Source organism: Lactuca virosa, chromosome 4 (genome assembly GCF_052849685.1).
Source record: "Lactuca virosa cultivar CGN04683 chromosome 4, Lactuca_virosa_CGN04683_v6, whole genome shotgun sequence".
In the NCBI taxonomy this organism is placed as follows: Eukaryota; Viridiplantae; Streptophyta; class Magnoliopsida; order Asterales; family Asteraceae; genus Lactuca; species Lactuca virosa.
Genome location: NC_136429.1, coordinates 106,840,469 through 106,984,647, shown reverse-complemented (window position 1 = coordinate 106,984,647; position 144,179 = coordinate 106,840,469). Strand labels below are relative to the sequence as shown.

Sequence of the window (144,179 nt, the reverse complement as noted above, 5' to 3'; positions counted from 1 at the left end):
TTAAAAGAAGTGACCTTTCGATATCCATAACTTGAGGACAAATTATGGACTCCATTAAAACACATAAATGATCAAGAATCAATCCTAAACAATTCAGCAAATAATTCCTATCATCTTCTAAATTCATAAGAACATGAACATGATCATCAAAGTTTCAAGAATTATATGAACACATACAAAGCATGAAATTTTGATATAAGCTATTGTAAACGGATTAGAACAACCATTACACCAACTAAAACAAGTTTTAAAACACCAAAACAATTTAGGGTAATGTTTCTAGTCCATTTCCAGCAGCAAAAGTCGAAAATCTGCATTCTGAGGCTCCTACTCGCCGAGTGCACGAACCTACTCGCCGAGTAGGATGAGTTTACTCATGAACTCGGCGAGTCCCCCCATGGACTCGGCGAGTTCATCAGGCAGACAACAAAAATTCGACTTTTTTCACTATTTTGCATCAAGTATCAAACAAACAAGCCTAGGCTCTGATACCACTATGGGTTTTGAGCATTCTAACACTTCCTAAGTGTACATGCAACCCTATTAAACCTTGGATCTATGTTTGTCTAAGATACATGCAAAATATTATTTTCCAAGGTTTATAACCTATCTAGCATGGCATGAGGTACTTTTAACCATAAAAGAACTAGATGAATTACATACCTTATGTTGATTGTTGATTCCTTGGAGTTTGAGAGCCAAGCACCAATAATGTGAATGCCTCAAATGGAAATCACAAATCACCACAAACTTGGAAAAGATGTATGAGAGAGTATACTAACTCTTGATTTTGGCCACCACACTTACACATACATTAGTGTCTTTTTCATGCAACATAAGCTTGTTTATATAGTGTACATGGTTAGGGTGAAACCCTAATAACCCATGTCTTTTCCTCTTCCAAGGATCCATGGGTAAAAGCTCCATGGATCATCCATGGACTTCCATACAAGCTTAGCCCATTCCAAATGAGTGTTAGCCCATACCATATAAATATAATAGCCCATGATTTAATTAGTCTTCCTTTTAATCACTAAATTAATTCATAATTAATTCAAGATTAAAACTAATTAAGTAACATGACTTTATATTAATATATTATAACTTATAATATATTAATAAATCGTAAGTATACAACTCTCATAAAATTATCCATAACTAGTTTGGGTGAAGTGCAACCCAAATGGACCATGCCGGGTCGGGTCAAGTATATACCAAATAAGTTATGGACTTAGACACCTTATCCAACAGTTACACCATGTAACTCATAACTTTACCCATTCCTTATGCTCCATGGATTTTAACCTCCATGGAGTATCCATGGGTCACCCCATGGACTTAGTCCAACATAAGGAATCTTGGATCACAAGCCCACATATATAAGAATGAATGATTTACACAATCAACCCATATATTTAATTAGTCTCCTTTTGATCACTTAATTAATTCCAAATTAATTCTTGATCAATACTAATTAAATAACCTTATTAATATATTAGAACTTATAATATATTAACCAACCTTAAGTGTTATTTCTCTCATTATAGTCTATCCAAATGCATGATGCCATGCAACCCAAATGGACCATGTCGGGTCGGGTCAAGTCTTACCAATTATAGTTATGGACTTAGACATTAATCCAACAGTCTCCCACTTGGATAAGTCTAAAACTATTATTGCGTATGACTTCAGGAACCGATCAGCAATCGTAGCTCTCAAAAGCTTCTGTCGAACTCTGACCTTGTCGATGAACTCTGACCTTTGTCAATGACTTGTCCATTAGATAAGGGATCATATATTCCTCCATTCTAGATATCATATGGACTGAGACATGGATTATCAATCATTCTCTCTGTCCATTTGTTGTTTCCCGATTTCCGATTCATGATGACTGACTAATTGAACAAATCAAATCAGTCCTGGCTTGGCCAAGCACTCACATGTATCATCTTTAAATCATCGAGGGGCCCACAGATATCGCTTTTATCCCGAAGGTAAAAGGAATGGATAAACTTCGACTCATATGGCTTGTTCTACTACTTGTTGAATCATACACAAAGGCACGTTTTATAACATCGAGTTACCGAATGCGTTTTCGTGCAATCAATGTACAACCAACTCATAGTAACAACTCATATCTCTAGGTTTGAAGAATATAAGATATTATTGTCTTATGATCACTCGTGATAAAATCCATGAAGTGATTCAAATGAGCGCGGGCTGAATCCAATACTTAGAACTTATGAGCACTCATGAGTGTTGTAGCACCACTTTGTCCACCAACTTGGACCTCTACAAACCAACCCATGACAGTCTTGATTCATATCTACTTCCAACATATGACCGACTGTGGATGGTTTGAATAACTTAATTATTCAGGAAGAGCGACTTAGTTATTCTGGAAGTCAAAACATGCAAAGTGAAACACAAGAATAAATGAATCAAATATGGTATCAAACCCTATGAATATAAATAAACACTTTTATTTATCACCATACTGATTACTCATTATTCATTGTTTCGGTTTTATCAACTTTATACTTGAATTAAAAACACTAGTTGTCCCATGCTCCAAGCATGTACACTATGTTTTTCTTAAACAATAGCTTTGCCATACACCAAGTATGCACTCTATGTTTGTCTATGATCCTTACTTTGTGAAATAAACCAATTGAACATAATTTCAATGATTCTAATTTCACACTCCCAAATCCTTATCGAAAAATGTAAGAATTTCAAATTCCTATCATTTATCGAAATCTGTTTAGATTTTAAACTTATATGCACTGACCCTCCTGTAATGAATATGTACAAAGTCACAAAGACTTGTCAACAGTCATTATAAGGTATTCCAATGGAGATCAACTCCATGGAAACTAAGTCTCATATTCAAAGTACATTGCTTTTGACATGCTTCTTGCATTAAGTTTTCTAATCTTACACAGATAACTTCCACCTATGGAGACAACTCCATATTCTCATTTTGACTATCACTTCTGAATAAGAGATGCCTCTTTTCAGAATATGTCAATATGGTCCTTCCAAAATTAGCACTATACTTCCAACTGTCCCTAAGCAACCAATCTTTGGTAAACCTCAGATTGTCCTCGATAATTGCTTAATCATTTTAGTCATATCCAATTCTAGACCTTTTCCCTTCTTAATGCCTCTGGCATTTGGAAAAATTTAGAAATGACAAATATTATAGCACATGCAATCGATCCTGTACCCAAAGCAAATGGTACACGATTCATGATGTCTCACATAAAGACATGATTCTAGACCAGTCTTTTGCTACAATATTTTTATTTGCCATGTTTTTTCAAAAATTGACTATGAAGAGGGATGCCGTAATCATAATCGAATTTTGAGAACGCAATATATAGAATTTCCTTAAGTTGAACCAATCCAACATGAAATTCATATATATATTCTTGACTAAAGATGATTAAGGTCTCAATCTAAGCCTTTAGAACTGAAATGAAGTATATCCTCTCCCTTAATTATAGCAAAACAACTTTTTCAATCCCTACAGCCTCACGAATTGAAACTTTTGTTTTCTATAATTAACATTGCTAACTTGCAACACTAACAATAATTATCATGCTCCCACTTACATGATGATTATTAGCATAACACTTATGCTCCCACTAGCTTTGACATGTACTCAGAAATCAGCTGGACTTCTAGAAATCAATACTTTATTGACTTCCTTACCAAAGTTCAGATTTCTGATACGAGATGCTTTGATAAAACTTTATCAAAATCATACACCTTTCCTTAGATAGCATGCATGTGTATCTAAACAATTTCAGAACTATGAAAAGGGATGCCGTAATCATAGTCTCAATTGTTTAGACCTTTCGCCATCTGCTTCAAATCTACTTGGTGGAAGTGTTTCCTCACCATCATTTTCATGAATCGGAGAGAAACCTTATGACCCTTAGATTTTATGGTGTATGTGTTCTTATCCATGTGAATCGTCAAAACCATAGTCACAAGACAAGGATAATGACAAATCCAAACTCATATGGACTGAACTTATGCAATCTTAACTTCTTGCCACCTGGCAGTATAGGGCCTGCCATTGCTTCCAAGTTGTTATGCAACCAATTGAGAACTTTCATAACTCCTATGCAAAGCCAACTTTAACTGGAATGGGCACAGAATATGTCAACATGATAGGTTATAAACCTCAAGTCGTGTGCTAGTGAAGAACCTCAGGTTTTATTCTTGATTAGTTCTTGAAATTCTTTTTAGGATCTTTAAGACTCCTACTATCCTCTTGACATATAAGACTATCTTGACAAATATTCAAGAGATAGTGCGGATTCTTTATCAAGACAAACACTTCACACAATTGGCCTTAGTTGGTCTTTGTTTTATCCAAAACATCACAACTTACCAATTTCAAATGTACAAGAGTAGGACACTTTTACTCTTACATTTGACAAGTGTTTTAAACCTTTCTTTAAGATATATCACTCAAGTTACAATCTTAGAGTATGACTCTAAGAATTGTTTTGGAACGAAGTATGACTCGTCTTCCTGATCTAACCATTTCAACAATTCATGACTCCTCTTCTTAGTCATAAGAATGCACTAAGATGACCTTTAGAGGACTAATTGTGATATGATTTCTAAATCATTAAGATGATCACAAACATGATACTAAAGTACTCTCCCATCTTTTCAGATTTGAGAAACTTTTATTTTTCTGCCTAATTTGATTCTTCCCATTCGTTCTGCCATACATTGAGACTTTTCCAATGTTTCAGAATTATACTTAAACTTGTAAGTATAACCATATTTACTAAACTTTAGTAAATCAAATAGTCTTAACGAGCTTTGTGGTGGACATGACCAGTGCACAAGAATGTGTACTCGATCCCTTTAGTCCTTCACTTGACTCACACATCTATGTGAACAAGTAATTAATTTTCCAATGCTTGAAAGTTCTCATTCATCATACTATTCAACTTGCATGATTCCAAGTTTCTATCCAACTGAAGCCTTGGGAATGAGAATCTTTCCTTATTTGATAAATTATGACACTACCACAAACGAAAGAATCAAGTCCATTTTTTTTTCAAATATTTCTATCAATGGAATCATATAAACAACCATTTTTCACAAATGCCACTTGTAAGGATATTTAAAATAAATATAAAATTAAAAACTTTTATTTTATTTCAAAACTTTGCGGAAAAAACTTATCCTTATAGTGCAAATGCATACGGAAAAACTTGTTGTTATCTATTCCTAAGCAATATATCATAACTCCTAAGTAACAGCTTCAAAATTCTGATGCGATCGAAATCCACCTACGCGATCAGAATCAGCATATACTTCCTTTAAGCTTTCTCTATATTCTTTGATTCTTAAAACATCAACATGTGACCCAGTCACATCATGTAATGAGGATCTCAGAATAGAACTTAACAGAGTTAGATAATGAGCTCTACCTGATGTAGAGTCAAACTTATTGACTTTAACATCCTTAGGTAAATTTGGCAGCTTTGCAATCAATGCCCCTTCCTTTGGCAAAATAAACATATGGACCCTTTGGTAATGGGGCTATCTCAGACTTAGCCTTTCTCTTTATCATTTGGTCAACCGGGTTGACTATGGCTAATCCCTTTCCATTGGGAAGAGAATGCTTTTTCTGGATTTCCAGTGTCACCATTGTCACTGTCCATAAAGTTTTTGGGAAGTTGATCTTCTAATCAAATTTGCTTTACTATCGTTCCAAATCATTGCTGATTCAGCAGCACCAAGCAAATAGATATGATCATTAAGGTTCATGTCATAGTCTGTTTCATAGTAGTCCCAAAGGAACTCACTATGTGACTTAGAAAGTGATTGAACATCCAACTTTCTCAAGACTTTGACACCCAACTCTCCCAGCTTGTCAATATGTGACTTCATCTCTAAGATGTGATCACACATAGACCTTGCTTGCCATTAGGGCTTGAGTGACCTTGAACTTGTGGGTTAGGGAGAATAATTGGAGGAGGTGGAGGAAGTAAAGTTCCAAGAGATTTGGGAAGATCATAGATGTCTGAACTAGACATCTTTTGGGAGATATTCAAGATAGTTGATCTAAAGTCCTTAATATAACACCCAATATGAAATATTAAGGCTAGGATCCAACAACCTATTTATAACTAGAAGAGGGATGCCGTAATCCGAGTTATAAAATAGTTGAAGGTAGGTAAATGACGATTTACCAATTTCCACCATGAAAAACGAAATAATGTAATTAGGTTTTTAAATGGATTTGAAACTCCTAGATCTTTTGAGATTCATTGAACTTTTCAATGGCATGTTTCAATCTCGAGTGTGCCCTTCAGGTTTTGTGACTGGGATGCCGAGGATCACAAAACAAGGTGTGAAGTAACCATGCAAATATACTTGGTACCCTTAATATTTACCCCTCAATCGATGTGCCGGTTAACCACACGAGCTCCACCGATACTATGATAAATATTAAGTTACCCTTTGCCTACCTTGTTAAGTCCAGGTTAGTGTGCCGGTTAACCACACACGCTCCACTAACAGCTTAAACAAAGTGCAAAGTGTAATTTCATGGATTAGCACCTTATTCACATTTTCCTAAGTAACTAAGATTAGGAATTTATAAGTGTTTAGTTACTTAGTATTTATCATTAATACTTTTAATGAAGGGAGAATTATAGTCATTGTCCTACCCGTTCGGCTAACGACCCTCCACCAGTCAAGGAAGCGGTGGGTGAGAGTGGACACCCATTAAACTGCCATTTTATAGTCAGTAACCTTATACCCCCCTTATAGACCGGCTTCGTGAATGAGGCCTACTAACGGTAAGACTGACTTGCTCTTATACATATATTTGTTATTAACTTATAATACTATAAAGTATAAGGGTTGAATTTTAACTTTTAAAATTCTAAGGGCTAACTTGGAATTAAAGTATTCATGGGGAAAACTTTACAAATTCCAAAACTTGAGGGCAAGTTTTGAAAATATTCAAAACTAATTAATTCCATAACTTATGTGTTTAAAGTAGTTTTAATTAAAAAAAACTCTTCAAGTTCCATAACTTGAGGACAAGTTATGGAAGACTTTAAACTAATAAAAGAATGTAACTTTTCTTTATTTTTGTAACTTATGGAACTAATTAAGTTTACACATTTTATCATTTAATGAAGTGACTCTTGGACCTCCATAACTTGAGGACAAGTTATGGAGTCATAAAACCATTTAATGAGGACAAGACTCTTCATTTTTGTAACCATTGCCAACTTTTTATGAGTTTTATGAAACTTAAATGTGACTTTTCATTTAACTTGAGGACAAGTTACAAAAACACATTTTAGAATCAACTCTTAGATTAAAATGGATTGAAAACACATAATCAATTAACTTTTCTATTAATCTAATAAACTCATATGAACAAAGATAATTCACATCAAATTTTTTTTCAAGTAATTAGCATAACTTTTAAACTAATACAATTCGATTTTTCAGCTAATTTTGCAAGTATAACAAGAAAACAAGCCTTGGCTCTGATACCACTGATGGGTTTTGCGCATTCTAACACTCCTAAGTGTACATGCAACCCTAAATACCTTGGATCTATGTTTTCTCTATTATACATGCAATTATGAACTTTCCAAGGTATTACCCTATCTAGTATACAATACTTGATACTTGGGTAATCAAATGGATAGAATACATACCGTTGTTTGATGTAGCTTGTCTCCATGAAGCTTGAGTGCCTAGTGCCCCAAGTGTGACACCTCAAATGGTTCACACAACACCAAACGCACATGGAATGACTTGAGAGAAATGGAACACTCCTTGAAATCGTCTAGCCCTCATATTCACACATTAGTGCACGATTTCTTGAGCCATGAGATTCTTTTATATGGTGGCTATTAGGGTTACACCATGTAACTCATAACTTTACCCATTCCTTATGCTCCATGGAGTATCCATGGTTCACCCCATGGACTTAGTCCAACATAAGGAATCTTGATCACAAGCCCACATATATAAGAATGAATGATTTACACAATCAACCCATATATTTAATTAGTCTCCTTTTGATCACTTAATTAATTCCAAATTAATTCTTGATCAATACTAATTAAATAACCTTATTAATATATTAGAACTTATAATATGTTAACCAACCTTAAGTGTTATTTCTCTCATTATAGTCTATCCAAATGCATGATGTCATGCAACCCAAATGGACCATGCCGGGTCAGGTCAAGTCTTACCAATTATAGTTATGGACTTAGACATTAATCCAACAATAATACGACCCTCTGGTCCGATGTGTCTCAACGGTACCTTCCAGTCCCGTAGCTCATTGGACCCTCTGGTCCGGTCATAGCTTGTTGGACCCTTCGATCCGGTCTATATCGTTGGACCCTTCGGTCCGGTCTCTATCGTTGGACCCTTCGGTCCGGTCTATATCGTTGGACCCACCGGTCCGGTCTATACATCACATAGCATACATATAACAGAATGCACATAAACTCATACATACTCATAGCATACAAGACCCTCTGGTCTACACATAAATACCACTCTAGGTAACCTATAGTGAGAAGACTCACCTCGGGTATCTCGGATGATCTCGCACACGAATCTACTGATCTAGCCCCCGCCTAATCACATACAAAATGTCCTCAATAAGTAATGGCTCTCAAGTGCTAGATTAAACCCCCTTCTACGATCCCTCGGAAGGGTAAAAGACCATTTTGTTGGATAAGGTGTCTAAGTCCATAACTTATTTGGTATATACTTGACCCGACCCGGCATGGTCCATTTGGGTTGCACTTCACCCAAACGATTTATGGATAATTTTATGAGAATTGTATACTTACGATTTATTAATATATTATAAGTTATAATATATTAATATAAAGTCATGTTACTTAATTAGTTTTAATCTTGAATTGATTATGAATTAATTTAGTGATTAAAAGGAAGACTAATTAAATCATGGGCTATTATATTTATATGGTGTGGGCTAACACTCATTTGGAATGGGCTAAGCTTATGTGGATGTCCATGGATGATCCATGGAGCATTTAACCCATGGATCCTTGGAATAGGAAAAGACATGGGTTATTAGGGTTTCACCCTAACCATGTACACTATATAAACAAGCTTATGTTGCATGAAAAAGACACTAATGTGTGTGTAAGTGTGGTGGCCAATATCAAGAGTTAGTATACTCTCTCATATATTTTCCAAGTTTGTGGTGATTTGTGATTTCCATTTGAGGCATTCACATTATTGGTGCTTGGCTCTCAAACTCCAAGGAATCAACAATCAACAAAAGGTATGTAATTCATCTAGTTCTTTTATGGTTAAAAGTACCCCATGCCATGCTAGATAGGTTATAAACCTTGGAAAATAATATTTTGCATGTATCTTAGACAAACATAGATCCAAGGTTTAATAGGGTTGCATGTACACTTAGGAAGTGTTAGAATGCTCAAAACCCAACAGTGGTATCAGAGCCTAGGCTTGTTTGTTTGATACTTGATGCAAAATAGTGATTAAAAGTCGTTTTTTTGCTGTCTGACTGATGAACTCGCCGAGTCCATGGGGGGACTCGCCGAGTTCATGTGTAAACTCATCCTACTCGGCGAGTAGGTTCGTGCACTCGGCGAGTAGGAGCCTCAGAATGCAGATTTTCGACTTTTGCTGCTGGAAATGGACTAGAAATATTACCCTAAACTATTTTGGTGTTTTAAAACTTGTTTTAGTTGGTGTAATGGTTGTTCTAATCCATTTACAACAGCATATATCAAAATTTCATGTTTTGTATGTGTTCATATAATTCTTGAAACTTTGGTGATCATGTTCATGTTCTTATGAATTTAGAAGATGATAGGAATTATTTGCTGAATTGTTTAGGATTAATTCTTGATCATTTATGTGTTTTAATGGAGTCCATAATTTGTCCTCAAGTTATGGATATCCAAAGGTCACTTCTTTTAAACACACACTTAAGACACATAAGTTACATGGAAATGAAGAGTCTTCATTTTTATGAACCTTTAATTCATAAGTTATGAAATGAAAAGTTTTGAATAGTTTCAAAACTTGTCCTCAAGTTTTGGAATTTGTAAAGTTACACACACTTTAATATACTTTAATTCCAAACCCTTAGAGTTTTAAAAGTTAAAATTCAACCCTTATACTATTTATAACATTAATGGTTAATTATTATATATATGTATAAGATTAAGTCGTTTTACCGTTAGTAGGCCTCATTCACGAAGCCAGTCTATAAGGTGGGTATAAGGTTGTTGCCTATAAAATGGCAACTTAATGGGTGTCCACTCTCACCCACCGCTTGCTTGACTGGTGGAGGGTCGTTAGCCGAACGGGTAGGACAAGGACTTATAAATTCTCATTAAAAGTATGATGAATATTATAAAGTAACTAAATCTTTTATAAATTCCCAATCTTAGTTACTTTAGGAAAATGTGAATGTGGTGCTAACCCATGAAATTCACACTTTGTACCTTACCAAGTCGTTGGTGGAGCGTGTGTGGTTAACCGGCACACTAACTTGGACTAGTAAGGATCACGAAGGGTGACTTAATGTTTATCATAGATCGGTGGAGCGTGTGTGGTTAACCGGCACATTGATTAGGTGATAATATTAAGGGTACCAAGTGAATTTGCATGGTTATTCACACCTTGTTTTGTGATCCTCGGCATCCCAGTCACAAAACTTGAAGGGCACAATCGAGATTGAAACATGCCATTGAAAAGTTCAATGAATCTCAAAAGAATCTAGGAATTTCAAAAACCAATTAAATCTAATAATTCATTTCGTTTTCATGGTGGAAATTGGTGAATCGTCATTCACCTACCTTCAAATATGTTATAGCTAAGATTACGGCATCCCTCTTCTAAGTTATAATATATTGTGTTGGATCCTAGCCTTAATATTACATTTGGGTGTATTATTAAGGATTCGATATATCTAATCTAAACTTGTTTTCTTCTTTTCAGATGTCTTCCAACAACAATGCTTCGGGCTCTAACCCTACTAGCTCCTTTTCCCTCATGAACCTTTGTGGGAGGGTCATCTTTGATGGTTCCAACTTGATGGATTGGATCCGGAACATCAGGATGGTCACTCGCTACGAGGACAAGGAATATGTCCTTGATAAGGAGCTAAAGGAGCTTGATGAGTCCACTGCTACTCCTGAGGAGGTCGCTGAGTATCAGGCACATGAAAGAGATGTCACCAAGGTGGCATGCATCATGATGGCCACCATGACAGCTGAACTCTAAAAGTCCTATGAGGACTATTACCCTTTTGAGATGCATCAGGATCTGATGGAAAGGTACCATCAGAGTGCTCGTCAAGAGCGGTATGAAATAATCTCCTCCATGATCACTACCCGTATGAAGGATAGCCAACCAATCACGAGCCACATGCAGAAAATGCAAAGGTATGTGGACCGTCTAATGAAACTGAATGTGAACTTCCCTGAGGAGTTGGCAATTGATATCATTTTGCACTCCTTGCCCTCGTGTTATGATCAATTTCGTATGACATACCACATGAACAAGGAGAAAGTCACACTCAGTAAGCTTCAAGGACTTCTGAAGACTGCCGAAAGTGGTCTTAAGAGTAAGTCGGTTGCTACTCCTACTCCTACTACTACCCCTGTTTTGGCTATCGGGCAAGGCAAAGGGAAAAAGAGGAAGCACCCTTCGAAGGGTACCAAGGGAAAGTCCCTTGAAGGCTCCTCATCTGGAACCAAAGGTGGTTCTATAACTCCTTCTGCCATCCCTAAGGATGCTGAATGCTTCTACTGTCAAAATAAGGGGCACTGGAAGCGAAACTGCCCAAAGTACTTGCAGGATGTCAAGGATGGGAAAGTGAAACCATCCCATGCAGGTATTTAGACTATATTGTCTAATAACTCACCATATTCTAATTCTTGGGTTCTTGATACAGGTTGAGGTATTCACATCTGTTGTGACTTGCAGGGCCTAAGAAGAAGTGAGGATGTGGAGCACGGAAAGATAAACTTAATCATGGGGAACAAGAAGGTTACACCTGTTACCAAGATTGGAGTTTATACTTTGTTGCTAGATAGTGGGTTAAAGTTAGATTTGAATAAATGTGTTTACTCGTCTGAAATGGCGAGGAATATTATTTCCTTTCATGCTTTGTACAAACAAGGTTTTACCTTTTCTTTTGATAATGAAATTGGTAGTATTAATGCTTTCTTTAATAATATTCTTTATTTTAAAGCATTACCTTGTGATGGTGTGTATGAAGCTGTATCGGTTGTAGATAATTTAGGGAATAATGTATTGTGTATTGATTCTTCTACTAGCATGGATAAAGCATCGTTGTGGCATTGTCGTCTTGGACATGTAAGCAAGAAACGCATAAGCTAGTTCCAAAAGGATGGAGTTCTGGAGTCGTTCGACCTCAAGTCGGATGATAGTTGTGAGTCTTGTCTACTTGGAAAAATGACAAAATCACCCTTCACTGGTACTTGTGCAAGGGGTGAGGGTTTGTTGGACCTTATACATACTGATATATGTGGACCATTCAAAACCGCCACAAGGGATGCTAATCGCTATTATGTGACTTTTATTGATGATTTTAGTAGATATGGTTATGTCTACTTAATCAAACATAAGTCAGAATCTTTTGAAAGGTTTAAAGAGTTTAAACAGGAAGTAGAAAATCAATTGGGCAGGAACATTAAGATGCTTCGATCCGATCGAGGTGGTGAGTATCTTAGTACTGAGTTCCTCGACTATCTTAAGGAGTGTGGGATTGTCTCACAATTGACACCTCCCAGGACACCACAGCTGAATGGTGTGGCTGAGAGGCGCAATCGAACTTTGTTGGACATGGTTCGCTCTATGATGAGTCGAGCTTCGCTACCAATCTCTTTTTGGGGGTATGCCTTAGAGACTGCCGCCCACATCATTACTCTAGTCCCTACAAAGAAGGTTGCCAAAACACCTCATCAGTTGTGGACTGGGAAAGTTCCCAATCTAGACCACATCAAGATCTGGGGTTGCGAGGCTTTCGTGAGGCGCGAGACTCATGACAAGCTCGAACCTCGAAGTGAAAGGTGTATTTTCATCGGCTACCCACAAAAATCCTTTGGTTACCTCTTCTACAGACCCAATGAGAATGTGGTCTTTGTGGCTAGGAGAGGGGTCTTTCGAGAGAGAGAATTTATAAGCCAAGGAGACAGTGGGAGGAAAATTGACCTTGAAGAAATTCAAGACTCAATTGGTGAAGGAACCTCAGACACTAGCAATCAACTTGAGGAGGAAATTCCTGTTGATCCAGCTGACGAGTCTGTACCTCCGAGGCGTTCCACAAGGGTTAGGAACACACATGAGTTTTATTATGGATTTCATATTACTACGGAAGGTGATACAATTATCAGTGACAGTACACTGGTAAATCTGGATGAACCTAACAGTGTTAAGGAAGCCATGGTAGGCCCAGAGTCTGCTAAATGGAAGGAGGCTATGGACAGCGAGATACAGTCCATGTATGACAATCAAGTTTGGAACTTGGTTGACAATGTACCAGGTCGTAAGACAGTCGGGTGCAAATGGATCTTCAAGAAGAAGACCGACATGGATGGGAAGGTGCACACTTATAAGGCTCGACTGGTTGCGAAGGGGTTTACTCAGACTCAGGGAATTGATTATGATGAAACCTTTTCACCAGTAGCAAAGATTAAGTCTATTAGGGTTATGCTATCCATTGCTTCATTTCATGATTATGAAATATGGCAAATGGATGTCAAAACCGCTTTCCTTAACGGAAAGTTGGCTGAGGATGTTTACATGAATCAGCCAGAAGGTTTTGTCAGTGCAGAGTACCCCAATAGAGTGTGCAAGCTTGAGAAGTCCATTTATGGATTGAAACAAGCATCTCGATGTTGGAATCTTTGTTTCGATGAGAAGGTCAAAGAGTTTGGTTTCTTAAGAAGTGAAGATGAGTCATGCGTGTATGTCAGAGCTAGTGGGAGTATAGTTAGTTTTTTGGTACTGTATGTGGATAACATACTACTCATAGGAAATGACATCCCAACCTTGCAGGAGGTTAAGTCCTGGCTTGGGAAGTGCTTTGCTATGAAGGGCCTTGGAGAAGCTACCTATATCCTAGGGATAAGGATATTAAGAGAAAGGAGTAAAAGACTAATTGGACTTAGTCAGAATATCTACTTGGATAAGGTGTTGAAAAGGTTCAACATGCAGAATTCCAAAAAAGGAGAATTACCGATCCAAAGCAATGCCAAACTGAGCAAGGCTCAGAGCCCGAGTACAGAAGATGAGATAGCTGAGATGATTCGATTACCTTATGCTTCCGCTGTTGGTTTGATCATGTATGCTATGACTTGTACCCGTCCTGATGTGGCCTTCGCTTTGAGCATGGTCAGCAGATATCAGGGGAACCCTGGCAAGGCTCATTGGACTGCGGTAAAGAATATTCTCAAGTACCTGCGGAGGACTAAGGATTGGATCCTTACCCTTGGTGGGAGTGATGACTTGAGAGTAGTAGGGTATAGTGATGCTAGTTTTCAGACTGATAGGGATAACTTCCGCTCTCAGTCGGGCTGGGTCTTTACCCTAAATGGAGGGGCAATCTCTTGGAAGAGTTCCAAACAGGAGACTGTAGCTGATTCGACTTGTGAATCAGAGTACATAGCAGCGAGTGAAGCGGCAAAGGAGGCGATATGGCTGAGGAACTTCATCGGAGACCTTGGAGTTGTACCAGCTATTAAGGAGCCTATGGAGATTTTCTGTGACAGCAATAGTGCGGTTGCCTTAGCCAAGGAACCAAGAGATCATGGCAGATCCCGACACATTGACAGAAAATATCACTTCATAAGACACAAGATAGAAGAGGGACTCCTCGTGGCAAAGAGGGTATCGTCATATGAGAACCCTGCGGATCCCCTTACGAAGGGACTGACGAGGGTTAAGCATTTGCAGCATGCGAGGCGCATCGGGCTGAGGGACGATATTAGTTTTACAGATTAGATAGCCTTTTCTGAAACTTGTAAAATGTAATTGACGTTTGATGATGAATAAAATTTGTGATTTATTTATGAGTAAAGTGTTACTATCATTGTCAATTATTTACTATTGTTTCAGTTTTGCATGTTTTGACTTCCAGAATAATTAATTTATTCAAACTTCCACAATCAGTCATACGTCGGAAGTAGGTATGAATCAAGATTGTCATGAATTGGGTTTGTAGATGGCTAAAGGTGTTTAGACATAGCAATGGTTGCTACAACGTTCATGAGTGCTCATAAGTTATGAGTATTGGAATAAACCCACGCTCACTTGTATCACTTCATGGAATTTATCTCGAGTGATCGTGAGACGGTAATATCTTATAAGTCTTCAAACCTAGAGATATGAGTTGTTACCTATGAGTTGGTTGTGCATTGATTGCACGTAAACGCATCAGTAACTTGATGTTATAAAACGTGCCTTTGTGTACAATTCAACAAGTAGTAGAACAAGCATATGAGTCGAAGTTTATCTGTTCCTTCTAGAAATAGAAGCGATATCTGGGCCCCTCGATGATTTTGTGTTGACCCATGTACCGGGCACGGTCAGAACTAAATTGATGTGTTCAGTTAAGTTCTTTGTCAAACAAATCGGAAATCGAGAAACAACTGCTAGACAATAAGTAAGACATTGTTCCATGTATTTGTCCGGCTGATATCATGAGAGCAGAGGATTATATGATCACTTATCTAAAATGGCGCTTCATAGTTCACAAGAGTTTTCGAGAGCTACGATTGTCGGTTGGTTCCTGAAGTAATATAGGCAAATACAGTTACTAGACTTATCCAAGTGGGAGTCTGTTGAATAAGGTGTCTAAGTCCATAACTTATTTGGTATATACTTGACCCGACCCGGCATGGTCCATTTGGGTTGCACTTCACCCAAACGATTTATGGATAGTTTTATGAGAATTGTATACTTACGATTTATTAATATATTATAAGTTATAATATATTAATATAAAGTCATGTTACTTAATTAGTTTTAATCTTGAATTGATTATGAATTAATTTAGTGATTAAAAGGAAGACTAATTAAATCATGGGCTATTATATTTATATGGTGTGGGCTAACACTCATTTGGAATGGGCTAAGCTTATGTGGAAGTCCATGGATGATCCATGGAGCATTTAACCCATGGATCCTTGGAATAGGAAAAGACATGGGTTATTAGGGTTTCACCCTAACCATGTACACTATATAAACAAGCCTATGTTGCATGAAAAAGACACTAATGTGTGTGTAAGTGTGGTGGCCAATATCAAGAGTTAGTATACTCTCTCATATATTTTCCAAGTTTGTGGTGATTTGTGATTTCCATTTGAGGCATTCACATTATTGGTGCTTGGCTCTCAAACTCCAAGGAATCAACAATCAACAAAAGGTATGTAATTCATCTAGTTCTTTTATGGTTAAAAGTACCCCATGCCATGCTAGATAGGTTATAAACCTTGGAAAATAATATTTTGCATGTATCTTAGACAAACATAGATCCAAGGTTTAATAGGGTTTCATGTATACTTAGGAAGTGTTAGAATGCTCAAAACCCAACACATTTTACCCCTCCTTGACTCAAAAGTCCAACTGTTAACCGAAACCCTAAAAGTCAACGAAAGTCAACGGCCACAGTTGACCCTACTCGCCGAGTGCACTAGGGTGACTCGGCGAGTACACGCCTGCCCTCTTCGCCCCTGGTCCTCTCTTGACTCACTGAGTCAGCCCTATACTCAATGGGTCGTCACAGATCGCGAGTCGCGGGGAAACCCGACTCAACTCGTCGAGTCCGTTCATGGACTCGGCGAGTTCATTCCATGCTCACACTCAAATGACCTTCTGAGGTCAGATCTGTTCCTCTAATCCATAGATCTGGCCTTCTCAACCACTATAATCACGTAAAGGTCTGACCTTTACACTCATGCAATGACCAAAAAGCTTCTTTGGGTGAAATAACCCCTAAAATGGCAACCTAGGGCCATATCTCTAATGGAGTAGCAAAAAGCAATGTGAATAGGACTCTCTGGACCTCTTAAGGTCCATATCTATAAAGAACTCCACCTTGGGACCTCACATACTTTGAATCCAAGCCAAAGAAGGCACAAGGAAACCCTAGATTCAGCTAGAACACCAAATACACGAGTTTGAGCACAGACTAGTACCTCTAGTAGCCTCCTCTGATGAAATGGATGATAGATCTGAGCTCCATAACCTTCCTTGTTTGTCCTCCTTCCTTCTTTCTTGCAAAATCACACTTAGAATGATGAAATAGCCCTCCTCTTGCACTACAAGCCTTCTCTCTGCTCTCTAGGGTTTCTCAGGGGTCTGATAGCCGCAAATGGTGGCTATAAAGGTCCTTAAATAGGGCCCAGGCCCCGAGAATTAGGGTTTCATTAAACAGCGTGGACTCGCCGAGTCCACGTATGGACTCGCCGAGTCCGTCACTAAACCAGTCCAACCATGCACGATCCTACTTGGCGAGTCTGAGCGCCTACTCGCCGAGTCCCTCTCCAAAACTCAATATAAATACATAAAATAAGATACCTGGGAATCTGGATGTTACAATTTTTAAGGTTTTCAGGGGGGGGATACAAGCCAAACACAAATGATTTTGTGAACTTATACAAAAGAATTTCAAAACTTATGCAATTGATACAACCAAAGGATTTTCATGTTTTATAAAATATTTAGATATTTTATCCCTTTTGTAACGCGCTGAGCATGAGGGACATTTTCAATATATAGTTATAATTACATAGTTTTCAAATCGATACACGAACCAAACACACAACATACATGCAAACTATAATAGGTATAGTTTGGGGTTTTCAATACACAGTTTCATGAATTCAGAGTTATACATGGCAAAACATATAAACTATGAAAGATTTAGTTTATGAAATACACTACTATAATTGGACATCAAGATTACAACAATAAATAATAATTTAAGTATAATTATTTCCCTCTATAGAGTATACACACGGGTTTAAATACAGTAGAACAATACTAAACAACAAGTAAACTAGTCGATATGAGATTGTGAGACACTACTTCACTTTGTACCCTTCGGAGTACTAAACTAAATCCTAACATAGTATAACCATAGTCTCCTGGAGGGAGAGCTTGAGATTTGTGAATACATCTATTCGGGACTGACAATCCCACACCTGAACTGCTAGCTACAGTTAGGCAGGCATGCCTGGGGTGACAAATGTCATTTAACCGACACTTGAAGAACGTCGAAAAGGTCACTAGGTCATATCAAGTATGGTTATACGACTCACACTATTATAAACTTACTATTTGTTTATGGGATTTCATTTTTCATTAGTTTTATTTTAAGTAATGAAACTACTATACATACTGGTGGTAGCCAGGGTTTTCAAACAAAACAGACTATACATACTGGTGGCAGCCAGGGTTTTCAAACAGAACAAACTATACATACTGGTGGTAGCCAGGGTTTTCAAACAGAACAGACTATACATACTGGTGGTAGCTAGGGTTTTCAAACAGAACAGACTATAAATACTGGTGGTAGCCAGGGTTTTCAAATAGAACAGACTATACATACTGGTGGTAGCTAGGGTTTTCAAACAGAACAGACTATACATACTGGTGGTAGCCAGGGTTTTCAAACAGAACAGACTATACATACTGGTGGTAGCATGGGTTTTCAAACAGAATATACTATACAACGGTTTTTGTACAGAATATAGTAACGACCTAAGGGGTTAAAGAAGGAACTGGTTTTAATCATACATATACTAAAGAAAATATTGGATTTTCTTGAGAACATGCAAACATTTGACAAATTTACAAACAGGTTTTCACTACAGAAACATGCTTATGAACTCACCAGCTTAATGTTGATTCTCTTTTCAAAACCGCTTGTATTCTCAGGAAATCAGTAGACAGCTACCTTCCGCAGCTTTTGGAGAAGACGGAGCGTATAGAGTCACGCTTCTTTTCATTCGTTATACTTTTGATGTATATGAATTCTAATCAAACAGATGTAAGTACTTTTTATATATATCCAATGTAATGGTTGTGTTTACTATGATTACTATGTTGCAATTGTTGTGATACTACATATGACGTCATCCACCCCCGAACGTTTCCGTCATTCCGGTTGGGGGGTGTGACAAGTACCGAAAACCTCTGATTGCTGTCTCGCCGGAAATCCTGAACAATCACATAATAAATACCAAGTCAATACACCACATAACAGTCTTGACTAAGGGTCCACACAATTCATCATGTCCATTCTCTTTATTGGGCCAAGCCCAATTCCAAGTCTGTAGCCTTGAAAGTCCTTATGCAAAGCCCATTATTGGGCCAATTTACCAAATTGGGCCCAACACCCTAATTGGGCCTAATTCCAAGATCTATTATCAAAATGTAACATATACGTTCAATTATCGTGTTTTGTTTAAAAATGAATATTATTTAATATATGATTTTGAGTGTTGAGTTCTAACAATATAGTTTTATGAAGAATTGAAGTAAAACTATGTTTAGAATGATTCGGGAAGTATTGGAAGTCTTATGAGATTTCAACCAAAAGTCAACTATTGAAATTAACGAAAATATAAAGTTAGAAATAAATAAAATAATGTTATTGAAAGTTGTAGATTATCCCGTTAGAAACATTTAGGCGAAAACCTCATCAAATTCCGAGTTATAACGAAGAAGTTATGACCAATCGAAGATTCGCGACAAAACCGACAAAACACTATTTAGCGTAAAAAGTGAGTTTTCGATAAACTACTTTTTAGCTTTAGTGATCTAAATGAAAGTCTTAGTATTCGTTAAACCGAGAATTTTCATAAAAAGAATGACAAAATCTGACTTCGTATGAGGAAGTTATGATTTTTTAAAGTTTCGGTATAGTAGTATACAGCTAAAAACTCGAAATAAAGATCGAGTGATTTTTAGCCGACACAACCTAAACGAGAATCGAAGGTCTCGTCAATAGTAGTACAACGGTAAAAAGACAGACGAAAACGGACGTCGGATGAAGAAGTTATGAATTTTTAACGGATTTTCTTGTTCCGGTCAGTTAAAAATAATAATATTAAAAATAAATTCAAAATTAGCCAACATAATCTAAACGAAAGTTGTAGAGTATAATCTCACCTACACATGCATATAAAGAAAGTCGAAAATGGAACTCATATGCAAAAGTTATGAAATTTTGAAGTGCGGGGCAAAAAAACCGAGAATTTTCGCATGTGCATGGTCTGGGTTCGGCCACGTCATCCTCGCATGCGAGCCTGCCCCGTGTCCAAGCTGCTGAGTCACTCGATGCGTGGCCTAAGCAGGTTCCTATGCATGTTGCATCCATGGAGGCGTCCGAAGGCGACGCGTGTGCAACTTCCGAGACCGACGACTGTCCCTCCCCCTCGCATCTGAAGCCTCCGCGTGTCCTTCTTATCCCTTCGGCCGAGAACCCTCGTGTGGTATAAAAGGAGGTGTGAGATTACCCAGTTCCTTCACCATTTTTAGCCCACTTTCTCATACTTTTCACACTTTTCACCTCCACAAACCTCCTTACAACCCCCCGAAGCCCCGGTATCATATCCAACACCCAAAGAACATCCCGAGGCACCAGAAGTCCGCAAGAAAAGAGTCTTTCGGTTTCGAAACCCGAACCTCGCAAATCCCGGTTTTCAACAATAAAGCCTTTTTCTAGCAACGAAGTGCTGTCCAAATTACTATTTTAACCTCCGGTTATTTCACAGTGAGTTCAAATTATAGGAACAATTGTATGTTATGTGTTATATGTGCAATATGCTTTCCCATGTTAATATGATAATGAGCTATACCTTTCACCACGAAATGAATGACTAAGCATCACTTGGGTATTGGTATGTAGCCTTTGACCATGAAGTGAATGAGTAAGCATCACTTTGGCACTGGCAGAATGCTAGATAGGGCTGGAAGCCTGTAAATTCTAGCAAAATGTTAATTCATAAATCGTTTATTTTCTGTGCCACTTGGGCTAAAGTCTTATTGATGTATATCAATTTGAAATTGTTGTATCTCATTGATTGTAAATCTTTGAATCATATCATTTGTTGATATGGAAAGCTTGTCACATGATTCATATATGCCTTTGTTGTTCTTTGTTCCTCTTTTCTTCTGTCATATTGGTATATATATATATATATATATATATATATATATATATATATATATGACATAACGTTATATTGTATCTATTTTTAAATTCACTAAGCGTCACCGCTTATCCCTCTCAGCGTTTAACTATTGCATGTAATAAGGATCCAGTATAGACACATACTGTTGGAAGTTTTAGAATAGTTAATAATATTACTTTTATATTTAGTGATCGTGTATGTAAAAATTTATAATTTCCTGGGTAGTTATGTAATATACTAAAACTTAGTCGGTTTGTATCTAGTCTTTTGTAATTAAACTATCAATGTAAAATATTGTTTATGAATATGCATGTAGCATGTTTTAGAGTAATATGATGTTGTTTTAGAGAGGGGTTCTCTCAATCATGGTATCAGAGCAGTAGTTTAAGTGAACTAAATACCACAGATTGGTATTTAGACTTAAACCGTCAGAAGTTCAATATATGAATGGATTCATTAGGAGTATATGGATACAAACCATAGGAAAGAATTAAGTGGAGTATTGGATAATGATAAGCTACTTCAAAAATTTTAGAGCATTAGTTTAAGCGAACTAGGAATTGTAAGGATGTTTAGGCTTAAACTTGAATTGCTAAGTAATGATGGTACGATGTGTGGCTAGTATAATTTAGGTTGAATACCTCACTTTCTATAGTGTGCACTAACATACTTTAAGGGAGATGCCTTATATGCTATTATGTGCTAAAAGATAAATAAAATACCCGAAAGCGCGAACACGACTTGGAGATACGTAGTGTCACTATTTCTCTTTTGAAGTATCCACGTATTGATAGAACTGTTTCTATTTCTTCTATTCCATCGGCATGAAACTTTTCGAGGTGATAAGGAGACTTACGATAGTTGACATCGAAAACTTCACGGCTGAGGGATATCATAAAATAAAATATATCAAGTGATACCGTAAATAGTGTATTAATACCTATAGAGTGGTGTTGTACATTTAAGCTATGTTTAATGAAATAATAACACCTTTGGAGGAATGTTGTGTGTTCAAAGTACATCCAGACGAGACGAATGTTTTAGTGTAATCCATGAAGTTGTTCCACCGCTGACCAGGTTGAAGCAGTGATTGTTTACAGAGTTAGAAGAGCTGAAAATGGTGATAAACACTTCGGCAATATCGAAATGATGTTACGCAAGATTTAAAAGAATTCAATGAAGATCAAAGGAAAGGCTAACAAAGTTTTCAGACTCAATAGGCCAATACCTTGCCAAACATTGTGATGTAGTATGCAGTAAGAGCTGATATGCAACCCTATACAATATGCTCAGACTTAGTATTTAATAATACCGAGTGACAATTGATTTCTATCACATCTTTATGAAAGTTCCATAGTATGTTAACCCGACTTTAACATACAAGATTAGGGTGGTGAAATAAGTTATTGGGTGGTAAAAGGCTGAGTAACTTACTAGTTAGAGTAAGGTAGAGTATATGGTTGAAGAAGATATACACCCATAGTATTGTATGAGAAGAAATGTTGCTGTTAGGAATGACTGAGAATCAAGTTGAAGCTAGTAGAACATGCTGAGATACAACTAAAATGCAGACTTCCTAGGATTGACTCTTATGAAGTAGACATGAAAGATATATAAATAAGAAGCATACATTCTAAGATTAATGACGATGTCATGAAAGGATAATGAAATGAATAAATGTGCATGGTGACTTGCATGAGTTCGAAGATGATACAAATAGTTAGAGACCGTTTGTCTCCACACTACTGGAGTAAATTCTGGTGTAGTATATCTTGTAAAGTAGACACTACCTGAGAAAGAATTTATATGAAGAATTTGGAAGTGAAATTCCTATCGACCTAAAAAAAATATTAGGATATGCTAGATCGAGCTTATGCATAAAATGATTCTAGAATGTGAATTTAAGAAATCCAATATATGTTTGATAGAAACGTGAAATCCCTAGTTGAGTCTAGGAGAAATTGTTGTATGTACTTGTTTGAACACACTCAGGTGTGAAAAGTTGTTTTGTGAAAACTTTTGAATAGTGACTTGGGAACTGTGAGACAATACTTGGGACGAGTATGAGTAGGTGTGACTAGTAGTAGAGGCCTATACTACTGGAAGCACAGGACTCACACTTGGATCACGGAAAGTCACAAGGTTACCAAGAAGCTAGTAATTGATTCCGTTTTTGTTCAAGTATATCATTACCTTCGTTTCGGTGATGACTAAGAAGATGATTTTCGTTCAGACCTTAGTGGTCATAAAGAATCGAGTCTAATTAATATAAATCTACGAAGTGAGTTGACTGGTTCAGAGAACCATGTTTTATGTAGCGACGAAACTTCAGTCAGAAGATTGAAGAAGGAGATGATTGAGGTAGTCAATAAAAGTATAACAACCTTCATTAAAGGATTAATCAACTATTATCTAGAAATGCTACTAGTTATGAATATATCATATCACATTAGAACATGAAGGAAGGTTTCTTCTATGATAGTGTTTGACTAATAGAAATAACAGTATGGTTCATTGTCTGTCTTCTGTATTATGAAATCAAAGGTCAGTTAGAATATGACCATTCGAGTTGTTGTTGTAGCAAAGTGAAGACCTTATCTTGGGTTGAGTCTATAAATCAAATTTAAGAAGGAGCAAGAGTCTGCAATGAGAATTGAGTTTTTAACTCGGATATTAGGACCGAAAGCCCAATAGAGAACAAAGAGCGAGTGCAGATTTGAGCACCGCCATCAATTAAGAAGTTTGAAGAGTTTGAAAATCGTTTAGTTAAAGGCCGTACATTTCAGATTACCATATAAAAGGCACGCAAGGACTCAAATGTTATGACTGGTTCATTTCTCGTCAACTCTAGACCTGCTCACATATTATTTGATTCTGATGCCTCAGATTCTTTTGTGTCTCATGAAATTACGCATTCTTTTCAAATTGCTTGTTATACATTCGCCCAATCATTTTCATGTAGATACTGCGGGAAGTATATCATTACTCGCTTAATAAAGTCTATAGATATTGTGTCATAGAAATTGAAAGTTATAGTTTTCTTGCTAACCTGATTTCTATCTCCTTGCCCAACTTTGATATTATTCTCGGCATGGATTGATTATTAAAGAACCATGTAAAACTCTTGTGTTACCAAAAGATGGTACGCATCCCTATTGAAAGGAAAAATTCTATTTATGTCTACGGTAAACAAAGACTTAAAATCTTAAAAATAATTTTTTTCCTAAAATCCCGTAAACTTATATCGAAGGGGTATTCTACTTATCTAGCCTATACAGTTGATATCTCAAATCCTGACGCTTTCCCCGATGATTTGCCTAGACTACCCCGGATAGATCCAATAGAGAAATACGCACAAGTATACTTGGATGAAGCTGTTGCGAGACATGGTGTGCCGCTAAAGAATTACTTCCGATTGTGATAGTAGCTTCACTTCTCATTCTTGGGAAAGTATGCAATGTGAATTGGGATCTCGTGTTACTCTTAGCACAGCTTATCATCCCTAGACAGATGGTCAGAAGAAGAGAACAATCCAAAAAGTAGAAAATATACTGAAGGTATATGAAGCACTATATGGGCGTAAATGTCATACTCCATTATGTTGGCATGATGTAGGACAGAAAGCCCTTAGTAGCCCGGAAATGATTCAAGACACCATTGACAGGATTGAAATTGTACGAGAAAGAATGAAAGCGACCCAAGATCGACAAAAGTCCTATGCAGAAAGGAGAAGACGACCCATAGAATTCCATGTGGGTGATTTTGTAATGCTGAAGGTATCCCCATGGAAAGGCATTATGCGATTTGGAAAGAAAGGAAAACTAAATCCTAGATTTATTGGTCCTTTCAAAATCATCCAGAGAATTGGTAAACAAGCATACCGCTTGGAATTGCCTGAAGATTTGGCACGTATTCATGATGTGTTTCATGTGAGTTATCTATGTAAATGTTTAAGCATATATGATGAAACGATTCCGTTATCCGAGGTGAAACTGGATAATAAGTTAAGATATGTAGAAGAGGCTGAAGAGATCGTAAACAAAAGAACGACTAATCTACGTAATAAAGAAGTGGAGTTGGTGCTTGTCAAGTGGAAACACCATAGAGGCCCAAATTATACTTGGAAAAATAAGAACAAGATAAGAACGAAATATCCCCATTTGCTTTAATCGTTGTGATTTCGGGGATGAAATCCACAAAAGGAGGAGGTATTTGTAACATACACGTTCAGTTATCGTGTTTTGTTTAAAAAATGAATATTATTTAATATACGATTTTGAGTGTTGAGTTCTAAAAATATAGTTTTATGAAGAATTGAAGTAAGACTATGTTTAGAATCATTCGGGAAGTATTGGAAGTCTTATGAGATTCCAATCAAACGTCAACGATTGAAATTAACAAAAATATAAATTTGGAAATAAATAAAAATAATGTTATTGAAAGTTGTAGATTATCTCGTTAGAAACATTTAGGCGAAAACCTCATCGAAATCCGAGTTATAACGAAGAAGTTATGACCAATCGAAGATCCGCGACAAAACCGACAAAACACTATTTAGCGTAAAAAGTGAGTTTTCGATAAACTACTTTTTAGCTTTAGTGATCTAAATGAAAGTCGTAGTATTCGTTAATCCGAGAATTTTCATACAAAAACGTCAAAATCTGACTTAGTATGAGGAAGTTATGATTTTTCTAAGTTTCGGTATAGCAGTATACAGCTAAAAACTCGAAATAAAGATCGAGTAATTTTTATCTGACACAACCTAAACGAGAATCGAAGGTCTCGTCAATAGTAGTACAACGGTAAAAAGACAGACGAAAACGGACGTCGGATGAAGAAGTTATGAATTTTTAACGGATTTTCCTGTCCCGGTCTGTTAAAAATAATAATATTAAAAATAAAGTCAAAATTAGCCAACGGAGTCTAATTGAAAGTCGTAGAGTATAATCTCACCTACGTGTGCATATAAAGAACGTCGAAAATGGAACTCGTACGCAAAAGTTATGAATTTTTGAAGTTCGGGGCACAAAAACCGAGAATTTTCGCATGTGCATGGTCCGGGTTCGGCCACGTCACCCTCGCATGCGATCCTGCCCCGTTCCCATGCTGCTGAGTCACCCGATGCGCGGCCCAAGCAGGTTCTGATGCGTGTTGCGTCCGTGGAGGCGTCTGAAGGCGACGCGTGTGCAGCTTCCGATACCGACGCCTGTCCCTCCCCCTCGCATCCGAAGCCTCCGCGTGTCCTTCTTATCCATTCGGCAGAGAACCCTCGCAGGGTATAAAAGGAGGTGCGAGATTACCTGGTTCCTTCACCATTTTTAGCCGACTTTATCATACTTTTCACCTCCACAAACCTCCTTACAACCTCCCGAAGCCCCGCTATCATATCCAACACCCGAAGAACATCCCAAGGCACTAGAAGTCCGCAAGAAAAGAGTCTTTCGGTTTCTAAACCCGACCCTCGCAAAGCCCGATTTTCAACAATAAAGCCTTTTTCTAGAAACGAAGTGCTTCCCAAATTACTATCTTAACCTCCGGTTATTTCACAGCAAGTTCAAATTATAGGAACAATTGTATGTTATGTGTTATATGTGCAATATGCTTTCCAGTGTTAATATGATAATGAGCTATACCTTTGACCATGAAGTGAATGACTAAGCATCACTTGCGTATTGGTATGTAGCCTTTGACCATGAAGTGAATGAGTAAGCATCACCTTGGCACTGGAAAAATGCTAGATAGGGCTGAAAGCTTGTAAATTCTAGCAAAATGTTAATTCAGAAATCGTTTATTTTATGTGCCACTTGGGCTAAAGTCTTATTGATGTATATCAAGTTGAAATTGTTGTATCTCATCGATTGTAAATCTTTGAATTAGATCATTTGTTGATATGGAAAGCTTGTCACATGACTCACATATGCCTTTGTTGTTCTTTGTTCCTCTTTGCTTCTTTCATATTGGTATATATATGGCATAACGTTATATTATATCTATTTTTGAATTCACTAAGCGTCACCGCTTATCCCTCTCAGTGTTTAGCTATTGCAGGTAATAAGGATCCAGTATAGACACATACTGTTGGAAGATTTATAATAGTTAATAATATTACTTTTGAATTTAGTGATTGTGTATGTATAAAATTATAATTTCCTGGGTAGTTATGTAATAAACTAAAACTTAGTCGGTTTGTAACCAATCTTTTGTAAATAAACTATCAATGTAAAATATTGTTATTGAATATGCATGTAGCATGTTTTGGAGTAATATGATGTAGTTTTAGAGAGGGGTTCTCTCACAAAACTTGGCCCAAAACATCATATTCATAAAGTCTAGCAAATGCCCAATTCCAACTAGTCCATAAACAACCCAAAACCCGAATCCCAAATGTCAAAAGCCCAACTGAGGACGTACGCGGGGCGTACTCCTCTGGTACGCTGGGCGTACTCGCTCTGATGTTGACCACCATCGGGGTAGTTGACCCAGTATGCTGGGTGTACTGGATTTACGCGGGGCGTACGCGAGCTGTTCTTAGAATTCTAATAATTGCTTAATGGCTTAAGCACTTAAGCCCAAATTTCAGATCCTTCGACCAAATGTGCCTTAGAACCATAAAGTATTGAACTTTATCAATTTGGACGTCCAGAAAGCTCTTAATACTTGGTCTTAATCCATTAAGACCTTCCTAGTCCATGAATGGGACATCTTAAGCCATTGGGGCCTCATTTTTATCACTCAAAACTCCTTCAAGAGTCTAGAAGGACAGTTCATTTCGTCCAAATCACATCATGCACCATCTTGGGACTTTTTGGGATAAGAAATGATTCTTTAAAGCAAAATGGCAAGATCTGTACATATATGCTTAAAGTTTGAAGCTTTTTTACATTCTGGAGCTTCTAGGGCACAAACCAACTTTAGATCTACAAGCTTGATCTTCTTCTCCAACTCCTTGATGCAACACCTTCTTCTTAAAACACTCAAGAAACACTCAATAAGCTCACACACTCAAGAAAATGGCTAGGGTTTGGGAAAAACGATTCTAAGCAGTGGATGCTGAGGTAAGGGAGGGTTTAGTGCTCATAATGTTGCTTATATAGTCCCCAAACCCTAAATATTAGGGTTTCCTTCTGACATGAGTACGCCCAGCATACTAGGGCGCGCCTAGTACGCTCAGCGTACCGTTATGTACACGCAGCGTACTCCTCCTGGTCCCAAAATTGCAACTTAGCCCTCATGATTCTCATGGTTTCACCCTTCCATCCCTAGGGACTATAAATGACAAAACTTGGGATGTTACAATTCTCCCCCACTTAAAGTAGGCTTCGTCCTCGAAGCCTGCTGCGGCGAACAATTCAGGATAATGCTCCTGCATCTTGGACTCCGCTCCCAAGTCTACTCGGATTCTTACGATGCTGACACTGGTCTCCCTTCATAGTTCAAGTGCTTTCCGACCTGAACATCACCCAACGATACAACCTCCTACTCATCCAATATGCTGTTGGATTAATGTCTAAGTCCATAACTATAATTGGTAAGACTTGACCCGACCCGGCATGGTCCATTTGGGTTGCATGGCATCATGCATTTGGATAGACTATAATGAGAGAAATAACACTTAAGGTTGGTTAATATATTATAAGTTCTAATATATTAATAAGGTTATTTAATTAGTATTGATCAAGAATTAATTTGGAATTAATTAAGTGATCAAAAGGAGACTAATTAAATATATGGGTTGATTGTGTAAATCATTCATTCTTATATATGTGGGCTTGTGATCCAAGATTCCTTATGTTGGACTAAGTCCATGGGGTGACCCATGGATACTCCATGCAGGTTAAAATCCATGGAGCATAAGGAATGGGTAAAGTTATGAGTTACATGGTGTAACCCTAATAGCCACCATATAAAAGAATCTCATGGCTCAAGAAATCGTGCACTAATGTGTGAGTGTGAGGGCTAGACGATTTCAAGGAGTGTTCAAGTTTCTCTCAAGTTATTCCAAGTGTATTTGGTGTTGTGTGAACCATTTGAGGTGTCACACTTGGGGCACTAGGCACTCAAGCTTCATGAAGACATTCTACATCAAAGAGGTATGTATTCTATCTTGTTATATTTATTATTTTGTATGCTAGATTAGGATAATACCTTGGATGTTCATAATTGTATGTATAATAGAGAAAACATAGATCCAAGGTATTTAGGGTTGCATGTACACTTAGGAGTGTTAGAGTGCTCATAACCCAACAGTGGTATCAGAGCCTAGGCTTGTTTTCTTGTTATACTTGCAAAAGTAGCTGAAAAATCGAGTTGGATGCATATATTCGATTGTTTTGGCTGGAATTGGACTAGGAACATTACCCTAAGATGTTTTTGGACTTATAAACTTGTTTTTGATGTGGTAATGTTCATGCTAATCCAATTTCTAAGATAATTGTCATAATTTCAAGATTTGTATTAGTTTGTATGTTCATGCTAATTTCTTGAAGATTGATGATTTGAATTATCTTGTTCTTATGAGGTTCTTAGATTAATAGAAAAGTTGTGTGAAATAGTTGTTTTCAATCCATTTTAATCTAAGAGTTGATTCCAAAGTGTGTTTTGTAACTTGTCCTCAAGTTATATGAAAAGTCACATTTAAGAATCATAAAACTCATAAAAGTTGGCAAAGGTTACAAAATGAAGAGTCTAGTTCTAATTAAATGGTTTTATGACTCCATAACTTGTCCTCAAGTTATGGAGGTTCAAGAGTCTCTTCATTAAATTAAAAAAAAAGTGTAACCTTAATTAGTTCCATAAGTTACAATAAAAAAAAATTATTTTTTTTGTTAATTAGTTTAAAGTCTTCCATAACTTGTCCTCAAGTTATGGAACTTGAAGAGTTTTTTTTTTTTTTTTTTTTTTAATTAAAACTACTTTAAACACATAAGTTATGGAATTAATTAGTTTTGAATAGTTTCAAAACTTGCCCTCAAGTTTTGGAATTTGAAAAGTTTTCACTTATGAATACTTTAATTCCAAGTTAGCCCTTAGAATTTTAAAAGTTAAAATTCAACCCTTATACTTTATAATATTATAAGTTAATAATATTTATATATGTATAAGAGTAAAGTCAGTCTTACCGTTAGTAGGCCTCATTCACGAAGCTGGTCTATAAGAGGGGTATAAGGTTACTGCCTATAAAATGGCAGTTTAATGGGTGTCCACTCTCACCCACCGCTTCCTTGACTGGTGGAGGGTTGTTAGCCGAACGGGTAGGACAAGGACTATAATTCTCCTTTCATTAAAAGTATTAATGATAAATACTAAGTAACTAAACTCTTATTAATACCCAATCTTAGTTACTTAGGAAAATGTGAATTTGGTGCTAACCCATGAAATTACACTTTGCACTTTGCTTAAGTCGTTAGTGGAGCGTGTGTGGTTAACCGGCACACTAACCTGGACTTAACAAGGTAGGCAAAGGGTAACTTAATATTTATCATAGTATCGGTGGAGCGTGTGTGGTTAACCGGCACACTGATTAAGGGGTAAATATTAAGGGTACCAAGTATATTTGCATGGTTATTCACACCTTGTTTTGTGATCCTCGGCATCCCAGTCACAAAACTTGAAGGGCACACTCGAGATTGAAACATGCCATTGAAAAGTTCAATGAATCTCAAAAGAATCTAGGAGTTTCAAAACCAATTAAAACCTAATAATACATTTCGTTTTTCTATTGGGTCCTAGCCTTAATATATCATATTGGGTGTTATATTAAGGACTTAAATCAACTTTACGTGAATTTCTCCCATTGTTGATGTCTGGTTTAGACAACAATGATCTTCCCAAACCAAGCTTTCCTAATGAATATGACTTCCCGAGTTTGGCTCATGGAAGTCATACTTCTCTTCCTCCACCTCCTCCAATTATTCTCCCTAACCCACAAGTTCAAGGTCACTCAAGCCCTAATGGCAAGCAAGGTCTATGTGTGATCACATCTTAGAGATGAAGTCACATATTGACAAGCCGGGAGAGTTGGGTGTCAAAGTCTTGAGAAAGTTGGATGTTCAATCACTTTCTAAGTCACATAGTGAGTTCCTTTGGGACTACTATGAAACAGACTATGACATGAACCTTAATGATCATATCTATTTGCTTGGTGCTGCTGAATCAGCAATGATTCGGAACGATAGTAAAGCAAATTTGATTAAAAGATCAACTTCCCAAAAACTTTATGGACAGTGACAACTGTGACACTGGAAGTCCAGAAAAAGCATTCTCTTCCCAATGGAAAGGGATTGGCCATAGTCAACCCGGTTGACCAAATGGTAAAGAGAAAGGCTAAGTCTGAAATAGTCCCATTACCAAAGGGTCCATATGTTTATTTTGCCAAAGGAATGGGCGTTGATTGCAAATCTGCCAAATTTACCTAAGGATGTTAAAGTCAATAAGTTTGACTCTACATCAGGTAGAGCCCATTATCTAACTCTGTTAAGTTCCATTCTGAGATCCTCATTACATGATGTGACTGGGTCACATGTTGATGTTTTAAGAATCAAAGAATAGAGAGAAATCTTAAAGGAAGTATATGCTGATTCTGATCGCGAAGGTGGATTTCGATCGCATCAGAATTTTGGGCTATTACTTTAAGAGTTATGATATTTATATTGCTTAGGAATAGATAACAACAAGGTTTTCATATGGATTGTAAGGATAAGTTTTTCCGCAAAGTTTTAAAATAAAAGAAAAAGGTTTTGATTTTATTTATTTTAAGTATCCTTACAATGGCATTTGTGAAAAGTTGTTGCTTATAAGATTCCATTGATAGCAATATTGGAAAAATGGATTTGATTCTTTCGGTTGTGGTAGTGTCTAATATTACCAAATAAAGGAAAGATTCTCATCACCCAAGGTTCAATTGGACCGAAACTTGGAATCATGCAAGTTGTATATATGATAAATGAGAACTTTCAGCTTGGAAAATTAAGACTAATTCCTTATGTGAATAAGGAAAGGACTAAGGGATCGAGTACACATTCTTGTGCACTGGTCAAGTCCACCACAAAAGATCAAGAAGACTATTCGTCATGATTTACTTAAGTTCAGTAAATATGGTTATACTTATAAGTTTAAGTATAAGTCTGTAGCATTGGAGAAGTTTCAATGTGAGACAGAACGAATAAGAAGAATCAAAGTATGGCAGAAAGATAAAAGTTTCTCAAATCTGAAAAGATGGGAGAGTACTTTAGTATCATGTTTATGATCATCTTAATGATTAAGATACCATATCACAATTGGTCCTCTAAAGTCATCTTAGTGCATTCTTATGACTAAGAAGAGGAGTCATGAATTGTTGAAATGGTTAAATCAAAAAGATGAGTCATACTTCGTTCCAAAACAATTCTTAGAGTCATACTCCATGATTGTAACTTGAGTGACATATCTTAAAGAGGGTTTGTTAACACTAGTCAAATGTAAGAGTAAAAGGTTATTTACTCTTGTACATTTGAAATTGGTAAGTTGTGATGTTTTGGATAAAACAGAGACCAACTTAGGCCAATTGTGTAAAGTGTTAGTCTTGATAAAGAATCCGCACTATCTCTTGAATATTTGACAAGGGAGTCTTATATGTCAAGAGGACAGTGGGAGTCTTAAAGCTCTTGAAAGTTTCAAGACTTAATCAAGAATAAAACCTAAAGTCCTTCACTAGCACACGACTTGAGGTTTATAACCTATCGTGTTGAAATTTTTGTGCCTATTCAAGTTGGCTTTGCATAGGAGTTCTAAGAGTTCTCAATTGGTTGCACAACTACTTGGAAGCAATGGCAGGCACCTGAGCTGCCAAATGGCAAGAATTTAAGATTGCACAAGTTTAATCAATATGAGTTTGGATTTGTCACTAACCTTGTCTTGTGATTATGGTTTTGACAAATTCACATGGATAAGAACACATACACTATTAAATCTAAGTGTCATAAGGTTTCTCTCCGATTCATGAAAATGATGGTGAGGAAACACTTTCACTAAGTAGATTTTAGCTAGATAGAAATTGTGATATTTGCATTCTCAAAGTCGTTAGTGGAGCGTGTGTGGTTTACCGGCACACTAACATGGATTTGTGAGAAGTGGCAAAGGTCTAAACAATTGAGAATATGATTACGGCATCCCTTTTCATAGTTCTAAAATTGTTTAGACACACATGTGAGCTATCTAAGAGAGGTGTATGATTTTGATAAAGTTTTATCAAAACAATCCAGTATCAGAAATCTGAACTTTGGTAAGAAAGTCAGCTGATTTCTGAGTACATGTCAAAGCTAGTGGGAGCATAAGTGTTATGCTAATAATCATCATGTTAGTGGGAGCATGATAATTATGACAAAGGTTGCAAGTTAGCAATGTTAATTATAGAAAACAAAAGTTTCAATTCGTGAGGTTGCAGGGGTTGAAAAAGTTGTTTTGCTATAATTAAGGGAGAGGAAATTATACTTCATTTCAATTCTAAAAGCTTAGATTGAGATTTTAATCGTATTTAATCAAGGATATATATATGAATTTCATGTTGGAATGGCTCAACATAAGGAAATTCTATATATGGGTCCATTATTTGCGTTCTAAAATTCGATTATGATTACGGCATCCCTTTTCATAATCTGAATTTTGAGAACTTGGCAAATTGAAATGGAAATATTATAGCAAAAGACTGGTTTAGTCTTTATGTGAGACATCATGAATCGTGTCCCATATGCTTCGGATATAGGTTCGATTACATGTGCTATATTCATCCTTTCTAAAATTTTCCGAATGCCCAGAGGCATTAAGAAGGGAAAAGGTCTAGAATTGGATATGACTAAAATGATTAAGCAATTGTCGAGGACAATCTGAGGTTTACCAAAGATTGGTTGCTCAGGGACAGTTGGAAGTATAGTGCTAATTTTGGAAGGACCATATTGACATATTCTGAAAAGAGGCATCTCTTATTCAGAAGTGATAGTCAAAATGAGAATATGGAGTTGTCTCCATAGGTGGAAGTTATCTGTGTAAGATTAGAAAACTTAATGCAAGAAGCATGTCCAAAGCAATGTACTTTGAATATGAGACTTAGTTTCCATGGAGTTGATCTCCATTGGAATACCTTATAATGACTGTTGACAAGTCTTTGTGACTTTGTACATATTCATTACAGGAGGGTCAGTGCATATAAGTTTAAAATCTAAACAGATTTCGATAAATGATAGGAATTTGAAATTCTCACATTTTTTGATAAGGATTTGGGAGTGTGAAATTAGAATCATTGAAATTATGTTCAATTGGTTTATTTCACAAAGTAAGGATCATAGACAAACATAGAGTGCATACTTGGTGTATGGCAAAGCTATTGTTTAAGAAAAACATAGTGTACATGCTTGGAGCATGGGACAACTAGTGTTTTTAATTCAAGTATAAAGTTGATAAAACCGAAACAATGAATAATGAGTAATCAGTATGGTGATAAATAAAAGTGTTTATTTATATTCATAGGGTTTGATACCATATTTGATTCATTTATTCTTGTGTTTCACTTTGCATGTTTTGACTTCCAGAATAACTAAGTAGCTCTTCCTGAATGATTAAGTTATTCAAACCATCCACAGTCGGTCATATGTTGGAAGTAGATATGAATCAAGACTGTCATGGGTTGGTTTGTAGAGGTCCAAGTTGGTGGACAAAGTGGTGCTACAACACTCATGAGTGCTCATAAGTTCTGAGTATTGGATTCAACCCGCGCTCATTTGAATCACTTCATGGATTTTATCACGAGTGATCATGAGATGATAATATCTTATATTCTTCAAACCTAGAGATATGAGTTGTTACTATGAGTTGGTTATACATTGATTGCACGAAAACGCATTGGTAACTCGATGTTATAAAACGTGCCTTTGTGTATGATTCAACAAGTAGTAGAACAAGCCATATGAGTCGAAGTTTATCCATTCCTTTTACCTTCGGGATAAAAGCGATATCTGTGGGCCCCTCGATGATTTAAAGATGATACATGTGAGTGCTTGGCCAAGTCAGGAATGATTTGATTTGTTCAATCAGTCAGTCATCATGAATCGGAAATCGGGAAACAACATGATAATCCATGTCTCAGTCCATATGATATCTAGAATGGAGGAATATATGATCCCTTATCTAATGGACAAGTCATTAACAAAGGTCAGAGTTCATCGACAAGGTCAGAGTTCGACAGAAGCTTTTGAGAGCTACGATTGCTGATCGGTTCCTGAAGTCATACGCAATAATAGTTTTAGACTTATCCAAGTGGGAGACTGTTGGATTAATGTCTAAGTCCATAACTATAATTGGTAAGACTTGACCCGACCCGGCATGGTCCATTTGGGTTGCATGGCATCATGCATTTGGATAGACTATAATGAGAGAAATAACACTTAAGGTTGGTTAATATATTATAAGTTCTAATATATTAATAAGGTTATTTAATTAGTATTGATCAAGAATTAATTTGGAATTAATTAAGTGATCAAAAAGAGACTAATTAAATATATGGGTTGATTGTGTAAATCATTCATTCTTATATATGTGGGCTTGTGATCCAAGATTCCTTATGTTGGACTAAGTCCATGGGGTGACCCATGGATACTCCATGGAGGTTAAAATCCATGGAGCATAAGGAATGGGTAAAGTTATGAGTTACATGGTGTAACCCTAATAGCCACCATATAAAAGAATCTCATGGCTCAAGAAATCGTGCACTAATGTGTGAGTGTGAGGGCTAGACGATTTCAAGGAGTGTTCAAGTTTCTCTCAAGTTATTCCAAGTGTATTTGGTGTTGTGTGAACCATTTGAGGTGTCACACTTGGGGCACTAGGCACTCAAGCTTCATGAAGACATTCTACATCAAAGATGTATGTATTCTATCTTGTTATATTTATTATTTTGTATGCTAGATTAGGATAATACCTTGGATGTTCATAATTGTATGTATAATAGAGAAAACATAGATCCAAGGTATTTAGGGTTGCATGTACACTTAGGAGTGTTAGAATGCTCATAACCCAATATATGCGCCTTTGCAGATGCCAAACGTGAAAAGCGATGAGAATCTAATCGAAACTTTCAAAAAGTCTAATCTATATGCCACCTTGCCAAACCTAACCATAATCCTGATGATCCAATATATCGGAACCCCAACTTTCACTCGTCCTGAAGCGAACCCTTTATGTGTTGATAGGATAATGCATCCTTCAGCTCCCGAAACAACTCACGTGATCAACCAGCTAATAAGTATGAACACTCATACCTGGCCCAATCAGCCTCAGGCTGGAATACCAGGCATGCCTTTGACGGGTCCAGTCATCCCTAGGATGGAATACCCTCGTATCACACACATGTTTGGCCCAGTCAACCCTCGGGTTGGAATACCAAACATATCAGCTCCAATCAATCATAGGGCCCAGTCATCCTCGGGATGGAATACCCTAGATTGGAATACCTCTATGAATATAACTCAGGTCTACTCATAACTTGAGATCCAAGGATCTATCCTTGCATCTCATCCACAATCCTCGGATTCGTCACATCCATGTACAACTCCCTCGAATCCCAATAGTACATCCCTTCCGAACGCTCTCCTACAAGATACCTAACCATCACAATCTCTATGCCCACAGCCTATGACTGGAATACCCTTACATGGTCCTCAGCATAGGTCTGGATTGCTTCTGAGCCCACAACATGAGTCTGGTATGCCCTCTCTGGCCCTCAGATCATGACTGGATTGCTCCTGATAACCTATCGTCACGGCTGTCGTTACTTCAGTTGCCTAACACTCCATCCTGGAGATACTCACCTCCTCCATTGCCCAAGAAGGCCTAATCCATGTCCTTCACAACACCGACATGTGTCACAGTACTGAAACCTCACCCTAAACCATCTACTTATGGAATAAGTTGCTACTCCCGAGTTTCCAAGCTCTCCTTCATAACCACCGATAGTTCCTGATAGCACTCTATAGGTGAGAACTAACAATCACATAGCATACGGTTCTATGGGTTATTATCACTAAACATCATACTCATTACCCAAAAACAGACCTACTGATTGCTACCGCATAACATATACTCGGTACCCGATCATATAACTAACCAAAACCCATACAAAGTCTTTAGCATGTCTGGACCGCCTGAACCCAACCACTCTGGAAACCATCATCCGAACCGCAACAGACATCATCTTCCATAGCTAATGTCCCATCCGATAATCCTCGATTCTCTCCCACTTAGAGCACTAACCACTACCAACTGGTGGCGAAGCTGATACGCGACTTAACCATCCCAATTGAGTATTACCATTCTTAACTTTAGAGTGGTTAACCCACGTAAGAATATCATCCCAATACGATGTAACGAACCTCGAGAGAATCTGAATTCCCACTGATGACCTTTGAATTTCTGGATTACAACTGCTCTTCCTAGACTGGAGATTCTCTATCCTAACTCCTTATCCTCGAATGCATCTTCGGATCCTAACCATCTATAGTCCCTTGACAATAAATTCTCCCTAAACTCTCATATGTCCTAATAACTTATGCATAAAGAAAACGAAAGCTCATAATGCAATCATAAACAAATAGATAGGAGGAAAAACATACCGGTCGCCACATCAGGTACTGTCATGGCCTCCTCGACTGTAAGCTGGAAGGCGCATCCTTGAACCTTCGGAGGTTCTACTTTACCCTGGCCCCCGCCAGTAATCCTCAGGGTAGCCGGCGCTGGAGCATGCACCGGCCTGGCAGCTAGTAGGGGACATTGGGCCTTCATATGGCCCAACTGCTCATAATGGTAACAAATCCTGACACCAGCCCCTGGAAGTCTGCTGCCTACAATCCTTCGCGATGTGACCCTCCTTGCCACACTTGTGGCATCCTGAAAAAGATCGACAAACTCCATCATGTACCTTGCTGCACTTTCCACAAGTACGACCCCTCTGACTCCCCTGTTTGTAATCAGCGGCCCTAACCCCTTTCGGCGCAGGCTGAGATTGCGTTGGGGACTGTCTCTACTCTCACAGCTGAAGCTCAATCTCTAATTCTCGCCGCCTGGCTGCCTCCTGTAACTCTATCAAGGTATCACATCTCTGCGTGGACACGAACTGTCTGATGTCCGTCTTGAGCATGCTCAGATATCGGGTCATCTGAGCCTGCTCCGAAGCAAACTCAGGGTAAAACATCGCCCTCTCAGTAAACATGCGGGTGATCTCCGTCACCGACTTTGCATCCTACGCTAGCCTCTCCCGTACAACCCGCAGGACGTAACAGGTACGGAACATATCCCAAAATCGATCCCAAGTAACCGCAGCGCGCTGCTCATCCGAATGTGATCCAATAATCAACCTCCACCAATCCTTTGCTCCGGACCTCAGCAGGTTCAGAGCACACCTGACCTTCTGGTCAGCAGGACATGAACATGTGAAGAAACATCCTTCCACGTCGGATAGCCACCTCATGGCTATGATCGGATCCTTAGTACCATCAAATGTCAGGGGCTTCGTGTTATCGAAGTCCCGGTACTGAAAAGCTCGCCCGGCTCCCAACCCTGCCGCCGATACAGTTACGGTGGCTGCGGCGGTAGCCGCCTTAGTGAGGGCTGCATAGCGATCATCGAAATACTCCACCATAGCGGTCTTAATCGACCCAAACATCTCCGACAACTGAGCCCGAAACATAGCAGCAACCTCATCATGCAGGATCTCCCGAATCCTGGCATCCATCTCGTCTGGCCTCATCTGGCAGATAGTCTCGGGCGCTGTCGGCGCCTTCTGTCCGCCCTCTCCTGATCCTGACCCGGATCAAGTCACGAATCGTCGTGTAACCACCATGCTGAAAACATGTCGAAAAGATATCAGATACTCCTCATAACAATCCGGGAACCAACTCCCGACCATAAACCCTAGGGGTTGTGACTTCCTTGCTACGCGTATGGGTCCTGTGCTTTCAGTAGTACGGGCCCATACTACCTTCCACACCTACCCATATTTGTCTCAAGTATCACCACAACGTCCTAAATGTATACATAAACATAGTGAGCGCTCAATCCTCACTCCTAGAGGAATGCTAAGTATCTCATAACCGGCGGACTCATCCAAACTGCCCATTCATCCATCAACTGCCACATGACCCTCCATTGTTCCAGTTAACTATTGCATGAATACAATCACATGCCGCACGACTTAAACAATCTTAGACTAAAAGATTTAATCCTACAACAGTTGGACTCAGACAAGAGCTGCGCAGCAGGACCAAATTCCTTAACCTAAGACTATTTAGCCCATGTAGCATGTGACTTAGAGTATTCACCCAATAGTTAGTTCACACGCGAAAGAGTCACAAACAATCAATGAGGTACTATAAGATATGGCATCAAAGATCAGGCAATTCTATCATACAATTCCTAAGGCTCCCTATCTTAGTACTAGCATGTTGTTCTAACATATCACATAATATCAAATAACTTGTATGGTGTTTTGGGGTCTACTTACTGGCTCTGGCTGATCGTACTCTTGCATCCTCCTTTATTATTTTGAAAACCATTTGAAAATCATTTTGAAAATCTTTTCCTTCATTTGAGACTAGAGTTACACGAGTGTTCCTCCAATTCACTCAAACCAAGGCTCTAATACCAACTTGTAACATCCATAAAATTCGAGCCAATTTAAAACTTTTAAAGCCATTCAGTTATTACAATTTGTTTTCAAAATAGTTTAAACATTAGAGTTCCCAAAAATCATAATCATAAATCGAGGAAGTGTACGCTCACGCATTCGCCTTCCCGCGGTCATCCGTTGTACCTGAAACAATAATCGATAAATGTAAGCTCGAAGGCTTAGTGAGTTACCCCCAAAATACCCATAGACACAATAATACACATATAATAACAAACAACATACTATGGTTCCAATAATCCGTCGGGATGGAATACCTCAGGCCCCTCAACCATCGGGTTGGAATGCCAACATAATATGGGTCCAATCAACCATCGGGTTGGAATACCCTAGGCCCTCAACCATCGGGTTGGAATGCCCACATACTACGAGTCCAATCATCCATCGGGATGGAATACTCTCGGCCCACAACCATCGGGTTGGAATGCCCCAATAATACGAGTCCAATCATCCATCGGGATGGAATACTCTCGGCCCACAACCATCGGGTTGGAATGCCCCATACTACGAGTCCAATCATCCATAGGGATGGAATACTCTCAGCCCACAACCATCGGGTTGGAATGCCCCATACTACGAGTCCAATCATCCATCGGGATGGAATACTCTCGGCCCACAACCATTGTGTTGGAATTCCCATAACCAATCAAACATGTGCACCTATATCAGATAATCATATAATGGTGTATAAAGACAACATACTAGGGTCCTATCATCCTCGGGATGGATTACCCTCAACTACCAATCAATCATGTGCACATATAACAGGTAATCCCCTACCAGCATACATACAGTCAGACCAAACTACAGATCACTAAGCATAATCACATCCTATCTATCAGGATACCGATCTAACAGATCATACTACCAAAGGGCTTCTAGCCCAGCGGTATCCGGTGTTGCCCTCCCTCCTTGAGGTCGAGGGTTCAAGTCCTACTGTGGACATAGGTGGAATAATTTAGGAGTAGTTTAGTATATTATTGTATTTGTCGTTCAAAAAAAAACAGATCATACTAGCATATAACCATCCTATCTACCAGGATACCGAGCTAACATATCACAACAGTCAAAATTCCAAATAACAAATCAAAGGGTCGGCCTTGGTGCCTTAGACCCTTGAGTATAGTGAGGATAACTCACCTCACAATGTGCTGAAGTACCTAATACCTCTGATTGCTATCTCACCGAAAATCCCGAACTATCACATAATAAATACCAAGTCAAAACACCACATAACAGTCTTGACGAAGGGACCACACAATTTATCATGTCCATTCTCTTTATTGGGCCAACCCAATGCTAAGTCCGTAGCGTTGACAGTCCTTATGCAAAGCCAATTATTGGCCCAATTTACCAAATTAGGCCCAACTCCCTAATTGGGCCTAATTCCAAGATCCATTATCAAAACTTGGCCCAAAACATCATATTCATAAAGTCCAGCAAAGGCCCAATTCCAACTAGTCCATAAATAGCCCAAAACCTGAAGCCCAAATGTCAAAACCCAACAGAGGACGTATGTGGGGCGTACTCCTCTGGTACGTTGGGCGTACTCGCTCTGATGTTGACCACCATCGGGGTGGTTGACCCAGTACGCTGGGTGTACTGGATTTACGCGGGGCGTACGCGAGCTGTTCTTAAAATTCTAATAAGTGCTTAATGGCTTAAGCACTTAAGCCCAAATTTCAGATCCTTCGACCAAATGTGCCTTAGAACCATAAAGTCTTGAACTTTATCACTTTGAACGTCCAAAAAGCTCTTAGTACTTGGTCTTAATCCATTAAGACCTTCCTACTCCATGCATGGGACATCTTAAGCGATTGGGACCTCATTTTTATCACTCAAAACTCCTTCAAGAGTCTAGAAGGACAGTTCATTTCGTCCAAATCACATCATGCACCATCTTGGGACTTTTTGGGACAAGAAATGGTTCTTTAAAGCAAAATGGCAAGATCTATACATATATGCATAAAGTTTGAAGCTTATTTTTACCTTCTGAAGCTTCTAGGGCACAAAACAACTTCAGATCTACAAGCTTGATCTTCTTCTCCAATTCCTTGATGCAACACCTTCTGCTTAAAACACTCAAGAAACACTCAATAAGCTCACACACTCAAGAAAATGGCTAGGGTTTGGGGAAAATGATTCTAAGCAGTGGAGGCTGAGGTAAGGGAGGGTTTGGTGCTCAAAATGTTGCTTATATAGTCTCCAAACCCTAAATATTAGGGTTTCCTTCTGACATAAGTACGCCCAGCGTACTAGGGCGCGCCTAGTATGCTCAGTGTACCCTTATGTACGCGCAACGTACTCCTCCTAGTCCCAAAATTGAAACTTAGCCCTTAGGCTTCTCATGGTTTCACCCTTCCATCCCCAGGGACTATAAATGACAAAAATTGGGATGTTACACAAACGGATTAAAACCATTAGCAGCAAGTCGTAAGTGTATGTTTCGAGGTTCCCTCGAGAAGTTAGGATACTTCATATCAAAATTTTTCCATGAAGTACCATCAACGGGATGAAGCAGCGTACCATATTTGGATCGTCTCATACTGTGCCAAATCATATCTTTAGTTGTGTGTCTAGAACAATACAAACGTTGTAGTCTAGGGGTCACGGGAAAGTATCCTATTACCTTATGAGCCACCTTCTTACCCTTTGTATTTTCATCAATCCATCGACTCTCATTACAAATTAGACACTTTTGCAACAACTTGTGTTCTTTCCAGAAAAGAAAGTAGTCGTTTTTACATACGTGTATCGACTCATAACCCAAGCCAATATTTTTGAGTGTCTTTTTTTGCTTCATAATGTGACGGGGGGACCCTATTTCCTTGAGGAAATGCAGTTTGCAACAACTTAAAACGAACATACAGGATATAATTTTAATTGGACTTCCTCTAACAGCTTTTGAAATCCATCATCGACACCGCTACCATCTATATTCGGGTTCCCTTCGTCGCGGTTGGTATCATTTTCAATCACACCCCCATAACATCAGCAATAACATCGGCCATCTCGTTACTACGCGATATGTCTTCGAAACCGGATGAACTATATTTTTGTCGTGATACTTCATTATAATATAATGTGGACTAAAACCATGTTGAAGTATATGGAATTTCATTATGGCTAGTAGTATAAATTTATTGACATTACATTTGTTACACGGGCATTTGATTTGATCTTTCTTATCGACGTGTGGTTTGGACCTCTCTAGAAGAGATTCGAGTTCTTGTTGGAACAAGGTAGAGGTACGGTTTTCAATATTAGTCCAGGTTTTATCAATAGACATGTTGCAACTGAAACATAAGTTAGGTTTTAGTGTTTACTCTACAAGAACTTAAATTAGGATCAAATATTTATAAGGATAGAGTAACCGCTCAATCAGATGGAATAGAAAACCAGACAACAGAAGAGTATTCACAATGGTAGGCTTCTAAACCCACTTTTTGAATATCTTACATCATATGCAAATGTGTATTACATGATTGACCGTTTAAGAAATATTCGACAACATTTCCCCTTAGCTCCTAAGTATATATAAAATTATATACCCGAGGAGCAAAGAGAATATAACAACCGAATATTTTTTAAACAATCAATCATGTAATACACATTCACATCCTAAATAAGGTAAGGTATTCAAAAAGGAGTCCCAAAACAGGGACAACCCGAAATTAATTTCTAAATCAATTTCGGGCGGGTATTTCTATGCTTTCGATGATTTAAAAAGAAGAGACTTAAACTAAAAAACTTACTTTTTTTATTATAGCATTGTACTTTAAATAGTTCACTTATTAAGTTATAACTTAGTAGATTTAGCATATTAATTTTTCATTTTTATTTTTTATTATAGCATTATACTTTAAACGATAGTATAAATTTGATATTTATATCATTTTGTTTTTCTATATTTTGATTTTTAATATCAACTTATTTTGTTTTTATTTTTCTATTATGACTAAATTATAACTTAGTAGATTTAGCGTCTTAATTTTTTATTTTTATATATTTTATAGCATTGTACTTTAAACGATAGTATATATTTGTTATTTATATCATCTTTTTTTTTTCCATATTTGATTTTTAATATCAACTTATTTTTGTTTTTATTTTTCCTATTATGACTAAATTATAACTTAGTAGATTTAATGTCTTAATTTTCATTTTTATTTTTTATTATAGCAATTTACTTTAAACCATAGTATATATTTGTTATTTATATCATCTTTTTTTTCCATATTTTAAATTTTAATATCAACTTATTTTTGTTTTTATTTTTCTATTATGACCAAATTATAACTTAGTAGATTTAGCATCTTAATCATTTTTATTTTTTATTAAAGCATTGTACTTTAAAGGATGTTATATATTTGTTATTTATATCATTTTTTTTCCATATTTTGATTTTTAATATCAACTTATTTTTGTTTTTATTTTTCTATTATAACATTATACCTTTTCCTATTTATTTTTATTTATATTATCTTAATTATTTTGTTTTTTTATTATATTATAATACTTTAAAAAGACATTGTAAATTATAACATACTTTTTTTTTTCAATTATAACATCCTATCATAACATACATTATACACACATATACATACAATATACACATATTCTATCATAACATACAATATACACACATACAAATGCACTTATACATATTTTTTCACATATGTTTTTTCATACATACAAATACATCTCATATAGAAATACATATATATATTTCACATACAAACACCTACATTTTCACATAAAAATGCCTACATTTTTCTATTATAACATCATACATTTTTTCATATATATATATATATATATATATATATATATATATATATATATATATATATATACACACACATATACATACATTTCACATAGAAGTACACTTATACACACATTTTCACATACACTTTTTCATACATACACATACAAATACATGTTTTCATACATATTCAAACATACACATTTGCATATACATTTTTACATACATTTCATATAGATTTCACATACCCAAATATACACATTTCAGATACCAAAATATATACATTTCACATACATTTCATATACATTAAGAACAGAAAAAAGAAAAAAGAACATGTTGTTGCCGGAAAATGAGACGTGTCGCCGGAAAATACGACCAGTCGTCGGAAATTGAAGCTAGTGGTGACAACAGTGGTGCTGTGATGGTGGTATCACCAGAGAGTACCTTAAAAGCACCAAAATAAAGAAATTAGGGTTAAATATTGGTAAGAAAACAAGAGAAAGAGAGAAGGGAAGAGAAAACGCACGTTACCGGAGGATTATTATCGCCGAAAAAACTCAGAATTCGCCGGAAATCGTCGGAAAACGCCGGAAATCATCGAAAAATGAAGGCCTAGAAGCAATCTATGGTAAGTGGTGGTTTGTGATGGTGTACTACGCCGAAAATCGCACCAGAGAACGTTGATCGTTTTACGAGAAGGAGGAGACAACGTAGGGACTGGGTCGTCTAGGACGAAGGGGGGTCAAAAGGGTGTTACCTTTAGTGGCGACACCGAGGCAATAGCGGCGACAAGTTGGAGGGAAAAACACGCGCCATTCTGTCGTGATTATTAGCCGTACGATCCAAAAATAATTGAACGATCACGATGACACTCACGCTGATCGCCATCAATAGCATCGACATTTCGTCACATTGGTGTCGCCGCTATTACCTCCCACGAGATGAAACCCTAACCGATAGATCAGTATAGCAGCGTACGTCACGATCAAATGGCATGTGGCACAAGAGGATCGCCGGTGGAAGCCCTTTAGTGACGACAATAACCTTTAGCGGCGACATTATCTGATGTCGCCGCTAAAGGCTAACGTCGTCGCTATAGAAGTCGTCGCTAAAGGGATTATTTCTTGTAGTGTAACTTTTTAATTTAATATGAAATGTCTGTGTTTTAGAAAATAAAATTTATTTCATATTAATTGTTTTTTGTTTAAAAAAATAAAATTTATTTAATATTAATTGTTTGTGTTTTAAAAAAATATAATTTAATTAATTTTGAAAAAGGAAAAAAAAATAAAGTGTTAGGATTATTACCACTCCTATAAAATGCTAAGATTTAGGTGATAAAAAAAATTGATGTTGAACATAAAAAAAATATGACAAAGCGCTAACTGTTAGTAGTTCTTCTAACCTATATAAATTTCATTTAAATCAACCAAAAATGAGATTTGTGGATTGTGGGGTTCAATTAACACGTCAAACGTTCAATTCCAACTTTGATATCGAAATTTATTTTTATCTGATGATACATTAACCAAGCGACAACATATTTACCGAAATAACTCATAATCATAGTTTTTTATTTTTCGAGAAAATGAAAAGTTATTTTTATCAATCCTCATGCTCGATTTTAATCCCTTTAATGGAAACTTCACCACCTTTGTTTTTCGGCACCAATGTCACCAACACGTTGTCATCATCTTCAGCTCCCAAATCCTCCAAAAGCTCACTTATTCCTAACCTCAATCTTGTCTTCACATTCTTCCCATGCTTATGCTTATGAGGGACATTAACAAAACTTCCGGCGAACTCCGTCTTATCAGCCGTGGCCCTCATCCCGTCATCTTCATCGTTCACAAACACATCAAACTTCGCAAACTCATCTCTCTTCACTTCAATTCCTTCTATCACCAAAATTTCTTCTTCATCCTCTTTCTGTTTCTTGGTCCTGGATTTCTTCGGCCTTGGAACCAGCACTTTTATCACCTTATCAAGACTCGCCGGAAAAACATCTTTTGCAAAGGGTATGTGTTCATCGGCTCGAGCTACAGCGAGCTTCTTGATCTTGCTCAAAGCCCTTTTCAGACGTGGTTCGGGTTTGCTTTTTAGCCATGGTATATCTACATCTTGATAAATGTACCCAAGCTTCTTGGAATCGAGACAATCCCTCACCTTGACTCGAACCATTTCAGCGTTCTCATCGTAGAACAAGAATGAAGAATCAAGCCAGTCTTTATCTGTAAAATCATTCCTTCTTCCTCCTAGAGTTTTCCAAACTGACCACATTCTGTCGATATTCGCATGATGTGCATAGAAAATAGGGTCTCTGGCTGCAGAATAAAAGTTACCCATGTCTTCACCATTTTGTTGGTTCCTATCTCCGGTCCAGATATGAACCGGGCCATGTGGTATGCCCTCGAGCGAGCCAGCGCCAGGGCTAGCCTCATCACCTGCACGATAAGGACTACCCATGAAAAGACTAGCAGTCTTGGAGCTAGACACCATTTGTCGATACATAATTGTGAGATTTGTGGAGGTTTGTTTCGATCGGCTAAGATTTTCATCGTCACCATTGTAGTCAAGATCAATCAAAGACGGTGGTTGATGCTTCGCATCACGAAGAGCATCGTACAACGGAGATTTCTTATTCGTGTATATATCAGGGATCTTCATGCCATCAGGTGCATCCCAGTTCCAAAAAGGGATTGCGAAATTTGGATCATTGATTAATTTGCCGCAAATTTTCTCGAAGAAGTATAAGTAATAGCGGTGGAAAGGTAAGAACAACCATGAGGCATGGACTTGAAGCTCGAGATCAGGGAAACCGGCTTGATCGTATGCCCCATCGCAATACGCACAATGAACAGCAGCTTGTTGCTTGAAACTACGAGGATCGTCATCTGGGAGAGCTTTCATGAGCTCGATGGCTTTATTGAACTTGGCTATGTAATCTTTATTAGCCAAATGAGCAGCTGGACGGACTCGGAAGGTGTTTGACGGTGGTGGAAGTTTGAAATCGAGAATCTTTGTGGTGTATGGAGGGCAACAGTTTGTAGGTACAGCTCCTTGGGGTAAGTCAGCCGGACCACATTTTGTGAGGTCCGGTGCCATAATCGGAGCTGCATACGCCAATGAGTTTGACCCAAAAGTGGCGGCGGCGCCGTAAAGACCTCCGAGACCTAATAAGACGTTTCTCCTATCAAATTTGCCGGAGTTTTCATGGTGATGGTCATCATCATCTAGGGCGCCTTTGCATGAAACTGCATGGCGATGGTTCGTGATTCGTGCTATGGGAACTTGAGATGATTTGAAAGAGAAGGAAGAAGCGTACGTGGAGGAGGAGGAGAAGCACCGTCCACCGGTGGTGGTGGTGGTTGGTGATGGTGCAAGAGATGCCATAGTCTTATTTTGAGCGTACAGATATTGTTAAGAGTTGTATGTTTATATAATGCCTTGGTCCTAGACCTTTTCAAAGGCAGCGCGCTAGATCTGCGTATTTATCAAAGTTGACAACCATAAACAAGTACTACAATCACATGGAAAGAAGTAATTTATATACATATTTTAATTTTAATTAAAAAGTTTTAATAAGAACTGGAATAGAATATGGCAATTAATCATAAAATTTTACGAAAACCTCATAAAAGTAATTAAATATATTATTTCTTTTATTTAAAGGATATTTTCGATTTATTGGATTAAAGCGGTATTTTTTCTTTTCCTTTTTTTTTTGATTGTGCTAGTTTTAGATTTCTTCATTTTCTCTATATATTTCTAGATTAAAGGATTTATCCGATGTTATTTCCATATTTTATTTATTTATTTATGAAAGCATATTAAAGCAAGAGACAAAACTCGGTTTTAACCGAAATTGCTTTTTTTTTTTTTTTTTCTTAAAGTAGTTCAGGTGGAGTTGAATTTTTGTTTTTTAGTTTTCGGGTGTCTGGATTTGATTTCCTAATGTAATTTAGATAACCGGTATAATATGATTCGAATTCGGATTATCGGGCTTTTAAAAAACCAGTTTTGATTGAACCTATATAAATATCCAACCAAAAGAATATTGTATAATATTTGGTTCTAAAATATAAACATAATAAGATAAAAGGTTGTTTTTTTCCGAACATGTTAAAAAACTAGTTACCCAATTGCAAGAAAGCTAGTTACAAACTCTTGGATAACATAAAACCTATTCTGTTTTAAAATTTGATTATATAAGATATCGGTTCGGTTTCTTTTTAGATTTTTAAAAAACCTTGTCAGGTTTGTGTACCTAGTAAAGAGTTAACAAAGAAATAATATCAATATTGTTAGTAATGATGATAAAATAACTTGTTATTTGAAAATGTTATATTTTTAATATTACCATGCTTAAAAAATAAATAAATTAAGAAAGTTAGTGATGAGTTGGTAGATGACCAATTTTATTAGCTAAGGACCAATTATGTTTTAAGACTATGTTTATCATATGTTTATAGCAACCCATCACAACACAATCTTATATTAATTATTAATATTTTCCTTCTTGTCCATCTATACAACCAATACTAACAACCAATCTTAACATTTTTACCATTTATCAACGATCTAAAACAATAAAAATAATATTTTATATGAGAGTTTAAAATATACATAAAAATATATCAATATTATATTTTATTAGTAGATAATTAAAAACCATAAATTTTAATATAATTTTTATAATTTTTTTACACATATATTATTTAATAAACAATTATTAATATTAATATCTATATCTACATCTATATTATCATATCATACTATATTATAAAGGAAACATTTTTCCTTTCACCACATCGATTTGAAACTTTCAACTCTTCATATTTCCACATAATATACTTAATATATTAACTTAAATATGTTTATAACTATAAACATTGTCATAAATGAAAGTTTTCTTGAATTATCAATATGATATACTTAATTTGTTGACTTCAATATAATGTTAAATACATAATATATATTAATATATAAAATAAACATCAAATATAGTGTAAAATTTAAAACGTAAAGTAAAATATCAAATAAAGTTTAAAAAAAATCAATGTATATTTTGTAAAATAATTAAAAGAAAAATAGTAAATACGATAAATGTCAAATAAGCTAAATCTAAAAGTCGAATTAACTAAAACATGTCCAAAAATTATTTTTCATAATAAATAAAATTCAATTAAGTTGTTTTCAATTTAATAATAACAATAATAATATAATAATAACAACAACAACAACAACAACAACAACAACAATAATAATAATAATAATAATAATCATAGATAGATAGAATAACATAAAGTTATAAATTATATTATATTATATTATAAACAATGGTTGATAGTTTAAATAATAATCATTATAAAATTAAAAGATCATCAAAAAAATTTGATTAATCATAACAGTAGTTAATTAAAATAGTTGAGAAATAATTAATTTTATACACACATAAAGTTTCAATAGGGATCATTAAATTATTTGATTTTAATAAGTGTTATTTTATCTATTGTTCAAATTAATTATAATAATACATCAATTAAATGTAATAATTGTTATCTTATAACTAATATAAGTAACATAAATATATTCAATATCATATAATTACCAAAAGTTTAACTTCATAATTTTATTCCGCGCAACGCGCGAATATTCGTATATTATACTTATAATGGAGACATTTTTACTTGCACCACATTCATTTGAAACCTCCACGACTTTTCAATTTCTTTCTAATAATTATTATAAATTGGTTAATAATTTTAAATTAATGTAAAAACTAATTCTAATCATAAATTAAGTAAACTACAATATTGAAGTATCATATTTTACTTATATTTATAAAATTATGACTTTAACTTTTCAACATATTATAGTTAACTTATTAGTTTAGGTATGTTGTCGTATATGAGCAATTGTCATTTTAAAATCACAACTTTTGTATAATCTATGATTTTATGCAAAATTGTTAAATTATTCAATATAATGTTAAATGTTTAACTTAAATCAAAATTTCAGTTAAACTTGAAAAAAATAGGGAGACTATTTTATAAACAGTTAAAAGTTATAAATGATGGTGTAAAACCTATATTGTATTCATAAATTAACAAAAAAACCATGAAACTATTTTTTATAATCAATAAGAATTTTCAAATAAGTAGTTTAAAAATAACATATAATAAGAATAGTTAAAAGCAAGATTGTATAAAAAATTATAATGTTATCTTTAAAAACAAAAAAATGTTTGTTGTTTTAAATAATTGCAATCAAAGAAACTAATGATATTTATCAAATAAATTTTAAAAAAGTTAAATCTCTGAAACCAAATTAAAAAAATTAAGAGTTTACAAATACGTTATTTTAAATAACTTACAACAACAATGGTTAAAAGTAACATTATATAAAAAATTATATTGTTAACTTTAAAAACAAAAACAATGTTTGATGTTTTAAATAATTATAGTGATAGAAATTAAAATCTTAAGCAAATAAACTTTTTAAAATTAATTCATTATAACAACAAATATAAATATGATTAAACCATATATTATATTTAATTCTATTTATGAGTAACTCGCAGGTAGAGACCATTGAGACAATTGAGATTATGGAATTTTTAAAGATGTCTATATTATCATATAATTCAAAACAAATAATATTTACGCCAACTTATTATAAGTTTAAATTTATAAGAACTAACAATAACGTCATTGATATATTTAAAAAACATATATTTGTAAAGATTTCAGATATATTGTTGTATTCTGCGCAACGTGTGGGTATTCGCCTAATATATATATATATATATATATATATATATATATATATATATATATATATATATATATATATATATATAAAGGAAGCATTTTTACTCAAACCATATTCATTTGAAACCTCCTATTTGAATGAAAAACACTCAAAAGTCTCTTAATAATGATTAACCATTCAAAGGTTTTATAACTTATATAATATGTTAAATAAACACTTTATTGATAGTCTACTATAAAAGACCAAACTCTTTGAGTAGACACACAAATACCAATCACATACAATTTTCAAAAAGAAAACAAGTCTAAAGGTTTTTGTGTTGGTTTGAGTGCTTTGGTCCATTTTTCGAGCCATGTTATTATGTTAAAGTTTTTAATTTGTAAGTTCGTTATATACCATATTTTTTTTGGTTTAAGTACTCTTTTAAGACAATCATTATATGTTGTGGTTGAAAGTTTAATGTAAATTAGATTAGATTCATGTTATCGATCATATGTTATGGAATGTGATATTTAGATAATAATTAATTAAATATTTTATATATGTTTGTATGTTTGTGTTGCTTCAAAGCAATAATTAATTAAAAATCATGGATATGTCATATTATCCATAAAGTCTCTTTTAAAATGCAAATTGTTTACCTTATCACTTTATATTTTAGTATATGTTTAACATTTTAAGTATAATAATAAGTGCTTTTTAAAAGTTTTCTTTCACTTATTAATAATATTAAGTGGTTTTAAAATTAACGAACAATAGTTATAAGTAATAAAAGCAAATTATAAAAATCATAGATATGTCATATTATCCATGTAAGTCTCTTTTGAAATGCAAATTGTCAATCTTATCATTTTATTATTTAGTATATGTTTCATATTTGAATAATAATATTAAGTGTTTCTTTAAAGTCTTCCTTAACTTATTATTAATAATAAGTGGTTTAAAATTAATGAACAATAATTTTAAATAATAATAACATCAAATTATAAATTAAATAACGTTAGCTACAAATAAATTGTATTTTAAATGAGCATCATTAATAAAATTACAAAATAATTGCATAAGTAAAAAATTTAAATTAATCAATCATAACAATTGTTAAAAATAATACTAAATAGATAATTATATTTGATTTTATTAACGAGGAAGGTTGGTTGATGTCAATGAATATCATTGTTCAAAATAGTTTTGATTATATATATATATATATATATATATATATATATATATATATATATATATTAGTGTAAAAATATTATGTCAAAGTTAATGTCAATAATATAACCATTAAAAACATATATTTTTCAATATTCTAACAATATATTTTTAACCTACACCGCGCAACGCACGAGAATTCGTTTAGTCATCATATCATATCATATCATACTATATTATAAAGGAATCATTTTTCCTTTCACCACATTCATTTGAAACTCCTATGTATTTTTCCTTTCACCACATTCATTTGAAACTCTCATGACTTTTTAATTTCTTTCTAATAATAATTATAAGTTGGTTAATAAGGTTAAATAAATATCAAACCTAAAGTGTAATCACATATAAACTAAATTTCAATATTAAAATAATATATTTACTTCTACTTATTAAGTGATTTTTTTTAACTTTTAACATATTATACTTAATTTATTAGTTTTAATATATTGTTGGATGTAAACCATTAACATTTTAAAGATACAATTTTGGAACAATTTCTATAAAATACTTAAATTATTAATTTGAATATAACATTACAGGGTCAACTTAAACATAAATTTTAGTTTAACTTAAACAACCTAAAGAATATTTTGCAAATAGTTAAAAGTTATTAGCTGTAGTGCTTTCTAATAATGATTGTAAGTTGGTTAATAAGGTTAAATAAACATCAAACCTAAAGTATACTCATAAATATACTAAATTCCAATTTTAAAATAATATATTTACTTCTACTTATAAAGTTATGTATTTAACTTTTAACATATTATACTTAGTTTATTAGATTTAATACGTTGTTGTATGTAACCATTATCAGTTTAAAGTTACAACATTTGAACAGTTTGGACAAAATACTTAAATTGTTATTTTAAATATAGCATTACAATGTCAACAAATTTAAATTTCAGTTCCACTTAAAAAACCAAAGAATATTTTGTAAATAGTTAAAAGTGATAAATTTTAGTGATAAATGCAAAAACTAAATTGTAACCTCAATTTAACTAAAATATTTCCTAAAGATATTTTTATAATCTTTAAAAGTTTTCAAATAAGTAGCTTAAAATAACTTACAATAATAATAGTTAAAAATAACTCTATATATATGATTATATTGTTACTTTTAAAATCAAAAAACAATGTTTGATATTTTAAATAATAATAATGATAAAAATTAAAACATTAAGCAAATAAATTTTAAAAAATGAATATAACAACAACTATAAATAACATTACACCATATATTATATTTAATTTTATTCATATATAACTCGCGGGTAGAAGTCATTCAAACGATTGAGATTATGTAGTTATAATAGATGTATATATTATCATATAATTTAAAGTAATCAATACATTATATCAATTTAGTATACGAATTATTATATCAAATTTAACAACAACATTATTGCTATATTAAAAAAAACATATATTTGTAAAGACTTCAACTATATAGTTGTTTCTGCGCAACGCGCGGGCATTCGCCTAGTATACTTATAAAGGAATCATTTTTTCTTTCACCACATTTATTTGAAACTCCCATGCATTTTTCCTTTCACCACATTCATTTGAAACTCCCATGACTTTTCAAATTTTTTTCTAATAATGATTATAAGTTGGTTAATAAGATTAAATAAATATCAAACCTAAAGTGTAATCATATATAAACTAAATTTCAATATTAAAAGAATATCTTTCATTCTACTTATAAAGTTATGTTATTTAACTTTTTACATATTATACTTAATTTATTAGTTTTAATATATTGTTGGATGTAAACCATTATCATTTCAAAGCTACAACTTTTGAACAATTTGTATAAAATTTTTAAATTATAAACTTAAATATTACATTACAGGACCAACTTAAATATAAATTTTAGTTTAACTTAAACAACTCAAATAATATTTTGTAAATAGTTAAAAGTGATAAACTGTAGTGTCTTTCTAATAATGATTATAATTTGGTTAATAAGGTTAAATAAATATCAAACCTAAAGTGTAAACATAAATAAACTAAATTTCAATATTAAAATAATATATTTACTTCTACTTATAAAGTTATGTCTTTAACTTTTAACATATTATACTTAACTTATTAGATTTAATATGTTGTTGTATGCAAACAATTATCAATTAAAGCTACAACTTTTGAACAGTTTGGACAAAATACTTAAACTGTTAATGTAAATAATATATTACAGTGTCAACTTCCACTTAAAAAACCCAATGAATATTTTGTGAATAGTTAAAAGTGATAAATTGTAGTTCTAAATGCAAAAACTAAATTATAATATCAATTTAACTAAAATATTTCCTAAAGGTATTTGTATAACTGTTAAAAGTTTTCAAATAACTAGCTTAAAATAACTTACAATAACAATAGTTAAAAATAACTCTATATAAATGATTATATTGTTACCTTTAAAATCAAAAAAACAATGTCTGATGTTTTAAATAATTATAATGATAGAAATTAAAACATTAAGAAAATAAGTTTTAAAAAATTAATTAACAATAACAAAAACTATAAATAGCATTAAGCCATATATTATATTTGATTTTATTCATGAATAACTCGCGGGTAGAAGTCATTCAAACGGTTGAGATTATACAGTTATAATAAATGTATATATTATCATATAATTCAAAATAATCATTATACTATATCAATTTAGTATACGAATTATTATATCAAATTTAACAACAACTTTATTGTTATATTAAAAAAAACATATATTTGTAAAGATCTCAACTATATTGGTGTTTCTGATTTTTCCTTTCACCGCATTCATTTGAAACTCCCATGCATTTTTCCTTTCACCACATTCATTTGAAACTCCCATGACTTTTCAATTTCTTTATAATAATGATTATAAGTTGGTTAATAAGGTTAAATAAATATCAAACCTAAAGTGTAATTATATATAAACTAAATTTCAATATTAAAAGAATATATTTACTTCTACTTATAAAGTTATGTTTTTTAACTTTTAACATATTATACTTAATTTATTAGTTTTAATATATTGTTGGATGTAAACCATTATCATTTTAAAGCTACAACTTTTGAACAATTTGTATAAAATACTTAAATTATAAATTTAAATATAACATTACAAGATCAACTTAAATATAAATTTTAGTTTAACTTAAACAACCCAAAGAATATTTTGTAAATAGTTAAAAGTGATAAACTGTAGTGTGTTTATAATAATGGTTATAAGTTGGTTAATAAGGTTAAATAAATATCAAACCGAAAATGTAATCATAAATAAACTAAATTTCAATATTAAAATAATATCTTTACTTCTACTTATAAAGTTATATCTTTAACTTTTAACATATTATATTAAATTTATTAGATTTAATATGTTGTTGTATGTAAACCATGACCAGTTTAAAGCTAAAACTTTTGAACAGTTTAGACAAAATACTTAAATTGTTAATTTAAATAACATTAGAGTGTCAACTTAAATATAAGTTTCAGTTCCACTTAAAAAACTCAATGAATATTTTGTGAATAGTTAAAAGTGATAAGTTATAGTGCTAAATACAAAAACTAAATTATAATCTCAATTTAAGTAATATATTTCCTAAGGATATTTTTATAATCGTTAATAGTTTTCAAATAAGTAGCTTAAAATAACTTACAATAACAATTGTTAAAAATAACTCTATATAAATCATTATATTGTTACCTATAAAATCAAAAAACAATGTTTGATATTTTAAATAATTATAATGATAGAAATTAAAACGTTAAGCAAATAAATTTTAAGAAATTAATTAACAATAACAACTATAAATAACATTAAACCTTATATTATATTTAATTTTATTCATGAGTAACTCGCGGGTAGAAGTCAGTCAAACGGTAGAGATTATGTAGTTATAATAGATGTATATATTATCATATAATTCAAAATAATCAATATATTATATCATTTTAGTATACAAATTATTATATCAAATTTAACAACATAGTTATTGTTATATTTAAAAAAACATATATTTGTAAAGATTTCAACTATAAATGTGTTTCTGCGCAACGCGCAGACATTCGCCTAGTATACTTATAAAGGAAGCATTTTTCCTTTCATCACATTCATTTGAAACTCCCATGTATTTTTTCTTTTCACCACATTCATTTGAAACTCCCATTACGTTTCAATTTCTTTCTAATAATAATTATAAGTTAGTTAATAAGTTTAAATAAATATCAAACTTAAGGTGTAATCATATATAAACTAAATTTCAATATTAAAATAATATCTTTACTTCTATTTATAAAATTATGTTTTTAACTTTTAACATATTATACTTAATTTATTAGTTTTAATATATTGTTGGATGTAAGCCATTATTATTTTAAAGATACAATTTTGGAACAATTTGTATAGAATACGTAAATTGTTAATATGAATATAACATCATAGGGTCAACTTAAATATAAATTTTAGTTTAACTTAAACAACCCAAAAAAATTGTAAATAGTTAAAAGTGTTAAATTTAGTGTTTTTCTAATAATGATTATAAGTTGGTTAATAAGATTAAATAAATATCAAACTTAAAGTGTAATCATAAATAAACTAAATTTCAATTTTAAAATAATATCTTTACTTCTACTTATAAAGTTATGTCTTTAACTTTTAACATATTATACTTAATTTATTAGATTTAATATGTTGTTGTATGTAAACCATTATGAGTTTAAAGCTACAACTTTTAAACGGTTTGGACAAAATACTTAAATTGTTAATTTAAATATAACATTACCATGTCAACTTAAATATAAATTTCAGCTTCACTTAAAAAACTAAAGAATATTTTGTAAATAGTTAAAAGTGATAATTTATAGTGATAAATGCAAAAACTAAATTGTAATCTCAATTTAACTTAAATATTTCCTAAAGATATTTTTATAATCGTTAAAAGTTTTGAAATAAATAGCTTAAAATAACTTACAATAACAATAGTTAAAAATAACTATATATAAATGATTATATTGTTACCTTTAAAATCAAAAAACAATGTTTGATGTTTTAAATAATTATAATGATAGAAATTAAAACATTAAGCAAATAAATTTAAAAAAATTAATTAACAATAACAACTATAAATAACATTAAACCATATATTATATTTAATTTTATTCATGTGTAACTATCGGGTAGAAGTTATTCAAACGATTAAGATTATGCAGTTATAATATATGCATATATTATTATATAATTCAAAATAATCAGTATATTATATCAATTTAGTATATGAATTATTATATCAAATTTAACAACAACGTTATTGTTATATTTAAAAAAAAACATATTTGTAAGGACTTCAAATATATAGGTGTTTATGCGCAATGCGCGGACATTCTCCTAATGAAAAATAAAAATAAAACATAACCCTTTTCTATGTGACACGTGGAGAGTTAAAAAGGAGTTTCGGTTGTTGGTCTTATTAGTATTGTGTCAAATATGCTTTGTATAGGTTTATTTATTCCGAGATGGGCCTGTCCATTCTCGTGTTTATGCTTATAGTCTCGCTTATAAATATTGCATGCACGTATTATTTGGGTTAACATTTAGTCGCCCTACATAGGTCTTACAGAAAAGTTCTCGTTGAACTCTTCTAGGGTTATTTATAATCTAAGCATTCGGTACTATTTTGATCATTATTCTTGTCATTTATTTCACGTTATTCACTATAGAATCTATCGATCTTAGTTATTGTTTCTCACAATTGGTATCAGAGAAGGAGATAGTGAATTAATTCGCTATTCTTCTGTCGAGGTTTTACTAGGGTTTATCGTTTTTCTTGGATATGTTGTTAGTGTCTCAATCGCTTCAATCAGTTGTAGGCTCCAAATCTAGATCTTTAGTTTTACCCTAGATCTCGATTCACGTATTACACTTCTGATTCTATATCTGTTTTAGTGAATTTTTGAAATCATGCAGAACGAAGATACTCATACTCTTTCTTTCAATCTCTCTAGTAGTATTGGATCTACTACAAGGATTTCGATAATCTTTCCTCAAGATTATGAAGTCTGGGCCTTGCACTTCGAAGAATATGCTCTTGGAATCGAAGAACATGGTTATACTATATGGCAATCAAAGATGGAGGAGACGTTCACGTATTCCGGTACAAGAGAGCCAGTCAAAACTTTGGCTTAGTACAACAAAATCATTCTTGAAAATAAAGATGTTGTGTAACATCCCAAGTCCAGGTATACCTTGTAACCCTTGATCTTTTGAGCACTTGTCCATTTTAGCCCTTTATTGAGAAAAGGTGGTGAGTGAGTACGCGGGGTGTACTAGAGTGTACGCTCAGCGTACTCATATGCGTGCATTTGACGCGGAAGCCACCTAGTATGCTGGGTTGTCCAGAGGGTACACTGGGCGTACTAGGCGTAGAATGAAAAACCTAATTTAGGGTGAGTCCCCTATATAAAGGATATGATGGCCTCATTCCTGGCCAGCATTCTCAGACAACAAACCCTAGTGTACTCTAACCCTCATTTTTAGAGCGTGAGAGTGCATTTGAGAGCCTTTGAGAGTTCTTGTGTGTTCTTGAAGAGAAGAGAAAGCTTTGGAGAAGGAGTGGGAGTCCATGCTCTTGGATCTGAGCATATCTGAGTTGGGAGCTTCATATAGAGGTATAAAGCTTCAAACTTTCCCACTCTTTTGTTATGTGCATCTTAGTAGAGTATTTTAGGGTTTTGTCCCAAAAGGTGGATACTTTATGAGATCTTGAGCTTCAGAGACTATGACCAACCCACTTTGAGTGTACTAGTTGTGTAATGTCATAAAAATCTAATCATGGTCGTTGGAATAAAGCCATGCATGAGTTATGAACTTCTTGAGATAAAAGAGTGAGTATTTTGCGTGTTTGTGACCATATCAGCCATGCAAAGGCTTAAAGTTACTGACTTTATGGGGTAAGAGCTATTAGGGAGTCCAAATCTGTAATATGAGCCAAGGTCTTAACTGGTTAAGACCAAATGAGTGAGAAGAGTGAAACTGGAGCGTACACTGGGCGTAATTCCAGTACGCGCAACGTAGGGGTCGCGCATCCCCGATGTCTGCATGGCAGCTGAGTACGCCCATCGTAGAGAGCTGGTACGCGCAATGTACTCCCTGACGTTGACTTTTGGTTGACTTTTAGGGTTTGGTCAATTTGTGGACATTTATGGCCATTGAGGGGTAAAATGGTCTTTTGCCCTTCTGTGAGTTTAGTGTAGCCGCTTGAGAGTCGTGATTAATTAGGGATAACTGTCGTGTATGTTAGGCGGAGGCTAGACCGGTGATTTGAGTTCGAGATTTGTCGATTTCTTGCAAGGTGAGTCTTCTCACTATACTTACCATGAGTGGTACCTTCGTGTGATTGAGATGTTATTTGTGCTTGCTTGTGTATCTTAATATTCTGCATTATGTCTTTGTGATTTATGCTGAGTATTGTTATTATGAGCTTACTGAGTTGGGACTGGAGGGTCCCACTGAGACACATTGACCGGAGGGTCTTATTGAGTTATAGCCTAGAGTGGCTAATGAGCTGTGTGTGGTATTTTGGGGAACTCACTAAGCTTCGTGATTACCGTGTTATGTGGTATGTGTTTCAGGTACTTCCGATGATCGCGGGAAGGCCCCGTCTTGATTATATACACACCCGCATTGGAGATATGTTTTTGGAGGATCCTGGATTTTGTGATAAACAACTTTTGAAAAATAATATGTGTTAATGTTGATACTTGATATTTTCGGGAAATGTGACATGTGTTTATTGTGTTTGGAAATGAAAATTTTCGGTGTTACAAGTTGGTATCAGAGCCTTGTTTTGAAGGATTCGGATGCACCTTCGGGTGTGTTTGGACTCAAACTGAGGATTTGAGAAATTTTTTCAAAAGAAATGATTTTCTAAAACGACAAAGAGTTTTAAGAGAAAGCGAGTTGGAGCGGTGTGTACAATCAGCCAGAGCCCGAACGGTGATTTCCCAAAATACCCTTACTTTTGTGTTATGAGATATTTATGAAATATTCTGTTAGAATTGCATGATAGAAAGTAGGCTAGGTATTTCATATTCTAGGGCTAGAGTTGCCTGATTTGTGATGCCTTAGCCTAGGAGATGCTTTTTGATCAGTGTTATCTGTTATTTGCTCTGAGTATGTGCTGAGTTTTGAGTCGGGAGATGATCTAGGGGGAGATACCTAGATGAGCTTGAGAGGGGTTTTCTGAGAGAGTAGTATGCGATTTGTAAGATATAGAGTATTTGTGAGTTAGAATCCTAGGAGGAGGACTTCGGATGACTACAGGGTTGGTGTGGAAGGTAGTATTGGGCCCGTACTACTGAAAGCACCAGATCTGCAGGCAGCCTAAGTAAGAATCCTTAGGATGCTAAGGAACAAGTAGGGGCGAGTGATCGAGTGTGAGTATACTTGATCGAGTCTCTGATGATTTTGTGTTGTGTTTCAGAGACATCATGGTAGTTACACGCCACACACCGGAGAGCAGCGGAGTTAGCGATGACGAGATTCGCAGGATGATTCATGACGAGGTGCCGCAACCATTCGGGAGGCTATTCTGGAGATGTTTGGGTCTACTAAGACCACTCTTTTTGAGACATTTGACGAGCGATATGCTGCTGTTTCCGAGGCGGCTGCTGCTGCAGCCACCGCAACTGTCGCTGCTGCCAAGCCACAGGGGGGTGACTCGTTGCTGTATCGGGAGTTCAGCAACATGAAGCCAACAGAGTTTGATGGGACTCAGGATCCGATTGCTGCGATGAGATGGATCTATGATATTGAGGGGTGTTTCTATACTTTTTCATGCCCAGAGCATTTGAGGGTGCGGTTCTCGCTGAACCAGCTTCGCTTGGGAGCGAAGGACTGGTGGAAGTTCGTGACAACCAGTTTTACTCCTGTAGAGCATACTGCAGTGACTTGGGAGAGGTTTGTTGTGATGTTCCGAGATGAGTATGTTCCCCCTGTGGAGAGGGAACGTTTGGCCCAGGAGTTTCTGTCCCTTAGACAAAAGACAGAGTCAGTGACTGAGATTACACGGATGTTTCACGAGAGGGTGATGTTCTGCCCTGAGCATGTGTCGACTGAGTAGGCACACATGAGCCGATATTTGAGCATTCTAAGGAGGGATATTCCAGAGTTCGTGGCGAACTTGTCTTATCGGACATTTGCTGAACTTCAGGAAAATGCTAGGAGAAGGGAGATTGAGCTGGAGACTCGGGCCAGGGAGGATGCGGAGTCTCAAGGGAGAGACCGACGGCCGGTGCAATCGCAACCGGTAGCCAAGCGGGCTAAGCCCGCTGATTCGAGATCAGGAGGCTAGAAGGGTCGTGCTTGTGGCAAGTGCGAAAAGAGTCATGAGGGGTTTTGCCGGGTAGGGATTTGCTACAAGTGTGGCAAGGAGGGGCATATGGAGAAGGATTGCCCCAAGGGATTTGTGGTCTGCTTTCACTACAACCAGACCAGCCATTCAAAGGTCGAGTGCCCTCAGCTTGTTCAGGGATCAGCCTAGGGTTCCACTCTTGCTGCTTTGCGTACCACTGATGTTCGGCCGGTGAAAGCCGAGGTTCCGAGGGCTCGTGGGAGAGCTTTTCAGCTGACAGCGGAGGAGGTCCGTGCAACGCCTGATGTCGTGGCTGGTACATATTTCTTTATTGTTTATTTTGAGATTTATTGTGCTTATTTTGTGCTATATTTAGGTACATTTCTTGTGAGTTCTGTACCTGCTTTAGCGTTATTTTATTCAGGTGCGAGTCGATCCTTCGTGTCTTTAGCTTTTAGTCGTCACATCAGTATCCGACGTGAGGCGTTGAGACGACCTCTGAGGGTTTCTATAGCAGATGAGCTTGTGGTTTTTGCTACTAATGTATTCCGAGGATGTGTGCTGCAGATTTTTGGTGTTTAGTTTCCGATTGACCTGGTACCGATCGCGATGGGTGATGTCTGATTCATTGTGGGCATGGATTGGTTGAGCCGTTTTGGAGCAGTGATCGACTGCGAGCGACAGTTGGTGACTATACGAGACCCTAGTGGGGGAGTGCTTACGGTGTATGGCAAGGGCCAGATCTAGGTCAGCCTTCTGCTCTGCTACCAGGGCGAGGCAGAGCTTACAACAGGGTTGTATGGGTTTCTTGGCGTACGTGATGGATACACGGATTGTTTCAGAGAGGCCGAGTTCTATCTCCGAGGTTGCAACAATGTGCGAGTTTCCTAATGTTTTTCCCGAGATGTTGCCGGGTGTGCCTCCCGAGAGGCAAGTGGAGTTTCGGATTGATTTGGTTCTGGGAGCGGCGCCTATCGCCAAGGCACCTTATCACCTTGCGCCACCAGAGATGCAGGAGTTATCTTCACAAATTCAGGAGCTGCTGGGGAAGGGATTTATTCGACCAAGTAGCTCGCCGTGGGGAGCGCCGATCCTTTTTGTCAAGAAAAAGGATGGTTCACACCGGATGTGCATTGATTACTGGGAGTTGAACAAGCTAACGGTCAAGAACCGTTATCCACTTCCGAGGATCGATGATTTATTCGATCAGCTGCAGGGGCATTGATAGGATTAAAACCTTAAAGATCGAATAGATTCAAACAGGTAAAGAATAAGAACACAATATTGATCAAACTGGTGCTGAATGATTAACAGTCACTCCTTAGAAGAACTCGATGAAACTTCTGTAGAGGCATAAAATAGGGTTACAAAGATAATATAAGAGTTGTTCTAAATAAGATGCATGCATGCACCTTATATACTCTAACCCTAGTAATAAATACGAGTGGACAGGCCCAACTCGTTTATACAAACAGACTAAACAAAACAGGCCCAACGACGCAATACATAATACTCAACAATCTCCCCTTTGCGTCAATTGAGACCACAGTCCATTAGATGGTGATTCGCTTCTACACTTCATAAACCTTTGGAATGAAGCATAACAGAAACTTGCGAACATGAATATACCACGTGATCAAATCCGTGAAGCACTGTACATCATCCTTGTGGTTGCCTTTGAACTTCGTAACCAGATCCAGAACAAACTCCAGACACGAAGTAGAATACAGATGCTTGTCTTCAAGATAGAAGTATGACTTGCGACGGTCTGCTCCTGGAAAATCTCTAGACATGTATACTACGAACCATCCTTCCTTTTAGATCTTTCCTGACTTTAACTTTTCAAAGTCCTTCGGAGCTTCCTTTGGAACAACGTTTGGCTTCTTCTTTAAAATGATGGACATATCCACATCCATCAATCTAACTTCTTGAATATATGACTTGATCATAAGTTGGAGATGGGACATCACAGGTTCGTACTTCTCTTTCTCTTTCTGCAACATGTTGAAAAGTACCATCCAGTCATTGGGGTTCAAACAAGGCAGATCTACGAGGGTGAATTCGTAGGCTTGATAAGCTGATCTTATCGCAACTTTAAACTTCGCATTAGGAAAGCTTTCAGTCTCGATCGGCCCAGTGACCTTCACAGCAACAATCTTATGTGCACTCCAAGTTTCAAACTGGGGCTTCATGTGCTTTAAGTAGAAAGAAAACAACATTTGATCCGCTCCGCTATCAGTGAAAGGTGTATTCACAACCTTCACAAAGGCACGAAACCTAAAAGCCTTAGGAGTCAGTGGAAGTTCCAATTGCGAATCCTGAGTGTTTTGGATATCAAAGGATGCAACTGGGTCCAACCAATATTGGCTTGGTAAATCCACAGCTTCGTTTTGAATACATTTCAGGGTCCACTTAGGGAATAACAACATTCTGCTCTTGAGAGTGGCCTGAGCTTCCTTTTCAGCCCTTTCCTTTTCTTATGCTTCCCTGACGATGCGATCATTTTCATCTATTTCTTCTTCGCGAGCCTTCCACCTTTTGAGCTCAGCTTCATCAGGCTCTTTGATCGTCATTGCTAATAAAGGGTTCATTTTCAGACAATTTTTCTTTCCCCTTGGGCTCATTCTTGATGACGGGTTTTACTGAGGCTTTAGGAGGTTCGTTCTTTTGAGCAATGGTGCCACCTTCTCCCCCTTGTTTCGAAAAGGACTCAGTTTTCGAAACACCCTCCAAACGGTGTAGCATTGCGAACACCGGTATGAGTTTCTCACTCAAATGGTTCTTAACAGTGATAGAGATCATGGAGTCCCTTGTCTCAATGATATCAGAGAGCAGTCCAGTGACATCGGTGATACAACTTCTCACTACTGCCCTCTCAGACAGCAAATCATCGACTTGCTTTTCAGCGTTCTGAAGCTTTTCATTCAACACTTTGCATTTTTCTTCTTTCAGGGCGAGAGCATCCATTATTTTGCTTTCCATCACCAAGTCCTCCTGCAGCTTTGTGATTTTCTCAAGGACGGAAGATTGGAATGCTTCTTGATCAGTCTGAAAGCCCTTGCGAAGTTCAACAAAGTTGGCCTTTTCAGCTTTGAACAAAGCACCCACATTCTGAATGGCTTGATTCGCAGAGGCAGTGTTGGAGTTGTAATTAGTCTTGTAATCCTTCATGAACTCAATGGTGTCAGTAATTAGTTTATCGACTTTTTCAGTCATGGATTTGCAGACTTCAGCTGAATCAGATATTGCCTTCGACATTGTCGTTTTATTAGCAGCATGCTCCTTCGTGATTCGTTCTAAAATAGACTCAACTGCTGCTTTTGAGTATGCTTCAGAAGAAGAGGCTTGGGAAGCGATAAGTAGTTGATCGATCTTCTCGTGAAGAGACTTAAGCTGCCCTTGTGACACAGTGGCTTCATCTTCACTTTCATTCCGTATTTGAAAAGGACTATAAGTGAATCCGCCAAGGTCATCATCATCCTCTCCAAAGATCATATCAGGATCATCGGTGCGAATATGAGAGATGGGAGGTGAAACGTGAGTTGAGAAACCTGGAGAAGTAGCCCCCGTATCAGATACGTTGACCGAACTTACATGTGCAGCAGAGGTTTTGGGTGGTATGCTGGAATCAGTAATGATGGGGATATAAACTGGAATAGTTGTTGGTGGTTGAGAGGATACAGGTGGTGCACAAGGTGCAATGTTGATTGGGATAGACGTGGTTGTTTTTGGTGAAGGAGGAGGAGAAGGAACATAATCGTTAAGCGGTGGGGTTACCTCACGATTCGGAGATGGTGCCTTAGTGTGAACAGGTGGTTCGTTGTGAACTTGTTCTCCCTCTTCATTGCGAACAAACCCTTCTTCTTCATTGTGAACTGGCTAATTTTCTTCGATGTGAAGCTCAGACTCAGAATCAGATTCAGTGTGTTCATCTTCACTCTGAGATGGAGAAGGAGTTGGAGACTTTCGCCTTCTAGCAGGCTACTTTCGTCGTTTTGGTGCAACAGTAGACATGACTGGAGCCTTTCGCTTTTTAGGTTGAGGTTTCGCAGCCTCAGACGGTCCTTCTTTCGCAGCGTCTTTCTTGCTAGCCTTGTTGGACCATCTTCCCCCTTTCTTGGCCTTGTCTGCCTGAGCCAGGATTTCTTGGAATTCTGCAGTCAATGGCGAAATCCAAAGGGTGTAAGAGTTCGATAACCCTCTAAGATTTTGCCGCAGGCAGGCACATCACGAAACATGGCCTCCGGTATCGATCCGATGAAGGAAAACTTTTAAGGATCGACCACAATGATGCCGGTAGTGTGTAGGGTAGCAATTGAAGCCATCAGGGCATCAGAAATCACTGGAACCTTAAGTTTGTCAATGGCCCTGAGTACAATGATGGTCCAAAATCTCGCACAAGAGATCTCATTGTGACGAGTGACTGAATGAGTACTCTGGATAACTTAAGCCCAGAGGATGGAACCATAGTCAATATTTTGGCCAGTGTAAAGCCCATACATTAGCCCCATAAAGAGCTTACTTGCACAGTCGCTGCCGGTGACCCTTTCAGAAAAAGCTGTGAACAAGATGGTGAACAGAGCATTCCATGTGGGAGGAAGATTGGGTTTCTTGAACTTGGAAACGGCAGTAAGAGTTTCCTTGTACTCCATTTAATAGAACATCTCCAAGATAGCAGCATTGGAGATGGTTTCCGGGTTAATCATGTTATCAGACTGAGGAAACCCTAACAAAGTGGAGAAACGGGATTTGGAAATGGAGGTTGTACGGTTGTGAATATCGAAGTAGATCCGTTCTTCATTCTTAACATAATTGGCTGATGTGTATGCCTAGGAGAGAATCGACATTGGAACATTCTCCAGTTGAGTCAGAGCGATTGTCAGAGGGGATTATTTCAGGCACTCGATCAACGGAAGCATAAACGCGTCATACTTACATGGGTCGAGATCGATGATGAGGTTTTGGTGTTGCTTGATGGCCAGGAGTGTTGATTGAACGGTTTGGTCTTGAACGGAAAGATTCTCAGATGAAGCCGCCATTGATGAACTTGAGGAAGAAGATGAACAGTGAAGAGCCTTTTGATCGATGGAAATCGATTAGAGATTTTGAAAGTAGTAATGAGATATGGAACCGTCAAAATCCTTATATACAATTCGATTTGGTGAGTAACATCCAGAGAGAGAGTTTATCGATTGCTGAACCGTCGCCTGAAAAAGCATGATTTGACAACTGTGATGTGTCAGACGCGTGCCTCATGTGGCGTATGAATAGCTGTCAGTTCATCTTTTCACGCGCCCATTTGAATTCTTATCTCTTTAGATATGAGGTGTCACCTTATTCCCTTTTCGTAGTGAAGTAGTGTTATGAATCTATATGCCACGAACATTTAGTTCAACGAACATGGGTACAACTGCAAACCTGAAATACCATTAGTAACCACTAGCCAGACTTTTTGAAAATCACAGGGATCTTCGTGCAAGAGTGTCAAAGATAAAGAAATAAATGTAAACATTTCTGTGGGATTTAGTGATGCCAAAATAATGACATGAAACTGTAGATCTCGGGCATAGATCTCTTCCTTAAAAGTCAAGAGAGACTAAGAAGTGTCTGTGTGGTTTCCCGTTGAATAACGATCAAATGTTTGATGAGAAACATTGAAAGGCTTCTTTTGATACAGCTTATAAAGGGTGATTTAGTCTTCTACCAAACTACAAACTTGACATAAGTGCGAAAGTTGGAAGAAGTACTTGTGTGACAAGTGCAGTTAGTTGAACGATTAGGTTTGAAAGAATTTTAGCGACTTGGAGAATAAATGAAATCTCAAAAAAATAAAATTGGATCCATTGGGAAGAAACATCTTAGGACTAGAATATTTCATTAGGATCACGCAAAAGAAAAGAGATTTCTTGGTACAGACCACGAAAGTGTACTTTTGTTAATTCCTTGGTGAAAATACTAGAACGTTTGATTGTTCACCGTCAATTCATGAAATGTATTGAATTTTGGGTTTCACTTAGTTCGTGGTTTACGAAACTAAGATCATGAACACAGATGTTGTGTAACCATAAACCTCAGTGGTAAGATCTGAGAGTCTCAAGGGTTACAAGTATGCATGCGAGAGTAATGGAGAAATGTAAAGATGGTTATTAGAAAGCGAAAGTACCTCTGCAATGTGAAAGTGACCATGCAGATAACTCTTAACTAAATGTGAGAAGAGTAAGGTAGCTTATGACTGATGTGAATTAGCTACCTGATTTTGAAGAATTGATTAGTAGTATCAACTCATTAAGGCTTCTCATTCGAGTCGTTGAGGCTTAGGTCAACATGCAGCAACATGCTTCTAGGGACACTTAGCTAATACATAGGTAAAGACAGTTATACCGCCCCATCACATGAATTGATAGATGTTGCGAACATCTTCTTCTATGATCTTGGTGTGAATCTATTGTTTTTGGGAATTTTGATGCTTTGTAAAAAAAATAAACACAAATAAAAAGTAAAGAAAAGCAATAATATACTAAAAGTACAAAAGGATATCTGTAAAACCAAACCACGAATGAACAGTGAGCTGCGAAATACTGCGAGCGTTCGCACCGATTCACATCCATAAAGTAGACTGCGAATAAACAGTTGACTGCGAAATACTGCGAACGTTCGCACCGATTAGCAGTGAAACTTTATGAGTGTAAAAGCGGTTTTGGTACAGATTCAACTTCCATCATTCCCAGCCCTTGAAGTATTCTATTAAAGGTTGTTTCAGGTAGGGCCTTGGTGAATATGTCAGCTAACTGATCAGCGGATCTAATGAAATGTATCTCGACGTTGCCATCTTCCACATGATCCTTAATAAAGTGATACCTCAGTGCAATGTGTTTTTTCTTTTAGTGTTGCACTGGGTTGTGACAAATGCGAATGGCACTTTCAGAGTCACAGTAAAGTGGGATGTGTTTCATACTTAAGCCATAGTCACGAAGCTGGCTTTGAATCCAAATGACCTGGGATGTGCACGAAGCTGCAGCTATGTATTCAGCCTCAGCTGTTGACAACGAAACACATGTTTGTTTCTTGGATTGCCAACTTACCAGTTTGCCATCAAGAAATTGGCATCCACCAGTTGTGCTTTTTCAATCTAAACCACATCCCCCTAGTTCAGCATCTGAGAATGCTGGCACAAAAAATCCCGAGTTCACAGGATACCATATTCCAAGAGATGATGTTTATTTCAGATACCTAGAGATGTTCTTGACTGCAACCATATGAGGTTCGCGTGGGTTGGCTTGGAACCTAGCACAATAACAAACTGAACACATAATATATGGTCTACTAGTTGTTAGATACGTTAGTGAACCTATAATATGACGATAAAGGGTCATATCTGCAGCAGGTTTATCCAGTGAAGGAGTCAGTTTTGTTCCGAATGCCATTGGAACCTTCGCCTTTGAGTCTCCCACCATTCCAAACTTAGCAAGTAATGTCTTTGTGTAAGCTTCCTGATTAATAAAAATTCCCTCCTGTCCCTGTCTAATGTTTAATCTAAGGAAAAAGTTAATTGGACCCATTGAGCTCATCTCAAATTTAGTTTCCATCAGCTTTCGGAACTCAGCTGTTAGGCTGGGATTAGTAGATCCGAAGATGATTTCATCAACATAAATCTGGATGATCATTAAGTGGTCACCCTCTTTCTTGCGAAAGAAGGTTGGGTCAACCGAACCTTGTTTGAATTTGGACATTTTGAGAAAACGAGTTAATGTTTCATACCAGGCTCTTGGAGCTTGCTTTAGAACATAAATTGCCTTGTTGAGAATAGAGCAGTGGTTGGGATACTTTTCATTCACGAACCCAGGTGGTTGCTCCACGTAAACTGTCTCTTCCAGTTCTCCATTTAGGAATGCACACTTCACATCCATTTGAAAAACTTCCAGGTTCTTATGTGCCGCATATGGCAAGAAAATGCGAACGGATTCCAACCTTGCAACTGGTGCGAAGGTCTCTTCGTAGTCAATACCTTCTTATTGACAATAACCTTTGACCACAAGTCTTGCTTTGTTCCTGATCACATTCCCTTCTTTATCCATCTTGTTACGAAATACCCATTTCAAACCAACAACTGATGCATCTGGTGGAGTTGGAATTAATCTCCAAACTTTGTTACGTTCAAACTCATTGAGTTCATCTTGCATCGCTTGCACCCAATCAGAGTAATCAAGAGCAGTGTTGACGGTTTTGGGCTCTATCTTGGATTCAAACGAATTAAACATACAAAATTCTACTTTTGAAAATAATGCAGTTTGCTTCGCTTTTAGTTGGGATCGTGTAAGGACACCGACAGAAGATTCACCAATGACTTGAGCTTTTGGGTGATCTCTGATCCATTTGGTCATAGGAGGATAATTGGGATCTAAGGATAGATTTAGTTCAACATTAATTTCCTCAAATTCTGATTGAACGGATTGAGCGTCCGAATCATCATTCGCTTCCTTATTCTCCCCCTCAAATAATGCGAACTCATTAACTTCAGGAATCGAATCATCGTCTGCGAACGGAGGTTCATATGTCATTGAAGGAGGTAAACAATCTCCATCATAAGGAGCCTCAGATGGAATAGGTGAAGCGAAACCCTCCCCCTGCAGTGGAGTATTAGTGCTTTGAGGCGTGGCATCCTCCCCCTGGAAATGTGTATTAGATTCAGAATTCTCCCCCTGGAGAATAGCGTTCGTGTCTTGAGGGATGTTCGCAGTGGATGGCTGTTGTGGCATGTCTATCACAACATCATCAATGATCTTCTTAAGTTCGTCTACTTTGTTATCAGCTGCCTTGGCTTCAGATGTGATGGCTTTCCCAGGTTCGTCAAACAGTAACATGAACTCCTCATATAGGTTGGAAATGGGAATAACGACAGGACTGGGCTTAGGAAAGATTTCTTGTATTTGACTTTCGTTTGACTGAATCCTCTTCAGATAGTTGTCATCAAACGTGACATAATAGCTTTCTTCAATTTTCTTTGATTATTTGTTGAGAACCCTATATTCCTTAGAGGTCAGTGAATATCCCAAGAATATACGTCAGCTTTCGCATCGAACTTGTTCCGTTGTTCCTTAGAGTTGAAGATGAAACACCTGGAACCAAAGACGTGGAAAAACTTGACATTAGGTTTGCGATTATATAAAATTTCATATGGAGTAATTGAAATCCGCTTATTCAAGATGGATCTGTTTTGGGTAAAGCAGGCGGTAGCAATCGCATCTGCCCAGAAGTAGAGTGGCAGACATGCGAACGTTAGCATGGTTCGTGCAACTTCACACAAGGAACGGTTTCATGTTTCAACTATGCCATTCTGTTGTGGAGTGTAAGGAGCAGAGAAGTTATGTGTGACTCCCTTTTCAGTAAGAAATTCTTCAAACGCTTGGTTTTTGAATTCTAGTCTGTTGTCGTTGCAAACGTTGCGAACCAGCTTTCGCAGTTGAAGCTCGATTTGCTTGATGAAATCTTTGAGCTTTGGCGTTGCTTCAGATTTCTGTCTAAGAAAGAACACCCAAGTGAAATGAGAAAAATCATCAACAATTACTAGAATATACTTACTACCACCAACGCTTTCAATAGCAGAAGGCCCGCAAATGTCGATGTGTAGAAGCTCCAAAGGTTCAATGACTTTCGTGTTTACGATAGTTGGATGACTTTTTCTACTTTTCTTTCCCATCTCACAGGCTGCACACAAATGATCCTTGTCGAATTTCAACAGAGGAAGTCCTCGCACATGATCACCAAGAACGAGCTTGTTGATGTCTTTGAAATGTAAGTGTGAGAGTCTTCTATGTCATAACCAGCTTTCATCTGAATGTGCTTTCGTAAGCAAGCAAATGGCCGACTTCCCTCGTATTGGGTTCAAATTCAATGGATAAATTTCACCTTGTTGTTGTGACTTTAAGAGAACAGTCTTTGTCTTCTTTTCAATGATTTCTGATCCTTTATCATCAAACGACACCTTCAAGCCAGTTCCCACAACCAATTGCGAAACACTGATAAGGTTGTGTTGTAAGCCTTCAACATAAGCTACTCTACGAATTGAGAAGTCTCCATTCGTTATCATTCCATAGCCTTTTATTCTTCCAAAAGAATTATTCCCGTACTTTACATTACCACCATCCTTAAGAGCCCTGAACTCTCTTAGCTCCTCCTTCCTTCCTGTCATGTGACGTGAACAGCCACTATCAATGTACAATTCAGTGCCGAACTGTTCGTCACGAATTACCTAAAAAAATCAAGCAGATTTAGGCACCCAAAGTTTCTTGGGTCCTTATGAGCCTTTCACAGAAAAAGGAAAAGTAATGTCAAGATTAACCATATATGTTCGTTTTATGAGCGTGGTTTCATCTTTTCGTTTGATGGAAAAAACTTTGATTTTGTTATTTTTTAAGTTCGTTTCTTTAGAGTCAGAAGATTTTTGCTTGTTATTAACTTGATTCTTAACGGACTTCTTTTCAGCTTCTTTAGGGTTAGCATTCGTTTTCTTGGTTGTAACTTTCGTCTCCGAAACTAGATTTCCCTTGCATTTGATGTCCTTGGGTGTAGCCTTCGTGGATTGAGAGTGATAAGGTTTTGGTCTCTCCATTGGTTTCTTTGTGAAAAAGGGTTTTGGAGTATCGTTTTGCTGAGAGTTGCTTGGATTGTGAGAGCGGCAATGTGAACATCGACTGGGATTTGCCTGCGAAGGAGCTTTCACATTGTGATTAATCCTTCTTTCGTTGCGAACAAAGTTAGAATTTTGGGATTGCCAAAACTGCCTCCTTTCATTGAGATTTCTTTTATATCTCTTATTTCTTTGTCGTTTTTGATCTGCAAGTTGTTTAGACGACTCGTGAATGTTCACATTTGGTTTTGCTTTTCTCTCATCAGATTCGCTCTTCACTGGTTTGGGTTTGCTACGAACTTTGTTGGTACCACTTGGGCCACTTTTCGCAAATGCCGAGCGATTGTTTATTGGTCAAGCCACCTATCTTCCCTTCACTTTTCATGAGGTCCTTTCAGATAAGCCAACAGTTTCATCAGCATTATCTATTGGAGCTGACCAGAAGTACTCGTCGCAACCATCCTTGTTATCCTCGTCGACAATGGACTTTAATTCGACAGTTTGAGTTTTAGTCACTCCATTAACTTGAAAAACTTGATTGGGAGTAGTTTGGACCTTTGGAAAAACAGTTGCTTTTTCCTTCAAAATTTTTGGTTTATTTTGAGAAATTCTTGCGAACTCAACTGAATTTTCAGATATAAGAGCTTTCGCAGGTTGAGGTTCGTTTTTAACAAATTCCGAGCAGTCAACTTCATCCTCTACAGATATCTCACTCATATCACTATCCTCATAGAATTCAGAAGTGTTTTCAACATTCAATTTGTTTTTTGAACTCAACTTGGCATTCAATGAGTCAAATTTCTGCACAGTATCAGATTTACTGTTTTTTATCATTCTCATCCAAAATTTGTTTCAACATATTTTTATGGTCCTTGGACTTAATGTAATTTTCAATTCGTTCAAGTCCATATTTGTATGCATAAGAGGTTTCTTTAGATGAAACGATGGATTCGCATTTGTAGCAGTCTGCGTCTATTTCGTCTTCCTTTAATTCGAGAAACGGCAAAGTCATCTTGTGGATTTTCTTACCAATTTCACAATCAAGGTGCAGTTGAGTGATATAAAAGTAAATCCGTTTTGCAATTAAACAAAAAATGTTGCACTGTTTCTAAAGCATAAGATTATCTCTTTGCAAATAAATAGATTCATCCCTAGACTTAGACAAATCCGACTCGATCTTCTGAATCCACATACGTCTCTCATCACTCTTGGATGTAGCCCTGCTCAATTGATCAGTCAGGTTAGAGTTTGTCAACCGGATTCGCTTTAGACTATCGCTTATACTTGAAAAGGTGAATTTTAAGTCGCTTAACTTAGTTTCATATCTAGATATAGGAATATTAAGAGACTCGAGAATGGAATTTACCTTATTGATCAGCTTTTCGCACTCATTGATTTGTTCTGGAACAGGTCGTGCGGCAAAACAACTATCATCACTTCTCTCACATCCACTAGCACTCTCCTGCATCTGCGAACCTCCACCAGTTACCATCAAACATCTTCCTGAGAACTGCAAACTTGTTTCTTTCACTACGAATGCCCTTCCATGTGTGGGTTTGCAAACCTCGTCATCTTCTGAGTCTGTCGACCAGATTTCTACTCCTCCAAACTTGCCTTTAACCATATTTTTCCTGCACAATCAACACAGGCATACAGTTATCATTAGTTTTCTTCCTCTTGATCTCCTCCAACTTTCTCATATGGTAAGCTTCCTCATCCTCTCCTTCATTTTTCTCATTCTGCCTTCGCAACATACACTCCTCGGCACGATGGTTTTTGCCATGACAATAGTTACAATCATATCCGGAGTCACCAACCACCTTTTTCTCCTTCTTCTATTCCTCTTTCTGAGAACCACTCCTGTTCTCCTCTTTCACTTTCTCCGAGCGATAGCTTCCCTGCCAGTTTTTGTTTTTTCTTGAGGGAAACTTCTTCCTAGCAAATCGCTTAGGGTTTGACACCATTAAAGCGAAATCTTCGTTTGAGAGCTCATGCTCAGAGTGATCTGATCCGGATCCGTCATCAGCAATTGTCTTGCCCTTCGCAACCAAAGCTAAAGACCCCATTCCAAAAACCACCTTCAATTCTTTCGTCACTTGAATCTCTCGTGCCTTCAGAATACCCACAAGCTTCGCAAGAGTATAGTTCTTGAACTGTTCATGCGCTTTAACAGTTGACACTACTGCCTTTCACTCTGATCGTAGTCTGTTCATGAACGTGAACTTTTGCTCAATCAGTTCACGTCCAATCCCATGCTTCATCATTTTGCTGAGAAGAAGATTATATCGATTGAACGTGGCAGTCAGTGTTTCTTCAGGCTTTTGAATGAATTCGCCAAACTCAGATAACAAGAGCGTTTGAGTCGAATGCTCTAGATCTGCGTCTGTGGAGTAGAACTCTTTCAACCTATCCCAAATGGCCTTCCCTGTGTAACAAGATCTCACGAGACGGAAAGTATCTGCTTGTAAAGTGAATCTGATGATTCTCATTACTTTAATATTGCTTATGACTTTGTCTTTCTCGTCTTGAGGCACGTCCTTCACATCAAGGAGCAGTTGGTTGTATTCTTTCCGGGTTTTGATTTTTCTTTTGGTCTCTGTATGAACAAGCGGACCTAGAGTGATTGCCTCCCAAATCAGATAACCACTATCATCTGAGCCTAGAACATAGTCTTCAAAGTGGAGCGCCCCGACTTCATATTCGTGAGGAAAAAGAATCGGGATCCAGGTTGTTGATCCAATGCTGCTTGAGATATTCAAGGAGTTGATGTTGGAATCTTCGTTCTGCATGATGGAAAACCATTTGATACCTGTAAAGAATCAGACGTGTAAACAAAGATTGTTTATAGGGTAATATCAAGATCTCTTTGAGCCGTCAGAATGATGTAGAAGACGACTGAGTTAGATCCTATATTAACGGAAACCATAGAACTCTATAAACAGAAGAGATGCATATAGATTACACAGTCTCCTGCTCTGATACCAATTGATAGGATTAAGACCTTAAAGATCGAATAGATTCAAACAGGTAAAGAATAAGAACAGAATACTGATCAAACTGGTGCTGAATGATTAACAGTCACGCCTCAGAAGAACTCGATGAAGAATTACTTCTGTAGAGGCGTAAAATAGGGTTACAAAGATAATATCAGAGTTGTTCTAAATATGATGCATGCATGCACCTTATATACTCTAACCCTAGCAATAAATACGAGTGGACAGGACCAACTCGTTTATACAAACGGACTAAACAAAACAGGCCCAATGACGCAATACATAATACTCAACAGGTATCTTGGTTTTCCAAGATTGATTTGAGATCTAGATATCACCAGATGAGGGTATGCGAGGAGGATATTCAGAAGACGGCCTTTAGAACTCGTTATGGGCATTACGAGTTTGTGGTGATGCCTTTCGGGCTCACCAACGCACCGACAACTTTCATGGATCTCATGAGCCGGGTGTGCAGGCATATGTTGGATCGGTCGGTGATTTTTTTCATCAATGACATCTTGGTGTATTCAAGGTCTAGAGAGCAGCATGAGGAGCATTTGCGAGAGGTTCTTGGGGTATTGAGGTCGGAGAGACTGTATGCCAAATTCTCCAAGTGTGATTTCTGGTTACGAGAGGTCCAGTTCATGGGACATATCGTTAATCAGAATGAGATATTGGTCGATCCGGCCAAGATTGAGGCAGTTATGCGATGGGAGGTGCCGAGGTCCCCATCCGAGATAAGGAATTTTCTGGGATTGGCCGGCTACTATCGGAGATTTATCAGGGATTTTTCCAAGATTGCGGTTCCTCTTACCAGATTGACACGGAAGGGCGTTACTTTTGTTTGGGGGCGTGAGCATCAGGCATCATTCAAGACTCTTCGCCAGAGATTGTGCGAAGCTCCAGTGTTAGCCCTTCCGGAGGGAGTGGAGGACTTTGTAGTCTATTGTGATGCGTCCATTTCAGGGATGGGTGCAGTGTTGATGCAGAGGGGTCATGTGATAGCATATGTGTCGAGGCAGCGGAAGCCTCATTAGACGAGGTATCCCACCCATGATTTGGAGTTAGGGGCGGTGGTGTTCGCCCTAAAGATTTGGCGCCATTATCTTTATGGTGTCCGGTGTACCATATACACGGACCATAAGAGCCTGAAGTATCTGATGGATCAGCCCAATCTGAATATGAGACAGAGGAGATGGTTGGATGTAGTGAAAGACTATGACTGTGAGATCTTATATCACCCAGGCAAGGCTAATGTGGTAGCCGATGCCTTGATTCGCAGAGCCGAGAGCGCTCCGATCCGGGATATGTGTATGAGAATGACGGTGATGACTCCAGTCTTGGATACCATCCGTGAGGCTTAGGTGGAGGCTATGAGGCTGGAAAACTGCAAGAGAGAGCGTGTGATTAGGCAGGTGTCCGAGTGTGTGACGGACAGTCGTGGGCTTATGACCTTCCACGGGCAGATTTGGGTGCCCTATACAAGTGGAGCTCGTCGTGTATTGATGGAGGAGGCACATAGATCAAGATTCTCGATCCACCCAGGGGCCACTAAGATGTATTTGAACCTAAAAAGAGACTATTGGTGGCCCTGTATGAAGAGAGACGTAACATGGGTTGTAGAGAGGTGCTTGACCAGTCGTCGGGTTAAGGCGGAGCACCAGCGTCCACATGGTCCTTTGCAGCCTTTAGATATTCCCCAGTGGAAGTGGGAATAGATTTCTATGGACTTTATCACCAAGTTACCGAGGACTACGCGTGGGGTTGACACAATATGGGTGATTGTGGATCGGCTGACGAAGAGTGCTCACTTCCCTGCTATTAGTGAGAGTTCTTCTATAGAGAGACTGCCGAGATTTATGTGAGGGAGGTGGTAGCTCGACATGGAGTGCCGACCTCTATAGTGTCAAATCGAGACGTGCCCTTTACTTCCAGGTTCTGGAAGAAATTTCATGCGGAGTTGGGTACACGGTTACACTTTAGTACCGCATACCATCCGCAGACAAACAGGCAGAACGAACGGACGATTCAGACGCTTGAGGACATGGTGCGAGCATGTGTGATGGACTTTGGAGGAATTTGGGACACTTATTTTCCCTTGGCTGAGTTTTCTTACAACAACAACCACCATTCCAGCATCGGTATGCCCCCCTTTGAGCTTCTGTATGGGAGGAGGTGTCGGACTCCCGTTTGTTGGGGAGAAGTGGGGCAGAGAGTGATGGGTGGCACGAAGATAGTGTTGAAGATGACTGAGCAGATTCAACAGGTCAGACAGAGGCTACTGACGGCCCAGAGTCGCCAAAAGAGTTATGAAGACAGGCGACGATCCGAGCTAGAGTTTCAGGTTGGAGACTTTGTCCTCCTGAAGGTATCTTCTTGGAAAGGGGTTATTCACTTTAGGAAGCGGGGCAAGCTGAGACCCTGATACATCGGTCCTTTCAGAGTGACCGCCAGAGTGGGCAGGGTAGCATATAGGATGTAGCTACCTGCGAAGTTGAGTTATATTCATAACACCTTCCATGTGTCCCAGTTGAGGAAGTGTGTAGCCGATGAGACGGCAGTAGCACCCCTAGAGGATATTCAGGTGGATGCGAGCCTAAATTACATTGAGAGGCCGATCGCGATTTTGGATCGAAAGGTGAAGGTTCTCAGAAACAAAGAGGTGCCCCTAGTTCAAGTTCAGTGGCAACATCGGAGAGGGTCCGAGATGACTTGGGAGCCGGAGTCTGAGATGCGGGAGCAGTGTTTAGAGTTATTTGATGAGCATGACTTCGAGGGCGAAGTTTGATTCTAGTGGGGAAGAATTGTAACATCCCAAGTCCAGGTATACCTTGTAACCCTTGATCTTTTGAGCACTTGTCCATTTTCGCCCTTTATTGAGAATAGGTGGTGAGTGCGTACGCGGGGCATACGAGAGTGTACGCTCAGCGTACTCATATGCGTGCATTTGACGTGGAAGCCACCTAGTACGTTGGGCGTACCAGAGGGTACACTGGGCGTACTAGGCCCATAATGAAAACCCTAATTTAGTGTGTGTCACCTGTATAAAGGATATGATGGCCTCATTTCTGGCCACCATTCTCAGACAACAAATCCTAGTGTGCCCTAACCCTCGTTTTTAGATCTTGAGAGTGCATTTGAGAGCCTTTGAGAGTTCTTGTGTGTTCTTGAAGAGAAGAGAAAGATTTGGAGAAGAAGGAGTGGGAGTCCAGACTCTTGGATTTGAGCATATCTGAGTTGGGAGCTTCTAGATGTTCCTCAACATTTTCTCCTGAATTTTTCAACTTTTCATGTTTAATCTTCACTCAAAGTATGATTTCTACACTTTACTTTATGTGGGAATGCATATAATCAATAGATTGTATGTTTTTTTGTCCGTTTTTCATTATTTAGGGATTTCGATTTTAGGGGTTAGGGATTGTCGAATGTAGGGTTGTTTGTGTTGTCTCTGTTCAATAAATTGTGCTTAATAGGGTAAGAAACTACATAGGAAGAAAACCCTTTGTGTTTTATGGTGAAATGTGTGCAAAAAAATGATCCGATTTTCGAACCTGTGCTTGAGCCATGGCGTGGACGAGCTGTTGCCACGTCATGTAAACTGGGCGAAACGGGTTATTCTTTGTTTTGTTTTCTGACTTTCTGGGATGTTTTGTATGTATTTGCTTGCTTATTTTTACAGGAAATGGCACCTCGGAGACGTTCTGGACAGCAGGCACCACCCTAAGCTCCTCAAGACAACCCAAATGAACCCCCACTTCATGAATGGTACCAATAGCCTGAAAATACCGACCCAATTATGATTGACTGGTAGAAAAACCATTATGGATGGATACATACAAAGGAGATTGCTTTGCCCCAAACTATAAATTATGATTGGATTGCGGAGATGGGACTTTCTGATCAAGTCGAGCAATATTTGACGAAGGTTTACATGGGAAATGGGTTTCGATTCATGTGCACTGGATGGCATCAGTTGTTCCATATTCACGAACCAGTGTACAAGGAGATGTGTGTAGAGTTTTTTTCCGCATACAATTTTAAGAATCTGGAGAATGTGAACGACATGAGCAATTTAACCTTTTGACTTGGAGGGAGGAACCCTGAGTGCAGTCTTGTGGAGTTACGAAACATCCCAGAAATACAGTCCAAATTTTTTTGTTGTTTTAAAATCATTTAAGAAAACCATAATCCATCAAACAACATTAAAATCATAAGTTATGTATCTCAAATCATCATACAAAATGTTGGATCAGAATCATGTCTCAAAATATTAGAGTCTAAACATCCTAGTTTGAAAGAATGGTGTGTGTACTGCAATCATCCCGAGCTCTTCCCTTTGCTGCCGGAAGTACCTGAAACCAAAACTGAGAACTGTAAGCACGAAGCTTAGTGAGTCCCCCAAACTACCCCATACCATACACATAAATTATAACATGCAGCTAGGAGATACAGGCCTCGCCCACACTCAAGGAGATACGGGCCCCTACCCACACTCGGCTAACAATGAGATACGGGCCTCGCCCACACTCAGCTATCTCAGAGATACGGGCCTTGCCCACACTCTACTAACTAAGAGATATGGGCCTCGCCCACACTCAGCTGGCTAGGAGGTATGGGCCTCACCCACGCTCCACTATCCGGGAGATATGGGCCCCCGCCCACACTCCGCTAACTAAACATACATACAAGTATCACGCAAACAACAAGTATAACATAATCTACCAATTCATAAACGTACTCAGGTAATACTAAGATATGGGCCCTGCCCGCACTTAGCTACTAATCATAAAGAAGTCTAGGATTCGGGCCCAGCCCACACTTAACTACTCTACACGGGCCAGCATTGGTGCCTTCGGCCCGTTCCTACTGAAGGAAACTCACCTCATATGCTAACTGTGAAATCTCGTGTGAGGAATCTCCGACTGCTGATGGAACGACTCCCCGACTATCATTCTCACAATAATCACTTAGTCAAAAACTGAGAATCCTTCTAAGGGTAAAATGACCATTTTACCCCTGGTCAAAGTCAACATTTTGGTCAAAGTCAATATTCTGGGTTGACCCAACTCGCTGAGTCGACCTATCAACTCACCGAGTTCTATAACTCAAAAATCCTGAAATCGCGATCCAACTCGCCGAGTCACCCCCTGACTCACCGAGTTCCTTGGCTACTCATAGTCGCGATTTGGCGAATCAACTCGTCGAGTCCCTACGCAGACTCGCCGAGTCCTACCTTGTACAAAAATCGGGACAACACGACTCAACTCATCGAGTCCCTTTCTGGACTTGCCGAGTTCCTCGGTCTGTTTGGGCCATCTTAAAGGATTAACTCCCTACTCTCCAGATCCAAACCCCATACTTCATCTACATACTGGAAATGACCTTTTAAGGGTATTGTTTCCAACTTTACCCGCCAATAGTCCTTCTTAATGGGTTTAGCTTAAACCCTAGTTCTTTAGGACATAGATCTATGTCCAAAAGCCTTATCGTTCCAAACCAAAGCATGAAAACCGAGATCTAGGTCCTAGGCAACAAATGAACACGTAAAGTCTCCGACTTTCATTCCATGCATGGCCTTTTGGGGCTTAAAAGGCCATAATAACACCTTAAAGCTTGCATGGGGCTTCCATGGTCATAAAGTTTGCACCTTTATGCCATGAAACCCCTTCTAGAGTCCAGATCTGAAAGGTAAGTCACTTGGGACGTCCATTTCCCATGGATTAAGCTTCTTGGACAAAAACCCTTATAAAATGGAAATAAGCAGATCCAATGAACTAATAGCCAAGTTAGAGACTTGATTACCAGAAAATGATTATGATGGAAGGAAGTCTCTGGATCTACTATCTTCTCCTTGAACCTTCTAGCTCCTTCTTCTTCTTCAAGCTTCAAGAACACACAAAGATCACTCAAAATGGCTCGCAAGCTCACACAAAGCTCTAGGGTTTCGTGGATTAGGTTTTGGGACTTGGAGGCTAGAAATGAGGCCATAAGGTGGGGATTAAGATGCTTAAATAGGGTGCAAAACCCCAAAATTAGGGTTTCATTCTTGCAGACCTACTCGCCGAGTTGAGGGCTCTCAACTCGTCGAGTAGATTGCTTAAAACCCCGCGTCCAATCTCGCTTCTACTCGACGAGTCTGGGGCTCCCAACTCGTCGAGTAGCTCTACTAAAACAAATAAATTATAAATAATTGTGTACCGGAAAATCAGACGTTACAATTCTCCCCCACTTGACTTAGACTTCGTCCTCAAAGTATGATGCGTCTGGAAAAAACTCCGAGTAATGCTCCCTCATCTCCTCCTCGGGCTCCCAAGTCCACTCTGAACCCCTGCAGTGCTGCCACTGCACCTTCACTGGCTCAAACCTCTTGTTCCTCAGCTTCTTCATCTTCTTATCGAGAATAGATACGGGTCTCTCGATGTAATTCAGGCTGTCATCAACTTGAATGTCCTGTAGAGGCACAACCGTTGAGTCATCCACTAAGAACTTCCGTAGCTGGGAAACATGGAAACTGTTGTGGATATGGCTGAGCTTTGCTGGAAGATCCAATCGGTACGCCACCTTGCCCACCCGAGCTATGACCCTGAAAGGGCCGATATAACTGAGGCCCAACTTGACCTGTTTCCGGAACCGGATGACACCTTTCCAAGGTGACACCGTTAGGAGGACCATGTCGCCCACCTGAAACTCCAAGTCTGAACGCCGCTTGTCGGCGTAGCTCTTCTGCGGACTCTGAGCAGTATGGAGCCTACTCCGAACCTACTGGATCCGCTCTCTAGTCTTGAGTACTACCTCAGTACTCCCCATGACTCTCTGGCTGACCTCGCCCCAACAGATTGGGGTCCTACACTTCCTCCGATAGAGCATCTCGAAAGGAGGTCAGTCTATGCTGGCGTGGTAGCTATTGTTATACGAAAATTCCGCTAACGGAAGATACGTATCCCAACTTCCACCGAAATCCAAAACACATGCGTGTAGCATGTCCTCAAGAGACTGAATCGTCCTCTCGCTCTGTCCGTCCGTCTGAGGGTGGAAAATGGTGCTGAAGTGGAGACGAGTACCCATCTCGCTGTGAAATCGCTTCCAAAATGTGGAAGTGAAACGGACATCTCGGTCTGACACCACCGAGACAGGAACTCCATGTCGTGCTACTATCTCACACACCTAAATCTCAGCCAGCTTCTTGGCCGATATGCTCTCCTGGATCGTGATAAAATGAGCACTCTTAGTCAACCGATCCACGATGACCCATATCGAATCAACTCCACGTGCGGTCCTAGGAAGCTTAGTGATGAAGTCCCTAGTGATATCTTCCCACTTGCACACGGGAATGTCTAACGGTTGCATCTTTCTGTAGGGGCGCTGATGCTCGACCTTGACCTTCCTGCAGGTCAAGCACCGCTCCATATACCATGCTACGTCCCGCTTCATGCAGGGCCACCAGTAATCAGGGCGAAGATCCCGATACATCTTCATCATCCCGGGGTGGATGGAGAATCTCGACTTATGGGCCTCATCCATCAGAACCTGTCATACTCCGCCCCAGTACGGAACCCAGACCCTCCCATGCAGGGTCAGCAACCCACGACTGTCGTAATTAAAGGAGGCCACCTGGCCTATGATCCGCTCGCACTTCCAGTGCTCCTCCTTCAGGCCTTCAACCTGTGCCTCTCGGATCTGCTCTAGCAATGGAGTAATCACTGTCATCCTCAGACATATATCTCGAATAAAGGCCGCTACCGCCTTGTGGCTCAGGGCGTCGGTCACCACATTAGCCTTGCCCGGGTGGTAAAGGATCTCACAGTCGTAGTCCTTCACCACATCTAACCACTGACGCTGCCTCATATTCAGATTCGGCTGATCCATGAGGTACCTCAAACTCTTGTAGTCCATTTAAATGGTACAACGGACCCCATAGAGGTAATGCCTCCAAATCTTGAGGGCGAAAACCACAGCCCCCAGCTCTAAATCATGCCTCGGATAGTTAGCCTCGTGAGGCTTCAACTGTCTCGAAGGGTAAGCTATCACGTGACCCCGCTGCATCAATACCGCACCCATGCTCGTGATCGAAGTGTCACAGTAAACCACGAAGTCATCGACGCCCTCCAGCAAAGTCAGAATCGGTGCCTCGCATAACCTCTGTCTGAGAGTCTCGAAAGCTGCCTGCTACTCAGGCCCCCAACGGAAGGTCACCGACTTCTTGGTCAGTCGGGATAAAGGAACAACGATCTTGGAGAAGTCCTGAATAAATCTCCGGTAATAACCCGCTAGACCAAGGAAAATCCGAATCTCAGTTGGAGACCTCAGAATCTCCCACTGCATCACGGCCTCTATCTTGGTCGGATCGACCATAATACCGTTCTGGTTGACAAGGTGCCCAAGAAACTGCACCTCGCGCAACCATAACTCACACTTGGAGAACTTTGCAAAAAGTCTCTCCCTCCTCAGTGTCTCCAGCACCTCCCTCAAGTACTCCTCATGCTGCTCCAGAGTCTTGGAATAGATCAAGATATCATCGATGAAGTCTATCACAGACCGATCCAACATTGGCCTACACACGCGGTTCATGAGGTCCATGAATGTGGCTGGAGCATTGGTGAGTCCAAATGGCATCACCACAAACTCATAGTGACCATAGCGAGTCCTAAAAGTTGTTCTTCTGTACATCCTCATCCATGACTCGCATCTGGTGATAACCCGATCGCAGATCAATCTTGGAGAACCAAGATGCGCCCTGTAGCTGGTCAAACAAATCATCAATCCTCGGGAGGGGATAACGGTTCTTCACCATTACCTTATTTAGCTCCTGGTAGGCTGTACACATGCGATGTGACCCGTCCTTTTTCTTCACAAATAGGATCGAGGATCCCCATGGCGAACTACTTGGCTTGGTAAATCCCTTGTCTAGAAGCCCATGCAGCTGCGTAGACAACTCCTCCATCTCCGGAGGAGCCAACCGATATGGTGCCTTGGCTATCGTAGCCGCACCAGGGACTATGTCAATCCTAAACTCAACTTGTCTCTCCGGAGCTATCCTAGGTAAATCCTCCGGGAATACGTCCGGGTACTCTCGCACAATCGGTACGTCATCGACTGTCGCCTTACCCTTATCCTGGGTATCCATGACATAAGCGATATAACCCGTGCAACCCTGCTGAAGGTAGCGCCTCGCTCTCGCTGCTGAGCATAGAGTCAATCCACCCTGCAAACTCTCGCCCTGAATCATTAACCCTCCCCCACTAGGAGTCCGAACCCTCACTAGCTGTTGCTCGTAGTCGATCACTGCCCCATTAGGGCTCAACCAATCCATACCAACTATAACCTTATTCCCTCGCAGGGGAATAGGGACTAGATCCACAAAAAACTGCTCATCAAATAACTGTAGTGTACATCCTCGGTAAACCCTCGCAACCCTGACGGTCCTATCGTCTGCTATCTCCACATCAAGCGGGCAATCCAGCTCTCCAGGAGCCCCTATGAATTGCTTGTTGAGCGCGAGCGACACAAAAAATCGGGTAGCACCCGAATCAAACAGTACCAAAGCTGATAAATTGTTCACTAAGAACGATCTTATAACAAACAAATAAACATAAGAAATAATCAATATAAATAAAGAGATAAGGAGAAGATACATACCCGTCCTCACGTCAGGAGCCGCTCGTCCCTCCTCTGTTCTCAACTGAAAGGCTCTGCTCTTTGCCACTGGTGCATCTGCCGGGCCTTGGCGACTGTTTGTAATCCCTAATGTAGCAGGAGCGGGTGCTGCCACCTACCCTGCTGCTGCTAAACTCGAGCACTGGGACCGCTTGTGTCCCCTCTGATTGCACTAGAAGCAAATCAGGTCTGATACTATCATGGTGGTGGTAGTGGTTGTATAATCCCTGCTCAAATGTCTAGTTCAGCCGCACTTAAAGCAGCCCGAACTACCTGCCTTGCATACCCCATCATGTGTCCTTCCACACTTGCCATAGCGGCCTCGGCCCTGCTTGCCCTTCCCTCGGGAATTTACCTTGGGCTTCTTGCTTGTACTCCCTATCTAAACCCCCTCTGGTTTCCTCTTCCTCTCTCTCTCTCTCTCTCTCTCTCTCTCTCTCTCGAGCCCTATCAATCATGTCCTTCAGCGTCTTGCAGCTGGAGTGGCTCACAAACTGGCGGATATCACTCCGCAACATCTCATGATATCGGGCCTTTTTCATCTGCTCGTCCACCACATACTGCATCCCTGAATGTAGCGGTGATCTCCGTCACCGTCTCAGTCGTCTGCTGGAGATCCAGGAACTCCCTAGCAAGCTGCTGCTCCTCTATCACAGGTGCAAACTCAGCCCTGAACCTGGCCGAAAAGTCACTCCAAGTCATAGCATTAAGAGCCGCATCATCACCAATGGCATGTCCAACCTCCTCCCACCAGTCACGTGCCCTGTCCTTCAGAACACAGGATGCAAGTCGAACCTTGTCCCTCTCGGGACATCTGCCGGTGCGAAATACGTTGGCGACATCCGTCAACCATCGGTTACTCGCAATGGGGTCCCAAGCCCCATGGTAATAAGGAGCTACACAAGCTTTGAACTCCCGGCATCTCAGTGTGCGCGACCCTATCATGGCTGCCACCTCGGTGCGGAAGGCAGTCAGTCTCTCATCCAAAAGCTCCAAAATACCCTCCTTGATCGTGCCGAAGATCACAGGAGTTTGATCCAGAATACTGCGCTTGATCTCAGAGGAGATGAACTCCCTCGTCTGGTCGTCTAGCTACCCGGCTCCAGAGCCCGATCCTGATCCCTCACCGGCGCCTGAATTGCCGACTGGTCTAGTGCATAATACCACCATTTTGTAAACACATCATAACAAACATCAGAATACTAATCATATCTCGAGGGATCATATATACTACAAGTTCCCTGAGTTCATTTCAGCCTTCCTTGTTTCGAGTACGGATCCTCTGCTTTCAGTAGTACGGGCCCATAGTACCTTCCACATCTATCCGTACTTTCCTCAAGAACTTCCTTGACTTCACCAAGTCCCTTCTACTACTACTGCTTCACGCACTACTCTCATCCTAGGCTTGCCCTAGGGTAATCACCATCCCACTCTCCGCCATCAGCTGTATAATAAGTCCCTGCTATCTCCCTCTAACTAGCTCGCGAATACCATTACATATCACTAAGACCAGATAATTCTTCGAATGAGAAATCCTACCCTACAACGGTTGGACTCAAACAAGAGCTGCAAAATAGAGCTAGACCTAACCTTCTGAAATTATTTAGTCCTTGCAATAAGTAACTTAACATATTCGTTTACTAGTTAGTAAAAGATAACTAGAACTCCTAAAAGCACAAAGCAAGCAGCATTCGAGCATTGAGTAAACATAATCAAGCCTATCCTAATCAGGCCATCATATCACTGACTAATCTATACTAGCATGCAGTTCATAAAGCTGATACACATCTAACAGGCACATAAGGCATCCTTCCTAGATCCTTAGTCCTAATCTAGCGTGCAGTTCTCATAAGTATATCATAACATAAACTTGTATGGGTAATTTGGGAGTACTTACTTGAGCTCGGATGATTGCATGCACCACACCCTTTTCTCCTTTCAAAATTCCTTACTCTTTTCAAATTTCTTTTTATAAAAATGATTTTATTTTGAAAATTTCTATATCAATTCCTTAGTTTGAGTTCAGACACACCCGAGAGTGTGTTTGAATCCCTCAAACCAAGGCTCTGATACAAACTTGAAACATCCCAAAAATACGGTCCAAAAAAAATTTCGTTTTAAAATCATTTAAGAAAACCATAATCCATCAAACATCAATAAAATCATAAGTTATGTATCTCAATTCATCATACAAAATGCTGGATCAGAATCATGTCTCAAAGTATCAGAGTCTCAAAATCCCAGGCTGAAAGAATGGTGTGTGCACTGTAATCATCCCGAGCTCTTCCTTTTGCTACCGGAAGAAACTGAAACCAAAACTGAAAACTGTAAGCACGAAGCTTAGTGAGTCCACCACACTACCCTATACCATACACATAATATATAACATGCAGCTAGGAGATACGAGCCCCCGCCCACACTCGACTAACTATGAGATACGGGCCTCTCCCACACTATGCTAACAAAGAGAGACTGGCCTCACCCACACTCAGCTAGCTAGGAGGTACGGGCCTCGGCCACGCTCCGCTATCCGGAAGATATGGGCCACCGCCCACACTCCACTAACTAAACATACATACAAGTATCACGTAGACAACAAGTATAACATAATCTACCAGGTCATAAACATACTCAGGTAATACTAAGATACGGGCCCTGCCCACACTTAGATACTAATAATAAACAAGTCTAAGATACGGGCGCAGCCCACACTTAGCTACTCTACATGGTCCGTCATTGGTGCCTTCGACCCGTTCCTACTAAAGGACACCTCGTATGCTAACTTTGAAATCTCGTGTGAGGAATCTCCGACTGCTTCTCCAACGACTCCCCAGCTATCATTATCACAATAATCACTTAGTCAAAAACTAAGAATCCTTCTAAAGGTAAAATGACCATTTTACCCATGTTCAAAGTCAACATTCTGGGTTGACCCAACTCGCCGAGTTGACCTATCAACTCGCCGAGTTCTATAACTCAATAATCCTGAAATCGCGATCCAACTCACTGGTTCACCCCCCTGACTCGTCGAGTTCCTTGGCTACTCATAGTCGCGATATGGAGAATCAACTCATCGAGTCCCTACGCAGACTCGCCGAGTCCTACCTTGTATAAAAATTGGGACAACACGATTGAAATCGTCGAGTCCCTCTCTATACTCGCCGATTTCATCGGTCTGTTTGAGCCATCTTATAGGATTAAGTCCCTACTCTCCATATCCAAACCCCATACTTCATCTACATACTGGAAATGCCCTTTTAAGGGTAAATTTTCCAACTTTACCCACCAATAGTCCTACTTAATGGGTTTAGCTCAAACCCTAGCTCTTTAGGACATAGATCTTTGTCTAAAAGCCTTATCACTCCAATCCAAAACATGAAAACCAAGATCTAGGTCCTAGACACCAAATGAACATGTAAAGTCTCATACTTTCCTTCTATGCATGGCCTTTTGATGATTAAAAGGCCATAATAGCACCTTAAATCTTGATTGGGGCTTCCATGGTCATAAAGGTTGCCCCTTTATGCCATGAAACCTCTTCTAGATCCTAGATGTGAAAGGTAAGTCACTTGGAACGTCCATTTCCCAAGGATTAAGCTTCTTGGACCAAAACCCTCATAAAATGGAAATAAGGAGATCTAATGAACTAATAGCCAAGTTAGAGACTTGATTACCAGAAAATGATGAGAATGGAAGGAAGTCTCTAGATCTACTATCTTCTCCTTTAACCTTCTAGCTCCTTCTTCTTCTTCAAGCTTTAAGAACACACAAAGATCACTCAAAATGGCTCACAAGCTCACACAAAGCTCTAGGGTTTCGTGGACTAGGGTTTGGAACTTGGAGGCTGGAAATGAGGCCATAAGGTGGGGATTAATATGCTTAAGTAGGGTACAAAACCCCAAAATTAGGGTTTCACTCTGGCAGACCTACTCGCCGAATTGAGGGCTCTCAACTCGTCGAGTAGATTGCTAAAACCCCGCGTCCAATCTCGTTTCTACTCGACGAGTCTGGGGCTCCCAACTCATCGAGTAGCTCTACTAAAATGAATAAATTGTAAATAAATGCGTACCATGAATCAGGAGTTACAAGTTAACTTGGAGGCTTGACCTCTATAATCTGTCTGATCTGATCACTCAAAATTTCACAACTTTTCTGAATGTGGGCCATTAAGATCTTCCACAAAATGTGAAGGATTATGATTTTGGGGCCGCAATAGCTAATAGGACGTACGCGCCAGCTACATCCCAAGAGAGCTAGACACGGTTACAAGTCCACCAGTTCATCCATTGACTCCTCACCTTTACAATCAATCAGAAAAAGGGAGGTGATAAGGTCTCGAATTCGAATATATTTTTCATGTGGTGCATTCTCACCCCTGGGGTGGTTTGCAACATTTCTTATGCGATCACATCTTTCTTTTTCGATAGAGCAGGGAAGGGGCGAGATGAAGCCCCCATTTATGGGGGTTTTAGTGTCACGGTCTCGTTCATACAGGTTGATGGGATATCCCATTCCTATGATGCTCACGAGGATTGAGGGTCGTCTATTGAATCCTCATTTGTTTAAGGGTTCTCAGGTTGTACGAGATTTGGGTGGAGGTCACTATTCAGTTCCATTTGAGGACCAATTTCCAACACTGGAACAGGAGGAGGAAAACCAATGCACCGACTCGAGAGCTCAATTTTTACATACCCATGGGTGGTATACTCCTCATGTATCCTTATTTTGTGATGGATAGAGAATACATGGACGAAATGCACGGGGGTATGACTTACTTAGGGAAATCAGTTGACTTGATGATGCATCATTTGGCTATCTCGCGTTCAAAGGAAATTACACTATAGTTTCTGTATATTTCAACATGGTAGGAAAGGTAGGCTCGTTATGGAGATGGAACAGGCACAAGCGAGAATCTCCAGTCGGATGATAGGGAGTGAATTATCCTTTTTATTTTTATGTCTTTTGTTTGGTGTGTTTAAGACTATGTTTTTATTTATATTTTGTTTTTGATGTTTTTAGTTTTATGTTTTGGATTTTATTATGATTGCTTTCTTTGTTATTACTTGTGTTTGTGTTTTCGATCTCGCATAAATTTAGTATGCTAGCATTAAGTTAGATGATTAGGACAAGAGGATTCGATACGTTTAACCGAGAGACGTGACAATGATCAAGTGAGAGGTTCGATTTTGATATTCGAGAAGAGTTTGTGTGAGTTTGTGGGTTTATACCATTAATATATGGAAAAGGACGTTTCAACAGAAAAGGGATGTGTCATCCCGACACAACCCATTTTGGGTTATTCTTTTCGCGACATGTATCACAAATTTCACGAGTTCTAGTTTCCACGGCGTGGACACATACATGCCACATCATGGAGAATTTTCCAGTCGCGACATTTTCAGTACATTCTCGATTCCACGGCGTGGTTCCTACACTGTAACGTCGTGACAAAGTACATTGCTATTTTCAGATCGTCGTTAAGCGTTAAGCTCATTTTCGTTATTCTTGGTGCATTATTTGGTTGTTCATAGAGCAATTTAGAAGTCCCACTTTCGAGCAATTTCACAAAATGTCAACAACCATACTACATTCGATTTTGATCTTGCCACTACTATCCCAGGGAAGTCTGTTCCTTTTTCTCATTTTTAGCTTTTAGGTTCCTTAATTTCATTATGCATACAATTGGGTCATTGTAGGAAATAAGTGTGGGGTAGGATGTCGAATAAAGGAATAAGCATGCTAGTTTTATAGTAATGAATTTGCTAGATTTGAAATTTTTTAAAAGTATATAGTCTTGAAAAATGGTTTAAAAATAGAAAATGTATAAATAAAAAAAATTATATTATTGCGTTGGGACTAAGTTTTCTAGTGTTATATGGGACAATTTGATGCGAACTCTAAAATTTAGTTAAACCAATATGTTATAGTGTATTTGTGGCTTCCCGGTTCTAGTGAAATCATGATACAAAAATACAAACTTGTGTAGTTTGAGGGACATAATATGTTTTGCATTGTGAATATCTAGACCCTATAAAAAGCTTATCGGTCGATGATTTATCTCATGTGTGCTTTCTATTAAAATAAAGCGAGTAAAGTTCCAAGTTTATTTTCTTTTAATTTCTTCTTCGAGTCTAGTTAAATATATTCAATAAATAACAGTTCAGGAGTGGAGCCAATCTCCAATTTGTGGCCTTTGAAACTCAGTGAGCGTTTCCCCCGGGGATATATATATATATATATATATATATATATATATATATATATATATATATATATATATATATATATATATATCCAGCTAATTATAAATGCTTGGATGAATGGGAAGAAAAATGTTATATGGGTTTCATTGAAAGCCATAAGCTCCGTTAGTGGCCTAAGAGATTCCGAGTACTCGAATAGATTTCTTAGAAAGTCACGAACTATAGTATTAATGGAAAAAAGTTGGTATTATTTGCTTGCTTATTTATTAAAGTTGATTTGTTAAAAAGAATATATATATATATATATATATATATATATATATATATATATATATATATATATATGGGAAAAGTTGTAAAAAATATAAAAAAGTGTAAAATAAAGATAAAAGTTCCGAAAAGAGTGTGAAGCAATACAGTTTTGTTATATATATATATATATATATATATATATATATATATATATATATATATATATATATATATATATATATATATATAGTATTTACTTTTAAAATCATGTTATTTGGAATTTGGCAATAACTTTTAAACAAAATGGGGAAACCTAAAGAGCATTGGGGGTAAGAATGTAAAAATGAATGTTGTTCAAATTGAGTGGGGAATGTTTATGAGGACTTTCAGTATTTAGGATTTGGGAAGTACGTAGAAATAGACATAAATATATGCATTGAGGTTAGTCGTAAATGGTGGGTTCAATTTGGATTTCTCTGTGTCATGTTAGTGGGCGAGGTTTTGATGTGGTGGTGTTACAATAAAAAGATAATAAAAATAAGCTTTTCTTGGGGAAAGTCAAAGAACAAGTGTGGGGTATTTTGATATCACCATATTTGGTTATGTATTTTATGGGGTATTTCAATGTTTTTAGTTACATTTAGTGTTAAATTAAAGATGAAACGTACTTAAAATGTTATAATTCTATTTTATAGAAGAAAAGACTTGTTCGAGATAAAAGAAGTGGAAATGCGGAGCTGGGAGCAGGATTGTTGGATTAAGTTAACAGAAGTCAACGTTTTTAAGAAATTGAAGTTCCACGGCGTGGCTACTTATTCTCCATGTCGTGGTGAAGAGGTTTGCCCTGATAATCCATCAGAAAGTACACGTCGAAAATCTTGGAGGGCACGCGATGGCAGTTGATGTCGCGGCGTGGTTATCTATTTTCCACGGCGTGGAGGCTATTTCATGGAAACTATAAAATACTTTTCTACCAAACCTAACTTATGCAAAAAGTTTCTTTTGCCTTGGGACCACCAGAGACACCTCTTGGAGCCCATGGAGATCAAAATTCGACTAAATAGCTTGATTTTGAAGATATCAAAGGCACATTCACGTCTAATAACTCGGTTCACTTTTTTCTAATCATGTGGTTCAAAGTTTTCTTAGTTTTATACTATTTTCTACTGTAGTCATGGGCTAAAAACCCAAACTTTCATTTAGAGTAGATGATCTTTGAACCTATGTGTTGATTTATTGATTTTGGATTCAATCTAGTGGTTTATTTATTATGTCAAGATTGAAAAAGATCCTTATGTGTTAAAGTATCTAACCTTTTCTGTTTATTGCTGAGTATTGTTAGGATTAGATGATCTATATATCTTAATGTGCTTGAATCTTAAGATTTTATGAAGAAGAAAGTTATAGGACTAGAGTTCTCAACAAAAACCTAGGGTTAAATAAAAAAACTAGTAACTTTAATGTGTGATTCAATTATATGATGACCATTCATATATAGAACTTGGTATTACTAACATTAATATCACTTTACACTTCAAGTCTTGTATAATTCGAACTAAACATTGGTTTATTTGTTTGTTTGTCCACTTGATCACTGAATAAATAGTCTCATTAAATCAAATGATTAGTACTTTGATTATTATACTAGTCATTATAGGAATCAGTAAATAACGAAAAATGAATCCATTGCACTACCCATAAATCACACATAGGGAATAAGTGAATCGGATCTAAATGGAAATACTTTTTAAATCTTGTTTTCATAATTGTTTTTGCTTTGTCTTTAGTTAAAATACTTGTTTGCTATTTCAAAAGTTGATTGTTATTAAGTTTTCTCAACTTAAAAAATTAGAACAACCCTCCAATTCTTTTTTATTTGCTTACATTAGTTAACTTTTAATGGATCTACTTAGTCTAAAATCATTCCCATTCCACAAGTGTTCGACACCCTACTTACCTTACTATTCTATTATATGACTAGGTTCACTGCGTATTGTGTTTTAGCTGGTTAGATTAGGTAGGATAACTAAATAAAAAATTAGTATATAAAATACATATCAATGACTAATAACAGAGTTTTATGAATTGAACTATGATTATAATGATTACATATCTTACTTTCTATGTGAATTACTATTTGTAAATCTATTTTCATTCACAAAAGCTGATATTTTGAAAAGAATTTAATTATGACTTAATTACATGATGTTTGTAAATGGTTTTCCTCATGAACTTGTGCATTAGGATGGGGAAAGACTTGACTTGTCGAATAAGTTTTATTGTAAATGATGACAGTAATGACTAGAAATGGTATTCTAGATATCTATCATGTATATATAATGGTTAGCGATCTTCTGTAATCGACACATTTTCCTAGCTATGACGGTTCACTTGCGTGATGTTTGGCAAATATACCTTCATTAAGGATAATGTTTGGCAAACATACCTTCATTTATTGGATTATTTTCATAAATAATTATGTGATACATTTCTTACTTAAGGATATGCAAGGATTAGACATGAGATGACTTGGCATGAGATAAAAGTCTAATACATTATATATACTTATAGTATGACTTAAATAATGTTTGCTTTTAAAAATATTTACATGTTTAAATAGTGATGACGGACTAACAACTAATGATGATAACTCAAATGACTTATGATGATGACTAAAATTACTAATGATGATGAGTAATAACAAATAATTAAGGAATTATGTTGATGACACAAATGACTAATGTCGATGATTAAGAACTGATTATTTAAGAGTTTTATAATGATTTAATAAATGTTCCTATATGACTGAAATAAGATTTTAGGGAGTCTCATTGGTTTAAGGAATATGCTAACTCTTTAACTTTATATACGATAAATTTTGTTATTATTCACTAGACATTTTCAATGCCAAAATTAATTTTTAATATGTATTTAGATAAGATTCATGATTGAAGACTGTAAGGAAGGATTTTGATTTTAGAAAGCCATAATTGATATAGTAGTTTATTTTAAACTTGTATAATAATATTATGATTGATCCATCCGATTCCTATTAGAATTTTGAAATTGTTAAGTTTTTGAGTTAAAGACTATAAGATTGTATTTTCAGCAAATGATTTTTTTTAGAAAGTGAATTAAATGGTTTTAACTAATATAACCATTTAGACAAAAGATGAGATCTTGACAATGTGCGACTAGCCTACTTGGTAGAGGTGGAAACCTCTTGTATTGGAGGTCCCCAGGTTTAAACATGAGCGTAGGCGTATCAACTAACTTTGTGAGTTTAACTTCTAACTAATAACCAATTGTTCAAAAAATAAAGATAAGATTTTAAATAATATCTACTATAATAAATGAAGATCAATTTTGTCATATGTCAATCTCTCATAAATTTTGATACTTGTCATTTTGTGATATTTTTAAAATAAAATAATATCCACATGTCAATTTCTAGATTTTTCAATTTTTAAAATTAAAGCCACATAATACTTATACTTATATATGTAAAGTATTAAATGTAATAAATGTGATAATAAATTGCAATTAATATGTTTTTCATTCTTTATTTCAAAATTTTATTTTAATAAATATTTATTGTTTACACTTTGATATATAATCTTTTTTAATCAACCTGTGTATTACACGGGTTTTACACCTAGTAATATATAAAAAAAAAAAGACAAGTGTTCCGGGTTTGAAGTTTATGAGATTCTAACTTGACGCCTACTCAATCTGAAGTGTTCAAATCTCAAGCTTTTATCATTAGAAGAACTTGACATGTGCATATATATTATAAATATTTTGGATAATATCATTTTGTATGATATAATTTTGAATTGAAAATTATTTTGAATTATATCATTTTCAGTAAATCAAAGTTTTTCATATATTTTTGCTTAATAACAAATTTTGGATTATATCACTCTTCGTTCATAATAGATTAGTATTCAAATCCGAATCATTTTTCCGTTAAGTTTTCGTAATTATAGTTATTTTGTAGACTAGAAAGACATTAAACATACTTTTGAACTCGCATGCCTTTGATGTTTTTTTAGAACGGAAAATAACTTACGAGGGTAATTAACTATTCGTTTTGTTTACATTTAGGCAAAAAAATTATACACAATTGACCAACGAACTTGTTAAAAGTATTCTAACGTTATCATTATGACCGACTATCTTAATTTATAGCTTACTTGGCATATATGTGACATCTATATGACAAATTAAAATGGAAAAATAACTTAAGGGGGGTAATTATCTATTTGTCTTGTTTATATTTAAACAACTTTTTTTTACACGATTGACCATCAAACTTTTTAAAAATGTTCACATTTAGGCAATTTTTATGCCAAATCCTTATGGCAATGAATACATTCAAAAACAACCATGTGCTTTATAGTGATGCATAATTGCGTTTCATCTATTATTTTTCACAATATGTAGTATTTATATGTAGTATTTGTGTACTTTACAAATATAAAATATTTAAGATAAACAGAGTTTGAAGGCATATACAATGTTGCATAAATTATTATCATCTTACATTCATTTATACCCATATATAGGTGAAGAGACTACATAATTGTATATATGCAATTATTTTCTCCAAAAATATGTATACATATAAAGGCTTTATATATGATTTTATGATGTCTAATCCTTATACGACTTACGTTTTCCATTGGAAAGCATTATTTTGACATATACATATATGAGTAACATACGTCATGGTGCATGTTGAGAAGAAACGATAGGAAGACGAACGTAGAAAATATGTCATTAACTAGAAACTTATTGGATGAATATGTGTCATATTATGGATTGTGATTATCAATCGTATTGCTCTTAAACAACATTTTATTTTACTTAAGGTTTTAATAGTTTTCGAACTTCCGCTTTTAATTAAAAATAATAATCTTTATAGCATTTTTAAATTTTATTATGTGGCCATATATCAATACCAAATTCCATAGTCATAAATCCATAACAAATTTGGTAGCCATATTTCCATAGCAAATTTTGTAACTATATTACGTTAGCCGTTTTTCCAACGCAAATTCAATAGTTATATTTTCATAACAAATCTCATAACTATTTTTCCATAACAAAATTTGTAGCTATTTATTCCATAGTAAATTCGTAGTCATTTCTTCTATAAGAAGATTCAACAAACTCAAATTTATTTGTAACAACATATAAAAATATAGTAAAAATACAATTAAAAGTAACTATAAAGTTTTAAAAGATATATTACAAAGTTACTTAATTATAAAATTGAATATTAGTAGCAAATTACAATATTTGAATCTTGCTAACAAATTTGATGGTCAGTGATATATATATGGTACAAGTTAGAGTATAAACTACATTAGGAGTGATTATTCCATTTTCTGTTTTAACTGTATTAAGAATAGCTTGTTGGGTTTTTTCATCCACATAATTGTCCCACCAGCCTTTTAATTGGCCAGTAAATCCGGCAATTAACATATTAGCTACTTGTTTATCACTATTTCCTGTATTTTTAGCAATTGTACTATACATTAACATTCTATGAATCATGTTATATATTTGTCTTTCAGTATAACCATCTAAATTCCATTCATAAACATTTTTACCATTATAACTATTATTAATTTCATATTCTTGTTCCTCATGTAGGACATCTTGGGGGCTCGGTCTTGGATAATAATATAATCTTTGAACATGTTTTCTAGCAAATTTACTATCATAATTGTTAATTTTGTTTATTTGAATATTATCTATATCTGAATCATCATATGAGTCTCTATTTATAGTATTAATTTGTAATTTTTTCATTTGTTCTTGCAGAATATCTAGCATATAATCATAATTTTTAAGTTTATAACCAGTAATATTTGGTGGGGGTTGAATAGTAGCATTTATTTGTTGTTTTTTATCTTTTTTCTGTATTATTATATCTTTATTGTTAATGGGTGAATTTATATTTTCCAATTTTTTATATAAGTCCATTAACTGTTCTCCTAATATTATGGAATATAAATTATGGAAATTTAATTGTTGAATCATACTATTAATATGATTAACATCTATTGTAAGAGTCTTTTCTTCAAAAAGTTTTTGGTAAGCCGAAAATTTTATAGTAACATTGTTATTTGTAATAGTAAAAGAGACTTGGGGTGGAAATATACTTGTTATTATTTTGTCTCCCGATAGAGTATAATCTCTTTCTATGTTGTGAATATTATGTAAAAAAGTATAAGCAAACCAAGGAATAAAATGTATAATTTGATTTATAGAGGATAAATATTCATAAAATTTATTTTGAATTTCTTGTAACTCTTCTTTAGAATAATTTTTAAATAACCATTCTTTAAAAAATGTCCATTTAGTTGAATAAAATTCTTCTGAAATAATTTTTCTTGCCTGAGAACCAGGACTAAAATCTATTTTTTCTTAAACTATAAAATTCATTTCAGAAGGAGTAGATGCCTCCGCCTCATATACAATATCAGCATGTATATTTAAATTGTTTATCTTTTTATTATCAACAGAAGCACGAGTAGAGGGAATTTCTACGTTATAATCTAGTGGTGATATGTATGAATGTGAAGATCTTGCAGATCTTGTTCGTTTTATTAGATCGTTATTATACTCTATTTCTTTGTTAAACTCAATAGTAACAACGCCATCAGAAGTTTGTATAATACTTTCTATATTATTATTTATTAAAGGTATAGGTGGTATATTATTTTCTAAAATCCAGTGTTGGGGAAATTTTATTTCATCCCATTTTATAGCTTTTCTAGTTGTAATTTTTGACACATCAAAATTACTTTCTATTCAAATTGTTTCATTTATAGGTTTATTAACTATCTTACATTTAGGATTCATAGTTTTTAATGGTTTAAAATATATACGATAACATATACATATTACTTCTAATCCTGGTAAGTAATTATAACCATGAGTTTTGACATTTAATGTTAAGGCTTGAAAAATATTTTTATCAGATAAAGAGAGCTGTAAATTTGGGTAGACATTAAAATATACCGGTCCATGAGACAAACTAGATTCTATTATACCCATTAAAGATTGTTTCCAATTTTTATTTCTAGCATCCCTAAGAACTGCTAAAAAACTTTCAGGTAATCCCTGTAATGTTAATGGTTTAAAAGCAATTTGCACCAAACCAATATGCAAGTAATTATAAATATGTTTATATCTATTAATATCTTGTGGAGTTATTAACTGAACTGTCATGTCATCTTCATTCATAGTTAAATTTTCTTCTGTGGTTTTAATAGTTTGGATAAAACCTAATTCTTCAAAAGTTCCTAATTCATATATAAATTTAGGGTTGATACTAGGAATAGTCCATTTATTAAGAAGGTCTAAATTTTTTGGGACTTCATATTCTTCTATTAACTGATTTTTAATCATCTGTTTATTACTATTTTTGAATCTACTGAATATACTCATGGAGAGTAGAATAAATGAGGTAATATCACATAGTATTCCATGGCTCTGATACCATTTTCAAGCAGGATCATAGCAGATAACGAATTTTAAAAACTTTGAAAAATAAAAACAAAAAAAGAGTTGGGTGTGATAGGCGAGTCAATGAGTAAAACGCCCTAAAACGGCACTGTGGCCACAAAAGCGGGCTAAAACACGACTTTGCCACCATTTTCAAGCAGGATCATAGCAGATAACGAATTTTAAAAACTTTGAAAAATAAAAATAAAAAAAGAGTTGGGTGTGATAGCCGAGTCAATGAGTAAAACGCCCTAAAACGGCACTGTGGCCACAAAAGCGGGCTAAAACACGACTTTGCCTTTTTCCATTCCAGACTCTTTTTTTTTTTTATGATTTGCCGATCATGATACTGCTTCCATGATAATACTATGTGATATTAACAAGTTAGCCTTGCATTAGGCTTGAAAATAAAATTAAGTTTAAGAAAGTAAACTAACCAGAAAGGTGAATCCAAAATTGTTGTACCGTAATAAAACTTTGATACTCCAAATATATTTCAGACTTTTATTGCAGAAAGGTTTTTTTACAGAGGAGGGATTACAAGAGAGAAGGAGGAAAATGGCTTTCAGCCTGCCTAAAACATAAGATAGAGGCTCTTTAAATAGATCAGGAGGACTCAAAAACAAACAAAACCTGAATTATTACATTTAGCATTGGCAGACAACTTTAATAAAAGTAGAAATGACTTTTTGTTTGATTCTTCTGGCTTTAATAATGTCTGACGAGTATTTTCCTATGTCTTCAATAATTCTTGAAGAATATCTTCTTCTTTTATTTTGGTCCATCCACCTGTCACCTTTAGTCTATTGTGGTGATGTCTTTTTGTTTTTTTGAAAGATTCTTTCTTTGCGTGATTGACTCCTCAATCATGTCAATTATACAATCAATTGGGAGTTCTCCATCTGGAACTTCTTCATCATCTGGCTGGGATTCCCCTGCTAAGCATGGTGATTGGTTATCAACTGACATATTATCTTGAATATCTTCATTTGAACCTTCGTCTGTATCATGTTTTGAAAATCTTTTAAGATTTTCTTTTAATTCAGAACAATATAATCGGAATGACTTGATCATTTCCTCTTTAGTTAAATTAACTTTTTGAGGAGTTGAGGGGGTCACTTCTGTTGAGGAGGCTATTTCCGAAAAAAGTTTCTGGTCTTGGTATTTCTTAATTTGTTGATTGATATGATCAATTGTTTCCTGAGCATTAAGGATTTTTGTTTCTGGATTCTTGTGAAGCATTTTAGGCCAAAATTTGGTAAAGTATGACCTTTGTAGGGAAGGAAATTTAGAGGGAGTATAATCCAGATATGGGGACCATTTCCAGATCCAAGGAATAGAAAATTCCATGAAAAAATGCATAGAAGATATTGCTTCCAATCCTTCTAATTTCAAGGGTATAACTTGGTCTCGGTATCTTGGAGAGACAGGTAACCATTCCCCATATAATTTCCTGAATGGTTCCTCAGGGAGGATATCTATGCTTGGGCCGTATGAGATCCACCAATTAGTAAACCAATTTAGTATATCTCTGTTTTGGTTATAAACCTTTTCACATACTTTAAAAAACCAAGTATGCTTTCTTTGAGGATTTTCATATAAAAAGGCTTTATGAAAGCTTTCAATATAATCCCAATATGTAAATTTCATTGGTATTTTTGAAGGAGGGATTAAAAATTCCTTTTCCTTGAGGGTACTTAAACCCCATTCCTCAGGTGATATGATCTTTTTGATAATGGCTTTACTAAAATTGTAAACATTGGTATTACCTCCGGATGTAAAATGAGAAAATTCAACTGATCCGGTTATTTTCAAAATATTCTCATAATATAATCTTTGTTTGTAAGAATATCCAGCGTATGTCGCTGTATCCAAGTATCTGGTCATCAAAAACCATGGATCGTCATTATTTTCAAAATAAAGCATTATATCTTTATGTTCCAGAATAATAATATTATCTCTATGAGATGATTCCTTATATTCAAAATTATCGTTGATTGTTTCACCATCTGTGATCATTTGAGCGAGAGTGGGAGTATTTTCCCTTTTTGATTCCAAAAATGCTTTAAACTCCTCATATAATGGGCTTCCAGGAACTGGAAGAGATTGATCATTTGTTTGTGACGAATTTCCAGTTCTATAACAACTGCTTGAAGTCGTAGGATATCCCCGACCTCTATGATAACCACCTCTATATGAAGGTTGGCCTCTTCCACGATTGGGATTCATCCTGCAAATGGAAATGTTAATTTAAGAGTAATATGAGTTTGTTTTCAAGATTCTTGAGTTGGATCCTTAATCCTATCAATCTTAAATTAATTCTTGTCTTACTAAAATATGGTTCATTGGCTAAGTTGGCCAGTTCAACTTCTGCCTCATTAATTAAATTTTTTATATTAGTAATATCATGTGATAATTGTCTTAGCTGGTGATAACTCATTTAGGAATTCTCTAGTTAAAAAATCGGGAAGACTATTATCACTTCCTTTTTTATATTGAATTTCAAAATCAAAACATGCTAATGTAGCTTGCCACCTAGTAAACATTTGTTTAGAAACATCATGTTTAAAGTCTTTATTAAACATGAATTTAGCTGCCTGACAATCTGTTTTGATAATAAAATGTTGATTATATAAATCATCTTGAAATTTGAGAATACATTTTACCAGTGCCAAAATTTCTTTAGCAGTAGTAGAATAATTTTTCTGACTAGGAGTCCATTTTCCAGAATGAAATCTGACTAAGAATTCTTGCTTACTGTTAGGGTGAATTTGTTTTAAAATTCCTCCAAACCCTATTTCAGAGGCATCTGTCTCTACTATCTTTTCCCAATTAGGATTAGCTAAAGATAAACATGGTAGACTTTTAACTTTATCTTTTATTCTTTTAACTGCTTGAGTATGATCACTAGTCCAAGCACAAGGATTCTTTTTCAATCTGTCGTATAAAATTGCACTATCAGCTGATAAATCCTTATAAAAAGGTGATATATAATTTAGGCTACCTAAGAATCTTTGTAGCTGAGTTTTATCTTTTATTTCATCTGGAAATTTCGCAGCAAAGTCTATACTTCTTTGTATAGGAATAATTTGTCCCTTTTCGATATTATGTCCTAAAAATCTTACCTTTGTTTGAAATAAGGACATTTTAGATTGTGATATTACTAAACCATTATTTATTATTATTTTTTCAAAAGTATGTAAATGATCAAAATGTTCTTGAATATTCTTCGAAAAGACTAAGATATCATCTATATATACAATAATAAAATTGCTATATGGATTAAATATATCATTCATTATATTTTGGAATTCTGAAGGGGCATTTTTTAGGCCAAATGGCATAACATTCCATTCATATTGTCCAAAAGGAACATTGAAGGCAGTTTTATATCTGTCTTTCTTATCAATCTGTATTTGCCAATATCCTAATTTTAAATAAAAATTTGAAAATATTAAAGAATCATGTAATCGATCTAATAAATCCTTTTTATTAGGAATAGGATACCTGATCCATTTCAAGACTTTATTAAGAGGTTTATAGTTTATGACTAGCCTTGGTATCCCCCTTTCTTGTTCAGAATGTTTATTTACATAAAAGGCAGTGCATGACCATGGAGATTTGGAAGGTTGTATTAGTTTTTTATCTAATAAGGAAGTTATTTCTTTTTTACATATATTCAAGTATTCGAAATTCATCTGACAAGGACTTGCCTTGGTAGGAATCTGTTTTTCATTGAACTCTTCCTCATAAGGAAGTATAACTATATGTTTTTTCCTTTCCCAAAAAGCATTAGGATGATCATTACATATTTTCAAGGAGAATTGATTTGTTAAAAATTTAATTTTTTTCCTGTAACTTAGGTTGTTCTAGTTGTTCATCTATTTGAACATTTCTGATTTCTTCTTTCAGAAAATTTATTTGGTTTCTCTTTAAATTCAACTCATTGACCCAGATAGAATAAGGGTCAGAGACAAAATTTAATATAACAGGTTGATTCTTATAAGATCCTATGATTTTATCTTTATCAATAGTTAGTGGTAATATCATCTCTAAAAAGGGATTTCCTAAGATCATGGTATTACTACTCATATTTTTAATTACCGTGAAATTAATAGGTATACAAACATTTTCTGTACAAATTTCTGCATCTGTTAATTTATATCTAATATCTAATTTAGAACCTGATACTTCTCTTAACGTATGTGTTGATTTTTGAAAATATTTAGTAGGTATTAAACCTTCTCTTATACAATTTAAATCTGCACCACTGTCTATTAGGGCAACAAAACTTCTTTGGTAATTATAAGTAATAAATAAATTAATTGTGACATGCCATTTTCTAGATATTACTAATTCCATGGACTGAAGAAAACTATTATTAGTATCATTACTGGTACCAATATTTTGTTTATTTTGTAGTTTTTCTAATTTGTTAATTCGTTGATTGCTTATTAGCTGATCATTTTTTATCTTAGATATATCCTGTTTTAGGTTTTGAATTTCATCCTGTAAATCTTGTACTGTAGGTATATTAGTAGAATTTTTATTTCTTCTTTCTTTTAACATATCATGAACGTTCTTCATGGAATATATCCCTTCTTCTTGTGTACTTTGTTCCTTAGTATTTAGGTTTTTGTATTATTTTTTGCCTTATTTCTGGATCATTAATTTCTTTTAATAAGTTTGCAATATCATTACTAATTACATTTATGGTTAATTCCTCTTCGAATTGAGACTGTATTAGGTATAATTGATGGTCTATGTTACATGAACATTGTTCTAAATTATCACAATTACATTCAATTTCTTCAGATTTTGACGAATAATCAGAATCATATTATATTATGTTTATATCAGAATCTTCGTTTGAGAGCTCCTCTTCGTCTGACGAATTATCTATCAAATTTATTAATTGTATTTTTATATCCTCACTTATATCCATATTATTAATTTGCTTTTTTATCTTTTTATTCCTGCATTTATTAGCATAATGTCCCATTTTTCCGCATGAAAAACAGGTAGGGGGTTTTTTATAATCTTTTCTATTAAACCTTTTTTTAATATGTTTATCTTTTTTATTAGGATCACTATGTTTTTTCTTATAAAAAATTTTCTTCTGTTGAAACTCTTTTTTTTGTTTCCTCTTATTGTTATTAGTTTGTATTCCGAATTGATCACAAACTTCTCCTAATTGCCTTTTTTCATTAAGATGTTGAGTTTTAATTTGGTGATTTAGTTTTATTTCACTACATAAGGCTAAACCTTCCTGTATACAAGTTCCTATCAATTTTCCATACGTATAATCTTCATAAGGAATTGTATTATCTATTCTTAGTTGGTTTTTAACTCTTTCAGCAAAAAGATTTGGTAAACCATCTATGAATTTGGATTTCCAGTAAACGCTATTACAATCATTAAGTTCCATTACTCTACTTAAGAAAGTATCCTTATACCATCGAAAAGATGTAAGAGTTTTACAAAATAATCCATTTAATAGAGTACGGATATTTTCAGAATTATTTGACCATCTTCCTGTAAAATGTTCTATTATGGTACAAGTTAGAGTATAAACTACATTAGGAGTGGTTATTCCATTTTCTGTTTTAACTGTATTAAGAATAGCTTGTTGGGTTTTTTCATCCACATAATTGTCCCACCAGCCTTTTAATTGGCCAGTAAATCCGGCAATTAACATATTAGCTACTTGTTTATCACTATTTCCTGTATTTTTAGCAATTATACTATACATTAACATTCTATGAATCATGTTATATATTTGACTTTCAGTATAACCATCTAAATTCCATTCATAAACATTTTTACCATTATAACTATTATTAATTTCATATTCTTGTTCCTCATGTAGGACATCTTGGGGGCTCGGTCTTGGATAATAATATAATCTTTGAACAGGTTTTCTAGCAAATTTACTATCATAATTGTTAATTTTGTTTATTTGAATATTATCTATATCTGAATCATCATCTGAGTCTCTATTTATAGTATTAATTTGTAATTTTTTCATTTGTTCTTGCAGAATATCTAGCATATAATCATAATTTTTAAGTTTATAACCAGTAATATTTGGTGGGGGTTGAATAGTAGCATTTATTTGTTGTTTTTTTTATCTTTTTCTATATTATTATATCTTTATTGTTAATGGGTGAATTTATATTTTCCAATTTTTTATGTAAGTCCATTAACTGTTCTCCTAATATTATGGAATATAAATTATGGAAATTTAATTGTTGAATCATACTATTAATATGATTAACATCTATTGTAAGAGTCTTTTCTTCAAAAAGTTTTTGGTAAGCCGAAAATTTTATAGTAACATTGTTATTTGTAATAGTAAAAGGGACTTGGGGTGGAAATATATTTGTTGTTATTTTGTCTCCCGATAGAGTATAATCTCTTTCTATGTTGTGAATATTATGTAAAAAAGTATAAGCAAACCAATGAATAAAATGTATAATTTGATTTATAGAGGATAAATATTCATAAAATTTATTTTGTATTTCTTGTAACTCTTCTTTAGAATAATTTTTAAATAACCATTCTTTAAAAAATGTCCATTTAGTTGAATAAAATTCTTCTGAAATAATTTTTCTTGCCTGAGAACCAGGACTAAAATATATTTTTTCTTTTAAATCCATTAAACTGTAAAATTCATTTCAGAAGGAGTAGATGCCTCCGCCTCATATACAATATCATCATGTATATTTAAATTGTTTATCTTTTTATTATCAACAGAAGCACGAGTAGAGAGAATTTCTACGTTATAATCTAGTGGTGATATGTATGAATGTGAAGATCTTGCAGATCTTGTTCGTTTTATTAGCTCGTTATTATACTCTATTTCTTTGTTAAACTCAATAGTAACAATGCCATCAGAAGTTTGTATAATACTTTCTATATTATTATTTATTAAAGGTATAGGTGGTATATTATTTTCTAAAATCTAGTGTTGGGGAAATTTTATTTCATCCCATTTTATAGCTTTTCTAGTTGTAATTTTTGACACATCAAAATTACTTTCTATTAAAATTGTTTCATTTATAGGTTTATTAACTATCTTACATTTAGGATTCATAGTTTTTAATGGTTTAAAATATATACGATAACATATACATATTACTTCTAATCCTGGTAAGTAATTATAACCATGAGTTTTGACATTTAATGTTAAGGCTTGAAAAATATTTTTATCAGATAAAGAGAGCTGTAAATTTGGGTAGACATTAAAATATACCGGTCCATGAGACAAACTAGATTCTATTATACCCATTAAAGATTGTTTCCAATTTTTATTTCTAGCATCCCTAAGAACTGCTAAAAAACTTTCAGGTAATCCCTGTAATGTTAATGGTTTAAAAGCAATTTGCACCAAACCAATATGCAAGTAATTATAAATATGTTTATATCTATTAATATCTTGTGGAGTTATTAACTGAACTGTCATGTCATCTTCATTCATAGTTAAATTTTCTTCTGTGGTTTTAACAGTTTGGATAAAACATAATTCTTCAAAAGTTCCTAATTCATATATAAATTTAGGGTTGATACTAGGAATAGTCCATTTATTAAGAAGGTCTAAATTTTTTGGGACTTCATATTCTTCTATTAACTGATTTTTAATCATCTGTTTATTACTATTTTTGAATCTATTGAATATACTCATGGAGAGTAGAATAAATGAGGTAATATCACATAGTATTTCATGGCTCTGATACCATTTTCAAGCAGGATCATAGCAGATAACGAATTTTAAAAACTTTGAAAAATAAAAACAAAAAAAGAGTTGGGTGTGATAGGCGAGTCAATGAGTAAAACGCCCTAAAACGGCACTGTGGCCACAAAAGCGGGCTAAAACACGACTTTGCCACCATTTTCAAGCAGGATCATAGCAGATAACGAATTTTAAAAATTTTGAAAAATAAAAACAAAAAAACAGTTGGGTGTGATAGCCGAGTCAATGAGTAAAACGCCCTAAAACGGCACTGTGGCCACAAAAGCGGGCTAAAACACGACTTTGCCTTTTTCCATTCCAGACTCTTTTTTTTTTTTATGATTTGCCGATCATGATACTGCTTCCATGATAATACTATGTGATATTAACAAGTTAGCCTTGCATTAGGCTTGAAAATAAAATTAAGTTTAAGAAAGTAAACTAACCAGAAAGGTGAATCCAAAATTGTTGTACCGTAATAAAACTTTGATACTCCAAATATATTTCAGACTTTTATTGCAGAAATGTTTTTTACAGAGGAGGGATTACAAGAGAGAAGGAGGAAAATGGCTTTCAGCCTGCCTAAAACATAAGATAGAGGCTCCTTAAATAGATCAGGAGGACTCAAAAACAAGCAAAACCTGAATTATTACATTTAGCATTGGCAGACAACTTTAATAAAAGTATAAATGACTTTTTGTTTGATTCTTCTGGCTTTAATAATGTCTGACGAGTATTTTCCTCTGTCTTCAATAATTCTTGAAGAATATCTTCTTCTTTTATTTTGGTTCATCCACCTGTCACCTTTAGTCTATTGTGGTGATGTCTTTTTGTTTTTTTGAAAGATTCTTTCTTTGCGTGATTGACTCCTCAATCATGTCAATTATACAATCAATTAGGAGTTCTCCATCTGGAACTTCTTCATCATCTGGCTGGGATTCCCCTGCTAAGCATGGTGATTGGCCTTGGCTTTGGTTATCAACTGACATATTATCTTGAATATCTTCATTTGAACCTTCGTCTGTATCATGTTTTGAAAATCTTTTAAGATTTTCTTTTAATTCAGAACAATATAATCGGAATGACTTGATCATTTCCTCTTTAGTTAAATTAACTTTTTGAGGAGTTGAGGGGGTCACTTCTGTTGAGGAGGCTATTTCCGAAAAAAGTTTCTGGTCTTGGTATTTCTTAATTTGTTGATTGATATGATCAATTGTTTCCTGAGCATTAAGGATTTTTGTTTCTGGATTCTTGTGAAGCATTTTAGGCCAAAATTTGGTAAAGTATGACCTTTGTAGGGAAGGAAATTTAGAGGGAGTATAATCCAGATATGGGGACCATTTCCAGATCCAAGGAATAGAAAATTCCATGAAAAAATGCATAGAAGATATTGCTTCCAATCCTTCTAATTTCAAGGGTATAACTTGGTCTCGGTATCTTGGAGAGACAGGTAACCATTCCCCATATAATTTCCTGAATGGTTCCTCAGGGAGGATATCTATGCTTGGGCCGTATGAGATCCACTAATTAGTAAACCAATTTAGTATATCTCTGTTTTGGTTATAAACCTTTTCACATACTTTAAAAAACCAAGTATGCTTTCTTTGAGGATTTTCATATAAAAAGGCTTTATGAAAGCTTTCAATATAATCCCAATATGTAAATTTCATTGGTATTTTTGAAGGAGGGATTAAAAATTCCTTTTCCTTGAGGGTACTTAAACCCCATTCCTCAGGTGATATGATCTTTTTGATAATGGCTTTACTAAAATTGTAAACATTGGTATTACCTCCGGATGTAAAATGAGAAAATTCAACTGATCCGGTTATTTTCAAAATATTCTCATAATATAATCTTTGTTTGTAAGAATATCCAGCGTATGTCGCTGTATCCAAGTATCTGGTCATCAAAAACCATGGATCGTCATTATTTTCAAAATAAAGCATTATATCTTTATGTTCCAGAATAATAATACTATCTCTATGAGATGATTCCTTATATTCAAAATTATCGTTGATGGTTTCACCATTTGTGATCATTTGAGCGAGAGTGGGAGTATTTTCCCTTTTTGATTCCAAAAATGCTTTAAACTCCTCATATAATGGGCTTCCAGGAACTGGAAGAGATTGATCATTTGTTTATGACGAATTTCCAGTTCTATAAGAACTGCTTGAAGTCGTAGGATATCCCCGACCTCTATGATAACCACCTCTATATGAAGGATGGCCTCTTCCACGATTGGGATTCATCCTGCAAATGGAAATGTTAATTTAAGAGTAATATGAGTTTGTTTTCAAGATTCTTGAGTTGGATCCTTAATCCTATCAATCTTAAATTAATTCCTGTCTTACTAAAATATGGTTCATTAGCTAAGTTGGCCAGTTCAACTTCTGCCTCATTAATTAAATTTTTTATATTAGTAATATCATGTGATGATTGTCTTAGCTGGTGATAACTCATTTAGGAATTCTCTAGTTAAAAAATCGGGAAGACTATTATCACTTCCTTTTTTATATTGAATTTCAAAATCAAAACATGCTAATGTAGCTTGCCACCTAGTAAACATTTGTTTAGAAACATCATGTTTAAAGTCTTTATTAAACATGAATTTAGCTGCCTGACAATCTGTTTTGATAATAAAATGTTGATTATATAAATCATCTTGAAATTTGAGAATACATTTTACCAGTGCCAAAATTTCTTTAGCAGTTGTAGAATAATTTTTCTGACTAGGAGTCCATTTTCCAGAATGAAATCTGACTAAGAATTCTTGCTTACTGTTAGGGTGAATTTGTTTTAAAATTCCTCCAAAACCTATTTTAGAGGCATCTGTCTCTACTATCTTTTCCCAATTAGGATTAGCTAAAGATAAACATGGTAGACTTTTAACTTTATCTTTTATTCTTTTAACTGCTTGAGTATGATCACTAGTCCAAGCACAAGGATTCTTTTTCAATCTGTCGTATAAAATTGCACTATCGGCTGATAAATCCTTATAAAAAGGTGATATATAATTTAGGCTACCTAAGAATCTTTGTAGCTGAGTTTTATCTTTTATTTCATCTGGAAATTTCGCAGCAAAGTCTATACTTCTTTGTATAGGAATAATTTGTCCCTTTTCGATATTATGTCCTAAAAATCTTACCTTTGTTTGAAATAAGGACATTTTAGATTGTGATATTACTAAACCATTATTTATTATTATTTTTTCAAAAGTATGTAAATTATCAAAATGTTCTTGAATATTCTTCGAAAAGACTAAGATATCATCTATATATACAATAATAAAATTGCTATATGGATTAAATATATCATTCATTATATTTTGGAATTCTGAAGGGGCATTTTTTAGGCCAAATGGCATAACATTCCATTCATATTGTCCAAAAGGAACATTGAAGGAAGTTTTATATCTGTCTTTCTTATCAATCTGTATTTGCCAATATCCTGATTTTAAATCAAATTTTGAAAATATTAAAGAATCATGTAATCGATCTAATAAATCCTTTTTATTAGGAATAGGATACCTGATCCATTTCAAGACTTTATTAAGAGGTTTATAGTTTATGACTAGCCTTGGTATCCCCCTTTCTTGTTCAGAATGTTTATTTACATAAAAGGCAGTGCATGACCATGGAGATTTGGAAGGTTGTATTAGTTTTTTATCTAATAAGGAAGTTATTTCTTTTTTACATATATTCAAGTATTCGAAATTCATCTGACAAGGTCTTGCCTTGGTAGGAATCTGTTTTTCATTGAAGTCTTCCTCATAAGGAAGTATAACTATATGTTTTTTCCTTTCCCAAAAAGAATTAGGATGATCATTACATATTTTCAAGGAGAATTGATTTGTTAAAAATTTAATTTTTTCCTGTAACTTAGGTTGTTCTAGTTGTTCATCTATTTGAACATTTCTGATTTCTTCTTTCAGAAAATTTATTTGGTTTCTCTTTAAATTCAACTCATTGACCCAGATAGAATAAGGGTCAGAGACAAAATTTAATATAACAGGTTGATTCTTATAAGATCCTATGATTTTATCTTTATCAATAGTTAGTGGTAATATCATCTCTAAAAAGGGATTTCTTAAGATCATGGTATTACTACTCATATTTTTAATTACCGTGAAATTAATAGGTATACAAACATTTTCTGTACAAATTTGTGCATCTGTTAATTTATATCTAATATCTAATTTAGAACCTGATACTTCTCTTAACGTATGTGTTGATTTTTGAAAATATTTAGTAGGTATTAAACCTTCTCTTATACAATTTAAATCTGCACCGCTGTCTATTAGGGCAACAAAACTTCTTTGGTAATTATAAGTAATAAATAAATTAATTGTGACATGCCATTTTCTAGATATTACTAATTCCATGGACTGAAGGAAACTATTATTAGTATCATTACTGGTACCAATATTTTGTTTATTTTGTAGTTTTTCTAATTTGTTAATTCGTTGATTGCTTATTTGCTGATCATTTTTTATCTTAGATATATCCTATTTTAGGTTTTGAATTTCATCCTGTAAATCTTGTACTGTAGGTATATTAGTAGAATTTTTATTTCTTCTTTCTTTTAACATATCATGAACGTTCTTCATGGAATATATCCCTTCTTCTTGTGTACTTTGTTCCTTAGTATTTAGATTTTCTATTATTTTTTGCCTTATTTCTGGATCATTAATTTCTTTTAATAAGTTTGCAATATCATTACTAATTACATTTATGGTTAATTCCTCTTTGAATTGAGACTGTATTAGGTATAATTGATGGTCTATGTTACATGAACATTGTTCTAAATTATCACAATTACATTCAATTTCTTCAGATTTTGACGAATAATCAGAATCATATTCTATTATGTTTATATCAGAATCTTCGTTTGAGAGCTCCTCTTCGTCTGACGAATTATCTATCAAATTTATTAATTGTATTTTTATATCCTCACTTATATCCATATTATTAATTTGCTTTTTTATCTTTTTATTCCTGCATTTATTAGCATAATGTCCCATTTTTCCGCATGAAAAACAGGTAGGGGTTTTTTATAATCTTTTCTATTAAACCTTTTTTTAATATGTTTATCTTTTTTATTAGGATCACTATGTTTTTTCTTATAAAAAATTTTCTTCTGTTGAAACTCTTTTTTTTGTTTCCTCTTATTGTTATTAGTTTGTATTCCGAATTGATCACAAAATTCTCCTAATTGCCTTTTTTCATTAAGATGTTGAGTTTTAATTTGGTGATTTAGTTTTATTTCACTACATAAGGCTAAACCTTCCTGTATACAAGTTCCTATCAATTTTCCATACGTATAATCTTCATAAGGAATTGTATTATCTATTCTTAGTTGGTTTTTAACTCTTTCAGCAAAAAGATTTGGTAAACCATCTATGAATTTGGATTTCCAGTAAACGCTATTACAATCATTAAGTTCCATTACTCTACTTAAGAAAGTATCCTTATACCATCGAAAAGATGTAAGAGTTTTACAAAATAATCCATTTAATAGAGTACGGATATTTTCAGAATTATTTGACCATCTTCTTGTAAAATGTTCTATTATGGTACAAGTTAGAGTATAAACTACATTAGGAGTGATTATTCCATTTTCTGTTTTAACTGTATTAAGAATAGCTTGTTGGGTTTTTTCATCCACATAATTGTCCCACCAGCCTTTTAATTGGCCAGTAAATCCGGCAATTAACATATTAGCTACTTGTTTATCACTATTTCCTGTATTTTTAGCAATTGTACTATACATTAACATTCTATGAATCATGTTATATATTTGTCTTTCAGTATAACCATCTAAATTCCATTCATAAACATTTTTACCATTATAACTATTATTAATTTCATATTCTTGTTCCTCATGTAGGACATCTTGGGGGCTCGGTCTTGGATAATAATATAATCTTTGAACAGGTTTTCTAGCAAATTTACTATCATAATTGTTAATTTTGTTTATTTGAATATTATCTATATCTGAATCATCATCTGAGTCTCTATTTATAGTATTAATTTGTAATTTTTTCATTTGTTCTTGCAGAATATCTAGCATATAATCATAATTTTTAAGTTTATAACCAGTAATATTTGGTGGGGGTTGAATAGTAGCATTTATTTGTTGTTTTTTTTTTATCTTTTTTCTGTATTATTATATCTTTATTGTTAATGGGTGAATTTATATTTTCCAATTTTTTATGTAAGTCCATTAACTGTTCTCCTAATATTATGGAATATAAATTATGGAAATTTAATTGTTGAATCATACTATTAATATGATTAACATCTATTGTAAGAGTCTTTTCTTCAAAAAGTTTTTGGTAAGCCGAAAATTTTATAGTAACATTGTTATTTGTAATAGTAAAAGGGACTTGGGGTGGAAATATATTTGTTATTATTTTGTCTCCCGATAGAGTATAATTTCTTTCTATGTTGTGAATATTATGTAAAAAAGTATAAGCAAACCAAGGAATAAAATGTATAATTTGATTTATAGAGGATAAATATTCATAAAATTTATTTTGTATTTCTTGTAACTCTTCTTTAGAATAATTTTTAAATAACCATTCTTTAAAAAATGTCCATTTAGTTGAATAAAATTCTTCTGAAATAATTTTTCTTGCCAGAGAACCAGGACTAAAATCTATTTTTTCTTTTAAATCCATTAAACTGTAAAATTCATTTCAAAAGGAGTAGATGCCTCCGCCTCATATACAATATCATCATGTATATTTAAATTGTTTATCTTTTTATTATCAACAGAAGCACGAGTAGAGGGAATTTCTACGTTATAATCTAGTGGTGATATGTATGAATGTGAAGATCTTGCAGATCTTGTTCGTTTTATTAGGTCGTTATTATACTCTATTTCTTTGTTAAACTCAATAGTAACAATGCCATCAGAAGTTTGTATAATACTTTCTATATTATTATTTATTAAAGGTATAGGTGGTATATTATTTTCTAAAATCCAGTGTTGGGGAAATTTTATTTCATCCCATTTTATAGCTTTTCTAGTTGTAATATTTGACACATCAAAATTACTTTCTATTAAAATTGTTTCATTTATAGGTTTATTAACTATCTTACATTTAGGATTCATAGTTTTTAATGGTTTAAAATATATACGATAACATATACATATTACTTCTGATCCTGGTAAGTAATTATAACCATGAGTTTTGACATTTAATGTTAAGGCTTGAAAAATATTTTTATCAGATAAAGAGAGTTGTAAATTTGGGTAGACATTAAAATATATCGGTCCATGAGACAAACTAGATTCTATTATACCCATTAAAGATTGTTTCCAATTTTTATTTCTAGCATCCCTAAGAACTGCTAAAAAACTTTCAGGTAATCCCTATAATGTTAATGGTTTAAAAGCAATTTGCACCAAACCAATATGCAAGTAATTATAAATATGTTTATATCTATTAATATCTTGTGGAGTTATTAACTGAACTGTCATGTCATCTTCATTCATAGTTAAATTTTCTTCTGTGGTTTTAACAGTTTGGATAAAACCTAATTCTTCAAAACTTCCTAATTCATATATAAATTTAGGGTTGATACTAGGAATAGTCCATTTATTAAGAAGGTCTAAATTTTTTGGGACTTCATATTCTTCTATTAACTGATTTTTAATCATCTGTTTATTACTATTTTTGAATCTACTGAATATACTCATGGAGAGTAGAATAAATGAGGTAATATCACATAGTATTCCATGGCTCTGATACCATTTTCAAGCAGGATCATAGCAGATAACGAATTTTAAAAACTTTGAAAAATAAAAACAAAAAAAGAGTTGGGTGTGATAGGCGATTCAATGAGTAAAACGCCCTAAAACGGCACTGTGGCCACAAAAGCGGGCTAAAACACGACTTTGCCACCATTTTCAAGCAGGATCATAGCAAATAACGAATTTTAAAAACTTTGAAAAATAAAAACAAAAAAAGAGTTGGGTGTGATAGGCGAGTCAATGAGTAAAACGCCCTAAAACGGCACTGTGGCCACAAAAGCGGGCTAAAACACGACTTTGCCTTTTTCCATTCCAGACTCTTTTTTTTTTTTTTTTTTTATGATTTGCCGATCATGATATTGCTTCCATGATAATACTATGTGATATTAACAAGTTAGCCTTGCATTAGGCTTGAAAATAAAATTAAGTTTAAGAAAGTAAACTAACCAGAAAGGTGAATCCAAAATTGTTGTACCGTAATAAAACTTTGATACTCCAAATATATTTCAGACTTTTATGGCAGAAAGGATTTTTACAGAGGAGGGATTACAAGAGAGAAGGAGGAAAATGGCTTTCAGCCTGCCTAAAACATAAGATAAAGGCTCCTTAAATAGATCAGGAGGACTCAAAAACAAACAAAACCTGAATTATTACATTTAGCATTGGCAGACAACTTTAATAAAAGTAGAAATGACTTTTTGTTTGATTCTTCTGGCTTTAATAATGTCTGACGAGTATTTTCCTCTGTCTTCAATAATTCTTGAAGAATATCTTCTTCTTTTATTTTGGTCCATCCACCTGTCACCTTTAGTCTATTGTGGTGATGTCTTTTTGTTTTTTTGAAAGATTCTTTCTTTGCGTGATTGACTCCTCAATCATGTCAATTATACAATCAATTGGGAGTTCTCCATCTGGAACTTCTTCATCATCTGGCTGGGATTCCCCTGCTAAGCATGGTGATTGGTTATCAACTGACATATTATCTTGAATATCTTCATTTGAACCTTCGTCTGTATCATGTTTTGAAAATCTTTTAAGATTTTCTTTTAATTCAGAACAATATAATCGGAATACATTTTACTAGTGCCAAAATTTCTTTAGCAGTAGTAGAATAATTTTTCTGACTAGGAGTCCATTTTCCAGAATGAAATCTGACTAAGAATTCTTGCTTACTGTTAGGGTGAATTTGTTTTAAAATTCCTCCAAACCCTATTTCAGAGGCATCTGTCTCTACTATCTTTTCCCAATTAGGATTAGCTAAAGATAAACATGGTAGACTTTTAACTTTATCTTTTATTCTTTTAACTGCTTGAGTATGATCACTAGTCCAAGCACAAGGATTCTTTTTCAATCTGTTGTATAAAATTGCACTATCGGCTGATAAATCCTTATAAAAAGGTGATATATAATTTAGGCTACCTAAGAATCTTTGTAGCTGAGTTTTATCTTTTATTTCATCTGGAAATTTCGCAGCAAAGTCTATACTTCTTTGTATAGGAATAATTTGTCCCTTTTCGATATTATGTCCTAAAAATCTTACCTTTGTTTGAAATAAGGACATTTTAGATTGTGATATTACTAAACCATTATTTATTATTATTTTTTCAAAAGTATGTAAATTATCAAAATGTTCTTGAATATTCTTCGAAAAGACTAAGATATCATCTATATATACAATAATAAAATTGCTATATGGATTAAATATATCATTCATTATATTTTGGAATTCTGAAGGGGCATTTTTTAGGCCAAATGGCATAACATTCCATTCATATTGTCCAAAAGGAACATTGAAGGCAGTTTTATATCTGTCTTTCTTATCAATCTGTATTTGCCAATATCCTGATTTTAAATCAAATTTTGAAAATATTAAAGAATCATGTAATCGATCTAATAAATCCTTTTTATTAGGAATAGGATACCTGATCCATTTCAAGACTTTATTAAGAGGTTTATAGTTTATGACTAGCCTTGGTATCCCCCTTTCTTGTTCAGAATGTTTATTTACATAAAAGGCAGTGCATGACCATGGAGATTTGGAAGGTTGTATTAGTTTTTTATCTAATAAGGAAGTTATTTCTTTTTTACATATATTCAAGTATTCGAAATTCATCTGACAAGGTCTTGCCTTGGTAGGAATCTGTTTTTCATTGAAGTCTTCCTCATAAGGAAGTATAACTATATGTTTTTTCCTTTCCCAAAAAGCATTAGGATGATCATTATATATTTTCAAGGAGAATTGATTTGTTAAAAATTTAATTTTTTCCTGTAACTTAGGTTGTTCTAGTTGTTCATCTATTTGAACATTTCTGATTTCTTCTTTCAGAAAATTTATTTGGTTTCTCTTTAAATTCAACTCATTGACCCAGATAGAATAAGGGTCAGAGACAAAATTTAATATAACAGGTTGATTCTTATAAGATCCTATGATTTTATCTTTATCAATAGTTAGTGGTAATATCATCTCTAAAAAGGGATTTCTTAAGATCATGGTATTACTACTCATATTTTTAATTACCGTGAAATTAATAGGTATACAAACATTTTCTGTACAAATTTGTGCATCTGTTAATTTATATCTAATATCTAATTTAGAACCTGATACTTCTCTTAACGTATGTGTTGATTTTTGAAAATATTTAGTAGGTATTAAACCTTCTCTTATACAATTTAAATCTGCACCGCTGTCTATTAGGGCAACAAAACTTCTTTGGTAATTATAAGTAATAAATAAATTAATTGTGACATGCCATTTTCTAGATATTACTAATTCCATGGACTGAAGGAAACTATTATTAGTATCATTACTGGTACCAATATTTTGTTTATTTTGTAGTTTTTCTAATTTGTTAATTCGTTGATTGCTTATTTGCTGATCATTTTTTATCTTAGATATATCCTATTTTAGGTTTTGAATTTCATCCTGTAAATCTTGTACTGTAGGTATATTAGTAGAATTTTTATTTCTTCTTTCTTTTAACATATCATGAACGTTCTTCATGGAATATATCCCTTCTTCTTGTGTACTTTGTTCCTTAGTATTTAGATTTTCTATTATTTTTTGCCTTATTTCTGGATCATTAATTTCTTTTAATAAGTTTGCAATATCATTACTAATTACATTTATGGTTAATTCCTCTTTGAATTGAGACTGTATTAGGTATAATTGATGGTCTATGTTACATGAACATTGTTCTAAATTATCACAATTACATTCAATTTCTTCAGATTTTGACGAATAATCAGAATCATATTCTATTATGTTTATATCAGAATCTTCGTTTGAGAGCTCCTCTTCGTCTGACGAATTATCTATCAAATTTATTAATTGTATTTTTATATCCTCACTTATATCCATATTATTAATTTGCTTTTTTATCTTTTTATTCCTGCATTTATTAGCATAATGTCCCATTTTTCCGCATGAAAAACAGGTAGGGGTTTTTTATAATCTTTTCTATTAAACCTTTTTTTAATATGTTTATCTTTTTTATTAGGATCACTATGTTTTTTCTTATAAAAAATTTTCTTCTGTTGAAACTCTTTTTTTTGTTTCCTCTTATTGTTATTAGTTTGTATTCCGAATTGATCACAAAATTCTCCTAATTGCCTTTTTTCATTAAGATGTTGAGTTTTAATTTGGTGATTTAGTTTTATTTCACTACATAAGGCTAAACCTTCCTGTATACAAGTTCCTATCAATTTTCCATACGTATAATCTTCATAAGGAATTGTATTATCTATTCTTAGTTGGTTTTTAACTCTTTCAGCAAAAAGATTTGGTAAACCATCTATGAATTTGGATTTCCAGTAAACGCTATTACAATCATTAAGTTCCATTACTCTACTTAAGAAAGTATCCTTATACCATCGAAAAGATGTAAGAGTTTTACAAAATAATCCATTTAATAGAGTACGGATATTTTCAGAATTATTTGACCATCTTCTTGTAAAATGTTCTATTATGGTACAAGTTAGAGTATAAACTACATTAGGAGTGATTATTCCATTTTCTGTTTTAACTGTATTAAGAATAGCTTGTTGGGTTTTTTCATCCACATAATTGTCCCACCAGCCTTTTAATTGGCCAGTAAATCCGGCAATTAACATATTAGCTACTTGTTTATCACTATTTCCTGTATTTTTAGCAATTGTACTATACATTAACATTCTATGAATCATGTTATATATTTGTCTTTCAGTATAACCATCTAAATTCCATTCATAAACATTTTTACCATTATAACTATTATTAATTTCATATTCTTGTTCCTCATGTAGGACATCTTGGGGGCTCGGTCTTGGATAATAATATAATCTTTGAACAGGTTTTCTAGCAAATTTACTATCATAATTGTTAATTTTGTTTATTTGAATATTATCTATATCTGAATCATCATCTGAGTCTCTATTTATAGTATTAATTTGTAATTTTTTCATTTGTTCTTGCAGAATATCTAGCATATAATCATAATTTTTAAGTTTATAACCAGTAATATTTGGTGGGGGTTGAATAGTAGCATTTATTTGTTGTTTTTTTTTTATCTTTTTTCTGTATTATTATATCTTTATTGTTAATGGGTGAATTTATATTTTCCAATTTTTTATGTAAGTCCATTAACTGTTCTCCTAATATTATGGAATATAAATTATGGAAATTTAATTGTTGAATCATACTATTAATATGATTAACATCTATTGTAAGAGTCTTTTCTTCAAAAAGTTTTTGGTAAGCCGAAAATTTTATAGTAACATTGTTATTTGTAATAGTAAAAGGGACTTGGGGTGGAAATATATTTGTTATTATTTTGTCTCCCGATAGAGTATAATTTCTTTCTATGTTGTGAATATTATGTAAAAAAGTATAAGCAAACCAAGGAATAAAATGTATAATTTGATTTATAGAGGATAAATATTCATAAAATTTATTTTGTATTTCTTGTAACTCTTCTTTAGAATAATTTTTAAATAACCATTCTTTAAAAAATGTCCATTTAGTTGAATAAAATTCTTCTGAAATAATTTTTCTTGCCAGAGAACCAGGACTAAAATCTATTTTTTCTTTTAAATCCATTAAACTGTAAAATTCATTTCAAAAGGAGTAGATGCCTCCGCCTCATATACAATATCATCATGTATATTTAAATTGTTTATCTTTTTATTATCAACAGAAGCACGAGTAGAGGGAATTTCTACGTTATAATCTAGTGGTGATATGTATGAATGTGAAGATCTTGCAGATCTTGTTCGTTTTATTAGGTCGTTATTATACTCTATTTCTTTGTTAAACTCAATAGTAACAATGCCATCAGAAGTTTGTATAATACTTTCTATATTATTATTTATTAAAGGTATAGGTGGTATATTATTTTCTAAAATCCAGTGTTGGGGAAATTTTATTTCATCCCATTTTATAGCTTTTCTAGTTGTAATATTTGACACATCAAAATTACTTTCTATTAAAATTGTTTCATTTATAGGTTTATTAACTATCTTACATTTAGGATTCATAGTTTTTAATGGTTTAAAATATATACGATAACATATACATATTACTTCTGATCCTGGTAAGTAATTATAACCATGAGTTTTGACATTTAATGTTAAGGCTTGAAAAATATTTTTATCAGATAAAGAGAGTTGTAAATTTGGGTAGACATTAAAATATATCGGTCCATGAGACAAACTAGATTCTATTATACCCATTAAAGATTGTTTCCAATTTTTATTTCTAGCATCCCTAAGAACTGCTAAAAAACTTTCAGGTAATCCCTATAATGTTAATGGTTTAAAAGCAATTTGCACCAAACCAATATGCAAGTAATTATAAATATGTTTATATCTATTAATATCTTGTGGAGTTATTAACTGAACTGTCATGTCATCTTCATTCATAGTTAAATTTTCTTCTGTGGTTTTAACAGTTTGGATAAAACCTAATTCTTCAAAACTTCCTAATTCATATATAAATTTAGGGTTGATACTAGGAATAGTCCATTTATTAAGAAGGTCTAAATTTTTTGGGACTTCATATTCTTCTATTAACTGATTTTTAATCATCTGTTTATTACTATTTTTGAATCTACTGAATATACTCATGGAGAGTAGAATAAATGAGGTAATATCACATAGTATTCCATGGCTCTGATACCATTTTCAAGCAGGATCATAGCAGATAACGAATTTTAAAAACTTTGAAAAATAAAAACAAAAAAAGAGTTGGGTGTGATAGGCGATTCAATGAGTAAAACGCCCTAAAACGGCACTGTGGCCACAAAAGCGGGCTAAAACACGAATTTGCCACCATTTTCAAGCAGGATCATAGCAAATAACGAATTTTAAAAACTTTGAAAAATAAAAACAAAAAAAGAGTTGGGTGTGATAGGCGAGTCAATGAGTAAAACGCCCTAAAACGGCACTGTGGCCACAAAAGCGGGCTAAAACACGACTTTGCCTTTTTCCATTCCAGACTCTTTTTTTTTTTTTTTTTATGATTTGCTGATCATGATATTGCTTCCATGATAATACTATGTGATATTAACAAGTTAGCCTTGCATTAGGCTTGAAAATAAAATTAAGTTTAAGAAAGTAAACTAACCAGAAAGGTGAATCCAAAATTGTTGTACCGTAATAAAACTTTGATACTCCAAATATATTTCAGACTTTTATGGCAGAAAGGATTTTTACAGAGGAGGGATTACAAGAGAGAAGGAGGAAAATGGCTTTCAGCCTGCCTAAAACATAAGATAAAGGCTCCTTAAATAGATCAGGAGGACTCAAAAACAAACAAAACCTGAATTATTACATTTAGCATTGGCAGACAACTTTAATAAAAGTAGAAATGACTTTTTGTTTGATTCTTCTGGCTTTAATAATGTCTGACGAGTATTTTCCTCTGTCTTCAATAATTCTTGAAGAATATCTTCTTCTTTTATTTTGGTCCATCCACCTGTCACCTTTAGTCTATTGTGGTGATGTCTTTTTGTTTTTTTGAAAGATTCTTTCTTTGCGTGATTGACTCCTCAATCATGTCAATTATACAATCAATTGGGAGTTCTCCATCTGGAACTTCTTCATCATCTGGCTGGGATTCCCCTGCTAAGCATGGTGATTGGTTATCAACTGACATATTATCTTGAATATCTTCATTTGAACCTTCGTCTGTATCATGTTTTGAAAATCTTTTAAGATTTTCTTTTAATTCAGAACAATATAATCGGAATACATTTTACTAGTGCCAAAATTTCTTTAGCAGTAGTAGAATAATTTTTCTGACTAGGAGTCCATTTTCCAGAATGAAATCTGACTAAGAATTCTTGCTTACTGTTAGGGTGAATTTGTTTTAAAATTCCTCCAAACCCTATTTCAGAGGCATCTGTCTCTACTATCTTTTCCCAATTAGGATTAGCTAAAGATAAACATGGTAGACTTTTAACTTTATCTTTTATTCTTTTAACTGCTTGAGTATGATCACTAGTCCAAGCACAAGGATTCTTTTTCAATCTGTTGTATAAAATTGCACTATCGGCTGATAAATCCTTATAAAAAGGTGATATATAATTTAGGCTACCTAAGAATCTTTGTAGCTGAGTTTTATCTTTTATTTCATCTGGAAATTTCGCAGCAAAGTCTATACTTCTTTGTATAGGAATAATTTGTCCCTTTTCGATATTATGTCCTAAAAATCTTACCTTTGTTTGAAATAAGGACATTTTAGATTGTGATATTACTAAACCATTATTTATTATTATTTTTTCAAAAGTATGTAAATTATCAAAATGTTCTTGAATATTCTTCGAAAAGACTAAGATATCATCTGTATATACAATAATAAAATTGCTATATGGATTAAATATATCATTCATTATATTTTGGAATTCTGAAGGGGCATTTTTTAGGCCAAATGGCATAACATTCCATTCATATTGTCCAAAAGGAACATTGAAGGCAGTTTTATATCTGTCTTTCTTATCAATCTGTATTTGCCAATATCCTGATTTTAAATCAAATTTTGAAAATATTAAAGAATCATGTAATCGATCTAATAAATCCTTTTTATTAGGAATAGGATACCTGATCCATTTCAAGACTTTATTAAGAGGTTTATAGTTTATGACTAGCCTTGGTATCCCCCTTTCTTGTTCAGAATGTTTATTTACATAAAAGGCAGTGCATGACCATGGAGATTTGGAAGGTTGTATTAGTTTTTTATCTAATAAGGAAGTTATTTCTTTTTTACATATATTCAAGTATTCGAAATTCATCTGACAAGGTCTTGCCTTGGTAGGAATCTGTTTTTCATTGAAGTCTTCCTCATAAGGAAATATAACTATATGTTTTTTCCTTTCCCAAAAAGCATTAGGATGATCATTATATATTTTCAAGGAGAATTGATTTGTTAAAAATTTAATTTTTTCCTGTAACTTAGGTTGTTCTAGTTGTTCATCTATTTGAACATTTCTGATTTCTTCTTTCAGAAAATTTATTTGGTTTCTCTTTAAATTCAACTCATTGACCCAGATAGAATAAGGGTCAGAGACAAAATTTAATATAACAGGTTGATTCTTATAAGATCCTATGATTTTATCTTTATCAATAGTTAGTGGTAATATCATCTCTAAAAAGGGATTTCCTAAGATCATGGTATTACTACTCATATTTTTAATTACCGTGAAATTAATAGGTATACAAACATTTTCTGTACAAATTTTTGCATCTGTTAATTTATATCTAATATCTAATTTAGAACCTGATACTTCTCTTAACGTATGTGTTGATTTTTGAAAATATTTAGTAGGTATTAAACCTTCTCTTATACAATTTAAATCTGCACCACTGTCTATTAGGGCAACAAAACTTCTTTGGTAATTATAAGTAATAAATAAATTAATTGTGACATGCCATTTTCTAGATATTACTAATTCCATGGACTGAAGGAAACTATTATTAGTATCATTACTGGTACCAATATTTTGTTTATTTTGTAGTTTTTCTAATTTGTTAATTCGTTGATTGCTTATTTGCTGATCATTTTTTATCTTAGATATATCCTATTTTAGGTTTTGAATTTCATCCTGTAAATCTTGTACTGTAGGTATATTAGTAGAATTTTTATTTCTTCTTTCTTTTAACATATCATGAACGTTCTTCATGGAATATATCCCTTCTTCTTGTGTACTTTGTTCCTTAGTATTTAGATTTTCTATTATTTTTTGCCTTATTTCTGGATCATTAATTTCTTTTAATAAGTTTGCAATATCATTACTAATTACATTTATGGTTAATTCCTCTTTGAATTGAGACTGTATTAGGTATAATTGATGGTCTATGTTACATGAACATTGTTCTAAATTATCACAATTACATTCAATTTCTTCAGATTTTGACGAATAATCAGAATCATATTCTATTATGTTTATATCAGAATCTTCGTTTGAGAGCTCCTCTTCGTCTGACGAATTATCTATCAAAACAGGTAGGGGGTTTTTTATAATCTTTTCTATTAAACCTTTTTTTAATATGTTTATCTTTTTTATTAGGATCACTATGTTTTTTCTTATAAAAAATTTTCTTCTGTTGAAACTCTTTTTTTGTTTCCTCTTATTGTTATTAGTTTGTATTCCGAATTGATCACAAAATTCTCCTAATTGCCTTTTTTCATTAAGATGTTGAGTTTTAATTTGGTGATTTAGTTTTATTTCACTACATAAGGCTAAACCTTCCTGTATACAAGTTCCTATCAATTTTCCATACGTATAATCTTCATAAGGAATTGTATTATCTATTCTTAGTTGGTTTTTAACTCTTTCAGCAAAAAGATTTGGTAAACCATCTATGAATTTGGATTTCCAGTAAACGCTATTACAATCATTAAGTTCCATTACTCTACTTAAGAAAGTATCCTTATACCATCGAAAAGATGTAAGAGTTTTACAAAATAATCCATTTAATAGAGTACGGATATTTTCAGAATTATTTGACCATCTTCTTGTAAAATGTTCTATTATGGTACAAGTTAGAGTATAAACTACATTAGGAGTGATTATTCCATTTTCTATTTTAACTGTATTAAGAATAGCTTGTTGGGTTTTTTCATCCACATAATTGTCCCACCAGCCTTTTAATTGGCCAGTAAATCCGGCAATTAACATATTAGCTACTTGTTTATCACTATTTCCTGTATTTTTAGCAATTGTACTATACATTAACATTCTATGAATCATGTTATATATTTGTCTTTCAGTATAACCATCTAAATTCCATTCATAAACATTTTTACCATTATAACTATTATTAATTTCATATTCTTGTTCCTCATGTAGGACATCTTGGGGGCTCGGTCTTGGATAATAATATAATCTTTGAACAGGTTTTCTAGCAAATTTACTATCATAATTGTTAATTTTGTTTATTTGAATATTATCTATATCTGCATCATCATCTGAGTCTTTATTTATAGTATTAATTTGTAATTTTTTCATTTGTTCTTGCAGAATATCTAGCATATAATCATAATTTTTAAGTTTATAACCAGTAATATTTGGTGGGGGTTGAATAGTAGCATTTATTTGTTGTTTTTTATCTTTTTTCTGTATTATTATATCTTTATTGTTAATGGGTGAATTTATATTTTCTAATTTTTTATGTAAGTCCATTAACTGTTCTCCTAATATTATGGAATATAAATTATGGAAATTTAATTGTTGAATCATACTATTAATATGATTAACATCTATTGTAAGAGTCTTTTCTTCAAAAAGTTTTTGGTAAGCCGAAAATTTTATAGTAACATTGTTATTTGTAATAGTAAAAGAGACTTGGGGTGGAAATATATTTGTTATTATTTTGTCTCCCGATAGAGTATAATCTCTTTCTATGTTGTGAATATTATGTAAAAAAGTATAAGCAAACCAATGAATAAAATGTATAATTTGATTTATAGAGGATAAATATTCATAAAATTTATTTTGTATTTCTTGTAACTCTTCTTTAGAATAATTTTTAAATAACCATTCTTTAAAAAATGTCCATTTAGTTGAATAAAATTCTTCTGAAATAATTTTTCTTGCCTGAGAACCAGGACTAAAATATATTTTTTCTTTTAAATCCATTAAACTGTAAAATTCATTTCAGAAGGAGTAGATGCCTCCGCCTCATATACAATATCATCATGTATATTTAAATTGTTTATCTTTTTATTATCAACAGAAGCACGAGTAGAGGGAATTTCTACGTTATAATCTAGTGGTGATATGTATGAATGTGAAGATCTTGCAGATCTTGTTCGTTTTATTAGGTCGTTATTATACTCTATTTCTTTGTTAAACTCAATAGTAACAATGTCATCAGAAGTTTGTATAATACTTTCTATATTATTATTTATTAAAGGTATAGGTGGTATATTATTTTCTAAAATCCAGTGTTGGGGAAATTTTATTTCATCCCATTTTATAGCTTTTCTAGTTGTAATTTTTGACACATCAAAATTACTTTCTATTAAAATTGTTTCATTTATAGGTTTATTAACTATCTTACATTTAAAATTCATAGTTTTTAATGGTTTAAAATATATACGATAACATATACATATTACTTCTGATCCTGGTAAGTAATTATAACCATGAGTTTTGACATTTAATGTTAAGGATTGAAAAATATTTTTATCAGATAAAGAGAGCTGTAAATTTGGGTAGACATTAAAATATACCGGTCCATGAGACAAACTAGATTCTATTATACCCATTAAAGATTGTTTCCAATTTTTATTTCTAGCATCCCTAAGAACTGCTAAAAAACTTTCAGGTAATCCCTGTAATGTTAATGGTTTAAAAGCAATTTGCATCAAACCAATATGCAAGTAATTATAAATATGTTTATATCTATTAATATCTTGTGGAGTTATTAACTGAACTGTCATGTCATCTTCATTCATAGTTAAATTTTCTTCTGTGGTTTTAACAGTTTGGATAAAACCTAATTCTTCAAAACTTCCTAATTCATATATAAATTTAGGGTTGATACTAGGAATAGTCCATTTATTAAGAAGGTCTAAATTTTTTGGGACTTCATATTCTTCTATTAACTGATTTTTAATCATCTGTTTATTACTATTTTTGAATCTACTGAATATACTCATGGAGAGTAGAATAAATGAGGTAATATCACATAGTATTCCATGGCTCTGATACCATTTTCAAGCAGGATCATAGCAGATAACGAATTTTAAAAACTTTGAAAAATAAAAACAAAAAAAGAGTTGGGTGTGATAGGCGAGTCAATGAGTAAAAACGCCCTAAAACGGCACTGTGGCCACAAAAGCGGGCTAAAGCACGACTTTGCCACCATTTTCAAGCAGGATCATAGCAGATAACGAATTTTAAAAACTTTGAAAAATAAAAACAAAAAAACAGTTGGGTGTGATAGCCGAGTCAATGAGTAAAACGCCCTAAAACGGCACTGTGGCCACAAAAGCGGGCTAAAACACGACTTTGCCTTTTTCCATTCCAGACTCTTTTTTTTTTTTTTTTTATGATTTGCCGATCATGATATTGCTTCCATGATAATACTATGTGATATTAACAAGTTAGCCTTGCATTAGGCTTGAAAATAAAATTAAGTTTAAGAAAGTAAACTAACCAGAAAGGTGAATCCAAAATTGTTGTACCGTAATAAAACTTTGATACTCCAAATATATTTCAGACTTTTATGGCAGAAAGGATTTTTACAGAGGAGGGATTACAAGAGAGAAGGAGGAAAATGGCTTTCAGCCTGCCTAAAACATAAGATAAAGGCTCCTTAAATAGATCAGGAGGACTCAAAAACAAACAAAACCTGAATTATTACATTTAGCATTGGCAGACAACTTTAATAAAAGTAGAAATGACTTTTTGTTTGATTCTTCTGGCTTTAATAATGTCTGACGAGTATTTTCCTCTGTCTTCAATAATTCTTGAAGAATATCTTCTTCTTTTATTTTGGTCCATCCACCTGTCACCTTTAGTCTATTGTGGTGATGTCTTTTTGTTTTTTTGAAAGATTCTTTCTTTGCGTGATTGACTCCTCAATCATGTCAATTATACAATCAATTGGGAGTTCTCCATCTGGAACTTCTTCATCATCTGGCTGGGATTCCCCTGCTAAGCATGGTGATTGGCCTTGGCTTTGGTTATCAACTGACATATTATCTTGAATATCTTCATTTGAACCTTCATCTGTATCATGTTTTGAAAATCTTTTAAGATTTTCTTTTAATTCAGAACAATATAATCGGAATGACTTGATCATTTCCTCTTTAGTTAAATTAACTTTTTGAGGAGTTGAGGGGGCCACTTCTGTTGATGAGGCTATTTCCGAAAAAAGTTTCTGGTCTTGGTATTTCTTAATTTGTTGATTGATATGATCAATTGTTTCCTGAGCATTAAGGATTTTTGTTTCTGGATTCTTGTGAAGCATTTTAGGCCAAAATTTGGTAAAGTATGACCTTTGTAGGGAAGGAAATTTAGAGGGAGTATAATCCACATATGGGGACCATTTCCAGATCCAAGGAATAGAAAATTCCATGAAAAAATGCATAGAAGATATTGCTTCCAATCCTTCTGATTTCAAGGGTATAACTTGGTCTCGGTATCTTGGAGAGACAGGTAACCATTCCCCATATAATTTCCTGAATGGTTCCTCAGGGAGGATATCTATGCTTGGGCCGTATGAGATCCACCAATTAGTAAACCAATTTGGTATATCTCTGTTTTGGTTATAAACCTTTTCACATACTTTAAAAAACCAAGTATGCTTTCTTTGAGGATTTTCATATAAAAAGGCTTTATGAAAGCTTTCAATATAATCCCAATATGTAAATTTCATTGGTATTTTTGAAGGAGGGATTAAAAATTCATTTTCCTTGAGGGTACTTAAACCCCATTCCTCAGGTGATATGATCTTTTTGATAATGGCTTTACTAAAATTGTAAACATTGGTATTACCTCCGGATGTAAAATGAGAAAATTCAACTGATCCGGTTATTTTCAAAATATTCTCATAATATAATCTTTGTTTGTAAGAATATCCAGCGTATGTCGCTGTATCCAAGTATCTGGTCATCAAAAACCATGGATCGTCATTATTTTCAAAATAAAGCATTATATCTTTATGTTCCAGAATAATAATATTATCTCTATGAGATGATTCCTTATATTCAAAATTATCGTTGATGGTTTCACCATTTGTGATCATTTGAGCGAGAGTGGGAGTATTTTCCCTTTTTGATTCCAAAAATGCTTTAAACTCCTCATATAATGGGCTTCCAGGAACTGGAAGAGATTGATCATTTGTTTGTGACGAATTTCCAGTTCTATAAGAACTGCTTGAAGTCGTAGGATATCCCCGACCTCTATGATAACCACCTCTATATAAAGGATGGCCTCTTCCACGATTGGGATTCATCCTGCAAATGGAAATGTTAATTTAAGAGTAATATGAGTTTGTTTTCAAGATTCTTGAGTTGGATCCTTAATCCTATCAATCTTAAATTAATTCCTATCTTACTAAAATATGGTTCATTGGCTAAGTTGGCCAGTTCAACTTCTGCCTCATTAATTAAATTTTTTATATTAGTAATATCATGTGATAATTGTCTTAGCTGGTGATAACTCATTTAGGAATTCTCTAGTTAAAAAATCGGGAAGACTATTATCACATCCTTTTTTATATTGAATTTCAAAATCAAAACATGCTAATGTAGCTTGCCACCTAGTAAACATTTGTTTAGAAACATCATGTTTAAAGTCTTTATTAAACATGAATTTAGCTGCCTGACAATCTGTTTTGATAATAAAATGTTGATTATATAAATCATCTTGAAATTTGAGAATACATTTTACCAGTGCCAAAATTTCTTTAGCAGTAGTAGAATAATTTTTCTGACTAGGAGTCCATTTTCCAGAATGAAATCTGACTAAGAATTCTTGCTTACTGTTAGGGTGAATTTGTTTTAAAATTCCTCCAAACCCTATTTCAGAGGCATCTGTCTCTACTATCTTTTCCCAATTAGGATTAGCTAAAGATAAACATGGTAGACTTTTAACTTTATCCTTTATTCTTTTAACTGCTTGAGTATGATCACTAGTCCAAGCACAAGGATTCTTTTTCAATCTGTCGTATAAAATTGCACTATCGGCTGATAAATCCTTATAAAAAGGTGATATATAATTTAGGCTACCTAAGAATCTTTGTAGCTGAGTTTTATCTTTTATTTCATCTGGAAATTTCGCAGCAAAGTCTATACTTCTTTGTATAGGAATAATTTGTCCCTTTTCGATATTATGTCCTAAAAATCTTACCTTTGTTTGAAATAAGGACATTTTAGATTGTGATATTACTAAACCATTATTTATTATTAGTTTTTCAAAAGTATGTAAATGATCAAAATGTTCTTGAATATTCTTCGAAAAGACTAAGATATCATCTATATATACAATAATAAAATTGCTATATGGATTAAATATATCATTCATTATATTTTGGAATTCTGAAGGGGCATTTTTTAGGCCAAATGGCATAACATTCCATTCATATTGTCCAAAAGGAACATTGAAGGCAGTTTTATATCTGTCTTTCTTATCAATCTGTATTTGCCAATATCCTGATTTTAAATCAAAATTTGAAAATATTAAAGAATCATGTAATCGATCTAATAAATCCTTTTTATTAGGAATAGGATACCTGATCCATTTCAAGACCTTATTAAGAGGTTTATAGTTTATGACTAGCCTTGGTATCCCCCTTTCTTGTTCAGAATGTTTATTTACATAAAAGGCAGTGCATGACCATGGAGATTTGGAAGATTGTATTAGTTTTTTATCTAATAAGGAAGTTATTTCTTTTTTACATATATTCAAGTATTCGAAATTCATCTGACAAGGTCTTGCCTTGGTAGGAATCTGTTTTTCATTGAAGTCTTCCTCATAAGGAAGTATAACTATATGTTTTTTCCTTTCCCAAAAAGCATTAGGATGATCATTACATATTTTCAAGGAGAATTGATTTGTTAAAAATTTAATTTTTTCCTGTAACTTAGGTTGTTCTAGTTGTTCATCTATTTGAACATTTCTGATTTCTTCTTTCAGAAAATTTATTTGGTTTCTCTTTAAATTCAACTCATTGACCCAGATAGAATAAGGGTCAGAGACAAAATTTAATATAACAGGTTGATTCTTATAAGATCCTATGATTTTATCTTTATCAATAGTTAGTGGTAATATCATCTCTAAAAAGGGATTTCCTAAGATCATGGTATTACTACTCATATTTTTAATTACAGTGAAATTAATAGGTATACAAACATTTTCTGTACAAATTTTTGCATCTGTTAATTTATATCTAATATCTAATTTAGAACCTGATACTTCTCTTAACGTATGTGTTGATTTTTGAAAATATTTAGTAGGTATTAAACCTTCTCTTATACAATTTAAATCTGCACCACTGTCTATTAGGGCAACAAAACTTCTTTGGTAATTATAAGTAATAAATAAATTAATTGTGACATGCCATTTTCTAGATATTACTAATTCCATGGACTGAAGGAAACTATTATTAGTATCATTAAAGGTACCAATATTTTGTTTATTTTGTAGTTTTTCTAATTTGTTAATTCGTTGATTGCTTATTAGCTGATCATTTTTTTATCTTAGATATATATCCTGTTTTAGGTTTTGAATTTCATCCTGTAAATCTTGTACAGTAGGTATATTAGTAGAATTTTTATTTCTTCTTTCTTTTAACATATCATGAACGTTCTTCATGGAATATATCCCTTCTTCTTGTGTACTTTGTTCCTTAGTATTTAGGTTTTTGTATTATTTTTTGCCTTATTTCTGGATCATTAATTTCTTTTAATAAGTTTGCAATATCATTACTAATTACATTTATGGTTAATTCCTCTTTGAATTGAGACTGTATTAGGTATAATTGATGGTCTATGTTACATGAACATTGTTCTAAATTATCACAATTACATTCAATTTCTTCAGATTTTGACGAATAATCAGAATCATATTCTATTATGTTTATATCAGAATCTTCGTTTCAGAGCTCCTCTTCGTCTGACGAATTATCTATCAAATTTATTAATTGTATTTTTATATCCTCACTTATATCCATATTATTAATTTGCTTTTTTATCTTTTTATTCCTGCATTTATTAGCATAATGTCCCATTTTTCCGCATGAAAAACAGGTAGGGGGTTCTTTATAATCTTTTCTATTAAACCTTTTTTTAATATGTTTATCTTTTTTATTAGGATCACTATGTTTTTTCTTATAAAATTTTTTCTTCTGTTGAAACTCTTTTTTTTGTTTCCTCTTATTGTTATTAGTTTGTATTCCGAATTGATCACAAAATTCTCCTAATTGCCTTTTTTCATTAAGATGTTGAGTTTTAATTTGGTGATTTAGTTTTATTTCACTACATAAGGCTAAACCTTCCTGTATACAAGTTCCTATCAATTTTCCATACGTATAATCTTCATAAGGAATTGTATTATCTATTCTTAGTTGGTTTTTAACTCTTTCAGCAAAAAGATTTGGTAAACCATCTATGAATTTGGATTTCCAGTAAACGCTATTACAATCATTAAGTTCCATTACTCTACTTAAGAAAGTATCCTTATACCATCGAAAAGATGTAAGAGTTTTACAAAATAATCCATTTAATAGAGTACGGATATTTTCAGAATTATCTGACCATCTTCCTGTAAAATGTTCTATTATGGTACAACTTAGAGTATAAACTACATTAGGAGTGGTTATTCCATTTTCTGTTTTAACTGTATTAAGAATAGCTTGTTGGGTTTTTTCATCCACATAATTGTCCCACCAGCCTTTTAATTGGCCAGTAAATCCGATAATTAACATATTAGCTACTTGTTTATCACTATTTCCTTTATTTTTAGCAATTGTACTATACATTAACATTCTATGAATCATGTTATATATTTGTCTTTCAGTATAACCATCTAAATTCCATTCATAAACATTTTTACCATTATAACTATTATTAATTTCATATTCTTGTTCCTCATGTAGGACATCTTGGGGGCTCGGTCTTGGATAATAATATAATCTTTGAACAGGTTTTCTAGCAAATTTACTATCATAATTGTTAATTTTGTTAATTTGAATATTATCTATATCTGAATCATCATCTGAGTCTCTATTTATAGTATTAATTTGTAATTTTTTCATTTGTTCTTGCAGAATATCTAGCATATAATCATAATTTTTAAGTTTATAACCAGTAATATTTGGTGGGGGTTGAATAGTAGCATTTATTTGTTGTTTTTTATCTTTTTTTTGTATTATTATATCTTTATTGTTAATGGGTGAATTTATATTTTCCAATTTTTTATGTAAGTCCATTAATTGTTCTCCTAATATTATGGAATATAAATTATGGAAATTTAATTGTTGAATCATATTATTAATATGATTAACATCTATTGTAAGAGTCTTTTCTTCAAAACGTTTTTGGTAAGCCGAAAATTTTATAGTAACATTGTTATTTGTAATAGTAAAAGGGACTTGGGGTGTAAATATACTTGTTATTATTTTGTCTCCCGATAGAGTATAATCTCTTTCTATGTTGTGAATATTATGTAAAAAAGTATAAGCAAACCAATGAATAAAATGTATAATTTGATTTATAGAGGATAAATATTCATAAAATTTATTTTGTATTTCTTGTAACTCTTCTTTAGAATAATTTTTAAATAACCATTCTTTAAAAAATGTCCATTTAGTTGAATAAAATTCTTCTGAAATAATTTTTCTTGCCTGAGAACCAGGACTAAAATCTATTTCTTCTTTTAAATCCATTAAACTGTAAAATTCATTTCAGAAGGAGTAGATGCCTCCGCCACATATACAATATCATCATGTATATTTAAATTTTTTATCTTTTTATTATCAACAGAAGCACGAGTAGAGGGAATTTCTACGTTATAATGTAGTGGTGATATGTATGAATGTGAAGATCTTGCAGATCTTGTTCGTTTTATTAGGTCGTTATTAGTTGCAAATTACAATATTTGAATCTTGCTAACAAATTTGATGGTCAGTGATATATATATATATATATATATATATATATATATGTATATATATATATATATATATATATAACAAATAGGTAATTACCCATCCTAAGTCATTTTTAAAAATATAGTAAAAATACAATTAAAAGTAACTATAAAGTTTTAAAATATATATTACAAAGTTACTTAATTATAAAATTGAATATTAGTTGCAAATTACAATATTTGAATCTTGCTAACAAATTTGATGGTCAGTGATATATATATATATATATATATATATATATATATATATATATATATATATATATATATATATATATATATATATATATATATAAAATAGGTAATTACCCATCCTAAGTCATTTTTTCGGTTGTAATTTATCATGTAGATATCTCACACACATAAGTTGTAACCTAAGATAGTAGATTTCAATAATAATTATATAAATGTGAACAAAACAAATTTTGCACTATTAAAACGGTTTCCGTTTACAAAAATGCCTTACTTTTTAGTTTTCAGGCCTTTAATTTTTACCTTTTACCAAAAAATTCCTTAATATAAAAACTAGAGGGTTACCCCCGCTCCGCGGCGGGGGGGGGGGGGGGGTGGAGGGCAGAATCTCAATCTCATCTAGCTAAAAATAAATTAGAATCTAAACAGAGAAAGATGCTTGATTGGTTATTTCCTCAAATGTCCTTGTCTCCACTTGTTCAATAAAAAAAATTGGCTTTGAAATTAAAAGGGAAAGAAACAAACAAACTCACTGAAATTGAAATTGAAATTACCTCAACTCCCATTTGAAGATTGTTGTTTGTCAAATAAAGGTCAACAAATTTAAGGGAATTTGAGACACCTCCGGATATGGAGATATGATTGTCTTTTATCATCACCATATCAAATAAACCCATTATGTGATTCTTCCCTCGACCTATCAATACGTGTTGGCGTGTTAGTAAAAGGATCATATAAAAAATTAGGGTTTATGTAAATAAGATCAAAGGGTAAAAAAGTAAAAGAACACCGCCCAGTTATCCTCCAAACATAATGCTAGTACAGTTTTTGTTGTTTCCAATATGTACGCAGGGTTTGCAGCTTCTACCATCGCCTATAACAGTTAAAAAAAACTAATATTTTTTTTAATGGTTATAGATTATTATGTAGTATTATTAATTTTTATAAAGTTATGGAGATGTTATTGTTACCTTTGTGAATGTGGCAATGCAACTCATTCTTTGCATAAGATTTAGCACAACTCTCTCGGCTAACACAATACAATATGCTCTTCCTAAAAATGATGAAAAATTAAAAATCAGTATATCATCTTGCTAACAGCAAGAAATAGCAACCAACTATCCATTACTATAATTGGGTATATTTTTTTTTATAAAGTAACATGCCTTGATATGAAAAAAGGTTACAAGTACAGGTTGTAATAGGAACAAATGGAAGTAAGGTGATATACCAAAAAAATAAACAAAAATGTGTTGGGAAAATATGATTTAAAGAAGAAAGGTCAACAAAGGGTGAAAACCTTAGATCCATGAGAGGTTTAGGGTACATCCATTTATTACCAGTAAGCTTTATTTTACCCCACATGTACATCTACCCTGCACCTGGATTACCAAAATGAAAAATGAGTCATAATTAAAATCAACAATAGAAGCAGAGCTTACAGAATTCAACAAATCGAAACATGTAGAGCTTTTCCTATAAGAAGTCAATCGAAAAAAAATAATCAATAACAAACTATACATGTTTTTTCCGCTTTATTAGTTTCAATCCGAGCTAGGTTCATGTCCACATCAAAGTTACATTAGAATGTAGAAAAGAAATCAAGTGCCAATAACAATATTATGTTACAAATTGACTTTGGAAACGTACTTTGTTACTATGCTTATTTACACAGCATAGTTTTGTATTTACCAATGGTATGACTTTTTCACTCACTCCTTGGTATTGAAGATATTTTACCGGTTTCCTAAATATGTAATCCAAACCTGACAAAATAAAAAAAAAATCATCAATATCATTAATAATTTAAATTAAAGTAAGGTTATATTGGATCAAATTAACCTAAAAGCCCCAAATGATTGAAGTAGTAGGCTAGTAAGCCTATAATAACACAAACATGCAAACACATCAAAATTAATGGTTTTGTAACATATATTGCTATATGCTCCGTATTTTGGAGAATCATAATAATGTTTGTGCTTCTTCCATGTTCAAATGACTATATTACCCTTTATTTAACTTTTTGGTATTATTTTTATTATTTATCATGTAGTTTTATTATTATTGAAATCAGGATAATTAAATAACAAATATTTAAAAAAAAGGGGTAATATTGTCATTTTACTTAGAAGATAACCAAATTTTTTTTACAAAAACTTCAAATGAAGACCACAATTTCAAAAGAGAACTTTTTGGGACCAAAAATGCAAAGAAAATTTTTTTAGGACCATAAATGAAAAAAAAATGGACCCAAAACTGCAAAAGAAAATAAATACCAAAATTGCAAAAGAAAACCTTTACCGACGAAATTTGCAAAAAAGAAATCAGCTATATTAGCAGTTTTTTCGTTTTTTTTCTAAAGGAATCACTTAGCAATTTTAGTTAATGTTTCATAATGATTTTGGTCCCTTAATCCTTAAAAGACCATTATGCCCTTGGGACAAAACCCAAAAAAATTCTGCCCTTGGGACAAAACCCGAAGATATAGTGTATCACTTGGACAGAATGGCCAATTTAAAGCTATTAACAACTGGGTAGATTTGATTAACGATTCATGGACCAAAATTTCCAACGTAGGGTTGGTTTCACGCCAACTTTGTTTTACTGTTTTGCTAGAAACATAATTACATAATGGCAAATAGATCATCATTATTAACACAAAATAAGTCTAATTTATAATCGATCTAATTTTAACAAATAAAAAAGAAATCATCACATACATCAGGTATATACTCTTATTTACAGACAATTTACGGTTACCTGAGCAAAAGGAATGCACTTGCTCCCAGGTACATGGCAACTTCTTATTCCCTATCTAGGATGAGCTGCAACACCATCAAACTTGACAACAAATTAAATTTCAAAAAAACACATTAAAGTTCATAATATAAAATTTAAAATCATTAACTTTGACACTTTTTTACACCTGACCTTTGACCGAGCATCAACATGTTGATGTGTTAGGTCTTCTGTGTTCTTTTTAACCTGAAACAATCAATAACAACAAATACATCATAAAATGGGCCCACAAAACAAACTGAAATGAAAAAAAAAAACCGCAACCAAATTTAATCCAACAAACGTGTTCAAGCGTCCATACACATATGTGTTTGATATTTTGTTTAAAATGTAACTGGATCAACCTGAAAAAAGAAAAGACAACACTAAAATCTAGAAAGGGGAGAACTCACCTTCCATGACGATTGTTAGAGCACATATGACCTACCAACATAGTAAATTTCACAATCAAATACTTTATTAAATTTGTTGTTCCAGTGGAAATATATTGTTTTTATAGTATGGAATTGATAAAAAGAACATACCTTTTAATCAAAATGAGTTATATTGTTGTAAATTAAGGAATAAACTCATCGTCATACCTGATGAAGTTTTCCATTTTTCAAATACTTTCCTATAATTTACTCTAAACAACAACACAAAAAAAATGTGCAGTTTTAGTCTAAAAAGTTGTTGCTCAAAATTCACGTTAGGGTATTGGCTGCATCAAACACCTGGCAGTTCGAGGTAATAACTAATAAGAAATTATTTAAATAGAACCACCAATATTCTCCAAATGATTAAATAGGTAGTATACAAAATCATACCTTTAACGGACTGCAAGTGACCTCAGAACAAAGAACATAAGGCGAAGACAGAAGGCTGGGCATAACTTCAAGAATCAGTCCAATCAGTAGAATCCATTACAGGCGAATAAGGCAACCATTTATACCGTATGGTATAACTGTGACCGCCTGTGCGGTAAGCGGTGGTAAACAATTTTTTGATGCAATAAAACAACCAAACAACATCAGTCCCGATATAAATGAAAAACCTGTCAAATAGAGCTGCTTCAATGTTTTTGGTGTTTTCAGGCATTTTATCGAACAGTTAGTGTACATTATGAAAGTTACTTTCATATCTCATAATCACGTGGTTAAGTATAACTGAATTGTACTGTTGGGGTACAAAGTGTAAACATGTATTTGAAAAAAAAAACAGTAAGGTTTCATGTGAGGTTTGGACCGAGTCGTACCTTTCACCTGGCGAAGGTTGCAGATCAATGGGAAAAGTTGCTGCTTCCTTGTTCTTCGATGTTGCCAGGTGGCTGGGATAAGTAAAAATCTCTGGACCTGCGCCTATGCCGCCACTGGTCGACACTGTTACAAACGATTGCTGAAGCTGGAACCCTTCGATTCTCCACTAAACAAATAACAGAGGAGAGAGGGTGAGATAAAAAACTAAGAACAAAAGGAGGGAAAAAGCAGTAGAGTAGGAAAGGAAAAATGATGGAATCGACTCTAGAAACACACTTGAAGACAGTAAAAGAAAGCAGGTGGGTATTACTAAAGGAATTTGTAAAGAGATGATTGGAAGAAATTGGAGGCAAGGCTACCAGAACGATGTAAATCAATTGAATGGAGTTGGCAGCGTTGGAAGGAAAATGGAAGCGACTGGAAGGAACGAGAAGGTAAAGAAGACGGTGGAAGGATCGGGAAGTAAATATGGTCACCCGAGGAACAGTACCGAGAGAGAGACAGTGGGGGAATATAATGACGCCTTAGATTGCTAAACGTACACATAAAGAATATACATAATGTCAAAAAATACCCTAAAGAATATACATAACGTCAAAAAAGCCACAAAATTACCCAAATATAATTGAGGGACCATTTCTGCCAATCCCTTAGGAACTTTACTGTTCCTAAGGGTGGATAACTTTAATATATACTAGAATGGTTACCCCCGCTACGCGGGGGCGAGGAGCTTTCAATGTTGTTTCCGAATCGATAAATATGACAGACGTAGAAAGTGCAAGGACGACAAGCCCGGGCTTTGCCCCGAACCGTTTTGTTCATGTTTTTATGAAAAAATGTAAAAGTTTTGACTGCAAGGACCAGAAGTGTCAAAATGGCTAAAGAATTAAAGCGGTAGGAATTAGCAAGTTTTTAGAAAAGGGATCAAAGTTGTCGAACCGTTAAAGTTTGTGGCCAAATTTTAAATATTAAAAGGTTCCTAAATAGAAAAGGGATCAAAGTTGTCAAACCGTTAAAGTTTTGTGGCCAAACTTTAAATATTAAAAGGTTCCTAAAAAATGTAAAAATATCGATTATAAGGACCAAAAGTGTCAAAATGGCTAAAAAATGAGGACCAAAGTTGTCAAACCGTTAAAATTTTGTGGCCAAACTTTAAATATTAAAATGTTCCTAAATAGAAAAGGGATCAAAGTTGTCAAACCGTTAAAGTTTTGTGGCCAAACTTTAAATATTAAAAGGTTCCTAAAAAATGTAAAAATATCGATTACAAGGACCAAAAGTGTCAAAATGACTAAAAAATGAGGAACAAAGTTGTCAAACCGTTAAAGTTTTGTGGCCAAACTTTAAATATTAAAAGGTTCCTAAATAGAAAAGTGATCAAAGTTGTCAAACTGTTAAAGTTTTGTGGCCAGGACCAAAAGTGTCAAAATGGCTAGAAAATGAGGACTAAAGTTGTCAAACAGTTAAAGTTTTGTGGCCAAACTTTAAATATTAAAAGGTTCCTAAAAAATGTAAAAATATCGATTACAAGGACCAAAAGTGTCAAAATGGCTAAAAAATGAGGACCAAAGTTGTCAAACCGTTAAAGTTTTGTGGCCAAACTTTAAATATTAAAAGGTTCCTAAATAGAAAAAGGATCAAAGTTGTCAAACCGTTAAAGTTTTGTGGCCAAACTTTAAATATTAAAAACTTCCTAAAAAATGTAAAAATATCGATTACAAGGACCAAAAGTGTCAAAATGGCTAAAAATTGAGGACCAAAGTTGCCAAAGTACATGGACCAATTCTGCCAAAAAAACAACTTTATGTGGCCAAACTTTAAATATTAAAATGTTCCTAAATAGAAAAGGGATCAAAGTTGTCAAACCGTTAAAGTTTTGTGGCCAAACTTTAAATATTAAAAACTTCCTAAAAAATGTAAAAATATCGATTACAAGGACCAAAAGTGTCAAAATGGCTAAAACATGAGGACCAAAGTTGCCAAAGTACATGGACCAATTCTGCCAAAAAAACAACATAAAGTCCAGGGACTAAAATAGACAAAAATTATGGAAGTTCACTATTCATAAGAAACAATTTCCATAATATATATATATATATATATATATATATATATATATATATATATATATATATATATATAATAATAATAAAGAAACCACAAAATTTATATTTAATTATAATTTAAGTCAAAGACAGCTAACGACGCATCTTCGAAAGTGAAGTGGATTTGGTTAATTCCGGTGATGATTATATTTTTAATTTTAAAACATTAAAAACCTTATGGATTAGGTAGATGCACTAGAGTTCAAAAATAATAATAATAATAATAAAATAAAAAAATAATATATATATATATATATATATATATATATATATATATATATATATATATATATATATATATATATATATATATATATATAGGGTTGAGATCGGTTGAGAACTCAAAGTTTCCCGAGAACCCGAGAACTAAAAGTGGAGCGTTGAATCAAAAATAATTCGTTAAGGACATGATCGTCATCTTACCAATCTCATTTAATGTTTAAATTTTTGTGTTATTTAATATATTAATATAAATGTCTAAATATTAACAAAATAACTCAAAATTTCGGATTATTTTTTTTTTTAAAAATAATTTTTGTTTTTTTTTTAAATGGAGATTTTTTAATTTTTTTCAAAAAACATGAATTTTTCAAAAAACATGAATTTTTCAAAAAAAATGAAAAAAAGTATTTTTTAAAAAAGTGCATCTTTTTTTAAAAAAAAACTGCATTTTTTTTAAAAAAAAACTGCATTTTTTTTAAAAAACTGCATTTTTTCTAGAATAAAAACTGTATTTTTTTTTCAAAAAAACTAAATTTTTTTTTTCAGAAAAACTGTATTTTTTTTCAAAAAAAAAAAACTGCTATTTTTATAAAAAAGTGCACTTTTTTTCAAAACTGCATTTTTTTAACAAAAAAATCAACGTTTTAGGTGCATATATGCATATTTTTTCAAATGCATATTTGCATATTTCTTATACTATAATATTCGTAAGTAAATTATAAAAAAATATCATTTTTATTAATCAATCTATAAACATTATACAAGTATTTTATTCGATACAAAATAAAATATAAAAAAACTACAAAGATTCGCAGTGTTATCATTTCTTCATATCAAGATTTCCATATTTTTCTTCAATTTATCACTTTTCACCTCTTCAATATTTTCAACAAATTCTTCAAAACCTACAAGAAATTTTTTAAAAAAAAATTGATTAATGCAAGAACACTAAGAAAAATGCACAATTATATATCATGTAAGATTCACATGTGATTATATAATGTAAGATTTAAATGTGATTATATAATGTGATATTCACATGTGATTGTATCTTTTAAGATTCAAATGTGAAATTCACAAGAAAATAAAAAGAAAATTAACAAAGACCACTCACACAAAATGCATGTGTGCGACGTAATTCATATGTGATTCACTAGTGATTTACATGTGAATCACATGTAATTGATATGTGATTCACTTGTGATTTACATGTGAATTACATGTGATTAATATGTGAATTACATGTAATTTATATGTGAATCATATATGAATTACATGTGATTTACATGTGAATCACATGTAATTCATATGTGAATTAGATATTATATACATGTAAATCACATGTAATTCATATGTGATTCACTAGTGATTTACATGTGAATCACATATAATTCATATGTGATGCACTTGTGATTTACAAGTGAATCACAAGTGAATCATATGTGAATTACATGTAATTCATATGTGAATTACATGTAATTCATATGTGAATCACTTGTGATTTACATGTGAATCACACGTAATTCATATGTGAATTACATGTGATTTACATATGAATCATGTGTGAATTACATGTGATTTACATGTGAATCACATGCAATTCTTATGTGATTTACATGTGAATCACATGTAATTCATAATTACATGTGAATCACATGTAATTCATATGTGATTTACTTGTGAATCACATGTAATTCACATGTGATTTACTTGTGAATCACATGTAATTCACATATGAATTACATGTGATTTACTTATAACCGTTACACCATGATTCAGACAAATACAAAAATTCAAGAAAATTCGAACATGAACCATTATCAATTATGATTGGCCTGATAGAAGAGTTGTTGGATGACACTTTGAATCATATCCACATGGAGATCCTTGTTCTTCTTCCGAGTCTTCTTCTTCCATTTTTACAGTTGAGTTCTCATGCACATATCATTATATATTGCACTCCTTCCCGTGAATGCAATCTGTAAAACATGCTTCCTTCCATGCATCTCCAAAGGCCTGTTATGTAACATACATGAAAATAAAAAGAATCCCCTTAATGACTCCATCAATACACTCAAGAAAGACTATATATGTATATTCACCTTTGTGTCATCAGAAACTCCATCTCCAACAGCACCAAAGCTATCAACATTCATAAGCACCCTGACACCACGTTCATCACCTGACCATGATGGCAAGTCAGAATCATCTTCTATTTTTAAACTTTTATCCTCAAGCATGTCCAAGGAGTCAGAAAAATTGCTTTCTGCATACTCACAAACCAACAATAGAGACAGAGAAAGAAAAGAAATAAATACAAGAGTGCTCATGATTTTGTTGTTTGTTTGTTTAGATTAAATCATGTTTTGAGTCACCCAATAAGCCTGAAAACAATCTTTCAAAGTCCTTCTATGAGAATTGATGGTGAAAGAAATCCAAGTTCCTATTTGTGCAACCTACTTTGTTTTTCACCAAATATTTTGTACCTTGATGAGTGGGTTGTGAGTGGGATGACATTTTTATTGTTTGACATGCCACGTCTGTTAAGAGGCTAATTTTTACCCTTATGGGTGTTCTTAGTGATGGCTTAATGTGTTAAGTGGTCAAAAAGCCTTTGAAATCCAAAGCTGGAAAATTCAGCAAAAATTACAAATCTGTCCATGTATTGGAAAAATTATAGAAAAATCACTAGGAATTGAATTATTGATTCGTAAACTTTCAAAGTTTCCATTTTGAATCTAGTTTATTAATTAATTTTTCCATAACCTGTTGTTGCTTCTAACTTAGGTGAAAATCATATTTTTCACCAGCTGGTCAGAATTAGCTGCATTGATAGGCAGTTATGTATAAATCATATAAAATTCTAGAAAAATCGTTTGGACCTTCAAAAGTACATTCTAAAAAGATAAAATTCTGAACTTCTGGAATATGAAATAAAAACGGAAGTTATACAGGCTTCAAGTGTGCTAAAACAGCTTTAAATCAGATGAGAATCTGAGATCATACTTAGTTTATGTTTCCAGGGTATGGAGAAAAGCCAGCTTTAAATCAGGATGATCTGTTGCTCTAAGGAGAGGATCAAGTTGATTGTATTCCACATTAATCACCATTTCCCTACCTAATATCATATTATTTAGACACAAGAATAATCATGTATAGCAATGAATAATAAATATTAAAAACATAATAAAAATTGCAGTCACTAGTCAACACAATTTACCATCTGTATGAGTAAGCTTTGTAATGCCTCCAATGGCTTCTTTGGCCTTTCAAGGAACAGCAAGGGAATTAACATGGTATTCTTTAGTGGCACTAACTCCTAATGCTGCCGGAATCGCCTAAAAAATGGGAACAAATTAAATTTTATTTAAACTTTTTCCCACATGAAGTAATTATGCTATGATTTAGATGAACCTTAAAAAGAAGTCCATTTGTATCTTGAAAAATAAGACCCATCTCAAACCAGCATCTTTCCTGCAAAAATTGTAACAGTGGCTTCATAACTTGGATCAAGAGGGTTAATATTGGCACTTAAATTTAAGCTATAATTGCAAAATGTAAAGATTATATAGGACACAAATAAAGTAAAAGACCTACACACCATTCTTTAAGAAGACCACTGGAATGATCATAATGAGATAAACTTAACAATGCAGATAATCAAGAAAACAAAAGGCCAAGTTGCAGTG

The 144,179-nt window shown here is 34.5% G+C and overlaps 1 protein-coding gene across 1 annotated transcript; it reads right to left on the bottom strand.

The window, feature by feature from the left end:
* Window positions 1-46,194: 46,194 nt before the first annotated feature.
* LOC145107017 (polyphenol oxidase, chloroplastic-like) lies at window positions 46,195-48,221 on the bottom strand. Its single transcript, XM_079043908.1, has one exon. The coding sequence runs from the start codon at window positions 48,128-48,130 to the stop codon at window positions 46,343-46,345; it is 1,788 nt and encodes a 595-aa protein (XP_078900034.1). The 5' UTR covers window positions 48,131-48,221; the 3' UTR covers window positions 46,195-46,342.
* Between the last annotated feature and the right edge of the window lie 95,958 nt (window positions 48,222-144,179).

Bases quoted from the DNA above. Each gene is read 5' to 3' on its own strand.
- LOC145107017 (XM_079043908.1), bottom strand. From the start codon at position 48,130: ATGGCATCTCTTGCACCATCACCAACCACCACCACCACCGGTGGACGG.